Source organism: Patiria miniata, unplaced genomic scaffold (assembly GCF_015706575.1).
Source record: "Patiria miniata isolate m_02_andy unplaced genomic scaffold, ASM1570657v1 HiC_scaffold_20, whole genome shotgun sequence".
Classification (NCBI taxonomy): Eukaryota; Metazoa; Echinodermata; class Asteroidea; order Valvatida; family Asterinidae; genus Patiria; species Patiria miniata.
The window spans coordinates 32,870,448-33,014,626 of NW_024037059.1; the positions used below are offsets into that span (position 1 = coordinate 32,870,448).

A 144,179-nucleotide genomic window follows, 5' to 3' on the forward strand; every position below is an offset into this window, starting at 1 on the left:
AACACACCTTAGGTTTGACTACTTTCCCGCTTTCTACTTTTGCTTTAGCCTCCCACTCTCACCCATCATACCCCTATGCAAGATGTATAGCAATCCCCCAGGCAGGTACGTATCTTTTGTTTAAGCCAAAAAAAAGTCTCCGGTTTCTGGTATGGAGCTTGCCCCAAAAGTGGTGCGGCGACGCGTTTTTTTTTCCCCTACTTTTTTCTTCTTCCCTACTTTTTTCTTCTTCACTACTTTTTTCTTCTTCAAATGTCGGCTGATGTTGCAGATGATGCTTTGATCCTTCAGAGTGGAGTTTGAGGTGACCATAGTAAGGTCATAAGGCTCGAGAATTCTGCACTCTTTTACGATCTCGAAATTTGGATAGTCAAGACAACAATCAGAGAAAACGGTAGTAACATTAGACCATACAGCGACATCGACATTGTGCATGAGCTGCCAGGCTGGTCATTAGTCTGCTCCCTTACATATTGCCCTAATTAAAAAGTGTTTACAGGTTCAAGATACACGACCATTGCTCCCTCAGTCTGGCTTCCAGATGCACCATTACAAAATTACAACACCATCTGCAAATGGTGCCCGACTAAATTTAGTGAAAAATATACGAGTCCAGAGAGGCCACATAAAGCTTATACTCGATCGTAACCCCATCTAAAAACATGTTAAAATTTTTTTATTTTTTTTGCCGATGCGTGCGCAGACCGGAGACTTTTTTTGGGGGGGGGGGGGAATTTTGAAAAAGTGCCCAGGTTCTTTGCCTTGGCACTGCAGGAAAAAACTTTGTTTTGACCACAGAAGGTTTAATCTAGTGCCATAGTGCTTTTACCTGGTTATCCCAATTCCTGTGACCATCACCAAGCCTTACCTCTTTAGTTTTTCCCAACACACATTTATTTCTGGTAAACAAAATTCCTCTTTAACAAGTGATATATTGCCTTCAAATGTTAACCATTATGTTGCACTGAGATATAATTGAAAGCACCGTACAAATTCAAAAGATGGATGAAACTAATTTAGTAAAAACTACTTTTGAAGACAGATTGGATTATCTTCCCCAAAACCTGAGGTATTGTGTAAGTCTTGAATGGTGTCATTTCTTACCTCTGATTGCGCCTTCTTCTGTGCTTGTACTGCTGCTACTCACTACAGAACCTCTTTTCTCCCAACCTTTAAAAGAAAATGTATTTATCTATAAATCAGGTTTGTTTATCTCACAAACATTGTTTCACAAACACTAAAGCATTAGTTCATAATTAGTTGTTTAGTGCATATGAAAGGGACTGTTTAATATTTTGTGCTGAACCCACACACTGGATGAAGTCTGTCTGTGTTTGCATATCTCCTCTTCAGACAAACATGTATGTACATGTATAATATACTGTCTGAAAGAAAGCAAGACAGAGGGAACGAAAGATCTCTTGTTTTCCTTAAAAAGGTAATCTTTTGTTGAGAATGCTCCTCGTGGATTGTGTGCTTTTAGGAGAGTGTTATATGAACAAAAAGAAATAAAATGCCTCGTCTTCCTATGTATATACATGTAATGGTAATGTACAACTGTGTGTCTGTACTGTACATGTAATGTGTGTAAATAAAAACAAAAATTGAAGAGGAAAAAAAAGGCTGTCCAAAGGGGAAGTTATATGATGAACACAATCAAACCAACCTGTGTCTAACCATATGATATGATCAAACCTGTTTAATTAGATATATCAGGGGTTCACCGCTGTTCCAGAGGCTAACAGCGCGACATTAGGTTTATGCGCATGTGCCAGTTTTTCTGGGTTGTTTTGTAAAATTAATATTCATGAGCACGTTCGTAAAAACAAATCGCTGAGAACGGCCTTCCAAAAAACTGCTCATAATGCACGAAATGGTTATTGAAGCCATAAGATTTGTCCGAATATAGGTTAAAAAATGAATAACTTGAGCATCTCCATCTAAGATTTTAAATGCCATGTCATTATTTTCACGAAAAAAAACCCTCCGTTTGCTGAACGAAAGCCAGCAACCAGCAAAAAAAGTGTCCAAAATAAAGCTTTTTTTCTGTAATCAAGTAAATAAGTTTGAATTAAGACTGCCACGAAAACATCAATGAGACTTTATATTTTGTATTAATGGTGATTTCAAAAGAGAAAACCCCCAAACTCGCCTGCAAATGAGGGGATTCCCTGGTGGGTTTACTGAACACTGACTGTGGTTTTTCGCGATTCAACAGCACAGTAAGCGGGGTTCGCGATTCAAACAAGTAGGCCTACCACGCCAACGCGTGATTGGCCGGTGCCCCGCGTGTATACATTTCCAGCGACGGGGATGTACGCTAGTGCCTGCTATTGGATTTATGCACAAATGGCGCCGTTTGTTTACATTCAGTGTATGTATTAAATAGCTACGTACGTGGCTCCATCTTCAGTCTTCAACAGTAATATTCTCCTTTAATTAGTCTTTCCAATGGTAATTTACTTGATTCGGAATGAACTTACCCAGATGACGAAAAATCACACGAAACCTGAATGCTATTTTCCTTCCAATTGAGACATTTATGAACATCGATAAAAATCAAAGGTAATTTTTCGAAGGAGTTTTCTAATCAAATGTCTTGCCGAAAAATTCACAGTCTATCTGATAAAAAATAATTGTCCTTTTTCTGTCGATTTATTGTAATATCTCGAATATCAAAAATTTATTTGTAATATAAAAAAGCGATTGAAAAGACGTCCTCCGGTGAGCTGTTTTTACGCAAAACAAGACTGGAGAAATTCAGTCATAAGAGGGCATTTCATACGAACTAAAGCATGGACATGCACACAAACCTAATGTCGCCCTGAAAACAGCGGTGGGTTATGGGGGTACAATGAACAAAGAACAACAATACAACTCCACAAGGAAATCTCTGTACCCTAAATAATATGCTACATAGTTGAAGGCTTCAATAGAAACAAAAAAGAATAGAAGTCGGGACGTAAAGGTTCATAACTAGAGGTTCGTGTTTGTTGAGTTACAAATGCAGAGTGGTCGGGCAGACAATTATTTCATTAAAAAAAATGCACGGTTAAATTATGAATATTTTAATGTCAAAACAGAGGATCACAAAATGTAACCTTTCCAGTGCAACCAATTATTTTGTTTACAAAAAAAAATGCATCCATTAGGTATGATGAATTTCAGTATCAGCCCCCAAAAAAGGGGGTATTGAATACTGATTTAGTTCGGAGAGGATACATGTTCATTATGAAGTTAAATAACGTATGAAAATATGGAAAATATGAGTGTATGTATCAATGACAGCTAACTTCCGGTTTGATGACAACACAGCACTAGGAATCCAAACATCAACATGGTAACGGATATCATAATTTTGGCTATGAATAGTCATAAAACAGGGATCAAATGATAGAATTAAATAAACAAATTATCTTTTTCAAATTTTCCCTTAAGTGACTTCCAGTCTGATGACATCATGATTTTGAAACCTTGCAAAGTTATCTGTGGTTAATCAAAAAATATCAAGGGGCGATTTAGTAAAATATGGACAGATGATTTTCAAATAAAAAAAAAACAAGTTCTATTAGAGGGCGCTCTTTCAGATGATGACATCATTATGCTGGGTTTTTTTGTATCTGGCATTCCTCACTAAGCAGTTCCACTTAATTTATTAGTATATACATGTAGTAAAATGCTTCTGTTTTTGAGTTAGATTCAATTTTTATTGCACTTCTGGTAACACCGGTTTTGTGCCGGGAATAAGAAAACATTTTGATTTTAGATGCTCTGTGGTGCAATCTGAGGCAATTACTGGGCACTTTCCTCTGAAATTTTGGAGCAGAATTTGTTTTAATTTTGAGAAGTTTGCTTCATTTGTTAAAATGTGCTCTTGTTCTTATAAAGTTTCTTCAGTACTCAAAGTTGAGAACCATGCATTTTCATGTTACTTCGCTGTATTTGCCATGCTTTGATGTGCTTTGGGTGTTTCACATGGGAAACGAGTGATTTTTTTCCACTCGATGCATAGTTTATAATGTCATTTACAAAAAGGCATTGCCAAAAACCTTGCCAGTGGTTGCTATTTTATTGAAACACTCTTGAAATTCATGCTGATACCCGTCAATAATAACAGAGTCCCGAAACCATTCCCACCGGAACTTATTTTTCACTTCTTTATCAAGCTCTTGCACTGATAAATCTCCTTGCAACAGGATCGACTTGTTGGGCGCAGGCATGTTGGAAGCATACGTACACAAACACTCTGAGCCGACGCACGTAAAACAACGTGCATAATCCACACGACTGTACTGTACTGTATGCCATTGTGCACGCTGAGTAATATTAGTCTGTACACCTGACCAGCGCAACACATGCATCTCGAATACCGACACAGGAACTACACCTAAATAATCACAACTTCGGACCCGAGCGAAAAATCACATGATCGCACTAACATGACTAACTGCAACGCATGGTCTTCAACTTCGTTCTCACATTTGGTATTCAATATGTGCGTGCGTAAGATACATGTATATCGATCAACGAAGTATGTCCGTCGGATATTTCGGCAAGCAAAACTCATGAATAATTAATTAGCACATTCTACCCCCCTATTTTCTCAACGGATTCACATGATTCACGTTGGTTGACATTTGAAGCCAAAAAAAAACACGGATTTGAGGGGGAAAAAATGGAGAAAGCATATCCCTGCTTAATGTATATGTGCTTTACAAATTCGTCTTTTTGATGACGTCATCATGACGTCACAAATTATTCCAAATTATGTGCATATACCGATTGCTGAACAAACCTAATACGAAAGGAATTATGAATTTAGCACATTGCGCTCGTGAGATATGGCTTGAGGGTCCAAAACTTCAAAACAATCCTTAAAAAACTGGGCCTTTTTTGTGTTATTCTTGTGCGATAATGAATTTTGGGGTCCAATTTTGTGACCCCCAAAATCAGACTGTTCAGGGCTAGTTGTGATTCCAGCCATAAAGTGTTTGCCTTTTGCGGATGTATAAGAAGCCACATTTGTGCAATGGTTCCACGTGTAATTTATGTGACATACACAATTGTGTCGTACATTGGATGAAAATGACAGGAAAAATGTATGCGTACTCAGTCGTGTCTGATGTAGCAACCAATTTTTTTTCCATCTTTTCTTGGGAACAGTAAGCCATTAGGTTAGTGTCCTTTCAACTTGACCTTGTAATTAGTGTAAGTAAACAATCCAAAACATGAAATTTTCGGGGATTTCAGGACTTACTGCCTCTTTAATATTATGCTAATTTTGTCATGCAGTAAAAAATGTTAACCCTAAACTCCCCAACTTCATCAAAATCCATCCTTCCATTTCAGTGGATATTGGAGGACTTGGTCCTGCAGACTTGGTTTGACTAAATGTTGATGGAGTATGATGGACTTGGGCCTGACGGCCTGAAGCAGTGCTAGGGGAATCCGCTTGAATATTGCCTAGCATCCTGTACTGCTGTTGTCATATAGCCATGTGTACTAAGTCCACCAGTACTTCATCAGTGGTGGATTCCATTACATGTACGTCATGTATTGGAAGCAGATTGAGTGATGTAGGCATATTTTTGCCAACTTGATTGGATCATGCAATGTGTGTGTTTCAAAGAGTCAAATTCTAACCAAATTACCTTTCTGTATGGGAGCAGAATTTTGTTTTGGTGTTGCGTGTTGGTGTTTTGCTTTGTTTTGTTTTGTATTGTACTTTTTTTTTTAATGGGGGGGGGGGGAGACATATAGGTACATGTACTGTATGTATCTGGTAAATAAGGTGACATTCACAAAGCTTATACATAAATAGCACAACATTGAAAAACCACAGGCACATAACACTAGCTAATTGTAAAGCTTACTCTCTTTTCCATGCAACTTAATGGCCAGCATGAATAGGCAAAGTAGAAAAATAGACAAGAAATATGAATGCGAACCTTAGGTTTAACCAAAATCAATGGAAGCTTTCTGGGATGTGAGAAATTCGGAACCTTTTATAACCTTCTGGGTGCAATCCACTTGCTACATAACACGGAACAATGAATTTTTAACCCAAGATGTACATTACGAAATCAAAATATAGGCCATTCAGTTACCATTTTAGCTGTCGTGACGTGGTCACATTTTGGCTCCGTCAAATGCAACTAGACTGTTTGAAGACAGTGTTTCCTTATAGGCGAGCGAATTATGGCCAAAAAGTTCTTTAAAATGACGGAAGTGCCAACAAGCAAATAAACTACAAGCTAATGTTGGTATTTTTGTAAAGTATGGACCCCGACTAAGTCACAGATAAAAAATACCCAGAATCCTTGTAGGGCTCCATGTTCAAGTGACGTCATCAAAATGACCGCACTTGTGCAAATAAATGCAACTCATCCCAACATCCTTATAACAAACAAAATAATTTGAAACCCCATAAGTTAAAAAAGTACTTAAGGTTTATTTTGTAGGATCTGGTCATTTTTATATACAATATGTCCATTGTATTTCCATATTCATTTGTCTTCGTGCCTTTTAAAAGGGGAATAAACATGTTCTAAAGCTTTATTTTATACTTTAGATTGTCAAAAGCCATGAAAGCATGTAGAAGTTTTACTTTTTTTCCAAAACTTTTTTTACGGGTATGGTCATACGGTTGTACAGAATTTAGGACTGGTTGGTTGTCTCCCAAAACTTCGTTAAGGCGACACAGAAAAAGGCGATAATATGATATCGGACAAAATGTATGGGTCCGCACTACCATTTAAAGGATGATATAAAGGCTGTACATTTTTGTAGCGTCATGTACGTCCGACAGGTTGGCAAGTTTAAACAACAAGGACGTTTGTCTGAGACACATTTGAACTTGGAAGATCGTTATTTCTATTTTACATTACGTGTGCTTTATTAAGAAAATGTGTACACAGTAGGTTCGCCTTCTAATATCACAACCGTTAACGCATAGGTAATGCATAATATTTTATGCATTACCTATGCGTAAACGGTTGTGATTAAATCGTACACACCTATTTATCTTCAAGCAAACTTGATACTTTGATCCTGATTGGTCGATCCATGGCAACAAGTTGCTACATATAACCATACCGCACGACCACGGTCCATACCGCACTCCGCGTACGCGCGTATTGCGCTATTCCAAGCCTACGTGACCCGATTAGTGCTGCACAATTCACTGTGAATTCAAAAGTTGCGCGTAGGTTACACAGCATGCGTGTTCCAACTTGACTGTGCGTCAAGTTTGCTTGAAGATAAATTCGTTATCACGCTCGCGCTCGTGGAACACGGGAAATGTAGTGCGTCTGTGTCCCACATACCACTCGGCCTTCGGCCTCGTGGCATGTGGAACACAGACGCACGTGTTCCACTCCCGCTCGCAAGATAACTAATATTGTACGGTCAGAAATTTAGCTAGATAGGCCTAGGCCTACATGTATTTTCAGTGGTCAACCAAACCTTCACAATGTTTTGTCCCCCCGCCGGAGTGACCCCTTTGTGACCCCCAATTCTAATTGTTCTACCTAGCAACGTCCCTGGGGTGACTCTATTTTTTATTGAGCTTAATAACAGGCATGACAATTTTATAATCTCACCTGATCACAAATGACCATAGGTTATAACTTATGTCCCTGCGTTAGTAGTTTATTATTTAGGGCTGAAATATCAAGGTTGGGTGAAGGTTCCATTACTCACGAAACAGGGTATACGGCCGCCGTGTTTTACATGTAGTAAGTGGATTTATTTTGTAAGATGCTACTTTCCCTTGCAAGACGCAGGCTAGCCCCATAAATGTGGCCTATTTACTGGACTGCCTCCGTTCACATGTACAAAAACGTGTCGACTTTGCCAAATTTTGATTTTCACATTTAGGCTTAGTTTGTAGGATGTTTTTGCTTTAGAAGCATACTCACCCTCTTTATAGGCTAGTCAGAAAGTGCTGCCTTTTTCAGATGTCTAATTTTTGTGAAATTTCATGTTGAAATTTTGATACGCAAACGTGTAAAAATGAATCTGGAAATTTCACAAAAACTATACATCTGAAAAAGGCAGCACTTTCTGATTAGCCTATAAAGAGGGTGAGTATGCTTCTAAAGCAAAAATAAACTACAAACTAAGCCTAAATGCGAAAATCAAAATTTGGCAAAGTCGACACGTTTTTTGTACATGTGGATGTGTGGCCTATGTTTACGGAGGCAGTCCAGTAAATTCCCCCCCACAGAAGTGTGGTTGGGGTCTACGAACGAATACTTACCTGTAGAGCAATACTACTTATGCATATTCCCCCTACCGGCAGGTATTTTCGCTAAGAGTTATATACAATAGCGCCCTCTGGCACCCTACCCATAATACCCCGTGGCATGCGTGCCTCGTGAGCGTCCTCTTTTCTCGAGCGCTAAGTCGGAATACAACAAAGTACCCAAGGCATCGAGAAGAGTGGGGTAGGGGGGAGGGATGCTCTACAGGTAAGTATTCGTTCGTAGACCCCAACCACACTTCTGTGGGGGGGGGGGGGGGGGGGGGGGGAGTCTACTTCACTCTACTTACCTGTAGAGCAATACTACTTATGCATAGACTAGCACCGTCAAGGAGGTGGGTCACTATGCGAGATGCTATTGCTTAGTCACAGGGGCACGAAACATGGAAATGTAACCCCAGATGGCTCCCACTGTTCCGTCCAAAGGCGGACATGGGAAAAAACCAATAAATCTACATGTAAAGGATATTAATTACCCTCACATGTTAACCGAGACGTCAGCCCTTGTAAGGGGGGACGCCTCATAATGTAAAGTATTATGATATAATACAGTTGAATCCTGCAAAGAAGAGTACTGTTAGTACACGACACTTCTTAAAGCAAGTTCTAAAACACTTCAAACCAAGCCCATGCACAAGGTAAACTGATACAAAAAAGGTAACTTGTCCAAGACCAATGACCTTGCTACAAGAGTGTTTAGCTATACATTTATATTCAATACAGTGTAATGTATTAATGTAAATAGTCAGGATGAGGAGACTCACCTATTCTAGGGAAGTCCCGGGTAGGAGAGGATCCTGTGGACCCGATGATGCTCGGCTCGCCGCCTTCAGCACCACTCTCCCGGCTCTGCCTTCCGTCTGGAGGACATCCTTCATATAGCACTCTGTGAAGGTGTTGGGGGTTTTCCAACACGCTGCCTGTGTGATATCTTTAACAGAAACACCCTTAAAAAAGGCCCAGGAAGTAGAAGTTGCCCTGACCTCATGTGCATGGACTGACCCAACGGAATCTGTTGTTGGTGAGTCTATTGCTGATTTGATGGCCGTAACCAACCAGCAGGAAATTGTATCACGCGAGGCCGGTCGGTATGGTGGAGTCGTTGTTATAAACAGCTGTGAGTGGCCGCTTCGGAGCGTTTTAGTTCTATCAACGTACCACTTCAGGGCCCTGACCGGACACCAAAGTTTGTCACGAGAGACAGACGAAAAGGATTTGATGTCCGGCACAAAAATGTCAGGAGGTGAAAATGATTCCGACTGATTTTTGGTCAGAAAACCTGTTTTAGGAACCAGGCGTACACCCCCTGGTTCCCACCGGATATGACCTGTATCCACCGTAAGCGAATGCAGCTCGCTACGTCGTCTAGACGTAGCCACTGCTAATAGAAATGACACTTTAACCGACAGCTGCAACAAGGTTGAGCTGCCCATTGGTTCAAACGGGGGTCTCGATAAGGTTGATAAAACGGCAAAGAGATCCCACGATGGTAATAGCCTACGTGTCGGGGGGCGTGACACAAACATCCCCTTGATAAGTTGGCTAAGATTCTGATCATCTGACACCGAGGAACCGTCAGAGAAGCCTCCATGAATAGCCGCTATAGCCGAACGATAATTTTTAACTGTGGCTGTAGCAAGATCACTGTCAAAGAGACCTACTAGGAAGTCTGCAATCTCTCCTATAGAAGTATCGGAGGGACGCAGAGACCTGGCTCTACACCATTTGTAAAAATGGTGTAATCTACTGCTATAAATTTTCCTGGTAGATTCCCACCGGCTGCAGGCTGCAATGGCCGCAGCTCGTTCAGAAAGGCCCGCCGTGCGGAAGGATTGCTTGATAATACCCAGCACGTCAGGTGGAGATCCTCCGGGGCCGGGTGAAGAAAACCCGAGCTGGGCTGGAACAGTATGTCTGCCCTCTTCGGAAGAATCCCCGGGCGGTGAACCAAGAGCTTGATGAGTCTCGGGAACCAAGGCTGGCATGGCCAAAAGGGAGCTATGAGGAGGATCTTGCAGTCCTCCTGTTCCACTGTTCCACTTTGGTCAGTACTTGAGGTATAAGGGAGAACGGGGGAAAGGCGTACGCAGGTAGTCTGTCCCACCGTATCGCCAGTGCATCTGTCTGCCATGCGCAAGGGTCGTTGTGTCTTGCGCAATATACCGGTAACTTGTGGTTGTTTCGAGAGGCAAACAGGTCGACATGAGGCCGATCGATCAGAAGAAAAAGTGACTGGACAACCTGCGGATGCAGTGTCCATTCCGTCGGAACGACCCACCCCCTGGAGAGAGCGTTGGCTGTGACGTTCTCCTCGCCCGGGAGATGACTTGCCAAGAGTGTTACTCTGTGGCTCATACACCAATGGAAGAGATTCCACGTGAGCGCGCATAGTTGGGCGGATCGCGTGCCTCCTTGTCCATTGATGTAGGCCACTACTGTGGCATTGTCGCATCGAATGTTGACTACCTGGTTCGTCACTGATGCTTGAAAACGTTGGAGAGCATTGATGACTGCCAACATCTCCAGCACGTTTATGTGCTTTGAGCAATCTTTGGGCCCCCACCGACCCGCTACTTGGCGCCAAGGGCGGATCCAGAACACAATTTTTGGGGGGGCCAAAAAATTTTTTGGTCCCCCCAAAAAGTGGGTCAAAAAAATTACGGCGTGGGGTTCGGGGCCCGCTTAAGGGCCCCGAAAATTTTTTGGATTCTAGATGCTCTGTGGTGCGATCTGAGGCAATTTCTGACCACTTTAACCAATGTTTTTTTGAGGAATAGATGGTGGTGTACTCATTGCCTGCCTTTATTGCGATGTCAAAAAGTGGGTCCAAAAAATTACGGCGTGGGGTTCGGGGCCCGCTTAAGGGCCCCGAAAATTTTTTGGATTCTAGATGCTCTGTGGTGCGATCTGAGGCAATTTCTGACCACTTTAACCAATTTTTTTTTTTTGAGGGAAAGATGGTGGTGTACTCATTGCCTGCCGTTATTGCGATGTCACATAAAAAAAAAAAAAAATTGATTTCGTTTTGGGGGGGCCATGGCCCCCTTTGGCCCCCCCTGGATCCGCCCTTGCTTGGCGCGGGTGGAGGGTGGCCCCCAGCCAAAAAGTGACGCATCTGTCGTGATGGTCACTGACGGCTTGGGATTGTGAAACGCGCGCCCCTCCGTGAGATTGGCATTGTCGAGCCACCAATGGAGGTGCGGTATCAGCCAAGGTGTGGTCGGCACCAGATGACGTATGTGGTGACGACTGGGCCGATAGAAGGACAGCAGATGTAATTGGATGGGACACATCCTTAGTCTGCAAAAGTTCACCACATCTACCATACTGGCCATGAGACCGAGCAACCTTAGCCAGGCTTGTGCTGGGGCCATGGTCGTCGGGAGAAACAGAGAAACACACTGTTGGAGATTTACAACTCGTTCCTCCGTAGGCCGAACCAATCCCTTCTGGAGATCGAGAGACGCTCCCAGAAAGATTGGGAATTGGGATGGATGTGGATGGGATTTCTCGGCGTTGATAATAAACCCGAGATCCGCCGCTAGACGCCAAGTCAGATTGAGTGCCGCCGACGCGGCCGTCTGAGATTGACCAATAATGATCCAATCGTCCAGATACATGAAGATCATCACACCTTGTTTTCTTAATGCGGCCCCGATTGTCTTCACCACACGCGTGAAGACTCGGGGTGAGGTGGCTAGACCAAACGGAAGAACCATGAACTCGTTCTGGACGTTCTCGTACTGAAAACGAAGAAACTTCCAGTGGTCTGGTCTGACAGGAACGTGTAGATATGCATCTTTCAGATCTAGACTGGCTCCCCACGCAGGTGAATGTATCGATTGGAGTATGATGTTGAGCGTATCCATGCGAAAACGTCTTGGCCGAATAAATTTGTTGAGGGGTTTTAGATTTAAAATCGGGCGCCACATGCCGGCCTCCTTCTTGGGTACCAGGAAGAAGGTCGACATGAAGCCCGACCGCGTCTCCCCCGGAGGGAGCGTTTCCCGAGGAGGGAATTGATCTCCCCTTCGAGGGAGAGACGTTTGGTAGGATCGGACGCATACTTGATCTAAAGGAAGTATGGGGAATATTTTATCGCTGCTAGATGTGGAGCCCGTCCTTGAAAGATTTATGATCGGGCGGAGGGGGCTCATCAGCGGAGGGTAGATTAAGTACTCTTATCATATCCCTCTGTACTAAACGGAGCTCCGTTTCAGAGATAGACAGCCGTTGTAATCGGTCTGGTTCCTCGTCGTCATCGGATGACTCAGCCGATTGTGAGGGCCAAGTTGACTCCGGTGAACGAACGTCGTCTGGAGGGGCGAGTTGTACCGAGCCACGCGCTAGCGGCTGGACAACTTCCTCAGAGCCAAACGGCATGGATGGATGAATGCTCAATACAGGCGGGGATCCCAGCGTACGCGGTAGGTCCCGCAGCCTCGGATCCACCCAACCGTGGCTCACGGCCGATGCATGCGAGACACTCGCTGCAGGCCGGGCCTCCGGAGATATGTTTTGGAGGAACCTTGCCGGAGTGTGCCTTTAGTTTGGGTGTTCTGCCTGAGTTGACCGGAGAAGGTGACCAAGGTCCCCTTAACTGATCGGCCGAACTGCCAACTCCCCCAGCCGACTGTGGCTGAGGGTGCCGGACGAGAGACTGCTGCCGCGGTAACGACGTAGCGTTAACGGCAGAGTCCCCCGAGAACTCGGTCTGTCCCGTGGGAGAGGAATTGCCCCCGGTTTGTGACAGATCGGCCCTCCCCAAACGCTTCATATTTATGAAATAAATGAAAACCAGAAGATGATGAAACTCTACAAACTAATGATTACTAACTATTTTATTAAATACTTCTCTTAAACGCAAAAAAGGGTAGTAAATGACGAGGCAAACAGCGAGCTATTTCACGCACGTCCTACCCGACCTGCCGTTAAGAGAAAAGAGGACGTTCACGAGGCACGCATGCCGCGGGGTATTATGGGTAGGGCGCCAGAGGGCGCTATTGTATATAACTCTTAGCGAAAATACCTGCCGGTAGGGGGAATATGCATAAGTAGTATTGCTCTACAGGTAAGTAGAGTGAAGTAGACAGACCACATTTATGGGGCTAAACCAATGATCTCTATATAAAGACTGGATAGCGGATATGCATACAACATTCACACAGTAGACTGCACATATTGACCAATTCGCCCCCGGTCTCACGAAGATGGCCGCGTATAATACGAACGTTCTACGCGTAAATACGCGCGCGTTGTATCAACAGTTGACGCGCATTTTGGTCACGTACACATATTATGATGTTCTAAAAGGGACACATTTCCGTAGTGATTATTATTTCAAAACGCCGAAAAAGTTATATTTGCGGCATTTTAGTAACCACGACGTTAGAAAAATTGTAGTTAACCTTGGTCAGTGGTGGTGGTCAAAATATAAGTCAAGTGAACCGCGACGTTACAAAAGAAATCATGCTGTCTATAAAAACGGCAACTTGTCCTTTGTAGATCACCAGCCGGTCTCACCAATATGGCGTCAAATTCGTACATTGTGCGGCTCTGTATTAGCTATCCAGTCTTTATATAGAGATCAGTGGGCTAAACGCAGGCCTAACTTGTAGCCCAGGTTGGACGAAGTCTTCATTGCAATACGACTAACGTAGGGAGGAAAGGGAGTCCACCAGGGCTAGCCTAACTTGTAATCACTGCTGTCTGGGAACTCTTGGGGACGAATTTACAAGATTACTTTGAACTTTACGGCAGGCAGATTTTAATTTGTGATGTTTGAGAGTTTGTCATTTGTTCAATCCACTCGCCTAAAATGAACAACTTGAACAAATGGTGTACTGAAATTGCAGGATATTAACCTAAAAGATTTGGGGATGACTCCCCTTCACCCGCCCGCGAATCTTTTTTTCCCCAAACGACATTGGTCCATTACATGTATATCTAGGCCTATGCATTGTTCTCCATATTAACACAAACCCAAGATAAGTAAGATTTGAGGCTTTGCATGGTGGAGATACTAAATAATGAAAGGTTTGCGGAAACACCATGTGCGAATAATTTCTCAACTAAGAGAATGGTTCTGATAGTTCTTTGGTCAACCAAAGATTCACAAACCTGAGATCCCTCTGCGCCCCATAGTTGCCTCTCGAGGTTCCCCCACTTACCACACAGCCCAACACTTAGCCAAAATCCTCAGACCCTTGGTGGGTCAGACACCACACCATGTGTCCAACTCTCCCCAGTTTGTCAGCATCACCAGAAACCTCACGGTCCAACCCACTGACTTGCTTGTCAGTTTTGACGTCGTCTCACTCTTCACCAATGTTCCCACAGGCGAGGCCTGCAAACTAGCTAAGGAAAGACTTGAACATGATACCACTCTCGCTGAACGCACAGACCTGTCCCCCGACCAAATTCATGATCTGTTACTAACATGTATTTCTTCCAGTTGTTTTCAGTGGCAAGGCAAGTTCTACGAGCAAATGGCTGGGACCTCCATGGGATCTCCTTTATCCCCGGTCCTAGCCGACATCTTCATGGAGGAGTTCGAGTCTTCCTCCCTACTCACAGCGGATCTTCGACCGAGCCTGTGGCTACGCTACGTTGATGACACCTTCGTAGTGTGGCCCCATGGCCCGGACACACTCCAAGACTTCCTCCAGTACCTCAACAAGCAACACACCAGCATCAGCTTCACCATGGAACAAGAACAGCACGGCACCATTCCTTTCCTGGACGTCAAGATCTCCAGGAATCCGGATGGCACCCTGGGACACAGCGTCTACAGGAAACCCACCCACACCGATCGCTATCTCCACCAGCGGTCGTTCCATCACCCCAGCATCAAGTCATCGGTCAACCGCACCCTAGTACAGAGAGCCTTCGAGGTCTGCGACCAAGACAACCTCAAGCGTGAACTCAAGCACATCCAGACGTCACTACAACGGAACGGCTACAAACCCCACCGCATCAAGATCAGCAAACCTGACCAACGGGTCCCCTATACCCAAGGTCCTCCCACTGTATCTCCCTCAGTCACTCTTCCTTACATAGGCCCAGCTTCTCATCATCTGCAACGCATCCTCCGACAAGCCGGCGTCAAGGTGTACCACTCATCTGGCAACAAGCTCCAAGGCAGCCTCCATACGCACAAGGACAAGCAGGACTCCTCATCCAAGCCGGGAGTCTACCGCATTCCATGCGAATGCGGCAAAGTCTACATCGGCGAAACTGGTCGGAACCTTCCCACTAGGCTCAAGGAACACAGAGCACATGGACGGCGAGGGGATTTTGACAAATCGGCCATTGTCAAACATTCCCACATCAACGACCACAAAGTTGATTGGGATGCGGCCGAACTCATCGCACCGATCCAGTTCTGGCATCCAAGACGCATACGGGAAGCCATCGAGATCCGCAAGCACAACACAGTTCCGCAAGACATCGGGTTTCACCTCAACGACATCTGGCTCCCACTTCTCCAGACTGATGGGTCTCCTATACCCTAGGTCCTCAGCTAATATCTTAGACTGATGGGTCTCCTATACCCTAGGTCCTCCCTCTACTGACACTGCAACCCTACTGTTCCACTTCAGTGGGCACTAAGCTTGCTCAGGGATCCTGTCTACTTGGCATCCTCACAGGATGCAACTTCACAGGATGCAACTTGCACAGGATGCAACTTCACACTCCATTGATTCCCCTTTTGCCACTTAAGTATTCACTTTCTTAGAGTTTAGGCACTCTCCTGAAGACGGTCAGAGCATACTGACCGGAACGTCGAGTTTATACCTCTGGTTCTTTTCAGAACCATTCTCTTAGTTGAGAAATTATTCGCACATGGTGTTTCCGCAAACCTTTCATTATTTAAACCCAAGATAGGCTTTACGTCTGGTCAGAAATGTTCCTTCCTCGCCACCGCTGCTTTTAGTCTGGTTCCCAGACCTGACAATTATTCCCGCCGCTCACGTCTTAAATTGTAGGTCAGGCAGCCTCCGTGGCTAAAAATAAACATGACGACATTAATGGCCCTTTTTCAAAGCGCGGCTTCGTTTCCGATTTCGCTTTATCACTTGTAGCTTTTAATGTTCTGATCAAATCTTTAAATAAATCACTTGCTTCGTAATATCATACAGTTATGATAATACAGTTTGATGTTTTTGTAAGATAACATTGAGTAATGTTGATCTGGAACCTTCAAAATTACGGAACCAAATAGCACTGTTAGCAGGCGAAGCCGAATGAAGACCGAGTTTTGGAAAATCTCGGTAACGGTCGTCAAATTCAAAATTGTACATGACGCAGCAAAAAGTTCGCCCGTACGATCCGAGTATATTTGATGCACAAAATCGTCGTTGAATTTCAAGTTTTCTAAATGAAAACAATGAATATTAACTATCAACTCATTTAAAAAAATAACAGCGTTGCTGTTGAAACCCCTCAGCCAGAGTCAAGTTATCCTCCGGAAACCATTTACATTTAACTCACCACGGTGACCTTGACCTTTGACCTTTTGACCCCCAAACCAATCCCAACTTGCCTGTACCCAAGGGCAACCCACTACCAAAGTTAGACACCAAAATCTCATTTCTAACTCAAGTTATCATCCGGAAACCATTTACATTTAACTCACCACGGTGACCTTGACCTTTGACCTTTTGACCCCCAAACCAATCCCAACTTGCCTACTCCCAAGGGCAACCCCCTACGAAAGTTAGACATCAAAATCTCATTTCTAACTCAAGTTATCATCCGGAAACCATTTACCTTTAACTCACCATGCTGACCTTCACCTTTAACCTTTTGACCCCAAAACCAATCCCAACTTGCCTACTCCCAAGGGTAACCCTCTACCAAAGTTAGACACCAAAATATCATTTCTAACTCAAGTTATCATCCCGAAACTATGTACCTTTAACTCACCACGGTAACCTTGACCTTTGACCTTTTGACCCCAAAACCATTCCCAACTTGCCTACTCTCAAGGGCAACCCCCTACCAAAGTTAGACATCAAAATCTCATTTCTAACCTAAGTTATCATCCGGAAACCATTTACCTTTAACTCACCATGGTGACCTTTGACCTTTTGACCCCAAAACCAATCCCAACTTGCCTACTCCCAAGGGCAACCCTCTACCAAAGTTAGACACCAAAATATCATTTCTAACTCAAGTTATCATCCGGAAACCCTTTACCTTTAACTCACCACGGTGACCTTGACCTTTGACCTTTTGACCTCAAAACCAATCCAACTTGCCTACTCCCAAGGGCAACCCCCTACCGAAGTTACAACCCCAAACAACATTTCTAACTCAAGTTATCATCCGGAACCCAAGCTACCCGGACGGACGGACGGACACACACACAGACGGACGGACGGACGCCCTAGGCGATGACAATACCCTCGAGCCTCTCGGCTGAGGGGTAATAAAATTAATAAGCAACTAGAGTTTCGCGTTTGTTGAGTTACAAACGCAGAGTGGTCGGGCGGACAGCCTTCTCATTATACACTGCCCAGCTAAGTTAGGAATATATGTAGAAAAAAGGATCACGAAATTAAATCCCTTTAAGTACAATCAATGTTTCAAAAAGGTATCTTTAACGGTGTGATAAACTTCAGTAAACATTCTATGTGCACAAAAAGTTATTTCTAGTTTGATGACGTCATCAGTCAAAAATGGTTAGTGAATACTGATAAAGTTCGGAGAGGATAATTTGTCATTTTAAAATTAAATAACGTATGAAAATATGGGAAATATAATTGTTTGTATTAATATCACATAACTTCCGGTTTGACGACGTATTTATAACACCTAACTTCCGGTTTGATGACGTCACAGCATTAGAGATCCAAAGGGTGAACATTGTAATGGATATCATTATTTGGACTTCGAAGATATGACAGGGATCAAATGATAGAAATAAATTTAAACTTTGATCATTTTCGAATTCTCCTTAAAGTAACTTCCGGTCTGGTGAGGTCATGAATTTGAAACCTTGCCACCTTATCTGTGATTAATCAGAGAATGTCAAGGGGCGATTTGGTAAAATTTGGACGGATAGTTTTACAATTACAGAAGGGAAACTATATTTTATGTGCCGATAGGGGGCGCCCTTTCGGATGATGACGTCATCACACTGTTTTTTGCGTCTTGCATTCCTCACTATACACTTTCATAATATATATGTCTGTAGTGAAATGCTTCCGCTTTTGAGTTATATTCAGTTTTTATTGCACTTCCGGTAACACCGGAAGTAAAGGTCAAGCGGTTTTGCGTTCGGGAACATGAAATGTTTCTCACGGCATAGTCTACAACCTCACGAAAAAACGAACACGATACTCTATTTAGTTCAAAAGATATAACGCAAACTATTTTGTCAAAGTTTGCCCTTAAATCGCTTGTAATTTGATACCTGATGACATCATGATGACGTAACAAAATGTACAACATCTTCGTAACATGGTACAAGTTCACACAAGGTTTTGTGATCATACCGTGAACTGTTCGGAAGAAATGCTGCTTTGTTTTGATGTCAGGCTAACGTCTTCATTTTGAATTCACCTAACTTTGACCTTCCGGTAGACCCGGAAGTAAAGGTCAAGCGAGTTCACGTACACTATAAAAACTGTTAAGCGATTAATGGTCTATCTGATTACAGAATACAAACATCATTGATTGTTTAGTTCAAGAGTTATAGGTGAAAGTAATTGGTCACTTTTTCAGATAAAATCACTTGTAATTTGACACCCGATGACGTAATCATGACGTCAGAGTAATATGCACCACTTCGGATGAGGGTCGATATATATTGAAAGTTACAAGTTCATACCATATACCGTTTAAGAGAAAACCCGCGGAGAATTATTGTCCGGAAAAAAAAAAAGAAAGAAAGAAAGAAAGAAAGAAAGAAAGATTAATCGTAACAGATCCAAAGAGTGGTCGGGTTGTGCCCGACCACTCAATTAGCAGTTAATTAAACTTATATTATATACCCGGATGATGCTCTGGCGCTATCCGATTGTCGACGAAACAACTTCGGCAAACTTCAGAAATTTTCGGAAAAAGGAGGAATTCCTCCCGTTTTAGTCACGTGACGTAAATTGTAATACATTGTATTACTGGAGGCCTAAGATTCATCAGGAATAGTCGGAATCTTTTGGTCTGGGAACCAGACTACGCTGTTTTCAGGGCAACATTAGGTTTGTGCACATGTCCGTGCTTTAGCTCGTATAAAACGCCCTCTTGGGACCGAATGTATCCAGTCTCGTTTTGCATAAAAACAGCTCAACGGAGGACGTCTTTTCAATCACCTTTTATTGAGTGGTCGGGCACAACTCGACCACTCTTTGGATTTGTTGCGATTAATCTTTCTTTCTTTCTTTCTTTTTTTTTTTTCTGCATAGCACGTTTCCGCGGGTTTTCTCCTAAACGGTTTATGATATGAACTTGTAACTTTAAACATATATTGACCCTCACTCGGAGTGGTGCATGTTACACTGACGTCATAGTGACGTCATCGGGTTTCAAATTACAAGCGATTTTCGTTGAAAAATGACAATCTTCTTTCATCTATAACTCTTCAACAAAATGATCAATTATGCTCCAATCTTGTAAACAGATAGACCATAAATTGATAAACATTTTTTTGTCGCGTACGTGAACTCACTTGACCTTTACTTCCGGGTCTACCGGAAGGTCAAAGGTAGGTGAATTCAAAATGAAGACATTAGCCTAAAATCAAAACAAAGCACAATTTCTTCCAAACGGTTTACGGTATGATCATAAAACCTTGTGTGAACTTGTACCATGTTACGAAGATGTTATAACTGCTGCTACATCATCATGACATCATCAGGTATCAAATTACAAGCGATTTGATTGCACGATTTGACAAAATACTTTGACCTATTTCTCTTGAACTAAATAGAGTATCGTGTTCGTTTTTTTCGTGAGGGTGCCTTGAGCAACATTTCTTATTCCCGGGCACAAAACTGCTTGACCTTTACTTCCGGTGTTACCAGAAGTGCAATAGAAACTGAATCTAACTCTAAAACGGAAGCATTTTACTACAGACAAATACATTATGGAAGTGTCAAGTGAGGAATGCCAATCACAAAAACATTATTTTGACGTCATCCACGAAAGGGCGCCCTCCAGCGGCACATAGAAAACAGTTTAATCTTTTAAAATGTAAAATCCCTCAATCAAATTTTTATGATATATTGCCCCTATATATCCCGTGAGCAACCGCAAATGAATTTGCAAGGTTTCATAATCATGACGTCATCAGACCAGAAGTTACTGTAGGAAGAATTCAACAATAACCATTATTATCATTTTTAATTTAAATCCATCATTTGATCCCTGTCTCATGACTATGTTTTTTGCCCCCAAAAATGACATCTGTTACACTTAATATTGACCTTTTGATTCCAAATACTGTGACATCATCAAACTGGAAGTTAGCTGTTATTATTACATACACTTAATTTCCATATTTTCAAGCGTTATTTTTACTTAACCCTAACTCCCTAGGCATTTTTGCTAGGATGTAGCCTCAATCCTGCAAAATCCTCCAACTGGCCTCATGGAAAAATAGCATATAGCCTCAATCCTGCAAATTCCTCCGCTATTTCTTGAATATGGTTCATGGAGGGATGACCACTGCCTGAATCCTGCAAAATCCTCCGGCTATGTCTGTCAATAGGCTGAGGCAGAGGCAGTGACATCCTGGAGCAGTGCGGAGGATGTCAAGTATAATCAAGGACTAAATTTATGCACAGCTGAGCATAAACAACACAAGGTCCGGCCCAAGACCTTGACACAGTGCGTACTCCGAAATCAGCAACGCACTTTTGCCATGTAACCTCAATCCTGCAAATTCCTCCAATTTGCAAAAAGGATTTTGGAGGATTCAGGGCGGTTAGGGTTTTAATGATAAACAAGTGTCCTCCCTTCCCTGTTTGACTGATGACGCCATCAAACCGGAAATAACTTGTACGTGTACCCAACTGTTTACTAAAATTTATCACACCTTAAAAGACGCATTCTTTTTGTACAAAATAATTGGTACTGGAAATGTTGAAGTTCTTGGTCCTTTTTTTTCTGACATAAACATATTCATAACTTAATTGGACAATGTCTAATGAAAAGGTTGTCTACCCGACCACTCTGCGTTTGTAACAACAAACGCGAACCTCTAGTATTATAAATAAGTTTTTGATATTAGAGATATAACAATGAATCGACAGAAAAAGGACTATACATTTTTTTTATCAGATATGATTGTAAACTTTTCGACAAGACACTTGATGAGAAAACACCTCCGGGAAAATTACCTTTGATTGCGACGTTTATAAATGTCTCAATCGGAACGAAAATAATGGTCACCTTTCGTGGTATTTTTCGTCATCCCGGGAAGTTCATTCCGAATCAAGTAAATAACCATTGAAAAGACTAAATAAAGGAGAATACCAATGTGGAAGACTTTTGAGAGCAAACCCTGTTGGAGCCACGTACGTAGCTATTAAATACTTACACTAAATGTAAACAAACGGCGCCATGACGGTGCACAAATCCATATAGCATGCAGGCGCGGCACTGCACTACGCGTATGGCCCCGACCCTGTGAAATGTATACACGCGGGGCACGGTATGGAGGTTCAAAAGTGGACATCTGCTTTTCTGCTAACAAAATAGCAGAAAAGCAGATGGAACGTTTTGTTCAAATGCATTTTTCTACTTTTCTGCTACCAGCAAAAAAACCCAGATTGAACGTTTTGCTAAAACGCATTTTTCTACTTTTCGGCTTTTCTGCTACCAGAAAAGCAAGTTTTACTTTTTGCCCTTCACTGGCGGTTCAAAAGAGGACATCTGCTGTCATGATGGTTCAAAAGTGGACATCTGCTTTTCTGCTATCAAAATAGCAGAAGAGCAGATCAGACGTTTTTGTAAAATGCATTTTTCTACTTTTTTTTTCTATCAGAAAAGCAGAATGAACGTTTTGACAAATCCACTTTTCTGCTTTTCTGCTTCCGAGTAAGCAGATCGAATGTTTCTCTGACAGTGGTCTAAAAGTGGTCGCGCTGCCGCAAGCTTTATATACCCGCCAAAAAGTGGACTGTTCCAAGTAACACCGCCCTCCATCGTCACGTAAACATCTGAGTGGCGGATTAGTCTGGTTCCCAGACCTGACAATTATTCCTGACGCTCACGTCTTAAATTGTAGGTCAGGCAGCCTCCGTGGCTAAAAATAAACATGACGACATTAATGGCCCTTTTTTAAAGCGCGGCTTCGTTTCCGATTTCGCTTTATCACTTGTAGCTTTTAATGTTCTGATCAAATCTTTAAATAAATCACTTGCTTCGTAATATCATACAGTTATGATAATACAGTTTGATGTTTTTGTAAGATAACATTGAGTAATGTTGATCTGGAATCTTCAAAATTATGGAACCAAATAGCACTGTTAGCAGGCGGAGCCGAATGAAGACCGAGTTTTGGAAAATCTCGGTAACGGTCGTCAAATTCAGAATTGTACATGACGCAGCAAAAAGTTCGCCCCGTCCGAGTATATTTGATGCACAAAATCGTCGTTGAATTTCAAGTTTTCTAGATGAAAACAATAAATATTAATTATCAACTCATTAAAAATAAAATTAATAAGCAATTAGCAGTTAATTAAACCTATATTCATAAATACCTAAGACAGTTTACGCATTCCTATTGGTCGAGAGCCCCTCACGTGGCCAGTCTTGAGTAGTGGCCTATCCCGTCGAATACGACGATGTAGCTCGGTGTCTAGCTGCACGACGATTCTCGCAATCAGCAATATAGGCGGCAGAGGAAGCAGAGCGGCCAAGATGGACAGCGGATCGCCAACGAGTGCGGTCCTGCACCACGGTCTGCCAGGAGGTGACTGGGATTCGGAAGGTTCGCAGATCACGCTTTAGAACATCCTTGTAACGGAGTTTTGGACGACCACGGGGGCGAGGAGCATGAGCCAGCTCCCCAAAGAAGATGTCCTTCGGCAGTCGACCGTCCTCTTGTCTGCAGACATGACCAGACCAACGAAGGCGGCGAGCTGACAGCAATGTGAACATGTCGTTGACTCCTGTGAGCTCAAGAATGGCAGGGTTTGAGACTCGGTCTTGCCAGGAGATTCCAAGAATTGAACGTAGGCAGCGGAAATGGAACGCGTTCAGTCGACGTTCCTGACGGCGGTAGGTCGGCCATGACTCACTGCAGTAGAGTAGCACACTAAGCACACAGGATACGTAGATGCGGATCTTCAGCTTGATGGAAAGGGCCCGGTTGTCCCAAACACGAGCACGGAGTCGGCCAAAGGTGGTTGCAGCCCTACCTATTCGGGAGTCAAGTTCGGTATCCAGGGAGTTGGTGCTGGTAACTGTAGAACCCAGATACTGAAATTTGTTGACCACGCTCAGAGGTGTGCCATTGATGGTGATCATGGGAGGGGGACCTGGGCCTTGCGATAACACCATTGTCTTGCCAAGGCTGATGATCATGCCAAACTAAACTCCGAGCAAGCACTGGCAAATGAGTTGCAGAGATGTTGAAGCTCATCTGCTGAGTGGGCAACAATGGCAGCATCGTCAGCATACAGGAGTTCCCGGATGAGAACATGCCGAATCTTCGTCCTGGCACGGAGACGGGACAGGTCGAAGAAATTCCCGGAGCTGCGTGTGTGAAGTAGGATACCAGATGGTTCGGGAAATGCACGGTGTAGCAGGGCTGAGAAAAAGATCCCAAACAGGGTAGGAGCAAGTACACACCCCTGCTTGACGCCCCGACGAACTTCAAACTTAGCAGATCTTGAGCCATTGAACTGGACTGTGGCGTGCATGTCGTCATGAAAACACATCAGAATAGACAAAAGCCTATCTGGGCAGCCCAAGCGCTTTAGGATGGAAAACAGGCCTGAACGACTCACGTTATCAAAGGCCTTAGTCAAGTCGATGAAGACCATGTACAGAGGTCGCCGCTGTTCAACACACTTCTCCTGGAGTTGTCTCAAGGAAAACACCATGTCAACAGTGGAGCGGGATGGGCGGAAGCCACACTGGCTTTCGGGAAGGATTCTGTTGGCAATGACCTGTAGCCGAGCAAAAACCTTCCCAGCTAAGCACAGCAGTGAGATGCCTCTGTAGTTATTGCAGTCTTGTCGGTTACCTTTGTTTTTGTAGAGGGTTATGATGTTTGCATCCTTTAGATCCTGTGGTATTAACTGGGATTTCCAGCAGGTCAGGAGAACAGCGTGGAGCTCTGCAGCCAAGATATTACCACCCTTCTTAAGTACCTCTGGAGGGATGCTATCAGTGCCAGGAGCCTTGTTGTTCTTTAAGCCGTTGATGGCATGTTTCACTTCTTCCAAGGTGATGGAATTGTCCAGCTCTTTCAGGATGGGAAGCTGAGGTAAGGTAGATATTGCAGAAGTACTGACTGCAGCATCGCTGTTATAAAGTGAGCTATAGTGCTCTACCCACCGGTCAAGCTGTGCTGTTTGGTCTGTGAGGATGGCACCAGTGGACGACAGTAAAGGAGCAGATTTCTTTGGGGTAGGACCAATTGCCTCCTTAATGCCTTGGTACAAGCCGCGTAGATCACCAGAGTCGGCACAACGTTGGATGCGATCACTTAGGTGAGACCAGTAGCGTTGCAAAGCTGCTCGAGTAAGACGCTGGACAGTGCTCTTGGCAGCCCGAAGGGCAGCTTTTGAGGAGCGTGTGTTGATCAAGCGGCATTTGTTTCTGGCTGACCGTTTGTTCTCTAGTGCAGGGAGCAGTATGTCCGCGCTGTCCCGGAACCAGTCAGGTTGCTTTCGTGAGCAGCGACCAAAGGCAGACACAGCACTGTTGTAGACTACTGAACGGAACCTAGACCAAGCACCTTCAGGGTTGGCAGAGATTGGTGCTGAGCTGAAGTTACCAGAAAGGAGCTCTTGAAACTGAGTAACATGACTGATGTCGTGAGTTGAGACAGTGTCAATAGCAGGCAATGGTCTATGCGTTGCACGATGGAACTTCTTGGGTAGTAAACGAAGCTTACAGCGAACAAGGGCATGGTCTGTATTGCAATCAGCAGAATGCAAGCTGCGGCAGTAGGTGGTATCGCGCAGTTGTCTCTGTCTGACAATGATGTGGTCCAGTTGGTGCCAGTGCTGTGAGCGAGGGTGTTTCCAGGTGACCTTGGAGCGAACAGAGCCTGCGAAGAAGGTGTTGGCAATGCATAGGTTGTACGAAGCGCAGAGCTCGAGGAGACGTTGACCATTGTCGTTCATTCTCCCAACACCATGCGGGCCAATAACATTCTTCCACGCACTGCAGTCAGAACCAATGCGGGCATTGAAGTCCCCAAGGAGAATGATGCCATCACCAGCCGGGATATTGTGCAACAACTCACTAAGCTGAAGATAGAAGTCGTCTTTAGACTCTGGGGTAGACGTCAGGGTAGGTGCATAAGCAGAGATTAAAGTGACGTAACCAGTGCTCAGACACATGCGCAAGGACATGAGGCGAGGAGAGATGGCGGCAGGTTGCTGAGTGCAAGGGAGTAGGGAATTCCGAATTGCGAAGCCTGTACCATGCATAGGCCTCGCATCATCTGCGTAACCGCTCCAAAAGAAGGTGAAATTTTCCTCTCGAATAGAACCACAGCCAGTTAGCCATGTTTCGCTGAGAGCTGCAACACTTATACCGAGACGAGTAAGCGAGGTCAACCACTGCTGATTTTCTTGGCGAGGAGGAGTGGCTGTCTGTATGAACACCAAGAGAACGAACATTCCAACAAGCGAAGGCTATATAGGCAGTAGCAGGATGACGACCAGGTCGCGCCTGCCTGGAACACGAACCTTGCCGAGCAACGAAAGCCCCCGAAGAGGGTGGCTCCCGCATTGCCGGTAGCTGAATATTATTGGAAACCATCATGATTAGTAGACGCCGAGCGCCGAGGCAGAGGGGAAAAGAGAGCGAATGCTTGCCCAGGACAGACGCTCTCCTCTGGGCCTGACATTCATCGAATCCAGCGGAACGCAACAAAGCGTGACAGCAGGGATGAATGGAGGCTGCCCCGCAGTAGCAAACTAACTATGCCTGTTGACTAACAGCCGTTGACCCAAGATGAGCTCATCCGCTTGCCAGTCGGCTACAACATGCCAGTAGCAAACAATTGAATATGCCATGATTGTAGCTGCCAGCCCCTGCTGCCGAGCTGACAGATGTGGACTACCTTTCGTCTGACCTCTACCCTTTGACCTGTCTGGCTTGGGTGGCCCTGCTAGGAGTAAAAGAACTCCTGCCAGCATAGCTCTCAGGGTCACTGAGGTGCACAAACTCCTCCACCAGTCTTAAACGGATGATAAAGACATGGCTAGCTGGTCTTAAACACTTTTCCAGTGTCACAATAAAATGTGGACTCCTAAAAATCCAGTGCCCCTTATCGTTTCATTGGTTGAACGTTCACAATCCTCACGTAGGCATGCGCAACACTACCAGGGAGTTGGAATTTTATAGTTCTAAATTCAAAACGCAACGCGCCAGGTGCGTTCTGCGCGACATCGCGTAGAACATGATACGCGCACGTCAATCTCCATAAAAGGGTTGTTTACATCTTACTCGCCAGCGGAACACTCCATTATTTTGCAGGAGGGATGTTTAAAAAAGCATAAAGTGAATTTGTTGAACAAAATCGGGATGTTTTGAACGAATTATATGATTTTTTTTTACCGAAAAGGTATTTATGAATGGGAATAAATATGTGCTCCGTCGGTATTTATCACTCTGTTTAATACCACTTAGAGTCTGGGTGCTGATAATTACCCTCGCCTCCGGCTCGGGTAATTATCAGCACCCAGACTCTAAGTGGTATTAAACAGAATGATAAAAACCTCCGGAGCACACATTTATTCCCTTATTATATACTCGGAAATACTCGGGCGCTATCCGATTGTCGACGAAACGACTTTGGCAAACTTCGGAGATTTTCGGAAAAAGGAGGAATCCTCCCATTTTAGTCACGTGACGTAAATTGTAATACATTGTATTACCGGAGGCTACCGGACCTAAGATTCATCAGGAATAGTCGGAATCTTTTGGTCTGGGAACCAGACTAAGTGGCGGATCCGGCCATCCAATCCACGGTGTGTGGACACAAAAGGTTTTGAGGGTAGCAGACCAGTAAATAAACTTCCATAGACCCCAATGGTAAATGCTCCCTCTTCAGAAATTCGGGAAAAATACTCACAACTCTCCAAGGTGTTCGAGACACCCATCAAATTAAAGCTTATTTCATCATCTTTCATTTTCTTTTCAATTTTGGGGGGGTCAACTGATGACTTTTAGGAGAAATTTTCATTTGAAGATGATCACCCCTGAAAATAGTCCTGAAGCCCATCGCCATTTTGAAAAACGATGCCTACACTCCATTGCAAAATAGAGCGCCAGTCCTATGCACGGCTTCCACCCATATTTTCCACAAACCCTCAAGTTCATGGCCCACAGCATGCTCAAATACTGAAGATTTTAAGGGCATGCAAATCGTGATTTGGCCGGCGTAGGCAATTTTGGACTGATTTACTGGTCTGCACCCTGAGGTGCCGCCAACTTGTCAGTGCCACTGCTTTGACGCTTGTGCCCTTTTTATATTCATCTGTATAGTTCAATAAGCGTCAAATTTGGGGTTTGGGCTTCACGAGGGGATCTTGCCTTCTGTGTATGCAAGTGTCGTAGCCAAGTTCTGTTGGGGGGGGGGGGAGTGCCATGGATGTTTTAATGCAGATTTTCAGAACTAAAATAATGTTAAAATATTCGTTAAAAAGTTCAATTTCTTTTTGTGGGGGGGGGGGGCAAAAATAATTTTCATGAGAGGTTGCCTCCTAGTGTTCAATAGTTTCAGATAAACCAAAATTCCCACATAGCCCCACCCGCGATTAGATAAAATCAGCCTAAATCTGGAAAGTTTATCGCCCTTTGCTGGCCCGCGAAGTAAGCTAGCCAGACGGATGTATGCAATAGGTCACGGTGTCAAAGCCTAACAGCGCAGCGCGCACGCGCGTTATAACGGCACTTCAAAGCCTATTGCATGGACGCAGCTGATACTTGGCTTTTATTAAGAGCATGCAGTGGGACCGGATTCGTCACTCAGATGTTTACGTCACGACGGAGGGCAGAGTTAATCGGAATAGTCCATTTTTTGGCGGGTATATGCAGCTTGCGGCAGCGCCGTTAGCCACTTTTAGACTGCTGTGACAGAAACGTTGGATCTGCTTTCTCGGAAGCAGAAAAGCAGAACAGATGATTTGTCCAAAAACGTTCGATCTGCTTTTCTGATAGCAGAAAAGCAGAAAAGTAGAAAAATGCATTTTACAAAAACGTCTGATCTGCTTTTCTGCTATTTTGATAACAGAAAAGCAGATGTCCACTTTTGAACCACCGTGACAAAATGTTCAATCTGCTTTTCTGGTAGCAGAAAAGCCGAAAAGTAGAAAAATGCGTTGAAGCAAAACGTTCAATCTGCTTTTCTGGTAGCAGAAAAGCAGAAAAATAGAAAAATGCATTTGAACAAAACGTTCCATCTGCTTTCCTGCTATTCTGTTAGCAGAAAAGCAGATGTCCACTTCTGAACCTCCATAGCACGGGCCAATCACGCGTCGGCATGGTTGTTTGAATTGCAAACCCCGAGTTCTGTGTTATATTGTGCAGTTGAGTGGGAAAACCACACTCCAGGTTCAGTAAATCCACCAGGGAATCCCCCCATTTGCAGGCGAGTTTAGGGGTTTGCTCTTTTGAAATCACCGTTAATACTAGCCTTGGTCAATGCTCTCGTCGTTATTCATCCCGTATGCGGTCAATCGTCGGCATATATCCTCACGCGCTATGCACATGCATGTAAAAATACAGCGCGAACAGCGACCTCATGCGGCCACTATTTTTTTTATGCAAATCAGTTGGGGACGATCGAGAGCCTTGGTTCAATCGTCGGCAACAGCTTATGTTTTTCTTTACTTTGCGCTAGATTCCAGCGCACGACCTCGTATGCGAATACAGATAATGTAGGCGGGGCTAATATGTGGAGTGTCCAATCACACCTTGGTAAATCCGGACGTCATCAAATTATTTGCAGCTATTCCGCCTTTTGCGGACGTGACAGGAACCACAGTTTTTGTGCATTGGTGCTGTGTGCAGAGACACACAACGTGTATTTTTGATGCACTGCATGCATATAGACATATGACTGCATGCATAGCGCTAGTGAAGATATCGTTTACCGCGCTACAGCCGGCTGAATAACAACTAGCGCCTTGACCAAGGCTACGTTAATACAAAATTTAAAGTCTAATTGACGTTTTCATGGCAGGCTTAATGCTAGCTGAACTTACTTGATTGCAGAAAAAAATGCTTTCTTTTGAACACTTTTTTCCGCTTCTTGCTGGCTTTCATTCAGTGAAAGAGGCCTTCGTTTTTGTGTATTTCGCGAAAATAACTACATCGCATTTAAAATATTCGATGTAGATGCTGAGGTTATACAGTCTGTTGTTTACCTACTTTGGGACAAATCTGTTGGCTTCAATACATATTTCGTGCATTTATGAGCATTTTTTTTGTATTAAGGCCGTTCTCAGCGACTTGTTTTTATGAACGAGCTCATGAATATTAATTTTACAGCGCAGCCTGGAAAAACTGCCGCATGCGCATAAACCTCATGTCGCGCTGTGAGCCTCTGGAACAGCGGTGCGCTTTAGTTATTATTTTAAAAGGTAAAAATGAGAAGAAGTGAAAAACGCCAACTGAGATTCGAACTCGGATCACCCGAGAAGAAGTCAGGACTACTTCCAACCAGTCCACGAATGAGCTGCCAATCGTCGGTGATTTAAACACTGTTATTCCTTGTTATATAACTTATTCTCTAAAGCCCTGGACATCATGAATAATTCATAACGCAGAAAGAGCGCCCTCTTTTATAATGTCCGATCTCGTTTGGAAAAAAAATCGCCTGTAAATTTTTCGGGTATATCAATGCATTACAAAAATCCTACCATGTCTGTCAGAGCTGTTTCACCAATGCTTTGCGGTCATTTCGACTCAAAATCAGACATACCGTCCACGCAAAATGTAAATTTTCTGAACAGGGCTGCATGCCAAAATGTAAATTTTTCTCATTACATGTGCACCAGTGCTCACGCACAGACGGCAGGCGTGGACCTGTGTAAATTACAAATTTGTACAACAACTTTTCCAACTGAATAAGCCATTTGCGAGTAACCTATACCCTTTGGGATTTACATTTGAAAAACATCTGGTACAATTACTTGCTCAGAATGCTTGGCACATTTTAACTACGAATTCTCCAGACCAAAGACACTTTTGCTAATCACATGATTCGGGGCAAGCTCTTGCATAATACGTAAGCGACGCTCAGCACCAATACATCGTTCACAATGGGTGAGAATGGCACAAAGACACCAGACCATGCCGGAGCTGGGGGTTGCTAGCATAAGGCTTGCCCCGAATCACGTGATATAGTAACAGTCTCTTTGGTCGGGAGAATGCTAGGTTAAAACGTGCAAAGCATTGTATTAAGTCAGCGTTCCAGATTTTATTCAAATTTAACACGCAAATGGCTTATTGAAATGCTATGGATGTACTCATAATGTACATGTATGTTTCTACAGGAACAATCAAAGATGCGACGCAACATATTATAAACGCCCTGATAGTTAAAGGGAAAATACAACATTTGCAAACATCAAAAAATAAAACTACCAAATCATTTTGAAATACCTTGCTGGACTGTTAGTGAATGACAGTGTAAAGCATCCTGTAAAATCATGGCACCTGGTATACTGTCATTTTCAAGAAAAGTGGTATTTTTGTATCAATTTCCAACGCTGATCGGCCGATGAGCGTTGGAAAAAAACTGACTTTTTTCAAATACTGGTCCCAATTGACAATCGCACTTGTTTTCAATCGATTACAAACCTATGAACGGGTACGAGCCAGCTAGACTGGTTCCCTGACCTTACAATCCCCCCAATGTATGTAAACTACTCTGTTTCTTCGTATATGGAGTCAGGTAACCAGACTACAGGAAAATGATTGTTTTTCTTGGTTTTTATAGCATTTTTGAACCCAAAACCTCAAAAAAGTCAGTGTAACTATATTTGCTATATATTTCCAACCCCCCAATTCCATCCATTTCTGAAAATTACAGCAAAAGCAAATGATGTATATTCCCTTTAATGCACGAGGATAAATGACATCACTTAAAATGTTTCGTGTAGGATTCTTTTGCGCTTTTATTTGGACCTATTACAGTATCAAACAAAGCTGTTGCATCTTCTTTGTCCGCCTAAACAGCACGAGGACAAAAGGAATATGGAAACATAACGGACGAATTGTATATGTGACCTGATCCTACAAAAATAGTCTTAAGTACTTTTCTTCACTTATGTGATATAAAAATGGTAAATTGAGCTTTTGATTTTCATGCATGAACCGGCCTGATATTATAATAAAATGTAGTCGTGATTATGAGCAAAGGGATGTCAGTTTTTATTTATTGGCCTACATGTATTTACTGTGCGAGATCCTGTTTAGAATTAGAAGTAGTCCGAGTAACTAGGACTTTATACGAATCGCCTTTTAAAAAAAAACATATGTCCAAATGTTAAAAGGCAATTCGTAGAGTCCTAGTTAGTCGGACTAGTTTAGAAGACTGTAACGCAACAGTAGCTCTGACGACTTATGCCTCATTTTGTTGTGTTGGGTCGCAATTATTTGCACAAGTGTGGTAATTTTGATAACGTCATTTGAACATAAAATCCCCAGGGGTTCTGGGTAATTTTGATCTGTGACCTCGTTACGCAGGGTCCGTCCGGTTTGTTAGTGTGACGTCAGCTCAGTATAAACCACGCCCACTGGCCATTAAGTTGCACTGGAACCGGAAGCTAACGCCGCTTGAGTGTTTATCCAATGGGCCCTAGTAATCAGTGATGCGCGCGCGTGTATGACGTTTTACTAACCGCGTTTATCCAATGGGCCCTAGTAATCAGTGATGCGCGCGCGTGTATGACGTTTTACTAAGCGCGTGTATGACGTTTTACGAACCGGATACTGGCGACTGGAGCAAAGACCAATTCAGCGCGCATGAGTGGCGAAGCCACGATGTCTTTTCTAACTTGAATTTGCGTTTTTGTTGAATTATTCATATTTTTTATGCAAATAAAGTAGAGAGTGTTGAAAGGCTAACCAATCACAACGTGGATTTTCCCTAGTTGCGTCCATTTGTGAAAGAAGGGCGAGTAATGGAAAGTAAGAGAAAATAAGTTCAGATAAAAAAAATTAGTTCATACGCTCAAATTATTTCTGGAAATACTTTTATAAATAAAATAAGAGAATGAAAGAACAATACGCCATCACGATCTCGTGGAGAACTCGCGGTTTTGTGTGTGCCATGGTGCCAGCATCCGGGGCGCGCGCGTCACGTGTCTTGGGTAGTAGCCACTCGCGCGCCTTCACTAAAGGCTAATGATTGGTTGGAATTTTGCTAACCGCAGCAAAAATATAAAAATTAAGAAAAAAATAAGAAATTCCTGACAAGTTTGAAAAGTCCGGTCAATTTAAGTGAAAACCTAGAACAAATTGCAAAAGAAACCATTCTAGCGTCAAACGACTTCAAATAAATACCCAAACAACATGTGAAAAATTGAATTGTTTCTATTGTGCAAGGGTGTTTTATCAAGCATTTTTTTAAAGGGAATATACAACATTTGCAAACATCGAAAAATAAAACTACCAAGTTTTTACGAAATACCTTACTTGGAAGTTGGTAAATGCCAGCCTAAAGCATCCTTGAAAATTATGGCACCTGGTGTCAAGTCATTTTCAAGAAAATTGTATTTTTGTATACATTTCCAACGGTGGTCGGCCGATCACCGTTGGAAAAACTTAACTATTTTTCAACTACTGCTCCAAATTTACAATTTTTTTTCAGTCCAAATTTTGTTTACTATTGGTTACATGTTCATGAACGGGTGCAGGCCAGCTAGACTGGTTCCCTTACCTTACAATTTTCTGACATCTATAAATTGATCCATTTTATCTTTAGTGGAGTCAGGGAACCAGACTACTTAAAAATTTTTGTTTTTCTTGGTTTTTCAAGCATTTTCTTAACACAAAACTTCAAACATGTCAGTTAAACAATATTTGATCTATTATACTAACCCCTCAAATAGTTCATTTCTGAAAATTGCAGCAAAAGCCAATGATGTATATATTCCCTTTAAGGTTAAAATTTGAGACATTTTGTCCGCGAACAATTCGTCTGGTGACTCGCTTCGGATTTTCATGTCTATCAGGTAATGTAAGGATTCATGACCACATGCGAGTGCAGCAGACGACTGTTTCAAGGCATAATTTTATACAGGGTACTGCGGATATAGTGGACGATTTTGCCGCCTAAAGTGCGCCCGCGCAACAAGTCCACAGACGAGATACAATTTTTTTTGCAAAAAAGGCCGGGGATGTCTAAACATCATTTTGATCATACACAGATGGAAAACGGTTGGACAGTGCATGCATAGACCGTTTTGAAAGTAAAGCTAACAATTTTTATTTTAAGATTTTATTGAGCGCCTGAAAATGTTGTTTCATTTGGATTTGGTTAAGAAAATTCAGTCGCTTCACGTCTAATAATGCAGGTTAAAGCTACGATGGTCTTTGCAAAAGGCTAGGTCCACACTAGGGGGGTACAGCGAACAGATATGCAAAATAGACGCGCATGCGCATTGATCGAGCCAAAGCTCGTTTTCCGATAACTTTCGTCAAGAGTATATTTACTGACGACGGCATGGCATTTGGTCAATTTTTGGTTAAATATTTTGGTCAATTTTCGGGAACAGACAGACAGACGGCCAGACAGACCGCCCAACCACTGAGTGACATGTTTGGCTTAATCCACTCACCTATAGTTTTCAAATTTCAAAGCCATCTACGCAGATCCCTAGTTTAATATACTGGTTGATGGTTTGTTTATTTGTTTGTTTTATTTCTTCTTTGTGAAATTTAGAGTAACGGCCTTTTCATGACCATATTAATATTTTGCACGATTACAAACGCCACTGAAAATGTTTGGGTGCTGTCGAAGTGTGGTTTGGGCGTTGCCAGTAATTTGTGATTGCTCGTTACTCGACTGAACTTAATTTACTCTCAAGGCAATTTATTTGGTTTTTGAGCTGGTCAAGCTTATCACAAATTTCATTGACCAAAGAATTTTGTTCAATGTTGTTGGACTTTTTCTGGTTTTGGGTGTCTTTACTTTTTTTTTCAACATTTCGCCGAGACGAGCATCACTGGCAGAAGTGACGCTGAAGCATACTAGTCCGAGAGCCCAGTGAGGTTTAATTAGAATATCACGCACAAAAGGTTTGATGGTGGCAGCGAGTACCATACAATTGTAATTAACGGTAAATAAAGCCGTTCTTAGATTTTGCAAGATATTTTGTATTCTTAAGTTGAAATTCTGCAAACGCTAACTCATACACTACCGTTTGGTGTTGGAATGATCGTTGTGCTCAACATTCTAATTAAACACATAAAAAAATCCTTAGCGGGCGGCTAATTATTGAACTTTAACTCGTTCTTAAGCACAAAATGCACGGGAAAATCCATTCTTAAGTTGTGGATCTTGCATTTTGGTCACGTTAATTAGCTTTCAGTGAAGGTTTCGCTCTTGTGCTCAACATTCTAATTAACGGTCAATAATTAGCGCTAATTAGGCCATTCTTAAGCATGTTATGCACAGGATATCTCATTCTTAAGTTATTGTTCATTGATAAGTTAATCGAATACTATCTTTTCGCGTTGGAACCGTGCTTGTGCGCGATATTCTAATTAACAGTCAATTTTGGGGATCATTCGGCGGTGCCCCCTCCCAAAACGCACGGGGTGTGACACTTAAGAATGACGGTTTTGAACAGCGGCGGCGGAACGGGTTTGAAACTGCGGGGGGGGGGGGGGGGGGGGGGGGGGGTGGGGGGAGAGGGGGGGCATCACCAAAAAGGGGCACTTGCAAACCCGTGCTGAAATGTCGACACGTTTTTTTCACCGGACACTTGGCATCACCAAAAAGGGGCACTTGCAAACCCGTGCTGAAATGTCGACACGTTTTTTTCACCGGACACTTGGCCTCCGTAAAATCAAGTAGTGGGCAGGGGGGGGGGGGGGGGGGGGCTCTTCAAAACCAATGATTATATGCTAAATATGCATTATGTGCCCATTTTCAGGCCAAATTATATGGGTTTTGGGACTTGGTTTTCATATTCCTCGTTTATATCAAAAATATCTATACCATTATTGGGATATATGGTTACTTCTAAGAAATAGTAAGATACTTTAAGGGCATTTTTGTTGTATCTTGTGGGGGCACTTTACTGTTCGAGGGGCACATTTATGGCCGCAAAAGGGGCACTTGGGAAAATCTGAGGGGGCAAATGCCCCCCCCCCCCCCCCGGTTCCACCGCCCCTGGATTTGAAGATTGGACACCCCCACCTACTCGCTGCTACCATCAAACCTTTTGTGCGTGATATTCTAATTAAACCTCACTGGGCTCTTGGACCATACGTCATGTTTTCAGGCTCTTTTCAAATCACAAAAGCACTAAGGCCGGCCTCGAACAAGATTGCTCGCTTTCTAAACCTACGAAAACATTGTCTGTGAAATTCAAAACTGATCTTAGCTCTTCAATGAGTTTTTTTTTATAGTTTGTTTTATGTTATCTGGCAAATCGGCAATTACAATAATGCAGCAGACCTGACAAACGTGAACCTAACAACGGGACTTTGTTGTCACTGACCAAATCTCGTGGTTTTGCATAATATCAAGTCTGCTTATTAAAAATGAGATCGAGGTCTTCAGAATCAGAACCAAAATAGATATCTTTAAAGGGAATGTACAACATTTGCTTTTGCTGCAATTTTCAGAAATAAATGGATTTGGAGGATTAGTATGTTATAGCAAATATTGTTAAAATGACTTGTTTCCCGCTTTGAGCTTGTAGATGCTGGAAAAACCAAGAAAACCAATCCTGTTCTTGTAGTCTTGTAGCCTGACCCCACTTAAAATGAAACAGAGCAATTTAGCAATTTATAGACTGTGGGGAATTGTGAGGTCAGAGAATCAGTCTAGCAGGCTTGTACCCCTTCACAGGTGTGTAATCAATTGCAAAGAAAACGCAGAATAACTAATTATGAAACATTAGGAGCAGTTAAAAAAAAAAGCCATTTTGGCCGACTCGCGTTGAAAAAATACATTTTTTTTTCTTGAAAATGTCAGCACACCAGGAGCCACGATTTTACAGGATGCTTCAGACTGTCATTCCCTAACAATCCAGTGAGGTATTTTGTGACAATTTGATCATTTCATGACATAATAATAGACGACACATGGTTAATGTCAGAAATACATTGGTGAATAAAATGACAGTAACGCTGGGGGGTACTAAAACAACATAATTATACAAATACATACCTAAAGCTATACAACGGTATGTCACGTCGCGTCCTCATATAAAGCTATGTCACGTCCTAGTGTCGCGTAGCTGGGTGTCGGTCCGTATCTTCCACCACCACGCTACGACTGTGCGCGTGCAGCGCGGTGCGGCGCGGCACGGCATGGCGGCCACATCAAGGGAGATCAACACGATAGGTTTTCAGAACGAATACGACTTTAATTCTGATACAATGTACAAGCTTCGTGGGCCTAGAGAGCTGGGCGAGCCCAAACAAACCGGAGGCACGTTGACAGACACATACACCGAGCGCCCAGAGCCGGGTCTCGGTCCTTTTATAGTCTATTGGGAGTAACCATAATGGGAGTTACTAAATGTTACAACAAAATATGTAGGGGAGGCGAGGCGAGGCGAGGCGCGGCGCAGCCAACTCCCCCCCCCCCCCCAAGCTCGTAGCAAATTAACAAAGAACAAAAATGTGGGCCGGTGCATGCGGGTAGCGTCATATTACCCCCAGCATTATTTTTTTTTAAAACCTTATATACAGTTAACGCAGGGAAAATAACGCCGTTCGTACGAATGTAGACAAATATGTTTTCTCCATACGGAGAAGCTTGTGATACAATTTGAGTGGGGTTGCTGTGATACAATTTGAGTGAGGTTGTTAATTATGTATATCAGATTAAATTGTGCACTTAGCACTTGTGACTAAAAAGCATGAAACCTCGCATGTTGGTTCTTCATGCCATGTAGAACATTTTCAGATGTGGAGGTATTTTTTATCTGGCCCCTGATGACCTTTGAGATTATGCACTCTATTTATACCTGTTGTTCTTGAAAAACATCACTTTCCTATGTAACCGGTGAAATATTTGAAACATATTTCAATGTTATCTTTTTTGGCACCTTTGGTTTTTCCTATTTCTACAGAAAGTTTCTTAATATTTTATATCCCAATAGTCGATGTGTGGGATTCTTTTCCACAAGTGTTGGATTGTTTTTATGTTCACCTATTTTCCAAGTATTGAAATTATTATTATCTTCATTGTTTTATGTACATGTTATATTTTTGTTCATTTAAGGACCACTGTGAGAAAATGTCCTTTGGCCCTGGGTGGGTCGGCCACTCATTCCAAGTTTCTGGAAAGTAATTACCTCCAGGCAGGAGGCCTGACTATGTACCTCATTATTATTCATTAGACTCTAGCTTTTCAACACTAGTTACTTTGTTTTATCACCTCTTTAGCGATGAATGTTTATTCATAATCCCTATGTGTTCTGCCCAGGAATGTGAGGCACTGGCCAACATCCTGTGATCTAGATAAGCTTTTAAGTTCAGTCTTGTCAAAAAAGCACACACATGTTGTAAAAGTCTTGTGATTTAAAGAAAGATTTACAGCGCTGGCTGCGCTTTGCTGCCATGCGGCCACTGAGAAATAAAAACAGTGTTATTCCATCTAAACTTGAAGAGCTCGTACTTCCCCTGGTCACAAGCGTCGTAGACAGGATCAAGTTTTACTGTTTTTCAGTGGCCTGGCACTGTGGCCAGCGCTGCAATGATGGAAAAATGTCAGGGACATGATCATTGATACAGCACCGTCGAGACTTTGAAGCATGGGGACCACTGAGAGAGAAACCAAATGCTGGAGGTGGAAGAGTGGAATGATCACAGCAGGAGGTGCAGCAGAATAACCTGGATGGAGGATGATAGGCAGTGGGGATGGGCGTTGATGTCTGGAACCATCTACATGGAGGGTGCATTGAAGCTGAACCAGCCCGTCAAGGGATTCAGCTTTTGCAGCCATGTAGCTTGGGTCTACCTGAGAAGTAGTTCAGGGCCCAGACATCGCCATGTGATGCAGCTTGCGTCATCCTGCCCCCATTGTTGGGACAGCAACCTAGCCCAGAACGTCGATGGAGAGATGGCGGGAGTGTGGAGGTTTAAGCACAACTGCAGCACAATGTTGTAAAAGTCTTGTGATTTTACGAAAGCCCTGTAGTGCCATCAAGTATATATTTTGTCCAAGTTCGTTTTTATGAGATATATTTTTCCCAATGTTCGTTTTTATGAGATACATTTTGTCGAAGTTCGTTTTAATGAAATATATATTTTCTCGAAGTTCGTTTTTATGAGATACATTTTCTCGAAGTTCGTTTTTATGAGATACATTTTCTCGAAGTTCGTTTTTATGAGATACATTTTCTCGAAGTTCGTTTTTATGAGATACATTTTCTCGAAGTTCGTTTTTATGAGATACATTTTCTCGAAGTTCGTTTTTATGAGATACATTTTCTCGAAGTTCGTTTTTATGAGATACAGTTTCTCGAAGTTCGTTTTTATGAGATACAGTTTCTCGAAGTTCGTTTTTATGGGATACATTTTCTCGAAGTTCGTTTTTATGAGATACATTTTGTCGAAGTTCGTTTTTATGAGATACATTTTCTCGAAGTTCGTTTTTTATGAGATTCATTTTCTCGAAGTTCGTTTTTTTGAGATATATTTTACGGAGTTAGGGAGTTTTATGAAGTTACGGAGCCCCTAAAGGGACATCCAAAATTATTTTCTTATCTCGTGCGCACGACATAATATCTCGTGCGCACGAGATAATTATCTCGTGCGCACAACATATATCTCATGCGCACGACATATTTATCTCATGCGCACGAGAAATATGTCGTGTGCACGAGATATTATGTCGTGCGCACGAGATAAAAAAAATAATTTTGGATGTTCCCTTTAGGGGCTCCGTACCTGACACGCTGCTTTCGTTCCACACAAACTCGTCCGCTGCATGTGCAGCAAGCTCCGTTAATACTTATTATTATCTCGTGCGCATGAGATAAATATGTCGTGCGCACGAGATATATGTCGTGCGCACGAGATAATTATTTCGTGCGCACGAGATATTATGTCGTGCGCACGAGATAAGAAAATAATTTTGGATGTCCCTTTAGGGGCTCCGTAACTTCATAAAACTCCGTAACTCCGTAAAATATATCTCATAAAAACGAACTTCGAGAAAATGTAGGCCTATCTCATAAAAACGAACTTCGAGAAAATGTATCTCATAAAAACGAACTTCGAGAAAATGTATCTCATAAAAACGAACTTCGAGAAAATGTATCTCATAAAAACGAACTTCGACAAAATGTATCTCATAAAAACGAACTTCGAGAAAATGTATCTCATAAAAATGAACTTCGACAAAATGTATCTCATAAAAACGAACTTCGACAAAATGTATCTCATAAAAACGAACTTCGAGAAAATGTATCTCATAAAAACGAACTTCGACAAAATGTATCTCATAAAAACGAACTTCGAGAAAATATATCTCATAAAAACGAACTTCGACAAAATGTATCTCATAAAAACGAACTTTGGGAAAAATATATCTCATAAAAACGAACTTCGACAAAATATATACTTGATGGCACTACAGGGCTTTCGTATGATTTAAAGAAAGATTTACAGCGCTGGCTGCGCTTTGCTGCCATGCGGCCACTGAGAAATAAAAACAGTATTATTCCATCTAAACTTGAAGAGCCTGTACTTCCCCAACCTCGTCCCCAGTGCTTACTTTATTTCCAACCGCGTTTCCAATAGTAAACCCTGGATAGGAAACTTTCTTCCTGTATCCTGATTGGATACCGCAATTGGCTAGTAATGGATTTTTATCGTGTACTTGGTGCTATATATTCACAACGTGCAGTACGTGTTTTCGCGATCATTCGTCCACGCCTTCTCCAAAATACTAATTTCCTTTCCAATTTGCTCATATTAATATGAAATATGATACTGCATGTTGTCTCGATAAGATTGTAACAGTTTGATTTCAAAAATCGTGTTTTCGTAACTCACGCCGTGCTCGCGCTGCTACGAATTGACTCTGTTTTTACCCCAGACACCGCATACAAAAACAAACGCTAATGTGTAACGCATATCCAGGCACCAGACTGTTCCTCATTTGCATACGTGTGCAAAAATCTTGCACATGCAAATGATCCAATACCAGGGTGAGAGAGCAGGTAGCGGTGGGCGCGTACTGCTCGACACCCTGGGGACGAGGTTGACCTGCGTACGTATCACAAATGTATCGTAGAGGGCGCTAGACAACCATGTATGCGGATGTCGTTTGGGAAAAGAAAATTCGCATGCCGGCATCCGGGATGCGTCACGTGTCCGTATCGGCATTGACTAAAGGCGTCCGTCATCCATGCACAAAAGTTGAACAAAATAAACAATCGTGATGCGCGCGCGCAGAGGTGATCCGTTCCTTGCTCAATGACGGGAGCTAGTTATCGGTCCCCATATCTTCTTTTTTTTTGGTGGGGGGGAACAGTCTAGTAGAAAATATTATGATCAGATGTGAGAAATGTTCATATTTGACCTCTGATAACATTCCATTTACCCTTAAACCCGAACTTTAATTTCAAGACCCAAGTCTAAATATTAGGTGTTCATGCTATGAAAGAATTTTCATATGAAAGCCCGGGCATTTCATATCTGACTTCTAGTGACCTTCAAGAAGTCAATGAACTTTATATGCCCTATTAATAGATATTTCCTCACATCTGATCATTATTTTCATGGCCTGAAGACCTATTTGCCGTAGACTTGGATCATAGGAAAGTGGTGTTTTCAAGAGTAGTTTTAGAGAACATAAAGGTCAGGCCAAAAAAAATAAGTTATGCTTCCGGTTTTCCTACCTACCCTATTCTGACAGCCCCTACCCTAATTTTTTTATTGGAAAAATGAGGAAAAATTACCAAAAACCATCACTTTCTACCTTTTGCCTTTGACTACACGCAGACGCCTCCATATGATTGTACACACAAAAAATTGGCAAAAAAAATAATTTCCCTACCTACCTACCCTATTATCGAATGCCATGTAATCGGAAGCAGAACTATGTTTTTTTTGGCCTCATCGACCTCTCAAAGTCACCAGGGGTCAGATATTAAATGCCTCCACATCTGAAATTGGCTTCGTGGCATGAATCCCTAACAGCTTCATGCTTTTAGTCAGAAAAGTGCACCATTCTTTCAATTAACATCCTCACTATTTCTGTTTCTTTTTATAAGAAACTTTGTTAAGCTATCTCTCATTTCTCAGCAAATTGCTGACAGATTTTGATGCAACAAATGATGCTTTTTGTTAGTCTCTTTTGAATGGTACTTCATTGTTTTTTTTTGTTTTTTAAATTTATCTCAACAGGAACTTGGCATAATCTGGCTACCTCCCTCCCACAACCCAACTCGCATCAACCTCTTACCTCTCATATCAGCAAAAGCCTCTAGCAAGCAGTATCTGGCTTTATGGAGATGCTGGAAAGTAAAGTAAGTAAAGTTTGTCATGAGTGGAACTAATGTGGCCCATCAGGCCGCCCTTTATCCCCGGTTTTAGTAGTATGAAAAGACTAAGAATACTTCTATTCCCCCTGGACGGGATGCTAGTCCATCGCAAGTTACTTTCCAACTAATGCTGGCACCCATTTATACTCCTGGGTGGAGAGAGGCAAGTGGGGATGAAGTAGCTTGCCCAAGGACACAACACTGGGAAGAGTGGTCATCTACATCCAATGTCCCAATAGTGCGTCAATCCGCCACAGGATACATTTTGCTCCCTCTGTACAGGAACTTGATTAAAGTCTACAAAACAAATACATTCTTTGTACACATGCTATGAGATCTAACTAAATGCATCCCTTGCTTTCAAGTCACCAACCATTTTTTAATAAACTTCAATGTAACACCAAGGCTCAATACGTTAACTTAATGTACTCTTCTATTTAAAAAACCCATTATGGCTTGTACTATTAATTTTTAGGATAAAGTTGGGAACTCTCAAATACAACAGCCCATGAGTATAACTTTTTGACTTAGGAGCCATTTTGTCTATTGTAGAATTTTTTTTTTATATTTCAGATTGCTCAGACAAAATGAAGTGCCGGTCGCCACAAAAATTTTAAAAAATAAAAAAAATTACTAGTCAAAATCGCTTTTTGCTTTAAAATCCAGTAATCAAAATCAAATTGACATCTCATAATTATGTTAATAATGCTGGTTTCTGCTACAAAATGTTGATCGAAACTAATAAAGAAGATTCAAGATTTCAACCGCAAACTAACAAATTACACTCTCATAATATTATAACTTTAATACCAATACAGGTTATATACGCTAACGTGGTTAACATCCACCCAAACTACTATCTCATTTCTTTTTAATGCCCCAAATCTGACAATTAAAAAAAACATTCACAGTTTAAAACTTAACAGTTTACAACCTTAAAATGTGCAGCTGAGGATATACAAACGCAAGCAGCAAATGATAATAAAGCCTTTACACACATAACAAATGGTTTCAGGGGAGTAACTGAATTAGATAACTGTTTCTATAACAATCTACAAATTTTTTTTGGACCTACTTACCTTAACAAAACACAGTAAATATCACTATATGCATTGAATCATAGTATTGGTACAAATATACTTGCAAAAAATAAAATCAGGAAAAATCACAGTGGTGTTGATTTACATATGATGTAATCAAGCGAAAAAAGGCTAAAACATAACATTAAACAGATCTCTTCCACTAAAATGACAAAACAAAAACCAGGACAAGAATGTTCAAGAAGGGTAACGACATCCACATTCAATATTTGCTCTCAACTTCCACAAAAACGTTTCCATCCCCCTTTTGTTATGGCAGGAGGCATTGATGAGGGGTTGACCGCATGTCACAAGTTTCATGTCCATATTCCTTTCTTCAACATAGAGCAAACCAGTACATGAATACATGTACTATTGAATTTGCCGTATTTAAAAAAAAACACCCCAAAACACCAACTTGAACGATATGGGTTCCGTTTATACAGGGTGTTTAAAAAAAAAGTTACTCCTACTTTTTATACAGGGTTAATATGGCCAGACTATATCTTTACTAGCAAAAAGCGTGGTGTCATCTTGAAGCAGAAGCTACATGCTTTTCAATATCTCAGTTGACCTTCAGGGGTCACGTATCATTGAGCACCAGTATCTTGAAAATGTGGTGCAAAATTGGGGTTGGTTCACTTTCATGTCGAACAAAATCAGCACAGTGTGCTGGAGGACATTCGAGATGTTCTGACAAGAGCATTAAAAAATGCAAGACTCAGGTACTTGTTGATTCGTTTCACTCTAAAAGGGTCGGGGGGGGGGGACGACGAGGGGGGGGGCGGAGTCCGTCTCCCCCCCCCCCCTAAAAGATGGTAAAAATAACCCGGCCCTTTTAGGGTTAATTAACCTTTAGCGGTAGAATCGCATCAACGCAGCTTGTGAAATATTGTCCAATTACCAATGGATGCGGAACGCGCAAAATTTGAGACAAAAAAACTTACGAACAAGAATTCCATAGGGTTGTCTAAGGGGGTTGGCAAACAGCGATAGGTCAATTTTATTAATGAGTGAAACATTTTTAAGCATAAGTTTCTGATTTTCCCTCACTTGCCAAGGCACTCTCCTGGTCTCCCCTCTCCAAACACAGTTGACATCGACGCCGCATGTTGTCCACAGCTCACGGTATCTGGATCTTCTCACAAAATATCCACTTCGCACCAAAGCCAGTTACGCAAATCCTGCATGTTGCGCAGTAGGGTGCTGAACACTTTGTTCTTCAAATGACCCCCCCCCCCCCCAAAAAAAAGTCACATGGCATGAGGTCTGGTGGCCTGGGGACTACCGGGGTGGCAAAGTCTCGTTTGTGAAAGCATTCCCACAGGCGATTTCGAACAGCAAGGAAATGGTGGGCTGGTGTGCCATCTTGAGCCCACCACAGATAAACTGAAGATTACATTTTCCTGGTGTTGCAAGTGGAAAGTTGAACTAGTACTCATGAATAAAATTCAAGATTATACAAGAACCTGAGTCTTCTTCAATTTTTTAAGTGGTTGTGCTCTTTCATCTTGAATGTCCTCCAGCACACTGTGTCGATATTGTTTGACATGAAAGTGAACCAACCCCAATTTTGCACCATGTTTTCAAGACAATGGTGCTCAATAATGCATGACCCTGGAAAGTAACCAAGGTATCATTGAAAAGCATGTAGCTTTTGCATTAAGATGACACCCTACTTTCTGCTGGTAAACATATATTCTGGCCGTATTAACCCTTTAAATTAGGATTATCTTTTTTTTTAAAAACACCCAGTATATTAAAAGGGAAATACATTTGTGATGGCCGGTTTTAAACAAGTACGTGGATAATCTGTGAACAAGCCCATACCCGGTTTTAAAAGTACTTGTTTAATGCCGGCAAAGCACATATTTATTCCTGTACCTTTCGGTCAAAAAATCAAAACAAGTCACAAATTATAAATTTCCAACGATTTTCTTCAACAAGTTTACTTCATGTTTTGTGAAACACCCCTCCAGCTTTATGGTATGTGCCTCACGTGAGTAGTACTAAAAATTTCTTTATATGGGCCTTATTCACAAGTCGACCATATTGAATGTAAAGTGAGGTAAAATCTTCATTTTTACCCCTCAGCCGAGAGGCTCGAGGGGTATTGTCATCGCCTAGGGCTTCCGTCCGTCCGTCCGTATGTCTGTGCGTTCTGACCATACCACCCTTGTGGGGTGATGTTCCTTTCAGGACACATCACCCCACTTTTTTCACAAAAGAAAAACATCACCCCAGAAGGGAATCTTTAGAAAAAGGGATAATGGGAACACAATGCTATCACCCCACAATTCCGTCTGGCTGGAACGTCCGTCCGTCCGGGCAGCTTAGTTTCCGGATGATAACTTGAGTTAGAAATGTTGTTTGGGGTTGTAACTTCGGTAGGGGGTTGGCCTTGGGAGTAGGCAAGTTGGGATTGGTTTTGAGGTCAAAAGGTCAAAGGTCAAGGTCACCGTGGTGAGTTAAAGGTAAATGGTTTCTGGATGATAACTTGAGTTAGAAAGGAGATTTTGATGTCTAACTTTGGTAGGGGGTTGCCCTTGGGAGTAGGCAAGTTGGGATTGGTTTTGAGGTCAAAAGGTCAAAGGTCAAGGTCACCGTGGTGAGTTAAATGTAAATGGTTTCCGGATGATAACTTGAGTTAGAAATGAGATTTTGGTGTCTGACTTAGGTAGGGGGTTGCCCTTGGGTACAGGCAAGTTGGGACTGGTTCTGGGGTCAAAGGCCAAAGGTCAAGTTCACCATGTTGAGTTGAAGGTTAATGGTTGTCGGATGATAACTTGACTCTGGCTGAGGGGTTTCAACAGCAACGCTGTTATTTTTAGAACTTGCGAAGAGAAATGAAAGTAATGACAAAGTTAATGACGCATTATACCAGTCTGCTCTAATGAATAATGTACAATTTGTGATTAAATATACCCTAATGTTTAAGTCACAAAAAACGAAAGTGAGGCTAGAATGTATAAATAATCTGGCATCCTCCCATGCAACAATTTTGCACACCCCCTAGGGAGTTAGGGTTAATAAAATACATTCAGGGAACCCGACCAAAATGGCTTTCTCGTGAATAAGTCCATGGAGATTCGCACACGCGTGGTGCATACTGCACAATGTGGCGCAGAACAAAGCAGTGCCGGGGAAAAGTGTATAAAACCAGTTGGTGTTTTATCAACCATTTAAAACCACCTATGTGACAGGCTCTTGACCAGTAGGAATGGGTAAACTGTCTTGAGTGTATATGAATTTCCTTTTGATGAATACTTAAATGACCACCACCACAGTTTGAAAGATAATGTACTAACAATGTTGGGAAACTTGTAACAGTATCCCATATAATAACTTGTGCTTAGACACGGTCTTACATTGGCATACTCATCCATCATCAGGTCATGCGACACACCTTCAACTTCATAGGATGTTGTGAATACATCTCTCCTTTACTCCAACACATCCTAAGGTAAGACAATCACAGTCTGTTTTTGTCAGTTGGATTTTGTGTCAGGAAGATTTGATATTGGGTACAGCACTGAGTATGCGAATAGCAAAAAAACAAAACAAAACCAACAATAACAAATGTCTTCAAAAGAATACAACTTTAAAATGTATTCTGCGATAAACTTTAGATTGTACACTACTATTGGTGCTTCTCATAGCGTACAACCTATAAATATAACATTAAAATTGCCTTAAATGATTTTAGTAAAAATATATGTCTACGCATTATTTACAATTAATTTACACTATATATATCAGTCATATTTTCATTTGTAATCAATTGTAGTGTGAGTAGTACAGCAGCATATAATGAGTAAATTAAAACTGGGCATTAATTACAACAGATTTTGTTTAAAACGATGTCTGAAAAACTTGAATTGATTGGGAGCAGGCAAGGATCGGGATCCATGAGTATGGGACAAAGAAGTAACTCTCAACCAAAACTAAAGAGGCACAAGACAAACCACCAAATTAAGACAGGTTGATTAATTGTTTTTAGTTGCTGATTATCAAAAGATATTGTTGCTATAACTACATGAATCATTCAAGGTTATGGGTGATAGCAATGTACATGAAAGGTGACTGATTTTACAGGATTAATGATAAAAGCCTTTACCAAGCTGATGAAATGGTCCATTACCTTTTAAGCCAGGAATATCACCACAACTCACCAGAACATGTAAAGCATTTCTTCAGATGTTCACAGGCAGTTGTTAAATTTAGACCTTTGAAGTTATCAAAGGAAATGTTAGACATTGTCCAATCATTAATTTCTTAAATTTCCCCCCAAAAATATTAAGAACAACAAAACAAAACAATAATAAGTTTGCCAAGTCGCATCTTATGCCGAGTCAATTTGTCATTTAGTATAAAAAACGCACATGATCAATTTGGACAAGATTGAAATTTTCAATCCAATTAACCATTTCTGGTCAAGGAGATAATGAGCTGCATAAAAAGTGACTGACAGAAAGGGGAAAGATTAGCAAAAATGAAACATATCATGCAACTGTTTCCAGTTAATTTGCACTATTTAATGTTTATGCAAGTGAGTACTGTTTCAACATGACACCTTTATTAGAAAAAATGCAGCCTTAAGCAGTGGCGGCGCCAGACTCTAAAATTTGGGGGGAAATTGGGGGGCAAGGAAATATTTTTGGGAGCAGTCAAAATAAAATCTGATGATATCCAAAATCTAATGGAAAAGTAAGAAAGAGCCCAATAAAATAGCAACCTAAAAGCCTGTGTATGCATGCGCATGCCCATTGTCAATGGTCCCGAAAAAAGCCACTAGAGCTGCAACTCAGAAGTGTAGTCATTTTTATGAATGAGAAATGGTATCAAAACGCAGAATGGTGTACCATCCACAGACGATTCCAGGTTAAATGATTTGTTACATAACATATTACAATGCAGCAGCGTAGCCAGGGTTCTCACCCTAGGGGGGTGTGTGGGAGTGGCTTGAGGTTACAATGGGGAGGGGGGGGGGCCGACACCATCTTCCTATGGAGGTGCTGTTCATAACCTTTATCGTGGTAAATGTTAGACAATAACTACAGCTATTTCCTTTCCACGGACGTTAAAATAAACAGCCACTCGCAAAAAGAAAGGGTTTTGGCGAAAAATACCCACAAAATCGCGGAAAAAGGGGACTTTAATTGCTGATTTGAAAAGGTTGAGCAACTTATTTTGGAAACTGTTTGCCTAAAATGGCATCATAAATTCAAGATGGCTGCTGCATTTGCATTTCATCAAATAATAAATGAAGCATTTAGTTTTCAAAGACGCTGAGCCGTGAGGAAATGCTCTGGCCAATACGCCTCGAAGAGTACCCTCTCTGGCTGGGATTAGATAAAGTATCTGACTGATCCTCGCTAATGAGGGCGGCATTGGACCCAGTATCTGGACTATCCGGTGGGGGCTGATCAGAACGCGCTACTGGGATGGTAGGTTGAAGGTAGAGCGGAGGTGGCACTGGTGCAAGGGGCACTGGGTTGCTAGGGGTGATTTCAGTGTTAGTACCTCCAACTGGAGGTGGGGGAGGGGCCACAGGGGGAGCAGGGGGAGGAGTACGGGGAGGGTATTCAGCCAGCAGTCCCCCCGTGGGAGTTGAGTAGACAAACGGACGGTAGACACTTACATCAGAATCATGAACAGGGTTCTCCATGACTGGGGTGCCCTCCACATTGGCCTCTGGGTTAGCAATGCCATTCTCCATGCCGTGGGCATCTGAGTCCGGTAGGGGTGAAGTCTCCTCGGGCGCTGGCACTTCCAAATCCTGTTCTGCCACAGGGTTGGCAACTTCATCTGGCTCGCCATTTTCTGAGTCAATGTTGATGAGGAATTGGTTGTCATCCATGCTATTGGTATCACCCATGCCAGCATCTGGCTGGTCTATAGACTTGGAGCTGCCAACAGATACAAATTGTTTTAACAAAATATTACAATTTCTCAAAGTCAGTCAATATTTTAGATGATGGTATATACATGTAAAATAGGTAAATCTTTTGTTAAAACAACAGCTAACACCATACCAGCACACATCTAGCACATGAACCAACCCAAGTTGCAAGCATCAATGTTCAATCTCTTCAGGCCATTATTGTGGCAAGCGGCATTTACATGATGACCTAGCAATCAGCAATTTTGGGTGAATGTTGGGTCTGATTTATGAAAATACCATTAACTCAATAGGTAATTTTCAAAAACCCTTTCTGAATCCACCAAAATTACCAGTTAATTGTTATGGAATCAAGTCCCATGTATTGAGTACCAATAGCCTAGCTGTACCTTATGCCTACTCTGTTCAGCCACGTATTAAAAACAAAGGGGAGGGGCCCAAGAAAAAGGATCACTTCTCGTACATCATTTCAACTCTTCCACAACCTGCACACATACTAACACACTCTGTGATTCTTTGTGTACTTACCAATTTTTCCATACGTTGTTATTTTTTGTGTATTTTCAACATTTTATGTTTTGTATAGGATCGTTCCTGTTTTTGTTGATGATGGGGTGGTGGAGGGGAGGGGAACAGTGTACCTTCCCAACTTCCTGAGCTGGGTCAAAGCCTATAAATTGAATATTAGTAGAAACCATTCCGACAAACCTGGTGTCAGCCTCCATCTTCACATTGGCAGGTGCAGATTCCCCAGAGCGCTTGGCCCCAGAACTGCAACACATCATCATGCAGGTGATGACAAACACAGTCAGACAGATCAATACCAAGACAACAACACCTTTAAAAAAGGTCAAAGTTCAATGGTCATTTAAATTGTGAAAGGCCAACCCAATTTAAGCATCAGGTACTGCACGAAAGAAAAATATCATCAGACTTGTTGTGACTATAGGCTACTGGTTTCACTCCACCAAATGTGGCTCACAGAAAATAACACAGCATCAGACAGAAAAAGCACCAGAAAAAGCGCTCAGGAGCAGGTTTTTTTCACTGGAAATGAAAGATTACGACCTCTAGGACAATTTTCTTTTGAATATTACCAGAGATAGCCGTATCATTTTTTTTACATCCCCCCCCCCCCAAACCACCCCTTAACCAAATGTCAATCTCTTGGTCGAGGCCTAAATGTAGCCCCCCACCTTTATGGGAAATAGGCCCACAAGTTTGGGCTTTTTGTTAACCCTAAAAGCGATGGCTTCTAAAAAAAATTTTTTCGCAACCTGAGCTGTTATGACTTTTTAGCCTCGAGCTTTGCGCATCTTTTGATACCAAAAACATAAAAATTGGACCACGGGTTGCCGCGTAGTGAAAAATTGTCATGAATAATTAATTAGCCATAATTCCAAAACCTACTAACCTATAGTCATGAATTTTCTCGATCTTCAGAAATATGTATACAATCTGTCCCAAGTGTAGGCCGCAAGGACCTCTTATTCAAACTTACCTGTGGGATCACAAAATATTAAAGAGCTTGCATGCAGGAATTTACAGCTTTTTGGTGGTTTGCACCCTACATATCCTGCAGTTCTGAAGAGCATGTGACCTTGTCAAATGTCAATCTAAATTGTTCCTGATTTAAATCACAACCAAAATTCACCCAAGTCTATGAAATAAAATGACATTACCAAGGCAGTCTACATCTGTTGTAGGGCTGATAGTATGGAGTTTCAACCTTTCTAGTTATGAATTTTGACTAACTGCATACTTGCTTGTGTCTCCCTGCACTGGAGATTCTACTTCTAAAGTTATGGAATTTTAGATTATGCTCAGTCCTTACAGCAAGCGTGCAATTGCTTAGATTATAACTTAGCTAACTTACACAGGATCACCACGGTGAAGATTGGTAATGGGGAACTTCCATCGTCTATTCAAATAAGGAAAAGTATAAACTGCAGGTAAGACAATGTTGAAGTGAAAAAAGTCAACACGAATCTGTTTGAGGAATGCTTCAGATATATACGTTTGTTTTTAAAATCAAAGTCGCAGTCATAGTGACGGATACCATTGCTTCATTCCAGCTACAAATGTTTAATGCATACTAAGCAAAGTTTAAATATCTATTTGGTGCTACTTAATTGGTAGGAATTGCTACAAAATAATTAAGCCTGATGTTTATGCATAGTTAAAACAACTTAAAATAATAGTGTTCTTTAAGGACAAGTGAAATACATTCATTTTTGATTTTCCACCTGTTAGTTTATGTGGTTTGAATGAAATTTAAATGGGCTGAATAAATGTCACAATCTTTCGAAGTGTACCAATACAAAATTTTAGAAACAGGCCTTTCAACTGTACCTTGGCATTCCAAGTTTCTATCAAATCTCCCAGTAGATTGACACATGTAAACTCGCCCTCCAACTGGTCGGTAGCCCGCTCTGCAATCTAGTAAGTAGTCGTCTCCCTCGTACACGTAAGGTACAATGGCATCGGTGGAAGCAATGTTGGGAACATTTGGGACCAGACAGTGAGCTTTGTCTGAAAGAAAGTCACCTTATCTTCAGTATTCAGACTAGATCATTAGTATTGGAACCTATAAGTCAAGTTTCATCTTCCAATTAAAAACGAGAGTTAACTCTACAAGTAAAAGGTGAAAAAATGGCAGTGACCAACTAATAATCAAAAGCTTTTAACTTTAACTGTTGTGGAACTGAACGTTGGTGCTAGGACTGTATGAGGGAGTGAAATAGAGACAGTGTCAGGGATTTCAGTTTTTCAATTAAGCACAATCTTGTGAACTTTTTGACTTTAGATGTAGTGTCTAAATTTCACCTAAAAATTAGATTTTGTTTTTAATTGCTATTTTTCAAGCAGCAACAAAAGTTGTCACTTTGAAAGAGACATCAACCCCAAACAAATTGGCCGCCATTAAGTTACAGAAAAATTACCTCACAAATTGTTATTTATTTGTGGCCCAACAATTAATGGAGTTCTCACAGGATGGACTGGTTCCCGCCCTCTGTTACAGTCGATACCATTGGGACTGGGAATCAGTCTTCTCATAGTAGGCCCGACAACCAATTTTTAGCAATCGTAAAAGGGTCTTAAAACAGCTACAGTTGGATAGATCTCATTGAGTGCTTTTCAAAAATGTATAACTTTATAGGATTTCAATTAGCCGTTTTTGAGTTACGATTAAAAAAAAAGTGCCAAATATTGACTATTTTTGGATAAAATAGTTGATTTTTATGAAAAGTAATTAATTACGACTTTTGTGACGCTATATATTCCCCCCCCACAGAAGTGTGGTTGGGGTCTACGAACGAATACTTACCTGTAGAGCAACACTACTTATGCATATTCCCCCTACCGGCAGGTATTTTCGCTAAGAGTTATATACAATAGCGCCCTCCGGCGCCCTACCCATAACACCCCGCGGCATGCGTGCCTCGTGAGCGTCCTCTTTTCTCGAGCGCTAAGTCGGAATACAACAAAGTACCCAAGGCATCGAGAAGAGTGGGGTAGGAGGGAGGGATGCTCTACAGGTAAGTATTCGTTCGTAGACCCCAACCACACTTCTGTGGGGGGGGAGTCTACTTCACTCTACTTACCTGTAGAGCAACACTACTTATGCATAGACTAGCACCGTCAAGGAGGTGGGCCATGCGAGATGCTATTGCTTACTCACAGGGGCATGGAACATGGAATGTAACCCCAGATGGCTCCCACTGTTCCGTCCAAAGGCGGACAGGGAAAAAACCAAGAACTGTACATGTAAAGGATATTAATTACCCTCACATGTTAATCGAGATGTCAGCCCTCGTTAGGGGGAACGTCTCATAATGTAAAGTATTATATAATAATAAATATAATATATAATACAGCTGAATCCTGCAAAGAAGAGTACTGTTAGTACACGACACTTCTTAAAGCAAGTTCTAAAACACTTCAAACCAAGCCCATGCACAAGGTAAACTGTATAAAAAGAAGGTAACTTGTCCAAGACCAATGACCTTATTACAAGAGTGTTTAGCTATACATTTATATTCAATACAATGTAATGTATAATGTAAATAGCCAGGATGAGGAGACTCACCTATTCTAGGGAAGCCCCGGGTAGGAGAGGATCCTGTGGACCTGATGATGCTCGGCTCGCCGCCTTCAGCACCACTCTCCCGGCTCTGCCTTCCGTCTGGAGGACATCCTTCAAATAGCACTCTGTAAAGGTGTTGGGGGTTTTCCAACACGCTGCCTGTGTGATATCTTTAATAGAAACACCCTTAAAAAAGGCCCAGGAAGTAGAAGCTGCCCTGACCTCATGTGCATGGACTGACCCAACGGAATCTGTTGTTGGTGAGTCTATTGCTGATTTGATGGCCGTAACCAACCAGCGGGAAATTGTATCACGCGAGGCCGGTCGGTATGGTGGAGTCGTTGTTATAAACAGCTGTGAATGGCCGCTTCGGAGCGTTTTAGTTCTATCAATGTACCACTTCAGGGCTCTGACCGGACACCAAAGTCTGTCACCAGAGACAGACGAAAAGGATTTGATGTCCGGCACAAAAATGTCAGGAGGTGAAAATGATTCTGACTGATTTTTGGTCAGAAAACCTGTTTTAGGAACCAGGCGAACACCCCCTGGTTCCCACCGGATATGACCTGTCTCCACCGTAAGCGAATGCAGCTCGCTACGTCTTCTAGACGTAGCCACTGCTAATAGAAATGACACTTTAACCGACAGCTGCAACAAGGTTGAGCTGCCCATTGGTTCAAACGGGGGTCTCGATAAGGCTGATAAGACAGCAAAGAGATCCCACGATGGTAATAGCCTACGTGTCGGGGGGCGTGACACAAACATCCCCTTGATAAGTTGGCTAAGATTCTGATTATCTGACACAGAGGAACCGTCAGAGAAACCTCCATGAATAGCCGCTATAGCCGAACGATAATTCTTAACTGTGGCTGTAGCAAGATCACTGTCAAAGAGGCCTACTAGGAAGTCTGCAATCTCTCCTATAGAAGTATCGGAGGGACGCAGAGACCTGGCTCTACACCATCTGTAAAAATGGTGTAATCTACTGTTATAAATTTTCCTGGTAGACTCCCGCCGGCTGCAGGCTGCAATGGCCGCAGCTCGTTCAGAAAGGCCCGCCGTGCGGAAGGATTGCTTGATAATACCCAGCACGTCAGGTGGAGATCCTCCGGGGCCGGGTGAAGAAAACCCGAGCTGGGCTGGAACAGTATGTCTGCCCTCTTCGGAAGAATCACCGGGCGGTGAACCAAGAGCTTGATGAGTCTCGGGAACCAAGGTTGGCGTGGCCAAAATGGAGCTATGAGGAGGATCTTGCACTCCTCCTGTTCCACTTTGGTCAGTACTCGCGGTATGAGGGAGAACGGGGGAAAGGCGTACGCAAGTAGTCTGTCCCACCGTATTGCCAGTGCGTCTGTCTGCCATGCGCAAGGGTCGTTGTGTCTTGCGCAGTATACCGGTAACTGGTGGTTGTTTCGAGAGGCAAACAGGTCGACATGAGGCCGATCGATCAACAGAAAAAGTGATTGGACAACCTGCGGACGCAGTGTCCATTCCGTCGGAACGACCCACCCCCTGGAGAGAGCGTCGGCTGTGACGTTCTCCTCGCCTGGGAGATGAGTTGCCACGAGTGTTACTCCGTGGTCCATACACCAGTGGAAGAGATTCTACGTGAGCGCGCATAGTTGGGCGGATCGCGTGCCTCCCTGTCGATTGATGTAGGCCACTACTGTGGCATTGTCGCAACGAATGTTGACTACCTGGTTTGTCACTGATGCTTGAAAACGTTGGAGAGCATTGATGACTGCCAACATCTCCAGCACATTTATGTGCTTCGAGCACTCTTTGGGCCCCCACCGACCCGCTACTTGGCGCGGGTGGAGGGTGGCCCCCCAGCCAAAAAGTGACGCGTCTGTCGTGATGGTCACTGACGGCCTGGGATTGTGAAAAGCGTGCCCCTCCGTGAGATTGGCATTGTCGAGCCACCAACGGAGGTGCGGTATTAGCCAAGGTGTGGTCGGCACCAGATGACGTATGTGATGACGACTGGGCCGATAGAAGGACAGCAGATGTAATTGGATGGGACGCATCCTTAGTCTGCAAAAGTTCACCACATCTACCATACTGGCCATAAGACCGAGCAACCTTAGCCAGGCTTGCGCTGGGGCCATGGTCGTCGGGAGAAACAGAGACACACACTGTTGGAGATTTACAATTCGTTCCTCCGTAGGCCGAACCAATCCCCTCTGGAGATCGAGTGACGCTCCCAGAAAGATTGGGAATTGGGATGGATGTGGATGGGATTTCTCGGCGTTGATAATAAACCCGAGATCCGCCGCTAGATGCCAAGTCAGATTGAGTGCCGCCGACGCGGCCGTCTGAGATTGAGCAAGAATGATCCAATCGTCCAGATACATGAAGATCATCACACCTTGTTTTCTTAATGCGGCCCCGATTGTCTTCACCACACGCGTGAAGACTCGGGGTGAGGTGGCTAGACCAAACGGAAGAACCATGAACTCGTACTGGACGTTCTCGTACTGAAAACGAAGAAACTTCCAGTGGTCTGGTCTGACAGGAATGTGTAGATACGCATCTTTCAGATCGAGACTGGCTCCCCATGCAGGTGTACGAATCGATTGGAGTATGATGTTGAGCGTATCCATGCGAAAACGTCTTGGCCGAATAAATTTGTTGAGGGGTTTTAGATTTAAAATCGGGCGCCACATGCCGGCCTCCTTCTTGGGTACCAGAAAGAAGGTCGACATGAAGCCCGACCGCGTCTCCCCCGGAGGGAGCGGGCGAATTGCCCGTTTCCCGAGGAGGGAACTGATCTCCCCTTCGAGGGAGAGACGTTTGGTAGGATCGGACGGAACTACCGTCGGTCGAACGACCATGTCCGACGGGGGGGCGCTCGAGAACTCGAGTGCGTAGCCGCACCCGATCGTGTCGAGCACCCACCGGTCGGACGTAATTAAACCCCAGGACCCCGCAAAGTCTCGGAGACGGCCTCCCACGGGTCCGACGGCGGGAGGCCGCCACGAGTCTACTAAGTCACTTGCGCCAGCCCCCGGGATAGCGGGGGGCCGGTGCCCGGAAACCACGACCGGATTGGGGCCGTTGTTGTCCAGAGAACGTGCGGGCCTGCGTGGCGCGCGCACCGGAAGAATTGTCCGTGCGGCCACGAAAACCACCGCGACCAGATTTCAGAGGTTTGCGGCGGGGAATGACAAATGTTTTGCCCTTACCACGCTGTTGTTTGGACGCCGGTGCTGGAGGCTTCTTGAAGTTGATTTTCTCCGTAGCCTTCAGACGTTTGGCCTCATCTCGCATCTGATCTTCGAATTTCCCGTCAAAAAGATCCGTGCCCGTCAGGGGGAGATCTTCAAGTCTTTTTCGAGCACCCTGCGACGGGAGGAACAGTGCATCGAGCACGTTACCCCGGCGGGTGGACGTTGATAGGGCCGACACTCGTGCGAATTGATCAAGCACTGAGCGTAGACCATGGTCAAGGCAATGAAGGGCCGCAGTCAGCATATCCGCTGGAATCGGCGAGTCCTCTTCATAGCCCACGGCTAAATATTCAGTAAGAAGAAGTAAGAAAGACGTTGACCGCGAGCCAAAACGTGAAGCTGTGTCTATCTTCTTCAAAACGTCTTCAAGTTTACAACGTGATTTGTCCGCAAAGGGTCGCTTGGAAGACGAACCACTCTCATCGGCCGCAAGTTTATCTTTTGCTGCGTCGGGGAGAGTAGGCGGAGTGAAAAACTTCGCAAAATCTTCAGCTGGGAAACGAAAATAATCTCGTTCCCGTCTGAGAAACGGACGCCATCTATCCGTTGACATGATGTTGTTGATATGTTCCACGCATACTTGATCTAAAGGAAGTATGGGGAATATTTTATCACTGCTAGATGTGGAGCCCGTCCTTCGCTTGAAAGATTTATGATCGGGCGGAGGGGGCTCATCAGCGGAGGGTAGATGAAGTACTCGTATCATATCCCTCTGTACTAAACGGAGCTCCGTCTCAGAGATAGACAGCCGTTGTAATCGGTCTGGTTCCTCGTCGTCATCGGATGACTCAGCCGATTGTGAGGGCCGAGTTGACTCCGGTGAACGAACGTCGTCTGGAGGGGCGAGTTGTACCGAGCCACGCGCTAGCGGCTGGACAACTTCCTCAGAGCCATACTGCATGGATGGATGAATGCTCAATACAGGCGGGGATCCCAGCGTACACGGTAGATCCCGCGGCCTCTGATCCACCCAACCGTGGCTCACGGCCGATGCATGCGAGACACTCGCTGCAGGCCGGGCCTCCGGTGTACGGTCAACCACGTGTGGTATATCCCGTTGTGCCTGGGCCACCCAACCGTGGCCAACGAACGACGATTGTGAAGTTCTCACCGCAGGCGGGGACGCGGGAGCACGACTAATTGTGTGCGGTATGTCCCTTTGTTCCCGGGCCACCCAAGCGTGACCGGTGACTGAAGACTGCGATGCGGGCCCAACAACCGATGGCTGTGGGCCGTAGTCCACCGCTGCAGGGGGCCCCCCAATGGGGCCCGCCCGGCGGCCTGCAGACATAGCCGATAGCGTATCAGAAATCGACTGGAAAGCCTGCAGGAAATCTGCTCTGGAAACCGCGTCCTCCCCCCGGGAGCGTTTGCCCCGGCGGGACCGGTCAGAGGAGTCGTCCGACTCCGAAGAAGAACGGCGTGATCGACGTGTAGCCTTCTTCTTACTCTTCTTCTTCTTAGAAGAACGGCCCCGAGGTGTGTCCGAAGAAAAATCGGAAGACACCTGGGACACCGGGACCCCCGAACAACGGAAAAATTCCGATGATGAGGGTAGTCCCTCTGAGCGAGATGGCACGGGGGCCGTCGGCCCGGGATCCCCCCGGGCGATCGGCTCCGTATCGCTCATAATGCACCCGGCCGACAGCGCCTCAGGCCCCGTGGGCTGAGCGAGCACTGAACGGGCCGGTAGCCCGCGCAATAGCCCATCCCGACAACCAGTGGTGTTCGGCACTGTGTCAGGAGGACACGGGTGACTAGCGCCCACCGAAGTGTGACGGCTAGCCCCCTCGGGCTGCCCCGTGATCGGGGGAGGGCCAGGTGCCACAGCGGCGCTCGTTGCCGAGCCACGCTTGCCCTGACGGCCCTTCTTAGGCTTTGCTCCGGCACAGGAGATATGTTTTGGAGGAACCTTGCCGGAGTGTGCCCTTAGTTTGGGTGTTTCGCCTGAGTTGACCGGAGAAGGTGACCGAGGCCCCCTTAACTGATCGGCGGAACTGCCAACTCCCCCAGCCGACTGTGGCTGAGGGTGTCGGACGAGAGACTGCTGCCGCGGTAACGACGTAGCGTTAACGGCAGAGTCCCCCGAGGACTCGGTCCGTCCCGTGGGAGAGGAATTCCCCCCGGTTAGTGACAGATCGGCCCTCCCCAAACGCTTCATAATTATGAAATAAACGAAACCAAGAAGATGATGAAAACTCTACAAACTAATGAATACTAAATCTTTTATTAAATACTTCTCTTAAACGCAAAAAAGGGTAGTAAATGACGAGGCAAACAGCGAGCTATTTCACGCACGTCCTACCCGACCTGCCGCTAAGAGAAAAGAGGACGCTCACGAGGCACGCATGCCGCGGGGTGTTATGGGTAGGGCGCCGGAGGGCGCTATTGTATATAACTCTTAGCGAAAATACCTGCCGGTAGGGGGAATATGCATAAGTAGTGTTGCTCTACAGGTAAGTAGAGTGAAGTAGACTCAAATTTATAGCAACTTGAAGGTTTTAAAGTATTTTTTGTACAATCTATGAAGGATGAGCATGCAATTTTGAGAGTAAAACACCAACAGAAAATTCCTGTTTTTTTAAAATAGCGCGTCAAAATCCCACCATTGTTCATTTTTGTACAAAAAAGTATATTAAAAACTCACTTTACAGTCATTTTTCTGAAATAATGCCATTTTTACTGGACAATAACTTTAGAAATTAATGCATTCTTTATTCTATTTTCGCAGAACTGAAAGGTTCTACAGGGTTTTGTCATCTACGAAGTTTCACAGTCACTGGTTACACATTTTGTGAGATACAGGACCACAAAATCAGAGTTTAAGGGAAATCAGAGTTTTAGGGAAAATCTTAAACCTGAAATTTGGCTGGTGTGTTCCTCTAGTTATAAACAACTCCACCACTAATATTTATTTGAAACTGGCTTATATTGTACTAATTATGTATGTAAATGTATGCAAATGACCTTTAATGCCCTAATTAATATTCAAAACTGCCATAACTTTTTCAAATAATTTTCATCGGTTTCATTTAAAAAAACAATGACATACGATGATGTTCATTGTAGACTCCCTTATTTTATCTGCTTATGATTATCGACTGGTGTGATGATAGTTCTGGAGAAGTTTAAGAAGTCTAAGTAGTGTTTTTTGTGAGATGATTTAAGGAAACACTATGATGAAATGCACTAGGCTTATTGTGTAGCCCACGATGCATGGCATGCATAGTGTAACCATGTGCAGTACTTGTGCACAGTCGGTGCAGTTTAGAGTGGATTGCTATGTGTACATGAATTTCGATGACAATGTTTCGATGACAATTTTATTGGATCTTTCGAAGGTTTTAATCATTAGGAGCGGATTCTTACGTGAAACGTAATTTTTCCTTATGAAGTTTTTATAAATTGGAGATTTGTGTTGTGCATCTAGGAACGGATTTGAGTGCATGGGTGCTGTAACACTGCACACTCTTTGTGGACCTCGTAACAATAGAGGTCCACAGGGTGCAGGAAGTGTGAACGTTTTTGGACTTACCCACGTCCACACAACGTTTGCCCCTCTGTGAAAAAGCCTTTTTAGAGGCATTTTTGGGGTTAGCAAACTGAAGAGGAACAGTGTACAAAACCATGATCAAAAGTTTGGGTTGAAAAAGTGTTCACAGTGCACCTAAAATTGTTTTTCTCTTTTTTTTTTATTAACTGCATGAATACAAAGGAATGTCCACATGAGGTATGGAAGGTATGTGTGGGTGTGCCAAATTCCATGGGGCTACTGATCCAAAAACATCAGTAAGCAAATTAATCTGCTCAGCCATAATCAGTTCAGCAACAGTCACAAATTAAGTCATATACACTGCATGGCATTTTGCTTGGTCTCCTTTTTTTTTTATTTAGTATTTCCTGTGCTGAGCAACGTCTGTTGCTTAGCAGCATATGAAATTGTTACCTCATGCTGTCAACTCAACAACACCAGGCAGTAATGTACCACCCTATGTGTTCCAGTATGAGTCCATTTGTAGGTTCAAACCCCTTATAATAGGGCCATTAGAAATAGTATGTTTATGGAATACGTATAGGGCTCAGAAAAACTTGCTTTTTAAATCACCATTTTGTGAGGTTATTTCACGAAACCCACATACATACAGTATGTTAACATTTTCATGTGCAATGCACATTGCCCAAAGTGTGCCAGATGAGGTAGATGTGCCAGACAGCATGAGGTAACATACGCATGCAAAATGGTGATTTAACGTACACTATTTTCTGATTGGCATACATATCCCGCACGCATACTATTTCTTATGGTGATTTTAAGTAAGGTACCTCTCAAGGTTGCAGAGATGGAGTAAGTACGGTTGAGAGCAGTGGCATTGACCGTGTCCCTCTTCTCCATGATGGAGCCAGCTACACTTCCATCTTCAAGATTCCATCTCATCCAAAGTGTGGCTTCCTCGTCTGATGAGATTACATCGCTGAACACCAGTGGTGAGGTCTGGAAGCGGATTCCCATCACATCCCCAGGACCAAAAGGAAGCCAGTCATCCCTGTTGAGTGAAACTGATGCAATCCCCGGGTGTGCTCCTTCTAGAGCGGCCCTGGCAGATAAGCTGTACAGCCACTCATCTGTGTCTGGATTGTGATTAGGTTGCCATATACTGACTTCCAATGCATGGTCGCCAGCAGAAAAATAACTAATGTTGGTCAAGAAACCACTGCAGTTGAAGGGATTGCCAGTGTTGATGAGAAGAATGTCAGTCATTGTCTCGCTACCCGTTCTGTTTTCCAGAGGAGCCCCCTGATAAGCAGGACACATCATGACCGTATCTGTATCAGACAAATGCACAAATCGAGCAATGACATAGTTTGTGTGGTCAAAAAAGTTAGTTAGTAATGAACATTGAGTGTTCTTGTTATGCCTGCTTGTCATGCCTGATAGTATGTTCACCAAATGTAAAACATGCCACTCGGCATAGCTACTAGACCCTCCAAGTAGCTCAATAGTGTAGAATTTAGTACTGGCTGAATGTGATCTGAAAGGAAAAGAAACTATAGAGGGACTAACATAAGGTTAATACCTTGGTCATCAATTGTACTAGTTGGTGGTTCCGAGGTGCTATCAATGGCCAGCACATCGGTACTCATTATAGCATCTAGACTGGGAGTCGTCCGTGAATCCGGAGAGTCTGTGGGCTGACCAATAGTAGGGCCAACTGGAGGCAAGGTCTGTGGCTGTGGAGCATCGGTTTGGGGAGCTGTCAGGGGGATGGTTGGTGGGTCAATTGGTGGGTCAGTTGGTGGGTCAGTTGCTGGCACAGTAGGAGGCACAGTTGAAGGTACAGTAGGGGGTTCGGTAGGAAGTTCCACTGAAAGGACATGGACATGAAAAATTCATTAACAAGGGAATAAATGTTTGCCTGGCCAGTTTAAAACACTCTGTTTAAGACCGATTTGAGTCTGGATGCTGATAATTACCCGAACAGAATGCGAGGGTAATTAAGATTAAAACACAATCACAGGAATATGTAATGTTGGACTCGCAATTATCAACATCCAGACTCCAACTGGTCAAAATATATAAATTTCCAACAATTTTGGTCAACAATGTTGCTTCATGTTTTTTGGGATACCCCCCAGTCTCACGAGTAGTGGTAAACAACTCCTTATGTGAAGATTGGCGCGCGCATCGCGTGTACAGCACGATGTGGAACAGAATGCAGCTGTGCCAGTGTGTTACGATATGAAATGCTGACTTGGTGGATGCATTGCGCATGCCTACATGAGGATTGTGAACATTCAACAAATAAAATGAAAAATGGCACCAGATTTCATAGGAGTCCAAATTTGATGTGACACTTATCATGCATTTAAAACTGGCAACGTGACGGGCTCTCTACCAATAGAAATGGCTCAACTGTCTCAACTCATCCCATTTATTGGCTCAACTGTCGAGTCATTAGGTCAAGAAGGTTGAGTCGAGTCGAGGCGAGTCAAATATTTAGCTCGAGTCAATTCGAGTCACGAATATTTGCACACTATATAACAAATAAAGACATGGGAGTCATTTGTATCACTAATAGTGAACAAGAAGTGAAACTTCGATCTTATATAGGCTGTCTGGTTTGGCTTCGGGTCTATTTTTTTGGCTGCATGACCGCTGACATCAAAACCAAACTGCGTTAAATACAAAACTGTTTCGGATTTTTTAAACAGTTGGCATGTATCTATTTAATTTTTAAAAGGAGGGCATAAATTTAGCCGGCGTTCAAATCCAAGAGCTATATAAAAAATCACCCAAAGCCAATGCTGAAAACAGGAATTAGAAAATGTGTTTTAAGTCGGCTCTGGGATAGTATTTTTGTGCGTTCCAAAACCACAAGGTGGGAGTCTGTGACACGTATGTTTGTACACGACATCAACAAGCGGTTGCTGTACCGCACTGTATTTGCAAAGTGACATGAACATAAATTTGCTAAGTCATTGCAAACATTTTTTGCTTTTATTTTTGCGACTCGAGTCCTTTTAGCCTTTGCTCAAGTCGAGTCTTCTCATGAGGGACTCGAGTTGAGTCAAGTCATTTCCTCGCAGTGACTCGAGTCGAGTCGAGTCATTAGGGACTCGAGTCGAATCACCAAAAATTGAGACTCGAGTAAAACTAGAGTCTAGTCAGTGACTAGTATTAGTTTCATATATTTCAGATAAGTGAAGGTGCTTAGATACCTACAAGTACTTTTACTTTGGACTTAATATGGTTCTTTACATACTATGTGTACTAGTACTAGTCGCGTGATGGTGAACGCTATCAGCTGATGATCGCAGAACGCTGAAACCTTTTGGGTGCAGTTTAAAGTCTTCAAGCAAGTTTGCGATAAAGCGTGCAACATACGCATGATGTGCGCAAAATTCAAATGTTGGATGTAATGCAGTGGCAAAAGGGAACAAATTTATATTTATAGCAAGATAAATAGCAACATTTATAGAAAGATACAAGCTTGAAAAAAAAAGCTTGAAAAAAAAAAAAAAACCACCCCCCCAAAAAAACCCCGCGTCGCCGCATCAATTCCGCAAGATACAAGCTTGAAATAAAAAGCTTGGAAAAAAAAAGTCACCCCCCCCCCAAAAAAAACCCGCGTCGCCGCATCAATTCCGCAAAATGAAAGTGTTTCAATTAGTATTTCCTTTATTGCAAATCTTCACAGCGAGTGGTGATATTGGTAATAATTGAGTGAGGTGGTTACTGAAAGTAGCGAGGTGGGCCGCCTCAAGTTTGAATGGGCAGGGGAAACACTGCGTTGTGCATGTACTGGTATTGTTCCGAATTGCTTGCGCTACAGAGCTGGATTCAAACAGTTTGGGAAGGGGTAGTTTGGAAAAGTGCTAGTAAATATTCAACTAATTTTGTATTCAAACAGAAGTACTGGTACATTTTAATCGTATTAGATTAAATTAATCAATTATCCCTTAAAATCAAGCAGAATCTGTGGGAGAGGTGTTATAAAACAAATACTGACTGCTTTATCTCGTGGTGTAGTAAAACTAGCCTCCCTCGGTGATCCATGGAGCATTCTATTTTCCCTCAGCTTCGCCTCGGGAAAAATAGAATACTTCATGGATCACTGGTACGAGGGAAGCTATAGTTCTATTACACTACATTAAGCAGTCAATGTTTGTTCAATGTTTGTATTACATACTGCTGTTGGAGTTTGGCAGGTTTAAAATCAGTATTCAGTCAGTCATGATTTTATTAGTTTATAGTAGTGAAAAAAAAGTTTTAACACACACTTCATACAACTGTAGACGATAGGACTGTATGTCACTTTGGAGTGGTGATTCTCTTTATACATTTTTTTCGATTTGTGAGTTTTTGCATCGGGGGGGGGGGGAACTTGGGGTGGCCTCATTTTATGTAAGTACACTCAATGAGTTTTAAAAACAAAAAAGTTGGGTTGGGGAGCACAAGTGGGGGAGAGGGAAAAGCTCATTTCTGGGTAGCCATTTGACGTTTTGATGATGATGGCAATGACAGTGATGACAATGACGCTTTTAAAAATGTTTTTATCATAACAAATTTGGTCATAATCATCACTAAGTTTGCACCTTTGCCATATTATTACATATATTTTAAGTTGAAAGTTGCAAGTATCCTTGCCAATTAATTTAAAGGGTAGGATTTCGCTTAGATACCGGAAATACATGCCTTCTAAATATATGAACACAGCTTGTTCAAGACTTGTGTCCGTCAAAGAAGAGGGAGAAACCGGTGCTTTAGGCCAACTTTTTAGGTAGAGTCACACCATTATGATCCCTATTGTACATAAAGCCTATGTCCTAACAGGACAATTTCGGTGAACCTCAAGCAAGGGTTTGCAAAAGCTGCATACCAATCCCATCTTCATTTGCCACGCTATGTTCAATTTGCTGATTTTTTGGCTGTTTCGGCACTTTTGCCGAAACAGCCTTTGTTTTCGTTAAGATTTTTTTTTTTTTCTTTTTTTTCTTTTTTTTTTTTCAGTCATTTTGCCCATAGCATTTGTACACGTTTTTTTGTCACCGGCACTTTGGGCACTAACATCAATCCGATTGACTTTATACTTTGCACGCACTTAGACCAGCATCTGAAGTTGTGTGCCGAACATTGACGTCATCGTGACGTCATCGACTAATTTATTATAGAATTTTGAATATTTAATTTTTCCCATAGACTTTGTACACAGAAATCGAAAAAAAATTGTCGATTTTCAAAGGGAATTTTTGACTCTTTGCCAGTAATTCATTTGCACCAATCTTTGTCCAAGCAAAGACCCTAATTCAAACAACATTGTGTAATGATGACGTCATGATGACGTCATCCGGTGTGTATTTATAGGCAATTAAATTGTGACACTTTTAATATTTAAAAATGCATAAGAAATCAACCGTACGCGTCCGCAGCATTCTGTTACCGGCAAGTGGTAGAGTAGGTTGAGGTCTTTATTTCATTCAGTGTGCGTGAAATCACGTGACCCTTGCTTCCGGTCGAAAAAGGCCAAAACCGGAAGTGGCTTATTATTTGAAAATGGTAATAGATATGAACTTGCTTTTAACGGTGTTAGTCTCTTGGCTAAAAGTATTCTTCAAATCATCTACCAATGACGTCATGCAATCTTCGAGCGCCCTCTAGCGTCAGGTTGAAAATTTGCAAAAATGTATTTTGAATCGATGTCTGTAGCGAAGTTTGTCGGAATCGCCTAAATATTAGTGTATATGATGACCTTGACCCACTTAAGACGTGTGCGAAGTTTTAGGCGGATGACGTCATCAGACCGGAAGTTATAATAAAAAGACCCTTTTTCATTTGAAAATTCCTGAAAAATCAACCATGGCAGTTTTTATGTTAGTTTTTACTTTAATTGTCGATTTAAGGGTAGGTCTAACACATTTCAAAGTTTCAAGGCAATAAGCGAACTCGGACATGCCCTGCGCACACTTAAAACTTCAGGTTGACAATACATCTGCTCTAAAACATGCACAGAACGTCTATTTGTACATACACGTACGTTACGCACATACTGTACATGTACATCGTACATGTAATGACAGTCAGCCTGCAGAGCACGTGTTGCCGAGGTCAAATCCTGTCCACATCATATCACAGTGACCGTTTTAGCCGATTTTCGGCTAACTTTGACAGATTTTATGTTCGTGCAAGCGCATAGTCAGGGACGTATAATAAAAAATCATAATGCCGAAAAGCCCTATGTTACGTATTTAAAGGTGCAGTTTTTCTGCATTGGGATTTTCCCACAAGTCTTTACCTATACAACACTGATATCTTACTGAGTAGTTCTGAACTTCAGCCGAGAATTACTATGAGAAGGAAAGAGAAATCGTATTTTTTTTCGCGCTGTCATTCGATTGAACATATTCCTAAGGGTCAGAATATCAAGTAATATTTCATAAAAATGTTTCAGTTCAAAGGCAAATTACAAATTTAAAGGTGCAATTTTTCTGCAGTGGGATTTTGTTTTTAGCCCGTTAACTTTGTACACGTGTTAGCCCATTGACTTAGTACACGTTTTCAAGCCACCATTTCTATAACTTGGCGATCTAGAATCGTCATCAACGTTACAGCCAAGGAAGACCCTCATACAAAAATTATGTCAAGACTATGACGTCATGATGACGTCATCACCTAATTTTTTTTATTGATTTTTGAAAATTTACATGCATATTATGAAGTCCTATATCTACAGAACTGTAAGTCTGATTGGGTTGAAACTTGGTATGTGGCTAGACCGGGATGTGTAATAGGTAGAAAAAATTAGGTGGTCGAGACCTGAACATGATTTTTGCAGGAATTGATAAAATTATCGAGGGTCTTCATTTTTTAAATATGTGCAAATAAATCACGTGACCCTTTCTTCTGGTTGAAACCGGAAGTGCTTTGTAATTTAAAATTGGTGAAAGACGTGAACTTGCTTTCCACGATGTTTGCTCTGGCTAAGTTGTTCTTTAACATAATATTATAGTAATAGATGAAACTTTATGTGACGTCATCATGACGTCATCACGTGACATGTGACGTCATAATTCAAAGCCCTATGCGAATGGAATCACATTTATTACATTTATATGCCACCATTTATTATAAACAGAACTACACATCCTTCGTTGATGGAACACATGTCACATGTCACAAAAAGCTACCGAAACAGCCCTATGTTTGTCCACAAACATATGTCTAGTTGGGCTGTATTATCCACTTTCTACTATTAAGCCATTATTTTGCAATGGAATAAATTAAAAGTATGTCTCAAATATTGCAACTTGTATTATTTCTAAACAAACACCTCCTGGACACCATCACAAAAACAAGTAATTAAGTGAAACATTAACATTATAGTTTGAATTTGGAAAACTGGTAATATGATGTACAAAAATATGCCACGAATGCTGAACATACTCCCGACATCTTCAAAATGCCTAAGACTCTGGAGCTTAAGGGGGCTCTGCACCCTCGACACCGGTCGGATTAGACATTGTAAAAATGCCAAGAAAACACCGATAGAGAAAGAACATTTTTGCAAGTTAATTCACAGAACTTGATCTCTCTTGTCTGTGTATATACCGTGTTCATGAATCTATTTTTAGGTCGTACTACTCGTATTTGGAGTGATACGATGCAGCGAGTTTCACTGAAATTTCCTACCGTAAAAACGAGGTTTGTCGCCCACCATATATAGTGCATTACGCATGCTTATATTGCACAATACAGGGTGGATAAAAAAAAACTTGTTTAGAGACTAAGCGCCACTTTTCATGGTGAAATCTCTTTTTTCTCCACCTGCCTTGATTGGCAACCATAGCCTTTCACTCTGTGACAATTGACACAACAAAAAAACACAATTGAAAAGTGGTGCAAGTCTCTAAATAGACCCTTTCATAAAATTGGTCACTGCTCAGTCAACCGTGAATGTAATGACATGATCAGGGTGTCATTTTAAAGAGGAGATTCAACCCTAATAGAGGATATCTCCCTTTGATTCACATGTGCCTACGGTGCTTCTGTTCCAATTAGCAATAATATCTCGGTTTCGTTTTTTTGTATCCACCCTGTGTAAGAACAGTGTTGGCCAGTTTGTGCACGACCTGAATTTTCCATTATTTTAAAGAATTATCGAACATAAATATTTTCAACAATAATTAAGGTAAGTTTTTATCACTTTTTGTGGCCATATTTTTTGTATAGCTTTTATAATGTAAATTGTAATGGAAATAGTTTAGGCTGAAATGTGCATATAATTGCGCATAAAAAAATTGGCCCAAAACAGTGCCCCCCCCCCAAAAAAAATGCCAACCTACGGTACCTACCCTTGTTTTGAAAGGCATGTAATCGGAAGCAGAAGTGGTTTTTTTTTTTGGCCTAAGGGTTTCACATCACAATGCTCGCCATGTGTGCTTCATGCACAGTGCTTAATAATTCTTGACTTTGGTTGTTAATGGTCCCCCCCCCCCCCCCCGCCACATTTGAATTGGAATTGATGCCCCTGCATGATGATGTCATCTGGTATCAAATTACAAGCCATTTTAATGCAAAACATGACCGCCTTTAATCATTTGTAAATCAGGAAAAACAACAAAAAACAATCATATTCATACTTTGTCATCCAATAGACCATACCTTGATGAACATTTTTGATTTTGAAAGGTGAAGCCGGTGTAGCATGAATTGAGGTTTTATGAAATACGGACTCTTTGGTGGTATTGCGCATGCTCATGCATAGATAATTAGGAGAGGGACCGGTCACGTGAGAGGGTTTAACCAATAAAAGGGAAAAAGAGTCCGATTTTCATACAAGTCCGATTTTCATGTGACACCGGCACCGCCCAACCTTTCCTTACCGGGTAACCGGAAGGTCAAAGTTAGGTGAATATACAATGCAAACAGAAGTCTCAAATAAATAAAAACCTAATTAGTTCAGTCGGAAAAGGGGGGTATCGTGCACCCTCGGAAATCAATTTTTAATCAACGTCTCTAGGTCAGAAAAAATGCGTAGAAAACGATTTGCTATGTTAAAAAATTCAAAAAATGTCCCACGTATTGTTTTTATGCAAATTAGTGCCGCCATTACCGAAAAATCTAAATATTGCAGATAACTGAACAAACTAGGTATCTAAACCCATGTTTTCAAGGTCAGAGATCACAATAAAACTATTCTGGAAGTGACCACGTGTGTCTGTGGCATAGGAATATGCAAATTAGTGCCGCTAATACCGGAAAATCATGTTTTGGGCATATCTCGGCCAATATAGCACATAACTTCACCAGTAAGGTGTCTAAACCCATGTTTTGAGGGTCAAGTATCATTAGAAGACCATTCACGAAGTAACTATGTGTGTCTTTGGCATGAAAATATGTAAATTATAAAGTGTCGGTTTATCAGATATTTGATTTTTAGCCAATATGTCGGCCAATATTGCACATAACTACACAAGTGAGGTGTCTAAACCCATGTTTTGAGGGTCAGGTATCATTAGAAGACCATTCACGAAGTAACTATGTGTGATTTTGGCATGAAAATATGTAAATTCTAAATTGCCGGTTTATCAAAAATTTGATTTTCAGCCAATATTATATTCAATTTCAGCCAATATTACAGTTTATTTTGAATATGATGGCTTAAAATCAACTTTGATTATTACTGCTTATCAAAAACCCTTCTGTCAACACTAGCTGCAATATTGGCTGAGATATTGGCTAAAAATCAAATTTCTGATAAATCGCCACTTTAGAATTTACATATTTACCTGCCAAGGACACACATAGTTACTTCGTGAATGGTCTTCTAATGATACCTGACCCTCAAAACATGGGTTTAGACACCTTACTTGTGTAGTTATGTGCAATATTGGCCGAGATATTGGCTAAAAATCAAATATCTGATAAACCGACACTTTATAATTTACATATTTCATGCCAAAGACACACGTAGTTACTTCGTCGCTGGTCTTCTTATGATACTTAACCCTCAAAACATGGGTTTAGACACCTTACTGGTGTAGTTATGTGCTATATTGGCCAAGATATGCCCAAAACATGATTTCCGGTATTAGCGGCACTAATTTGCATATTCCTATGCCACAGACACATGTGGTCACTTCCAGAATAGTTTTATTGTGATCTCTGACCTTGAAAACATGGGTTTAGACACCTAGTTCGTTCAGTTATCTGCAATATTGGCTGAGGTATAGTTAAAAATAGATTTTTCGGTAATGGCGGCACTAATTTGCATAAAAACAATACGTGGGACATTTTTTGAATTTTTTAACATAGCAAATCGTTTTCTACACATTCTTTCTGACCTAGAGACGTTGATTAGAAATTGATTTCCGAGGGTGCACGATACCCCCCTTTTCCGACTAAACTAAATGTCTTCAAACGGTTCAAGGGCAAAGGACACACCTTTCCGATTTTACCAGTTTAACGGATACTCCGGGCACCATATAGATGTGCGCTGAAAATTCGGACTGATCTGACCGTATACTGGGTGACCCGACGAAATCAAACATGTTTGATTTTTTTTGCATCTGATTTCACCGGATCTGATTTCACAGGACTAAATATTTTTGTTAACCAATTAGATTCACAAAGGAAGTCACACGATTGTCATCGTGTGACTGATCATCATGTGACCGATTATAGAATGGAATTGCGTGCAGGTAACGTGGTCGTCTAACCACAATGGTGAAAAATCTGTACCAGTGATGGGGTGATTCGGTGAACTGAGAGGTGTGCGCTGGGCTTAAGTCTGAATATGTGACATCACCATGTCATCATACATCAAATTACAAGCAATTTCAGGTCAAAATTTGGCAAAAAAGTTTGAACTGTATCTTTGGAACTGAACAGAATACAGTGTTTATTTTTTGTGAGGTAGTAGATACCACTGCATATGCCATGCGTATGGGAGGGGGTATAAAAAGTTGGTATTTCGTGCGTACATAGTTTATGGACGGCCTCTACATGTAATTGTGACTGTGTTAGGTTTAATGCATATATGTATTGATTTGCAAGATAATAATAAATGTTAGTTTTATACAGAATTGTCACTGGCTGAAATAGTCGACACCAAGAGCTGCAACATTACAGTTAAGACCTTTAGAGTAGCTGGATTTAAAATACATACATATTCATGACTAAACAGTATTAATTTTCAACAGACCACATATTGTTTTCTTTAAGAATTAACTATTGGTGCTAAACTTACCAAGTGATTCATAGCAGATGACAAAACCATAATTACTCCCTGAAGGCGAGTTGGCTGCCAAAACGAACAGCAGTGAAAATCTTGACACTCGAAAATCCAAAGGTATGACAGCAGTCCCTGGCGAGCTGGGCGGAGTCAGATCCACTGTCGTCATTGCCGACCCAGCAGACTTGTCTCTCAACTTAACGCTGTCACCGCTGTAGATGTCGAAGCTCTTGAACATGAGAGAGATGTAGGCACGCGTGGGTAGAGTCACTGTGTACTCATCAGTGGTTGTCATGCGCGTGGTCTGGTATCGAGCTGGGAAGTCACGCGAGTACAGACAGCCAGTTGCGGTGGTCCATGCGCCCCCAGGTGCACCAACAGTAACTAGAAAAGTTCCATTGAAATGAAAATAAAAATCATCAATATGCACGTTTGTTTCCAAATCAAAATATTTTTGGATGAAAAAATCTTGTGCTTGTGACCTGGTTGGTGAATGGAACCGGGTTCAAGTCCAACCCAGGCCAACATATTGATTGGCCTTCGTTATAAAGCCGGCCTCAGGTCGACCTTGCGACGACACCGATCAGCTAGTGACTGACTTTTCAGGATCAAGCTTTGCCTGATCTACGACCGTCTGGAACATTTCAGTCGCCGATTTTTTTGCAACCTGAGTATAACTGCGATGATATTAAGACGGGCAGAAAAAGTCGGCACTCAAAAAAATCAACAGTTGCAAGAATAGAAAAATTTCAACTTCTACGACGACGATGCGATCGTGTGCGCATTAAGATCATCCTTTTCAATTGTTTAGCCACACTGGCACTCCACGCGTTCTGGGCAACATCACGCAGTATGCAGTACGCACCATGCGCGCGTCAATCACCGTATAAGGAGATTGTTACCTACTCGCGAGAGGATATTCCATACCATAGCTAGAGGGGTGTGTAAAAAAATGAAATAAAACTGTTCAAAAAAATCATTGGAAATGTATAATTTTTGACTTGTGTCGACTTTTTGACTCAAAGGTATTTGTGAATGGGAATACCGCAAGTACATTTAAGACAGTATCAGGGGAATGCGTGCTGATAATGGCTCGAGCCGAACCGGCCAAACACATATTTACTCTCTTATTAGTAAAGAAGCCACATGACAGTCTATGTTGTGGAATCGAGGTGGATCGTCGCGTCCTGGGTGACATGAGCATGGCTGCGATTATTTTGCGTCGAGATGCCGCTTGTTTCAAGAGAATCACACGATTTCTCAGTTTTGTGACCTGACCATTATTTTTCTGCTTGATGCCGACGGTTCTGTCGCGGTGCAAGCGAATCGCGGGTCGACCTCAGGCCGGCTTAAGCCTCAGAATCTTTCAAGCTCTTTAACAGCCATTATTTATGACTCATGTTTTTCCTATCTGGGATTTTCTACCACCTTTAAAACTGAATAGTTTGTCATTGTGTTTCCAAGTTATATTCAGGCTCGAATTGTAATGGTACTGGCTATATAGGCTTTGGAATACTTGGTTTCATTACAAGAAATTAATGTGTAATAATATAGAGAACTTCATCCCAAAAAATGTTTTAGTAACGATTGCAAATATTGGTCAGTTTTAAAAAAAAACCGTACATGTGTGTATGGTAGATAGAACCAGTTCATTGTTTTAGCTCACCTGGCCATATTGCAAAGTAGCCATTAGTATTAGATCCACATGCTTCCATGGGGTCCCCACTGCATGGCAATGCACAGTTGAGTTTGGAGACAACGCTACCCATGTTACCCTCATCAGAGCCACAAAAACACCGACTTTCAGCAAGTGCCGCAAATCTGCAACAAAGAAATAAATAAATAAAACAAACATTCAAGTATTCTTTTTCAGCTCTGGCAGCAGCTTCTACATGTCACTTGGTGGTCGGTTGGTCAGTCTGTCTGTCTTTCTGTCTCCGAAAATTGACCAAAAGAATGGTGTTCCATATTTGCCATCAGCGTGGCCTTTTTTTAGCGTCACATTTTTAAGCTCTGGCAGGGATCATTTTGATCGCTTTCATGCAAGATTTTCATGCAAGACTACTTGCAACATGGCCAGAGCTTATGGTGCAATCATATTTGTTTTGAGGAGTCCACCGTTACATATCTTTGCTCTAGTCATCTTAATTTCTTTGAAACATGACCATTTTGAACCCTCATCAAACCTATACCTGGGATTCTGGAATTTTTTTTTTCATGCGGAAATCAGTAGAGCGTGAAAAAAATGAGCACGAGTCAAAAACTCACTTTTTTCAACCCAGATTTTCACTGCCAAGGAGTGATTTAAATCATAAGTGTTGTGTGTAAAGTTTGTTCCTTGAACCTTACTCTTTTATGTGATGTAAAAATGAAGTCCATACGTGCAAATATAAGAAAGTTATGCTTTTTTGTTCATCTGGTCCCAATTATCAAACTGCAAGCCATTTCACCACATGACCCAATGGCACTCCATACCTCAAATTGTGCGTGGATACTTCTGAAGCACTTTTCTCATTTTTTTTAATAGTAACACTAAGAATAAACCACACAATTAGAAAGATCCGAAAACACTCTTTCAGCTGGTATATAGTTGATGTATGGGCGGCCAAACATATCAACATGCTGCCTTTCTCAAAAGTAGTGAATATATCTGTGTTGAGTGTGTTCTGTGTGTGGTTTCCTGGTCGACTAAAGTCGCCCATGGGAACCAGCAGGGGGGTACTTCTTGTCGACAAAAGTCGCCCATGGGAAGGAAAGGGTTAAGAATCTGATTATAAGTTAAAATCCACCGTGAGCATCCTGCTTATGATTGCAGTATAAAAAACTGGGAAACAACAAAAAAGCATTGTGTGAATAATAAATTGAGAAAGGAGTGCATATTGATGTTTTTCTTTGATAACTACAAATGCGAGTAACAATGCTGCTGTTGTTACTAACAACAGCAGCATTTTCAAAGTAGCCCCAGGTGCGGATCCAGAAGGGGGGGGGGGGGGGGGGGGGGGGGCGTTGAAAATTCCCCCCTGCTCCATCACCCCCCCCCCCCAAAAAAAAATTGGCATCAGTTATAGCAAAAATACAAAAGATGACGTTTTGCAGGGGTTATTATCTGTCTGTCACATAAAAATATGTGACGGGACAGTCACCATAAAATAATATTAGAGGTCTATGTCTTTTCAATAAACAGAACACAAGGCTTTTCCTGAACATTTTTTTCAAAAACAAAAATGATTAAAAAATCACCCGATTACGTCATTATGACGTCACTTAGGATTAAAAAAAAAGTTAAGGGTGGACCCTGGGTAACTACACTTTACGGTCGTTTCACCCACATAGACATAATGTAATAAACTTGATCGTTTTTGTCCGTACGACATTTATTTTTACTCCAGTGCAGAAAAGTGATGACATCATGCAACTTTGGAAATCCAAGATGGCGTCCTAAATTTTCACAGAAACAAAACACGAAAAACATAACCCAAATTTGCCCCTAAAGCATGACTTACACAATGACTTATGGTGCAATATATTAATTCTGATAAATAAATCTCATTTTAAAATATCGGGAGATTGAGCTGGCCCATAATGTTCAAAATATCTGTGAAAATCGGGTATAATTACGCTTCATGCGTGAAGTTTTCTGTCGCTATTTGTTTGGAAAGTTGTTAAAAATCCTGAAGAAAATCCCATTTTATTATTGATGCGAGGTTTTCCCCAAGTATTCCTTGGTCACTTCTTGTAAATTATGACCACTTTAAACGACTCATGAAATATCATCCGAAGGCCAGCGGTAGATTTTTTTTTTAGAACCGATAAAAAACTGCCATTTTTCACAGACCACCGTGCAGTACACACACACATCACATGGCGCAATAGCTGTAGAGCATGAATGCATGCACACACTGCCGGGGCACGCGCAGCGTTAACACGGGGTTGTCACCCTGCCCTGCCTGCTGACCTTCAGCGCAGCGAAGTCAAGCGCTGAAGCTCACAGGCTGGTGGTTTGTGGGGGAAATTCAGCAGCAGTGAACTCCAGATCAAGTATGTGGAGAATAATGATAGTTAGTATATTATTATAAGCATGAGCTTTCTACATGCAGACTCCTGTATGAATGTAGCAAACGGTCGAGTTAACTCTAAACCACCATGCGCTAGGGCTATGCGTACTCTACACATGTGCATAATGTACACTTTACAGCCAACTCAACCGTTTGCCATTCTGCACACTCAACAAACTATGTCACCTTTTGCATCTACAGCAATTAATCTACCGCTGGCCTTACCTTCCGAACGAAAACAACTGCAACACGTACAGTATCTCCAAAACAAATTTGATGTTGGACTTACATTGGGGAACCTCTCGGTTGGAGAAAAGCACCTTTTAATGTGGCAAAAATTTGTCACATACCCGCACACCGTGGTAATCAGCTCGGTCAAACACGAATTTTGCCCTAGGTCATTTTTAGTAATTCAATATTCATGAGCTGCTGTTTATATACAAAAATGAGGGGAAAATAACAAACTTTTAATAAGAAACATTTTGATCTTTGACCGATTCATCCACCAATCATATGTCAAAGATTACCTGATATAAATATTCATGATATAAAACTCGCTTGGCTCTCGACCCACAAATGAGTGTCGATGGCGTCATGATACAGCAATTTCTGACTAGTGCGATAAGAACGACAGAGGGCACAATTAATTTGCGCTTGAACAACCTGACTTCTCTTCCATACCTTGACAGGAGGGGCAAAGTGGAATCCTTCAGCATTCAATGGATGAAACGTTAAGTAACCCAGGATTACTGTCAGTGCCAATGGAAATCCTTTGATGTATTCATTGCTATTCATGTATTTTTGGCATCCTGGTCCATACCTTGGATTGAGTGATGAGCTCCTGCAGAAATCCAGACACGACTCAATGCTATTTGATGCACCAGGTAGTTTTTCATCCATATTCCAAGATTGAGGTGTGTTCGAGAAACAACCATTGAAGTCATTGGCTAGCAAGGTACCGATATTTGGAAAAATGATGCAAAAGAAATAACCATGATCATTTGAAAAATAGTAAAACAAGATTTTTCAATCAAAACATAACTTGCAAATCAAGTTACACGTAGTTAACCCTTTAGTCACTATGCAACCGCCTTGCCCATTACTCGCTATATAGTGCCTGAAACTGCCCGAGCACTCTTATGGTTTTAATGATTTTTAGTATAATACAATGACGTCCAGCTGCTACATGTAATGCATTGAAACCCACAGCAAAAAAGCAAGGAACAACATGTCATAGTGAGACAGTCATCCGCAACAACATTGACATTGATACCGTCATTTACTTGGATGAATACTTCACTGGTTTGACATAACATTTTATGAAGTTATGAACCACAAATGTTGGATTCTATAGATGCTCTGTGGAGTGATCTAAGGCGATTTATGACCACCTTAACCAATTTTTTGAGCAAAAGATCATCATTTAAACATCATTTTGGAGAGTTTTTTTAGCGTGAGAAATCCTGTGTGGGTGTGAAAGCATGAGAATAACCTTAAATGCGCGAGTCTTACACTCAATGCATGGAGTTGGCAGGCCTGCAAAGGTTAACACCCACAAAAATTTGCATTTCTTCAGTACACAAAAGAAATATAAAATTGTGGCAACTCAAGGCCTCACCATGTCTCGCCCGCTTTTACGGGGAGGTGGCTTCGCGCCCTGCCACTCAACATGTGAACACACATACATGTATACTTGTTCTGTAATTGTGGGGACTACATACACACCTGATGAGTGACAGTTATTACCGTAGGGGACAAACGCTGTTGGAACAGCAGAAAGTACCCACAACTCAGTCCTAATTTCCCTATTACAACAATAGAAAACCTCCAACAATAAGGTGCCAGCCAGGGCACCCACACCTTTTTGCACTTTATAGCATAGCAGTGTTGGAAAACAGACTGCTGAAAATAACAGATAAAAAACAACAGATTAAAGCCTGGTAGATGTAGCCTGGAACAGAAAATACATGTAGAAGGGATTTGCCTTGTCACCTTGGAATTCTTGGCGAAAAAAATGTTAGAAGAACTTACCATAGCAACTCAAGTCAACCTCACTGGTGCATGTCAAATTCTCCTGATACTGGAAATCGGTGCAATCAGTGAGCCGGTGGTGTGATGCAGTGCAACCCGGTGATCGAAGGGTGGGGGTAGCTGCTGGGCCAGCAAAAGTTCCATCATTTGCTCTGGTAATCATCGCACCCTGTGAGTATCCTGTAAAATGGGTCACAATTAAAATCCATGTAAAGGACTACTACATGTACAACATACTCAGTTCTGCGTATGGCAGTAGTTCTCTGTCAAATCTGTCTTTCTTGCTAATACATGTATGAAATCCAATGTGCCTAATGTGTGTGGTGTTTTGGTGTGTCAGGGTGTATTAAGGCAATGGGTTGCTCTGACAATAATTGTGGTGCTTAAACATGTATAGCAAAATTATTACAATTATACCCCGTTCATCAGGCCATGGGACCTAGCAGCAGCCGATATCGGTGCTCAATCGGTCTTCGACCCTCACAGATACCCATTTATACTCCTGGGTAGAGACAGGCAATAGTAGTTAAGTGTCTTACTTAAGGACACAAACACTGTGTTCCTGGCAGGATTCGAACCGACGCACCATCTTGTGAGTCAAACACCGTAACCACTGGACCATGGCGCTCTACAATATTAACAACCTTGAGGATGTGAGACAAATTTTTGTGTGCAAATCTTGTTGAACATGTCAAGTACCAATAACAACGAAAGGGACAATAATAACCCTCATACCAGGTAAGTATACATGTAGTAAGACATATAGAAAAATAACAGATTCGTTAACCAATATCATTGATGTACATTGTACATGTACATGATTTGTTACTCAATGCCAGCCATCAGGGCCAAGATATCCTGAAATGAATTGGCAGGCTTAAGACTCGGCGGAAGAATTCAAACTTCTCAAACAATGCTTGATCCTATGTATGCAGGGCAACGACAATTAGCCAGCCAGAAAAACAGGCAATAAAGATTACACCTTAATGCATCAGGCCTATACCACCTGTGGGCATATTCTGAAGACCAGTTAAGAATAAATGTAATGATAGTCATAACCAAGTATGAACAGGGAAAAAGTGCATTTAAGTCTTAAATGAAGATGGAAACATTGGCATTGAGGTAATGTATCGAACTGATTGTGGGATGGAATTTCAGATTCTTAGGCCAGCTATAAGTAAAAGCCTTAACTCCTGCTTTTTTTGCAGTGCTGAGAACATGTATGTCGCCCGGGGAGTGCAAGTGTCCTCTTGTTGGTTGTTGCAATGTCCAATGAACTCAACTGTGTGCTGGCATGCTGGGGATGATTTAGTGATAGCTGTGTACACCATAAACACCGTCTTATTATATGATGTGTTTCTTAACTGGGAGCCAATGAAGCTGCTTAATAGCAGAGATGAGTGAGCATATGTCTTGGAAGGGAAAAGATGACTCAGGCTACTCTATTTTTAATTTTCTGTAAATGGACCAGATTGGGGCCCAATTTGGCTCTGCTTACAGTTAGCAAAAATTCCCTGCTTACTACCGGTATAGCCGAAAATTAAATGTGTATTCATAAATACCTACTAGACAGTTTATGCATTCCAATTGGTCGAGAGCCTGTCACGTGGCCGGTCTTAAACGGATGATAAAGACATGGCTAGCTGGTCTTAAACGCTTTTCCAGTGTCACATGAAATTTGGACTCCTATGAAATCCCGTGCCTTTTAACGTTTCATTGGTTGAACGTTCAAATTCCTCCCGTATGCATGCGCAGTGTACTACCAGTGAATCAGTATTTCATGGTCTCAAATTCACACTTCACCAGCCCAGCTGCGTTTTGCGCGGCATCGCGCAGTACGCGTGACGCGCACGCCATGTGTCCCTATAAGGTAACGAGTTGTGGAGGGGCATTCCATATTAAAGTCAGAGGGGTGTTTCGTAAAACATGATGTAAAATTGTTGAACAAAATGGTTGGCAACGTCTAGTTTTTGACATTTTTAAAAATTATTTTGGACCGAAAAGGTATGTGTGTTCGGTCGGTATTAAACACTCTGTTTAAGACCAGTTTGAGTCTGGATGGGCGATAATTACCCTCGGCTTCGCCTCTGGTAATTATCGCCCATCCAGACTCAAACCGGTCTTAAACAGAGTGTTATAATACATGTACCTCCCAAACACACATTTATTCCCTCATTATAAATTAGGGTTGTCAGGGCAAAATTCCTTTAAACATGAGGTGCCAAAAACTTAACATGTAGCATCAAATCAAAACTCTTGGAAAATGGAACAATTAACTCCTTTTTGAAATGATCAGTAGTTAAGAAGATATCATTTATTTTGTGTAAACATAAATTATATGCCATGCAGTGAAGACATCAGCCCTATGCATTATTAGTGGCATTTGTGGCCCTGGAACGAGAATAATAAACAGCCGACTGCAATCGGCCGGGCCATGCATGTGATTGCACGTGAATGCACAAAAAAATCCAAACAAATGGTACTGAACACCAGTATAAAATTCAATCTCTGTGCAAAATGACGGATAATTCCGGCAAAAATAACACATTTTATAATAAATAAGACATGTAGAATTCATGTAATGACCACATAGTGGCTATATCACATTAAAAATTCTTTTTAAGTTTGCAATTTGCCTGGAACAGCCATCGACAATGTGTAAAGTCAAACAAGTCGATGACCCCTTCGAGTAGACAGGGAAACTCGTACACCAGCCTATTAGTATAATGCCAATAAACGTATAATGCCAATAAATATGGACCACCGGCGCGATAAGTAAGTGTTGCAGGACATTGGGGCGGAGCAAAGGTGGTCCTATTCATATACCGGTATCTGGGTCAACGTAGGCACATCACAGGTAGAGACTGTCCTGGAGGTGCATCATCCAACGAGGGAAGCCTATTGCGTTTGCTTCAAACAGCCTATCCCCTTCCCAAAGCACAGACTTGAGCATCAACAGAAAGGCTGTAGCCCTTATTATAACTTATATTTGGCATCAAGAAATGTTGATTTATTCGGTTGGGTATTGGGGCGAATTAGAATAAATGTACTTTAGCATTGATGTGGAAATGAGATATGGTAGAGTTGTTCAAAATGGGAAATTGCATGTACCTGTATACATGTTTGGTTTGAAGCTGAATCATTTCACGCTTGCGAGCAGCAATGGTAACACACAATTTTTAACACCAGTATATTTAGCAAAGTTTTGTTATTATTGCTACCCTAGCCTGAAGGAGTTATCTTGCAATTTTTAGATCAAGTATACGTTTCCATGTTTCCAAAAGTTTTTCTGGTTTTTTGTGTATCTGGCAGTCAACACAGTAATGGGATTAATATCAAGCGTTGTATGAAGAAACAACAGCTGTGACAGCTGTAAAGAAGAGTAAGAACTGATATACATTGTACATGCATGGTTTAACACTCTGTAAAACAAAAGGTTACAATGAGGAAACTAATACGAATATTGAATTTCTCACTCAAATATAAGGACATATGGAAAATGAAGACTCTTACGAATATACGATACATCTGTTTACTATGCTTACATTATATCTGTATAAGGTTTAAAATATTGAATGATTGTAAATAAACACTGGGCCGTCATGCCCGGTTGCTGCTGCACGCAGAAATATCAAAAATCAGGTTGATTTGTTTGTTTATTGTGTAGAATGGTGTAGAAATGATAAGTTCCACACTTAACTCTTTGGCTGCAAGTTCACCGTCTTCCCTTAAAGGGAATATACATCATTTGCTTTTGCTGTAATTTTCAGAAATGGATGGAATTGGGGGTTGGAAATATATAGCAAATATAGTTACACTGACTTTTTTGAGGTTTTGGGTTTGAAAATGCTATAAAAACCAAGAAAAACGATCATTTTCCTGTAGTCTGGTTCCCTGACTCCATATAAGAAGAATCAGAGCAGTTTACATACATTGGGGAATTGTAAGGTAAGGGAACCAGTGTAGCTGGCTCGTACCCGTTCATAGGTTTGTAATCGATTGCAAACAAGTGCGATGGTCAATTGGAGCCAGTATTTATAAAAAAAAGCCAGTTGTTTCCAACGCTGATCGGCCGATCAGCGTTGGAAATTGATACAAAAATACCACTTTTCTTAAAAATGACAGTATACCAGGTGCCATGATTTTACAGGATGCTTTACACTGTCATTCACTAACAGTCCAGCAAGGTATTTCAAAATGATTTGGTAGTTTTATTTTTTGATGTTTGCAAATGTTGTATTTTCCCTTTAACCATAAACCACTGGCGCAAACCCCTTACCAGTACACCAGTCACAAGTCACAAAGATTGAGTCCGAGTCACGAGTCACATTATTGGAAATACATTTTGGGGCAATAATAATAATAATAATAATAATACAGCATTTACATAGCGCAATATGAATCAAAGATTCCTCAAAGCGCTTAACAATAGAACAAGAAACAGTTAAATAAACTAGAGGTCTATGTCTGTTTGAAAACAGAACATAGGGCTTTTTCACATTTTACTCATGTTAATGTTTTGTTGGACCTTTTGCAGTCACTTTTTAGAGTGCTTTCAAGATACAGTTATAAGTTGTTCAAAATGCTTACAATAATTCCTAAAATATAATTTTATCACATGACGTCACATGCCCTGCAATGACGTCATCTTGAAAACCCTTCTCTATGCACATTTTGTCACTGTGATCTTGGTTTGAACCAAGTTTAAAGTCAATCCGATGAAAGGAAGTGTGCAATTTTGGAAGCAGAATATTATAAATATTAAAAAAAATCATAAAAAAATCAACCGATGCATACTAGTACATGTACATGTACCGTTATCTACCTACCCACCAAGTTTCATGACGATCAGATCTTTCCTTATATATGTGTTTTGAAAAATTTCATTTTTGATGACGTCATGATGACGTCACAAATTTTTCAAACTTTTGTGAAAATGCCTATTACCTAACAAACCAAATACAAAAAGAATTTTGAATTTTGCATGTTGCGTTCGTGAAATATGGCTTAGGCCTAATGGTCCAAAATTCAAAAATTCATATAAAATCGCATGATGACGTAATCATGATAAGGACAATGCATATGCTGACTTTGAACGATGTCGGACAAACGCCAGAAGTGCCACACAGAAACATTGTGTACAAAGTCTATGGGATTAACAATGGATTTCCTTTAACAAGGAAATAAAAATAACTAAATTTTAAAAAAATAGAAAGGCCGGGCCTGGAATTGTGTGGGGATGGGTGCTTGCCTCAATGGTTGGGCAGGCTCTTTAAGTTTGGACTACTGCAATATATGTTTATATGGGTTCAATCAAATTGAAGTCAGTGGGTTGACAAATATACATTAAATGTAACAATGAATGAGTCTGCTTTGCACAGACATTTTCTTGAGTGTTACTTTTCTTCAAGTTTCGAGTTTCGAGTTAAGTTTTCGAGTTTCGAGTTAAGTTTTCGAGTTTCGAGTTAAGTTTTCGAGTTTCGAGTTGACTTTTCGAGTTTCGAGTTGACTTTTCGAGTTTCGAGTTAAGTTTTCGAATTTCGAGTTGACTTTTCGAGTTTCGAGTTGACTTTTCGAGTTTCGAGTTAAGTTTTCGAGTTTCGAGTTAAGTTTTCGAGTTTCGAGTTGACTTTTCGAGTTTCGAGTTGACTTTTCGAGTTTCGAGTTAAGTTTTCGAATTTCGAGTTGACTTTTCGAGTTTCGAGTTGACTTTTCGAGTTTCGAGTTAAGTTTTCGAGTTTCGAGTTAAGTTTTCGAGTTTCGAGTTGACTTTTCGAGTTTCGAGTTGACTTTTCGAGTTTCGAGTTAAGTTTTCGAGTTTCGAGTTAAGTTTTCGAGTTTCGAGTTGACGTTTTGAGTTTCGAGTTGACTTTTCGAGTTTCGCGTTAAGTTTTTGAGTTTCGATTTGACTTTTCGAGTTTCAAGTTAAGTTTTCAAGTTTCGAGTTGACTTTTCAAGTTTCGAGTTGACTTTTCAAGTGTCAAGTTTCGAGTTAAGTTTTAGAGTCAGGGCCCTTGCAGTTTCTCCCATTCCATACACAGTTTACAATGTAAATTTACAATGTAAATTAGTGGCCCCAACACATTATTTTAACACTAAAATGTTACCCATTTTAAACATACATGTTGCTGCTTAATTTCATTTACTGTCCTATAAATGGAGAGGGGAAACTTTGAAGCTCCAATGTTCCTTCGTCCCCTCTCTTTGAGCGCACTGCAGTAACAGAATAGAAAAATCCCTAGTGGCCAAGCACCTGTGTTTGGAAAAGTGTTAATAGGTGTCAGCATGGAGCTATCTTTATTTATATTCTCACAAATCAGGGGAAAACTTAATCAGCATTCTTCAAGAATCTTACTATAAACAGAAAAAAAAGGCTTTCCTGACTTGCAAATATTAATTTTGCTTGTGACTAGGCCTAAAGAAACTGTCAATTTTTAATTATGAACTTTTAAAGGTCTCGCTAAACTGACAAACAGATTTAGCCATGTGTATGAACTCCATGGTGGAATATAAACACATTTTATCTTGTAATCAGTGTACAAGAGCCAGCTGCTTTGGGCATAAAGGAAAGTAGAGAGGTCAACATCCTTTCATAAAACTCAGTTTAGGGGAAATGAAGGATAAACTTGTAAAGTGTACAAAAATATATAACAATATTTGGATAATGTAACTTAAAAACTCTTACAATTTTAAAGCAAACTTGCACACTTTAGTTCATACAGTTATTTTTGTTATGCTGTGTGGTATTAAATAAAAGGTAATTAGGCCTACTTGTACAAAAATGCCCCCAAAAAGAAAGTTGACACTCATTAGAGGTGTCATAATTTTGAATGTGATTGGGGACATCATTTATACACCTGTGGGGAATCATATCAGCTGCATTTTGATACCTTGTTTGCTACCAAAGACTTTACATTTTTCAAGATTAACTACGGTTTGTGACAAATTATGCAGTTTGAAAAGTTGCAAATACGCGAGTTGAGTGGAAATTACTGTCTGACAATGTGACACTGCCCGAAACGAACGGCAAGGAATATCTATCACACAGTGCTTGCCTGCATGACAGCATGTGAAATCGAATAAACCCGCTTTGTATGGGCACTGTACAGTCCATACAATACAGGCATTTATTTTTGGTTACGCTGAGCAGTTTCTCCTAGCGTATCTCTTAAATTGCAACTTTTCAAACTGCACCATTGGTCTTAAAGTTAAACCGTTGTCATTCTTGGACCATTTGCTGTCTCTGGTAGCAAACGGGATATCAAAATCTGATAAAATTACACAAAGATGCTCTTTGATGTATAATAATACATGCTGACTTTTGTTACTCTTCATTGTATTGAATTAATAGCATGTAAGCATACAGCAAGGTATAATTAACTTGTATGCATTCCAATGAGCCTAATTGTGTGCTACATGTGCCCATGCACACCCAGATATGTGGTCCCTTATGTAACACTGCAGTTGCAAAATAGGTGCTGCTTAATTTTACGTCCTATTAATGGAGAGGGAAAACTTTGAAGCTTCTACTGTTCCTTCATCCTTTGAGCACACTGCAGTGCACAGAATAGAAAAATCCCTAAGGCATTTACCTAGTGGCCAAGCACTGTTGATTTCCAGTGTTTGGAAAATAATGTTGATCATGGAACTACATGTACACATACATGTACATGTATCTTATTTATACTCTCACAAGTCAGGTGAAAACTGAATTGGTGTTCTTCAAGAATCTCACTGTAAAACAAAAAAGGCCTTACTGAGTTGTGCAAATAAGCCTAGAAACTGTTATTTTGTTATTACGAAGATTTATTTGTCGTAATTGCTTATTTTAGCCATGTGTATGACTATTAACTCAGTAGTGGATAAACCATGCCTACGTACCTCCATGGGCAAATCTTGTAATCAGAGCTAGCTAGTACAAGAGCCAGCTGCTTTGGGCATTAAGTAGAGAGGTCAACTCAAAAATGGAGAAGTCAACTCGAAACTCGAAAAGTCAACTCGAAACTCAAAAACTTAACTCGAAACTCGAAAAGTCAACTCGAAACTCGAAAAGTCAACTCAAAACTCGAAAAGTCAACTCGAAACTCGAAAACTTAACTCGAACTCGAAAAGTGATGAGGCCAATCAAGATCTGCTTATGTTCGTCGACAATGAAATACCGTGTGGACAATGCCAGCCGCCCCCTCCGCCTCCACCTCCATCCCGTCCGAGAAGGCCAGAGAGACAAGAAAGAGACGGGCACATCAGGCTCACTACGGACGCTCTTTGGGTGGTACAGCGTGCCAAAGTCGAAGTAGTCCGCCTGGCCGTTTCCAGCCTCACGGGGGTGGGCGACGCAGATAGTTCACCTATCCAACTTACAAACCAAACGGCTCTTTTCAAAGCCACCAAAACTTCACAAAAGAGATTAGAGCTTTCATGTCTGATTAAAAAAAACTCCTATGTTCTATCCCTTTTACTTTTCTTCTACCTCTTCTCCTACTCTTTTACTATCACTTCTCCTTCCCCCTTGCAATCTACAAAAATATTGAAAGGCCTATTCTCCTTTGTTTGAAGAGTCTAAAAAGTACGATAGAACAATCCACTTATCTACTTGCGAGCATTCTATTGTCACTCATTTTGTTTAATTCCTCTCATAGAATAAATAGTGCGAGTCTGGACTAGCCCCTTTCCACAGTACAAGAATAAATAAAGATGACGGGCTGCTCCTCACTCCATCCATGTATTAAAACACAATGTCAGAAATCTAAATCTACACGCAATGATGGTAATTGAATTAAAGCCGAAACAACTTATCGCTTCCCTCCCCACCTTATGTCAACCTTCTTCACCCCCCCCCCCACGCCCGCCCGGCTGTTTCTTTTGCGCTTGATTTCACACGTCTTGCAGTGACTTTGCACCCCGTCTTGCACATGCGCTGTACCCCTTACCTCGTCCCAGCTCCCACATATAAGTTGCTGGCATGCCACTAAAACCAAAACCACAATCTCCACGCTCTCTTGCAGACCTCACTCAGTCAATACTTATTGAACACAAGTTTACATTGAGTCTGCGTGAGCATGGCGAGGAGACTTAATAAAAGCCAAAAAATAACAAAACGAATGCAGCCAAGAATAGATCTGTCCAATCTCGCCAAATAAGCAAAAAGCACAAGAAATGGGCGAAGACGATCTCTCTTGAGCTGAAAGCTAAACAGAGTATGCCCTATGTTAAGAATCTCTCGGACTCTCAGCTCTCTAACATTGAACTGATTGCTCTAGGCAGGGGTTTGAATTTTATACCCACCCCTAGAAAACCAAAAAGGTCCACCATCCTTCGCCATTCCCAATCATTTTTCAGAAAAATGAGATTAGGTCTAAAAATGGCAGGGAGAGTGAGACCTTCAAATTCGCATCCTTTCAAATTGCCCTCCACTTGGAATCCCCAACCTACCTTCAACCTTAATCTAGAATCATACATTGAAGGTACTTTGGAGGAATTATCCAAGTTGGAAATAAAAAATGTAAAATCTAACATATCAAAAGCGGAACGCATCGCTCTGACCGGCATTATGCAAAGACGAGACATAGTCATTAAACCATTCGATAAAGGCCGCGGTGTATGTGTTTTAAACAGACAAGACTATATACATGAGGGGCTACGACAATTATCAGGCCCACATTATGAAGAGATTGATAGGGATTTGACTGGGGAAACCGTGCAACAGGTCGCTCAAGCCATACGCAGACTTCACATTGATGGAGTAATATCCAAAAAAACATTTGAGTTTCTCAACCGTGACAACCACGACATCAAAACTCCTTGCCTCTACCTCTTACCGAAAGTTCACAAAGAAGCACCCAAAGAAACGCGGTTTGTGGGGAGGCCTATTATTAGTGGTTGCGGAGGTCCGACTCAATCAATTTCAAAATACATAGACTATTTTCTGCTTCCGATTGTCAAACAACAAAGCACATATACACGCGATTCCGGGCATGTGCTTGAAAAACTAAACAACGTGACATTGAAGCAGGATAGCCTATTGATCACATTGGATATTGTGTCCATGTATACGAATTGCCCACAAGATGAGGCAATTGAATCAGTCTGCGATGCACTTGAAGTTGCCGATAACAGTCTGTACGCAATACCCAAACCTACAAGAGAACACGCTCGCTGTCTCCTGGAACTTATCATGCATCGAAACATATTTGAATTCAATGGAAAGTTCTTCAGACAGAAAATTGGCGTGGCTATGGGAAGCGAATGCAGTCCAGAAATATGCGATATAACCCTGTTCAAATATGAACAAGAAATTATTCTCCCATACAATCCTTCAATTGTGAGTTACATGAGATACAGGGACGACGTCTTAATGATATTTAACGGTAACGAAGACCAAGCCGGTGACCTCGTCCATACTCTAAACCAAATTCATCCCACGCTCAAGTTCACGTCAGAGTAGGGCTGTGCCGAATATTCGGATATTCGGTTATTCGATCGATAAACGAATATTCGAATATTTATTTTCGAATAGGAATATTCGGTGGTGATATGCAATGAAATAAAAAGGTGAAAAAACTTTTTTTTTAACAACAAAAGTGTATTCTCAAAGTTAAGTTTCAAGTTGCTGCCAAAAAAACCCATAAAAGTAGCTTGTATATATGCCAAGCAATAATGCCATACATATATTACTTCTGCTTTGGGAGTGCTTGCAGTAAAGCCAACCCATTTTTTTAACGCCGGACTGCAACACCAATCGCTGATGCTTCCGACAAGATAAACAATATATTTTGTCTTTCATGTCTTCACAAAACACTTCCTGACACCTTTTCATATCAAACTTCTAGCATGAGTAGTAACGTTTCCGTTGTCCGTATTTTTGTTTGTTGTTGTCCTACTTACAATCCCTACTTTCAAAAGAAAACCGCCGCTGTTTTTCCCCGATGCGATCCTGGCAAGTTTCCCCGCGCGTTGGTGTTACATGTACATGTGTGCAGCATAGGAAAATGCAGCGTGGCAATGGAGAGGAGCACGTGTTAATTTGCCCACGTGCGCAGTGGGAGGGGCTTACTGGATCGGCTATTGACATCGCGAAAATGGCATGCCAACATCGATGTAGAAGACCTCTGCAATCTCATGCAAAGAACTTGATTTCTTTTTTCTGTGTGGGCCTTTGTATTTTCCGTTTTCATGTACTTATTTTAAGGGACGTACTGCTCGCACAGGGTCGCACAAGAAGCGGAACATTACACTGATACAGCGAAGCCAATTCCCCCCAAAGTTTTCCATCGCCTGTTCAATCGTGTCGAATGCACGTGGTTATAGGGAATCGCCTTGCACGCAGTATGCTGCTCACAGCACGTGGCGGTGTTGTAGAAAACTTGTCATGAACCCCATCATTACATTAAAACGTTTTGAAAACCTTGGTTCATTTACGTTACGGACTCTGGGATTTTTCTAAAAGAATTTCTTGTTTACTTTTAGGGGTAAATTTATTATGGCTGTTAGATGTTCGCCCCAATGCCTCCGTAATTATATACATGTACATGTACAAAATAATCTAGTTCTCTCAACTGATCAGAGCACCCTTTTATCGAACACATTTTCGTTCGCTGTCCGTCAGCTTTGTTCGCTGGGTTAGTCTGCTAATTGCACCCAATATTTGCACAAATAAAACATACATAAACACTTCAAAAACTAGTTCAGCAATTATACTTTCAGTAATAATAGCGGGAACCTCTGGCTTATGTCCTCCAAGTGGAGCAAAACGCAAGAAAAAGGGCAGACAACAGAGAGGATTTCAAACTCAAAAGAGCTCTCATTTATTTCGCCAGACAGACTTTGCGGTCAACTCACCGCACCGTGCCCCTGATTCCCAGCATAGAAAACCACAGCTAGACAAAATGTATCAAAATGTTGCAAGTTGGAATATCCAAACCTTTTAGTGGCCTATTTGTTAGAAAGTTATCTCCAGAGCACGCACTTAGCCAGACAAAAGAACCGGGTCAGCGCACCTGTGCCCTAATTAGCCCGCCAACAATGCGCCCGCCGGAGCTCGGCTGGCGATTTTTTTTTTTTTTTGCTGAAATGTCACCTTCGTGTTTTGGATACACGGCTTATAATACATCCCCTGTGGGCAAACAAGGAAATACTGCTTTGCACGTGTCAAGCTAAGGCGTGTGTATGCCGCGCCCACGCCCATTATTTGCATAAACTTAAATATGCATTTACAATTCAAAGACCCATATTTCATTGAATAAAGATATTAAATATCATAGGTTTTTTTCTTGGAGTTTTTGGTTGTTGAGAATAAGTTTATTTAAAATGATATAAAATCATTTCCTCAATTCTTGGTGACAAAAGTGCGAGTTATTATTATAAAAGTGATTTTTTTATCATCAATACTGTGACTAGGAAGTACACCGTTTTGTAGACTTCAAGAAGCTTCCAGTAATAGATATGCTCGGTTCCTGTTTGCGAGTTAAGGGTTGGAGAGTCACAATAGCTGACGCCACCCGCCGTGTTTGGGGTTCACGGCTTAATACGTCCCCCATGCAAACAAGGAATCCGTCACTCTAGCTTCTCTGGTTATTGTTAATCTTTAAATTACTGACGACTGAAGAACAACTGATTGTTGTCAAATACCTGACTTACCTGTGAAGAAATCATGCATGACGTGCGCACGTACGTTGACTACATGTTCATGTATGGCATATTTTTGCTTTTGAGGTAATTTGGAATGGCCAAATAACCGAATATTCGAATATTCGATCGATTGGAAGGTCGAATATTCAATTATTCGAATTGACTCAGCCCTACGTCAGAGATTTCAAACAGTCAAGTCACCTTCCTCGACCTTGTCATCTACAAAGGCGAACGGTTCAAAAAAGAAGGGAAACTGGATAATCGAGTAGCAACCAAAAAAACTGATACCTTTCAGTATCTTGCTCGAGATTCTGCCCACCCTGAGTCAGTGTTTGGCGGTTTGATTAAGGGAGAAATAATGAGATATGACCGTATATGCACACACTCAAAAGAATTTAAGGAGAAGGTTGAATTCTTCAAAGACAAACTACAAAAACGCGGATACAACCAAGAAGATTTAGCCCTTCTTCCCCAAAAAGGCGAAACTCGCGTGAACTCTAAAAAGCGTGCAAAAACCGAAAAGAATATCCCGCTGGTCTTTGTTTTACCCTACAACCCACAAATTAAACACCCAGCTCTTAAGCAGGCCCTTCTGAAACACTGGAATCTGATCAGCGATAATGACTTTCTTAGTTCACTCTTTGCGACCCAACCCATCCTGGCATACAAACGACAAAAAAACATAAAAGATGGCCTGGTCCGATCAAGGATTAACCCATCTCCACCATCCAACCAAGAAAAAAACTTGGATGAGGAGAACGTTCAAATCCTTTTGGAACTTCTTGAAGAACAGAACTAACATAATGGTCATTTAGGCATGGATTTCGAAATAAAAATTAAAAATAAGGAATCCACTTAGTCTGATCATTACAAGAAAAGCTAACGCGTAAAATATTCTTTACCATCATTAGCAATAAAGTAAATACGTACAAAAGAATTAAACAAAGGGTGACTGATGAAGTGCGTAAAAAGGGCACAGAAAATATGCTCTGTTTCCCCCGACACACAAAAAAGAAAAACAGGTGGGACGGCATATTATCACCGGTATAAATCAAAACATTAAGTGAACTAGAAACAAAAACCACATGTACACAAACCAGTCCTTGCATCGCCTAAACACCGGATGAGTTTTTTTGAAACTCCCGCTCTCCGGTTATCACCAATCTAATGGGCCCGCTGGCAAGGTATGTGTTGACAAGCTATAACCCACCCATCACGGCAACCCAGCAGTGGAACTGATTTTACTCCCTATATGCGTATTGAATTTCCAAAAAAGGAAAAAAAACCTTAACAAATACGCTCTAGGCAGTTTAGTCATATAACTACACAGGTATCCATACCAGTGCTTGTAAGTCTTAAATAAACGAAAATCTTCCCTAGCTGGTTGCAAACACAATGTTTTTCAAAAAAAAGATTCATCAGCTCGCAGAGCCCCTCGTACTCCAATGTTCTCATACATCCCATAAAAAGAAAAGAATGAGGAACGGCCCTGCTGATGCTGATAGCAAATCCCATCCCCCTCCCATGTTTTAAACCCTAATTCACGGCGGCAACTTTCTTGGAATGACCTTGGAACTTTCCAACAAGTTATTAATATCAACAGATTATTCCCTGAATTTTGCTTGCACAAAACCGGTTCTTCCTTGCTATTTTCCTAGCCAGAAAACCACTTCTTTTTAAGAAAACACAAGTCAGATAAAAACTTAACTATTAAACACATTGATATCCCCTCCCCCGACCACCCGGTCGGCGGTCGAAGAGGCGTGCATTTGTATCTTTGGAATCGAACCTAGACTCCAAATGATCCATGTCAGCGGACAAAAACACTACGTTATTAAGTCACATGTGGAGTAGGAGACCAATCAAATTACCATACGGCTGCGCATCCAATGCATGACTATTAACAAATCTCCTGCCTATCGCACTCTGTATACGAAACCTCAGATTAAGTCAGGGTTTGAGACATACAACAAGAATGGTATAAAAGCGATAGTTTGAGACTTACAGCCTCATATCTCCAGACAAGCTCCAAACATAAGATGGACAATCTATTAGATCTCGTCTGCCTTCCCACCCCCGGCTCAAGAAACGATGAGAAAACACAAGTCTGATAAAAACTTAAATGCATGGTGGCGGCCAAACTCCATTCCATATAACTTAAAATGTAGTGGCGACATGTATGATTACGCCTCTTCCTATTAAACACAAAACTTAACTCGAAATTTGAAAAGTCAACTCGAAACTCGAAAGGCAACTCAAAACTCGAAAAGTCAACTCGAAACTCGAAAACTTAACTCGAAACTCGAAAAGTCAACTCGAAGCTGGAAAACTCAACTCGAAACTCGAAAAGTTCACTCGAAACTCGAAAAGTCAACTCGAAACTCGAAAAGTCAACTCGAAACTCGAAAAGTTAACTCGAAACTCGAAAAGTCAACTCGAAACTCGAAAAGTCAACTCGAAACTCGAAAAGTCAACTCGAAACTCGAAAAGTCAACTCGAAACTCGAAAACTTAACTCGAAACTCGAAAAACAAACTTGAAACTCGCAAACTTAACTCGAAACTCGAAAAGTCAACTCGAAACTCGAAAAGTCAACTCGAAACTCGAAAAAGTCAACTCGAAACTCGAAAACTTAACTCGAAACTCGAAAACTTAACTCGAAACTCAAAAAACAAACTTGAAACTCGCAAACTTAACTCGAAACTCGAAAAGTCAACTCGAAACTCGAAAAGTCAACTCGAAACTCGAAAAAGTCAACTCGAAACTCGAAAACTTAACTCGAAACTCGAAAAACCAACTTGAAACTGGAAAAGTCAACTCGAAACTGGAAAAGTCCACTCGAAACTTGAAATGTCAACTCGAAACCCGAAACTCAAAAATTCGACTCGAAACTCGAAAACTTAACTCGAAACTCGAAAAGTCAACTCGAAACTCGAAAACTTAACTCGAAACTCGAAAACTTAACTCGAAACTCGAAACTCGAAGAAAAGAAACCCTCTATTTTCTTCTGGTTCATGAGGAGTTTAATGTAATAAAATATTGGTAATATGGATTGTTCAGTACCCCCAAACAGTCATAACCTCAGAATGTGACTGATATATCCATAAATGCCTTGAGGCTTGACCAATGGGTGCCTTTTCAGCTATTTATTTTATGATGATTGCTGCATAAACCCCAAAGAATTGTTTTAACTCGTTAAATTAAATTGTATCTTTTGTGACAGCTCAAGTTACACAATAACTTCAGGTGGCAGTTTCACTATATAATGCACATATGCCTCACCACTCGATACATGTATGTGGTATTAGACCCTCAGGTACAAATAAAAATGGCAGCATCAAGCATATGTTTCCAAGGTGTCGTGTTCACCAATTTGTTATCTTTTCCCCAATGAGCTGCGATGGAAATGACCCCTCTCCGATGTACAGTAAACAACCATCAAACGCTGGTCAAAGGGAACTATATGAAGTACCCATCAGTATTGGAACGCTGGTGGAGAAAGCAGGGATTGTGAAGTTCTACCGAGGTGCATATTATACAGGCCTATTTCTTCAACTTATTTAAACAGTCCTGAATCTTTCAATGTCAATATAATTTTACAAACACCCCTTGAAACACACTGCATGAAGTTTATAGTCTTAAGCACAAATTTACTGTTTGAATCGTTACTGTTTAAACAGTCTGATTTTATGTCTGGATATGCTATGATTATATCTGTTATGTTTACAGTTATCATCACCAGTCATTTATTTTGTGCTTTTCCATTCAGATAAAAAGTCTTGTGTGGAAAGTACAGTGAAAAAGGTATAGCCTCACCAAAACAATTGGGTATTAGCCCTACACTTGCTCTTACCGTAGACGCAATGGATGGTCCAATAATAATTGCAACTTTCTATTAAAGGCATTACTGTCAGAAAAGGCATTACTGCAGACCAAAGGCTATAATAGTCAGAAATTGTATCATCTTCTGAAGGGTGATTATGTTGCACTTAGCGAGAACAGAATTCGACTCATTATCATGAGTTAGAAAAGACTGAAATTTACCAACAATCACACAACTCGATTCACCAACAATGTTGATTTGTGTTAGGCCTATACCAGCTTTATTTTGAAGACGTTGAGCTATAATTTACATTTGTGCTTATTATTATTAGTTTTATATGCAAATTTAGGAACCATGGGTTGTAATATAGCATAAAATTGTTCGGTTTTCGGCAAAGTTGTACACAAAATCTCCTTACCCATTTAAGGTTAATAACAATTTTGCTTGGTTGTCCAAAAAGTTTACATTGTTTTTTTTTTAGTTAGCAAATTTAGCCAGTAGAAAGAATGTTGTTTTTAAACGTGCATTTTAAATATGTGCATTTCAAATTTTGCTCAATTTGCTAAAATTGCCATGACGTGTTTGTATTTCTTGAGACTGGTATACATTGTGTTAAGTTGATCTGCTCTGCAAGACTGGGCATTACATCTAATATGCAAAATTTTAAAAGTTAGTCATAAAAAAATGTTGGATTGTTCTCATCACAAGCTTCATTTGGATGTGCACCCTGTAAAATTTAGCATCAAATCATTGTTTTGGGTGGGGTTTTTTTAGAGACAACCAATTAATTACAGCAATAAAACACTGAAATTGTTCGTCAGTTGAAAAAATTAAAGTAATTTCTTGAATTACACAGGGAGAGCAACTTCTGTAATAATATAGGTTTTCCCAGCCAATTTCTGCAAAAACACATTCATTTTCAATAGAGAGACATTCAGATTGGAGCAGATTTTTCAGTTTTCGTTCATACTGGGGTTTCTTCTTCTCTGTTGCATTCAATGTTGTTTTCATGCACACCATGATTTTCGTTTTGCCATTCAGGTTCGTTTCATTTATAGGCATTCAAGACTACATTTTCACCACTGCTATTCAAGTGTAATTTCTAATGTCACTTTCCAATTGATGCAATCAGAGTAAAAGTCTTTGAAGAGTACAGGATCTTATATTGGCATGAGGTATTCTGTTGCGTTTAGAGTCAATCTGAGTGTTCAATATGGATTATTCGAGTAGGGATTTCTATCTTTCTTTCACTGAATGATATTCTTGTTCCATAATCATAGTCTTGATTTGAATAATTCCTCTGTATCATTATTCTGTTATTTGTGTTTATGCCTGTCTCTCTGAGACATATGAAACCAAGGCAGGATTTTTGTTCTGGCTTTTTTGGATTTTTGTTCTGGCTTTTTTTTTATTGTGATTGTGTGTACACTGTACAGGTACTGTTAATTATTTCAGTGTGTAATAATATGGACAACTTCAAGTTAAAAGTTGACGAAGATTTGAAGAAACAAATGTAGGGTCAATGTTATAGCATTATACATGAATAACTAAATACAAATCAAGTAACACATACCACAGAAACAGATTTAAATGCGACATGTGAAAATGTTTGCCAAAATGTCTGCTTACATTGAATTCTTGATCAATTTCTTTCTAGGCCCTTTGACAAATTTGAATGAACGGAACATGTATCGAAAGACTGTTCAAATAATGAAACTGAATGACTCCTTTTGATGTTTAAAAGCTCAAGGCAGCATTCGATTTAAAAGCAAATTTGAAATGGCTTTCGTGTTAATAATCTGAATGATTTCTTTTTAAGAAAATTGGGAAAACCTATACGTGCACATGTTTGTTTACAATGTATGCATAGGTTTGTCTATGGTGTAAATAGAGGATTTTCTACTGTTCTTTATCATCGATCTTTTACTTCTCCCACTGGTTTTGTACACGTCTTTGATTGGACTCCTGTCCTCAATTACTCAATGCTACTCCTCATGTATGTCCTCGATTTTACATTATAAACATGTGCATGTTTGTGTGTATACTCCAGATAATATTAACGTACCTAGTTGCCTGCAAGCAGTAGATGCATCCTCATGTGTCCATCCGTCGTAACACACTGTCCTCCAAGCCCCAGCATGCTGTATCATCAATTTGCCTTCAAAGGTTCGATCACTTCCAACCAGTTGAAGGTCATTCTCTACATGTATAAATACAAAAAAAGGTCATTGTGATGTTGAAAGGGCACATTGAGCACTGCAACAGATCAGCAGTGTTGCAAAGGTGTTTTTTTTCCCACCAGTCGCCTGGCCTCCGTAAAATCAAAAAGCGGGAAAAGGGTGGGGAGGGGGGGGGGGGGGGTTAAGAAGGACTCCATGCATGGACATCAGTTTCCTATGAAGACGCAGTTCAAACCGGATGATCATGGGTACTATTGGACAATAGGTGACACTCTTCATGCATGGTGGCACAACGATCACAGGATGCTTAAAACCACAGGACTCATTTGCAGCCAGCCAAAACGTAACTGACGAAATTATTGTTGAAAAGCAAACTCGGTCCAAAGATAGTATTGGGACTAAACACCCTGTGAAATTATTCGTTCTGGCAAGTTTCCATTTTGAAGAAAAAAATGAAAGAAGGCAATTCCAATGATGCGTCTTAAGTCGCATAGTAGTTTGTTTTTAATTCAGCGAGGTACGCGCAAGCGATCCATTGGATACCCATTTTCATTGTTGTCCCATTGGATGCCTACTATCATCCACCACATTGCCTTCGGCTCGGGTAATTATCAGCACCCAGACACCAAGCGGTCTTAAACAGAGTGATTAAAACCTCCAAAAGCACACATTAATCCCTTAATATTTATCCAGAAAGTAATCATTAATAAATATTCATTTAAATACCTAAGACAGTTTACCCATTCGAGAGCCCGTCACGTGGCCGGTCTTAAATGCATGATAAAGACATGGCTGGCTGGTCTTAATCTGGACTCCTATGAAATCCAGTGCCTTTTACCATTTTATTGAATATTGGTTGAACGTTCTTCACAATCCTCACGTACCAGCAGTATTTCACAGTCCATTCACAACACACTCACCACAGCTGCATCTGCGTGTCATCCCGCAGTACGCGCGGCGCAAGGCAATCTCCATCATGTCCATAACTGAGTTGTTAACATCTTACTCGCGAGCTGGACACTCCATTATGCATTGATCTCCATTAGTGAGATCAATGCCATTATAATAGCTAGAGGGGTCCCTCGTTGGAAAAGTTTTATTTTTGACTTGCTTCGAATTTTTTTTTACCGAAACAGTATTCATCAATTCGCCTCGGATAATTATCAGCATTCCAGACTCCATCCATAGTGTTTAACACCTCCCAAGCACACATGTATTCCCTTATTCTAAAATTTCCACATCATGGTAAGTATTGTCTTTATTATTTTGAACGTTCCGGTGCTTTCACTTTCAACCGTTCTATTATCCATCTCCTTGAAATGTGAAATCTTTGATGCTTTTTTCTGCCTTGTAGAACAATTTGAGAATATAATTTAAGAACTTTACCGATCCATTTTTTTTAGATGGTGGATATTTTGCCAGAGGTAATGACAGCAAACTAACATTTACTAAAGGTTTGCCGGCGGCAATCCATATCAACAGAGGGCGCTGTACTCTTTAAGATAGGGCTGAATTATAACATGTATTAAATTCCTACCAAAAGTTGTGAAGCACGTTTGGTGTAGTGGTTAAGCAAATGCTCTAGTAAGCGGGATGACTCGGGTTCGATTCCGAACGTAGCACATTTTTAATGTTTTTTTCCTCATCCCCAAATAAATAAGAATATTCTTCTTTTATTATTTTAACATGTCTCAAACATTTTTTTGCAGAGTATTACATTTTCTTTTTCAGATTTGTGGCTCTGGAGGATTTTTTTTAAAAGGGAAATTAAGTCCGAAATTATAAAATGGTCTGAATCCCATCTTGTGAATACGAAGTTACAACGATAATTTTGGCATGGAGCCAGACTAAAGTTTGTCACCGGAAAATGTTGAAGTACAAAAAAACAGTAACTGCGCATGTTCAGTGCATATCCGGCAAACTAACGTTTACTAAAGGTTTGCCGTCTCCGGCAAAATATACACTGCCTTTTTTTATTTTTGGACCCACTGTAACATTAGTCAGAAGCCTAGCTGAATTGGGGTGGGGATGGGGGTGGGGATGGGGGTGGGGATGGGGGTGGGGGTGATGCAACCTAGTCCGAAAATTTGGGACTCTCAAATACTGTGTATGAGAGTCCCAAAACTTAAGGTATTCAAAACATGCAAAACAAGAAAATAGACTGGCACCTAAAACAACCAGTCGAACTTCAGTACTGCATCAATCAACCATGCCAAAAGAATTTAAGAAACATGTGGCATGAAGCGGGAACATGTCTCAATTTACTACACATTTCTCCATAGTCAAGCCACCAGACTATTGACATGTACCAGTCTAGTATTTAGCCCCATTTTGAAATCAGTTGACTTCCCTCTCATGTGTAAAATATTGAAGAAATGTCTCCTTTAAAAATTGAATTTGGTCTGCAAACTTGGTTGGTGAAATACTGAGGACATTTTCTTTGCCCCAGTGAAATTTTGGAGAAATTTGCTGGCTAAATTGTGAGTAAAGTGGGCCTGATTTAGTTTTGCACGTTTCAGAGCACTCTAGAGCCCTGTCTGGATGTAGCTGGAGTTACCCAGCCCTGAGTTTTATCATTGGGTTGTCATCTAGGGCTGGAGCGTATTTTTCTCGTAACTTGTAGTATATTTAAAAAAATTTGGAAAATGTTCAATTTTGTCCCCGTTACACACTAATTGCAACTGCAACTCACCCCAAACTTGCCTGGAATAACCATTACACAGGTCCTTGAAGTAAAAAACGATCCACGATGAAGATTCAGCCTACAATTGCAGTGAAAACAGGAGGAATAACCGCTAACTTGACAACCTTGCTGGATTGGCCAGGACCGCAATTGGTTTGTGCACAAAAAAAATTGTGTACAATGAATGGCGGTCGATTAACAGGCACAGAGAGCGATAGCTGTCAACTACTCGTTTTTGCCGGCTGCGCTGGCTGTTGGCGCATGACGTCACGCGGAAGCGTAACACCCGATGACTGTTTCATGCACTAATATAAGGTTTACCACTCGCATCACAGCTTTGGTACTGGAACCGCAACCAATAGTGCATGAAACAGTCATCGGGTGTTACACTTCCGCGTGACGTCATGCGCCAACAGCCAGCGCAGCCGGCAAAACCGAGTAGTTGACAGTGATCGCTCTCTGTGCCTGTTAATCGACCGCCATTCATTGTACACAATTTTTATTGTGCACAAACCAATTGCGGTCCTGGCCAATCCAGCAAGGTTGTCAAGTTAGCGGTTATTCCTCCTGTTTTCACTGCAATTGTAGGCTGAATCTTCATCATGGATCATTTTACTTCAAGGACCTGTTATTCCAGGCAAGTTTGGGGTGAGTTGCAGTTGCAATTAGTGTGTAACGGGGACAAAATTGAACATTTTCCAAAAAAATTTGAATATACTAGTACAAGTTACGAGAAAAATACACTCCAGCCCTAGATGACAACCCAATGATAAAACTCAGGGCTGGGTAACTCCAGCTAGTCTGGATGCAACCCTACAGCCTCAAACAAGATTTATTACTGGTAAACTTGCATTGTTGCAACTTGTCCCATTGGATGCCCATTATCATCCACTAAGACCTGCTTGAGTATACCCTGCTGTGCCCCTCAGTGGCGACGATGTTGCCATCCGGCCGGCGGCCACGTCTGGGTTGAAGAACACAGTTGCTGTCCTCATCCTTCCAGTGTGGTGACGTCTCCTAATTAGGTTGGGTCGCAATGCGCACCAACTTTTTTTGTTATTGATTCTTGTCTACCCTGGGTAAAATCAGATCTGATCAAGCCCGTCTACTCAACCAAGAGTCCAAGAACAATAAGTGGTGTCGATGAATAGATTTCGCTTTTCATTCAAGTAAAGATTCAATGAACTTTCTCCTAATGCAAATCTCCAAGCAAACCATCGCGCCAATGAGAGAAACGGGCTATAAAACTGGGCAACAGAGGGCGCTATTTAGGAAAATTTGACAGACAAGTACAAGTCCGCATCTAAAGCTGCGCTATATTCGGTCTTCGCATCAAAGTCGGCACAGTCTATAGTCCCCGTATTGTTTCTTCGCGTAACGTACTCTAACATGAATATTGATCACGCTGTGTGGATGGATGACTGCTGGTACCATCTTCCAACATAGGGGCGCTCTTCAAAACCGAGCATTGTATCGTAACTACATGTACGCATTATTTGCCCATTTTTTAGGGCGCATTGCGTTCGTTTTGGGGCTTGGTTTTCATATTTCCTCGTATACCATTTTGTGAAATGGTTACTTACAATTAATAGCCGGATACTTTTTAGGGCCATTTTTTTTTAATCTCGAGGGGACACTTTTATGCTCGAGAGGCACATTTATGTCCGCAAAAGGGGCACTTGGGAAAATCGGGGGGGGGGGGGGGCAACTGCCCCCCCCCCCGGTTCCGCCGCCCCTGCCACCGTGCATAGCTGTTGCACCTCGACGAAAGCCGTTCGATAGCAATGGTGTGACGTCATTGTTATTTTCTTGTAAACATCGAACTAGAATGATCATGATCATCATACGATGTGTGCTGCAAATAAAACACACCGCAGACGGTCCATGATCCAGAAAACTATATTGTTACCGCTATCGCCGACGCGTGGTTGCCACGGGTTGCATGCAACAATATTATTTGATTATTGAAAATACAATTATCAACAAACGCAACAAAAGACTTCCTAAACATAACTTTTTCTTTGGTAATGAGGGTGTAACTAAGGGCGACTTTTGGGGGGAAATATGTTGCCAACCTACAACCACGGCTTCATTTTATGCGCTTATTGCGGCAGCCAAATGGCGTCCAATGTTAACAAACAACCCAAGGGCTAGCTAGCGGTATCTGTTTAGAAACAGATATGTAGTATCGCTATTCAGGGATTATGTTAACCCTGTAATGGGTTAACTCGAAAGGAAATAGCGTGATTTATAAGGAGGGAGTGTGACTTCTGGCCGATGAACTCAATTGCAGGTACCATAACTTTGAATAACATTTCTGCATTGTCATCAAGACTCGACGATCCAATACCAATGCTTAACTGAAATTAATTTAGCATGTACCGTGCAAATTATACAATGTACATTTTGTATACTTTTTGTAAAGAACTTCGTGAACGTAATCCTACGAAGCGCAAGCGGATGGCTGCTCATGCATGCTTGGTCAGTTGACGCATGCGCCGTATACAGAAAAACTCTTGTTGTTGGCAGTAGTGCAAAACAGTCTCATAAGACGCATCGATCCCATGTTTTGGAATATAATTTTTTTTTCATTGAAGACACGAGTCATAGTTTGGTGTTCGTTTGGACACCATCAAAATGGTTGGTTCATGGAGGACAAATTTGCCGAACGATAAACATTCAAGGTCCGATATTGAAGACCTTCGTCAAGCAAGCCTTTGTAGAAAAGTTCCTAAAATGTCTTCTGAGACGCTCGAGCATACGGGATTTAGGGCCCCGACTTTCGTTGCCCAATGCCAACGTCCACGCAGATCATAACTGCTTGATTGTATGCAGATGATTTAGCCGCCGATCTGTCCATATCTGAAACCTGGCGTAAACTTCTTTCACTGCGCTTCTGTCCCGAGTACTAGAGACTGAAGACCGAATGGTGCTCCGAGTATATTTTTGTCGATTCTTGATCTTCCTGAGTCCATCACTCCACGATGACATGCTCCTGGGCTGAAAGCCATGGTCATTAGCAACTACATGTATACAAATCCTCTTGCATTTGGGGAAACCATTATGAAAACAGTGGCGTATCCAGCACCAGTGGCGTATCCAGTGATGTCAGTTGCGTGGGTTAAATTTGGTTCATGGTATCAAACGTTCATTTTCTGCACGTAGAAAGTCGGAAATTTGGTTTGGTCGTACAGGCTGTTGTTCGTTTATTTCTGAGATATATTCGTTTATTTCTGAGTTGTTCGTTTATTTTTGTGGTTTTGTTTTATTTTTGTTTGTTTTTTTGTCTTTTTTTGCCCTAATGGCTGCCCATACTTTTGCTAGTAGAAACAAAACAAAAATCCAACTTTTGGACAATGAAAAATGAAAATTCAGAAAGAGGACTCCATTTCAACCATAATTCTACTTATGTTCTAGCAGATTTTAGTTTTAGAAAATGAGCCGTCCATTTTCGGTTCTCCATGCATAACATCCGTAGTTATCCGTCATCTTCCTTGGGTATTCCTGGAGGGGCTACGGAACTTTTCAACTGTTAAAAACTTCCGTGGTGAAACGTCATGAAAATCAATACGTAGTGCACCCGGCATGGGACATCCGTAGGACAACCGTAGTGTTAATCGTGGTTATTCGTATTCTTGGAGATTCGTGTACGGATGTCTTACGGATATGCCCGATGTGCTATGGTTCTGCTAAGGTTGTACAGTGCTCCGAAAATATATATACATGTACACGCTTTACCTTGGTCATCCGTGGCCCAATCGTAGACAACCTGTCGTAGTTGGAGAGCCTGTCGACAGGCTTTTTGTTTATAGCTTTTTTTAGGTAATCCCTCAAGCTTGCATGGTACAATGTAATGTTTAATGTTTAAAAAATTTTTTTTAATAGTTTCTTGAATCTTAACCTTTTGTAGTTTGTCCTTTTGATCTTATTTGTCGTGTCTAGTAATTTTTATGACATTGAATATTAAACCTGTCATATATTTACATATACAGTATTAAATGTCTTGTGTTTTGCCTGTGAAATGATAGATAATAAATTAAATATCATATTACAAAGCTAGAACATGATTTTGTGTGCTTTGAAATTTTCGAATGGGGGGCCTAATACATGGGCGCAAATCATCATATTCGAAAACAGAATCGCTTCTAATACCGTCACAATGACACCACAGTTATGTGAAATCCAGTTTGATGTAAAAGTAAATAAATAAATAAACACCTCCAGTTCACATAGGGGCCCTTGGCGATGGGTGAAGTGGTGATGGGGCGAACTTTGGTCCAGGGCGAAGTGACGTGAGGCGGATTGTACATGCGGGGCGAAGCTATGCACGGCCAACACCCCTATCTGAAAATGTGCATTCTTCAGCTTTCTTTATTTAACATGGAATAATTATAGGAATGTCTGAAAGTCTAATGACATGGACACTAAACATCTAGGACTCCGCCCTTTTTACGGTTAATCGTTCATAGGCTTAACTCCGGCATAGGATATGAATCGCATAAAAAAGCACACACACACACCCACACCTAACCGGTGGCACAACATGGGACCATGATGGAACCATGGAACCAAGGGTACTTGAAGCGGTACCGGTCACAAGGGGCTACTTTATGCCGAAAGAACACCAATATAACACATAATTAACACGTAATTGCGTCAACCTACTCACCCGCTGCCAGAGCTGCAGAATTACTGCCGATTTCAAGCAGTAAAGCACAAATTAACCACCAGTTGTGAATTCGAACATCGGCCATTTTTTTTGCATTGGCTTCCCTGATCCACGCAGTTGATGTATTTCCACTCACAGTTCCACAAGTTCCACAAACGTCATGGAGTCCACAGCCGATTAATTTTTTCAAGTAATCCCCGAGGGGGTACGAAAGTGATCAAAAGGCCAGTGACGACTTCTGATGAACCCGTCTAAAATTGTATGGCTAAGACAGCAGAGAAAATCACTCTGCACGGGAGAGAGGGAAAGGTTATGAATGAACTTTCCAAATAACTGTTCAGGGCGAGTCCTTAATTGTTATTACCCTACGTATGAATCACACACTAAGCAATGGTTCTGCATTGTTGCTGTAAAAATTATTTGGCCTACACCCATGATCAGTGAACCGTGGGGGAAGTGCATGTATTTGGGTTAGCCAAAAACATGGCAGTCACTCAGTGATAACAGTTGAGTGAACTCGCCGTGTACATTGTACACGTGGATAATATTGACAGTAGGACAGTGAGGCTAGCCCTTGTTGCAAGTCAACCCACAGTTGCGCCACACAATTATTGTTGTTCCCCACGCACAAAGTATTGTCCATTGTCCTCCCTATTATTGTGATGTAAAATAGGAGAGAGGGGTGTGTGGTTCGAAGAAATGAAGCACCCGCGCGGTGGTATAGCTGGCCGTAGCCATTACGCTGTCAACTTTGACCACCCAAAAATAATTCGAGTCTGGAAGCCAAACGGGCCTACATCATCGTCGTCGTCAACTCGTCATGGCATCATCCTCTCGCCGACACACGAATATTCAATCGTTAGTATGAGTTCCACTTACGAGAACGCAAACGTAATTAACGTTGCCGACGATTTCCTATTGGCTGTGCACCAACGAGCGGGGACGTTTGCAGCATCAGGCTGCTTGAGTAGAACCACGGAGGAGTACGCACCCCTATCTGTTTGTTAGAGCAGCAAATAATCAGCATTCTTTTTCGAGGTTTCCCTGTTTTTCTGCTACCCAAAAAGCAGATTTTACACATTAAGACTGCAAAAAAGTTGAAATCAGTTTCCGAATTTTGGCAACACCAATTTTCTTCTTTTGATTGATTGATTGGTTTGTTTATTGTTATATCCTACATTAAAATATCCTACGTTATAATGTGATGTATGTCTGTCTGTCTGTGTTATGTCTGTATAAAATGTCTGTGTGTCACTTTTTTTTTATACAAGGCCTAAAGACTCTGATTATGCGGTCATCCAGTATAATGAAGGTCCTCAACTGGTGTATATTATATGCACCGATTTCACTGTCCTCTGAAGTCACAGTTGGCAGAAGAAGAATAAAAAAATGTTTTGTTTGCCTTTTGGGCTAATTTGAAAGTTTGATACTTTGAATAGTTAAATATGGGTGTCCCGGTTATTTTAAAGACTTGTATCACACGAATTCCCTATTTCGATACTTTAATTTCGTCCCCGAACATCGCTAAGGCTCAATTCTCAATTTGTATTTCAAAAAGCCAGCACTAAATTTCCTTTAAAGTTCAGTGTTGTTCACATGTTTAACATACCGATTTGTCCTAAATTTCTGGTGACTTAAAACGTTACGATTAGAAAACGTGCCCAACCTTTGGACAGATATTTAAAGAAATGTGCTCATTTATAAAATTATAATTTCAAGATATATTTTCCTTATACATGTATGTATAAATAACAGTATAGTTAGCTGCAAGTTTTGAATCTCCATTTTTTTTGTGTGTTTCACAATTAACTTTATAATCAGGAATATACATTTTACAATACGCTCTTTACTTATGATGTGGAAATTAAGCATCAAGATCAACCACCTTCGTAATACTTTTTTTGATAGACCTAACGTCTGTGCTATTATTGTTCAATATTCATAAATGCGCACAATCTTCAAAGTTTAGTGGCTTTAAATAGGTTATCACGTCGAGTGACTGTATAATAGCAAAATTAATGTGCTTTTTACCTACCAGGAACGTAGTGGCGCTGTTCCTCATGAGTAGCTTCTTCCTGTTTTACTTGTGTTTTTTTTCAGAGGAGCCTCGTATCTTTCCCATAATACGATCTTTGATTGTTCTCATCTTGGATTGTTCTCATCGTGGAAGGAAGGAACATCAGACAAATTTGGAGGGAAAAAAACCGAAAAACTATCCACCCTATAACAAACAGAAAAATAATAAACAAAAGATAAAAACAACCCCAACAAACCACGTGCTTAAATCGTTTTTTTTTTTAAATCGGTGAGTTGTTTAAATCAATGCGATTTAAATTTAAAAAAAAATCCCCATCTCCTGCCCAACACCTTTATCTGATCATAATTAATTTCTCCGTATTTACTTCTGTGACGTCACGAATTTGGAAGGGATATGAAACTTTGTAGTCCGGTTCCCAGACCAAAAGAGCTATTTATATAAATGTAGACGTCTGCACGTCGGGGGAAATTGTCGGGTCGGGGAACCAGACTACAAATTTTGCCAATGAAGTATTCAATTCCAAAACTATTTGTGCCTAGCCTCCAAAAATGTCTGTTATACATTGTACCTTAATATTAGTCAACCCTCCCTAAACTACGGAGCTCTGGAAGTGCCATCCGACTTGTTGAGGTACTGACTCATTTTATCTCAGGATGACGACATATTACAGGCAAGATGACGACATCCTGAGATAATTTATTAGGATATGACGACATCCTGGAAACAGAATGACAACATCCTGAGATAATTTATTAGGGAATAACGACATCCTGAAAGTAGAATGACGACATCTTGAGATAATTTATTAGGGTAAAACGACATCCTGAAAATAGGATGACGACATCCTGAGATAATTTATCACGGGGTGCATTGAAGATACATACGCACAGGTGAACGTGCGGCTTGTATTTATCCTGTCGCTGTACGTGGTATTTATTGATGAGAGGTCATGATGTCTTGCTGTCTGTTGTGGGTAAGTATCGCTTATGTTTTGTTTGCTTTAAACTTCGCTTAATTCCATTAAATTATATAGTATTTGATGCCTCAGGATGTCGTCATCCTACTACCAGGATGTCATCATCCTCTTAAATTATCTCAGGATGTCGCCATCCCATAATAAGTTATATGGGGGTCAAAGGGTTAGGATGGGAGGGATGGGAGGGAGAAATGAGCAGCTCCCTGTCCACGAAATATCCCATATGACCTGCGTCTCCAACAGCCTCTCCTAACCAAACTTCTACTGCTTGGCTTCTCGTGCCAACCCCTGTTTATAACCGATGGCAGAGGTGTGAAAGGCGAGTTTCTGGCGCCTGAAAACCAGATTGCTCTGGGCAGGTGGGGCTCGTTAGCCACGGGAGGCAGCCCGCCTAGGAGAAGGAACTCTGATCTCAAACCCGGGCAGGTGGAGCCCGTTAGCCTGGTTGGCAATCCCCCTGGCAGTGGGCAGAAGCACTGCCTCGACTTGCACCAGCAGATGAGCATGCTTCCAACGGTGTGTGCCCGATTAGGAGGAGGCACCGCACCTGTGATGGATGGAATAGCTCCTCTACTGCGCTACCATGTCCCCTTCCCAGGGATATGTAGCCTAACCCCCAAGCTATGGGTAAATAGCACCACTGCCTCGTGGCGTCACGGGAGTGACAAAGGCTAAGGGAGAAAACCCCGACAGAAACTCCGGAGTGGAACCCCGAAGGCGGTCGGTTGGCATACTTGCCACCTTCTGGCAACTCCTGCATCCTGGCACGCCCCCAGTCGTCTCGACTTCAGTTGCTACTGGACCCGGACGTGCCAGGAAGAGAGAGAGAGTGAGGCTGATGCAGCGCAAGTCACCCTCACTATAATCCAAGTTCCGCGCAAGTCATCTACATCATTGCGTCTCTAAGTCCTGTGGCGATGGGGGAGCAGCAAAGCAGCAGGTGAGGAAAGCACTGGAAGCTGTAGTTGCGACCCTGCACACAGGTGGCTCAGAAACTGGTCGTACTCCATTGACTGAAGCAGCAGTGGGGTGCAGGCAACTGGCTGAGTGACCGAGCAGCCCTCTTCAGGACCACTCTGCTCGCCTCCGTTGCATGAGGGCGGGGCGATAAAAGGAGCCCTAAACATAGCTGCTTCAAACCCTCCCTGGCCAGCATACCGCGGTTGGCGGGGTTTTCCTATTACGGTCAAAACAAAAGCAGAATCAAGAAGAAAGTGTTGATGCTCACCCTAGCATCATGGAATGTCCGGACCCTACTAGACAAAAGCAAAGCGGACGGACTGCCCTTGTGGCGAGAGAACTTGCCCGCTACAAGGTGGACATCGCGGCCCTCAGTGAGACCCGCCTCTCCGACAAGGGCCAACTGACTGAGACTGGCAGTGGCTACACCTTCTTCTGGTGTGGCCGCAGCAGCGAAGAGCGCAGAGAGGCAGGCGTGGGCTTCGCCATCAAGACCGAGCATGTGAAGAAGCTGGCAAGCATCCCGGAGGGCATCAACGACCGGCTGATGAAGATAAAGCTTCCACTTTGGAGGGGAAGAACCGCCACGCTCATCAGCGCCTACGCACCGACCATGACCAACCCTGAGGAGATCAAGGACAGGTTCTATGAAGAACTCGACACTCTCATCTCCGCCGTTCCACAGACAGAGAAGCTGATCGTGCTTGGCGATTTCAACGCCCGTGTTGGCACTGACTCCACTACTTGGGACTGGGTCCTCGGCCGACATGGAGTCGGCAAGTGCAACTGTAATGGCCTTCTCCTGCTCGGTACGTGCGCTTCACATGACCTGTCCATCACTAACACAATGTTCCGCCTGCCGACCCGCAACAAGACGTCCTGGATGCACCCGCGCTCACGGCACTGGCATCTCATCGACTTCGTCACCGTCAGGGAGAGGGACAGACGCGACGTGCGAGTGACCAAGGCCATGTGTGGCACCGACTGCTGGACCGACCACCGCCTCATCATCTCCAAGATGAACCTCCACATCCAGCCCTAGAGACAGCCTCAGGGACAGAAGGTCACCAAGCGACTCGACGTGGCCAAGCTGAAGCACCTTGAGACTGTACAGGATTTCCAGGAAGCCCTGGACACCAAGCTTTCTCAAGCCCAGTCCAGCCAGGACAGTGTCGAGGAACAGTAGGCGCGACTCAGGGACGCCACGTACTCCACTGCCCTTAAAGTCATCGGCCCGAAGAGCAGAAACAACCATGACTGGTTCGATGAAAACGATGTCGAAATCAAACCCCTTCTGGAGGAGAAACATCGTTTGTTCCGTGCGCACCAGAGTGACCCCACCTGCGATGCCAAGAAAGCGGCCTTTGCGAACATCCACAGCAAGGTGCAGACCAGGCTACGCTTCATGCAAGACTCCTGGCTCAGCGCTAAAGCAGAGGAGATCCGACAGACATGAGACAAAGAAGTTCTATGCTGCACTCAAAGGCAATCTACGGTCCACAGCCATCTGGGTCTTCCCCCCTGCTCAGCGCCGATGGATCCACTCTGCTCACGGACAAGAAGCAGTTCCTGGACAGGTGGGCGGAGCACTTCAACGCTGTGCTCAACCGACCGGCCTCCATCAATGATGAGGCCATCGACCGCCTGCCCCAAGTGCCCATCAACGACGAGTTGGACCTTCCGATGACTAAGTCAGCAAAGCCACCAAGAAGCATGCCTCCTTCCCGACAGCCAGTGCGGTTTCCGAGCAGGCCGAGGGACCACCGACATGATCTTCGCCGCCCGCCAGCTCCAGGATAAGTGCATGGAATAGCATCAGGGCCTCTACACCACCTTCGTGGACCTGACCAAAGCCTTCGATATGGTCAGTAGGGACGGTCTCTGGAAGATCATGGGGAAGTTTGGCTGCCCGAGCAAGTTCACCGCCATCGTCAAGCAGTTCCACGAGGGCATGACAGCCCGTGTCCTGAACGACGGTGAACCCTCGGACCCATTCCCCATGACAAATGGAGTCAAGCAGGGCTGTGTGAGTCAGGCGTCAGCATCAAGTATAGGTGTGATGGGAAACTTTTCAACCTCAGGCGTCTGCAGGCTGTCACCAAGGTGAAGGAGACCGTCATCAGAGACCTTCTCTTCGCGGATGACTGTGCCCTGAACACCTGTCATGAGCAAGAGATGCAGCAGGCGATGGACAGATTCTCCTCTGCCTGCGACAACTTTGGCCTGACTATCAGCACCAAGAAGACGCAGCTCATGTTCCAGCCTGCTCCAGGAGACGCACACCACGAGCCCCTTATCACAGTCAAGGGAGAGAAACTTCAAGCGGTGGAGGACTTCACCTACCTAGGCAGCACCCTCTCTCGAACAGATACCATTAACGCAGAAGTCAACAACCGACTGTCCAAAGCAAGTTGCGCCTTTGGGAGGCTCCGAGAGAAAGTCTGGGAGAGAAGAGGAATCCGCTCTGAGACCAAGGTGAATGTCTACCGAACTGTAGTGATCACCACACTCCTCTACGGCTGTGAAACCTGGACCACCTACGGAAGACATGAAAACCAGCTGAACCGCTTCCACCTCAGATGCCTTCGAAACATCCTTCGCATCCGATGGCAGGACAGAGCCCCAGACACTGAGGTCCTGAAGCAGGCAGGGCTCCCGAGTGTTGTCACCATGATTCGCAAGGCTCAGGTCAGATGGGCAGGCCATGTCACACGCATGCCTGACACCCGCATCCCCAAGAAGATCCTCTGGTGAGCTCTCCCGGGGCAAGCGTACTGTCGGTGGACAGAAGAAACGATTCAAAGACAGCCTGAAAGTCTCCCTGAAGGACCTCAACATTAACACAGAGTCTTGGGAGACATGTGCAGCAGACCGCCCTGCCTGGCGCAGAATCATCGCCCAAGGCGCCCAGGCAGCAGAGGACCAAAGAGCTGCACATGCTAAGCAGAAACGGGAGAGGCGAAAGCTGAGAGCAGCCAGCACCCAGGACGCCACACCAGCCTACGTATGCCCTGAGCGCGGAAGGAGTCGCCGCGCCCGGATCGGCCTGATCAGCCATCTCCGGACACATAGGACCAGCTCTACGCAGAACTGATACCATGGTCTTCATCGACAACGATGGACGAACAACAACAACAATATGAAGATATCGTCATCCTACTTTCAGGATGTCGTCATCCCCTAATAAATTATGTCAAGATGTCGTCATCCTATTTTCAGTGTGTCGTCATCCTATAATAAATTATCTCGGGATGTTGCCACCTTGCCTGTAATATGTCGTCATCCTGAGATAAAATAAGTCAGTATCTGAACAAGTCGGATGGCACTTCCAGAGCTCCATACTAAACACAAATCCCAGGTGCGCAAATTAATTGTTTTCATTTTCTTCTAAGGGGTAACAATTTGAGGGAAAACTTCGACTGTTTATTCATCGGGCGACTCCTTAAATGGCCATGATTGGAACAAGGGTAACCAAAAAATCCTCGGTATAATCAATACACATGCAGATACATCCCTAACAGTCCTGAATCCTCCAATTTTAAAATAATTTTGCACACCCCCTAGGGAGTTAGGGTTAAACGGTCAATATTCAGTGAAATTTACAGCTTCTTGGGTTTAGCGATTTTTTTGGTTTTGTTACAGTGCAAAGTTCACAGTTTTGAAGCCACGTTACTTCATGGCGTTCCGTGGCGCCGCTGTTACGGTATCGGACAGAAACTGCACAGTTTATGATTTATGAAAAATCTAGCTGAATTGTTTCAAAATGTCTATACTTGCATGTAAGCTCATTGACTGGCACGGTAATATAAATTAATATATCCCTAAAATAGGGAACCACAGCAAAGTCAAAAGAATACGCGACATTTGATTCTCAACTTCTACTTAAAGGGAATGTACATCATTGGCTTTTGCTATAATTTTCAGAAATGAACTATTTGAGGGGTTTCTATAATAGATCAAATATTGTTACACTGACATGTTTCAAGTTTTGTGTTCGAAAATGCTGGAAAAACCAAGAAAAACAAAAATGGTAAAGTAGTCTGGTTTCCTGACTCAACTAAAGATAAAATGGATCAATTTATAGATGCCGGAAAATTGTAAGGTAAGGGAACCAGTCTAACTGGCCTGCACCCGTTCATGAACATTTAGCCAATAGCAAACAAAATTTGGACTGAAAAAAAGGTAAATTTGGAGCGGTACTTGAAAATAGTTAGGTATTTCCAACGGTGGTCGGCCGACCACTGTTGGAAATGTATACAAAAATACCATTTTCTTGAAAATGACTTCACACCAGGTGCCATAATGTTACAGGATGCTTTAGACTGTCGTTTACCAACATCCTAGTAAGGTATTTCGTAAAAACTTGGTAGTTTTATTTTTCAATGTTTGCAAATGTTGTATTTTCCCTTTAACTGACATTGTTGAGTTTGAACAATAAAGTTTGATAAATGAAAATGACGTTCACTTGAACAAAAAGATTAGTAGATAACAATAATAATAGTTATAACGGGTTTTTATAAAGCGCTTTTAACTAAGATCAAAGAACTTTACATTATTATTACCCCTGGTCATTGGGCCAATGAAAATTTCCAAATACCATCTTTGAAGACATTTAAGGCAATCATTTACTGCTCAGGTAGAGAAAGGTTGTGTGGAAAATTGATGCAAGGGTTTGGTTTCCACAATTTAAAATGGTTCAACCATCAACCATGGTGATCCCATGTCTGTTTGCTAAATCGCTGCGTGTACATCACACAATCAGGCAAAGCGGGATCAGGTCCTGAGGATCATGACGAACACCAACGAAATGGAAATGGGAAACTTATCACATGTGATTACTCCGCCGGAAAAAAAGTACTGAATGGCATGACTATGCTCCCTTCCCCCCCCCCCCCAAAAAAAAATAAGGGAAGGGTCATCTTAATAATTGAGGAGGAAACGTTATATTTCACTAGCTACGTTTAAGTCCCTCAGAAAATGAGTTTGGAAATGTTGCCATCATCGCCAGTGATTTGCATTTCACGTCGAGGGTTGCTGAAATTATTAGCTCATTCCTGAGTTCCCTCCATCTTAGTTTGTGTTGACTAACTGATTTTGCAGTGTACTTATAAAGTCTAAATAATAATACGGTTTTAAAAATAGGGCTATGGGTCTACGTTTTTTTTAAGTCTCATGATTTCCAGAAAGATTTTTCTTTCAATTTCAATTATATTATTCAATTTTCACACTTTAAACAAAACCAATTTAGTCAATTTTAAAGTTTGGTCACCATCTTTAGTCATCGGGTCGAGAATATTCGTCATAACAAATACATTTCGTATGAGTGGGCAACATTCAGTGAATTTATCTATAGGCCCGTAAATCAATTCAACGAATTTGATTTTCTGAATAACAAGGTTTGGCATAGGCGAGACGAAATCGAATGCTCCGGGACGGAAACGTGTGCTCATTGTTTGAATTTGCTTGAACTGAATTTGCTGACAAAAGACGAAATTAAACATTGGAAGTGGTGCACTTAATTGATATTGCTGGACGATTGTAGGTTTTCTCGGCTACTTTAAAACATGTTTTATTCAATTCAACAACTTTAACATTCAATTTCGTCCACGAAACATTTCACACGCTTTTACCAGCATGGAGATATAGCCCATGTGGACTCCCTTTACCTCCCTACGTTACGGAGGGATGCAATGAAGACGTCGTCCAACCTTGGCTAGAGGAATATATAAAAAAAAATGCACTAGCAAAATGTCAGAATTTGACTTACAGGGAACGGTCTCCCCCTAAATGAGAAGGGTGCATTTGTACACTTTTGGTTAATATATTCCCTGTATATTTATTAACTAAATTTAAAGGATCCCCCAAATTGTGTAAAGCTGTCAGACGGATCCCGGGAAACTTCGTGTGAAGTGTAGGAGGGGAATTTAGTCTTGTACCAAAAACAGTGAGGATACTTCAATGTGTGATGTTACAAAACGTCTTCCGACTTTATTACAACTGTGCCACAATTACAATGTGCATCTTCTCTCTATCTTCCATCGACAAAAAGATCTCCCAAATTTTGTAATAACAGCGTAGGGTTTACTTAAAATCTTGACAGTATATTGTTATAAACGTTAAGATAGACCGTGGTACTACTGATCATCGACTAACAATTATTACTGGCCTAACGTCACCCCTCCCCTCTCCTGCTTATCAATAATAGTCCGCGGGGGAAGGAGGATTGTACGGAAGCGTATTTAGGACATGACCGAAAACTTTGTAGGCCCACTACTTCGCCCGGGTGGATTACTATTTCGCCCGGGCGAATTACTTTTTCGCCCGGGCGGATAAGTATTTCGCCCGGGCGGATTAGTATTTTGCCCGGGCGGATTGGTATTTCGCCCGGGCGGATTGGTATTTCGCCCGGGCGGGTTGGTATTTCGCCCGGGCGGATTGGTATTTCGCCCGGGCGGATTACTATTCCGCCCGGGCGGATTACTAATTCGCCCGGGCGGACTACTAATTCGCCAGGGCAGATTACTTATTCTCCCGGCCGGGCAGATAACTAATTCTCCCGGCCGGGCAGATAACTAATTCTCCCGGCCGGGCAGACTACTAATTTCTTCGGTTGTCAAAAGGACGAAAGTGGTATACGTACATTTAATACAAATCTTTGCTAAATAACGCAACGTCAAACGTTTTGTTTGAAAGGATTGATTCTTCAAAATCACAACTTTTAACATTTTAAAGATGGCGTCGGCACGTAAAACGGATAAACTGCAGCCTAATTATAATGTGCCATATTTTGACACATTTAAATTACACAATTCAAGGGGTTAAGATCGCGCAAGGCATGATGGGAAACAACACGGCGCAGCAAGATCGTACCCATGGGGAACGAGGTTGAGTGTATGCATCGTTTTTCAAAATGGCGATGGGCTTCAAGACTATTTAAAGGGGTGATCATCTTCGGATGGAAATTTCTCCTAAAAGTTGACCCCCCGTAAATTGAAAAGAAAATGAAAGATAAGGTGATGAAATAAGTTTTAATTTGATGTGTGTCTCGAACATCTTGGAGAGTTGTCAGTATTTTCCCCTGAATTTCTGAAGTGGGAGCATTTATCATTGGGGTCAATGGTAGACTTGGCCAAGTCTGGGTTGCGCTCGGTCTGTGCCTATACTAAATCCACGCACAGCGCATACGGTACATAACGCGCGCCCTCATGCGTCGAATCCGGACCATCATGTTAAAAACGCACATGTACATGTTATTTTCAATTCATAAATACCTCAGACAGTTTAGCTATTCCTATTGGTCGAGAGCCCGTCACGTGGCCGGTCTTAAACGGATGATAAAGACATGGCTAGCTGGTCTTAAACACTTTTCCAGTGTCACAATAAAATGTGGACTCCTAAAAATCCTGTGCCTCTTACCGTTTCATTGGTTGAACGTTCACAATCCTCACGTAGGCATGCGCAACACTACCAGCAAGTCAGAACTGCAGTATAGTTCTAAATTCAAAACGCAACGCCCCAGGTGCGTTCTGCGCGACATCGCGCAGAACATGCTACGCGCGCGTCAACCTCCATAAAAGGGTTGTTTACATCTTACTCTCCAGCTGAACACTCCATTATTTTGCTAGAGGGATGTTTCAAAAAGCATGAAGTGAACTTGTTGAACAAAATCGGGATTTTGTGAACGAATTATTTGATATTTTTTACCGAAAAAAGGTATTTATGAATGGGAATAAATATGTGCTCGGTCGGTATTAATCACTCTGTTTAATACCGCTTAGAGTCTGGGTGCTGATAATTACCCTCGCCTCCGGCTCGGGTAATTATCAGCACCCAGGCTCTAAGCGGTATTAAACAGAGTGATAAAAACCTCCGGAGCACACATTTATTCCCTAGTGATGCAGCAATTTTCGCTGTGATTGGCTTCTACCGACTTCGGTAGAAGCCAATCAATCACAGTATTTCAGGTAATTAGCGTTTTTTTTTTCTTAAAAACGCGCGCAGGTTGTTTTGATATTATTCCTAACACGCAATCAGCGTTGTCTGCGTATTCGCGCAGCCAAAGTTTCGCGGAGAACGCACACGCATCCCATGGGCACTATGGGGAGTCCCAGCTTCAATGCATAGAACAGCCGCTTTTGCAGACAGTCTTTAGAACCGCTTTTCGGAACGTCCACTTTTGACAGAAATTCCTGCAATGTTTTCACGTCGAACTGCCTGACACATCCCCAAAGTTCTTCATCAGTGACTTCAAGGTTCATGCTGAACAAATTACTCAACTTCTTAAAACGATAAAAATAAAATGATAATTATGGTTACACTTTCAAACTAGGCGCTCTTTGTACGTACGGTACGGGTACGGGTACGGGTACGACGTGACGAAAAAGTATTAACAAATTTCCTTACCAACAATTTTTCCCACTGTCCTTTGCGCGCGCATGCGCAGTGGCAAAATCGAGCTATCTGTTATAAAGTCCATGGTGAGGAGTAGAAACATAGAAACAGATACACGCACGCGTACGTTCGAATGCTTTGAAACGGCTCTTGGTACGCACAACACGAAGCGATATCAATGGATCTCAACATCTTTTACAGGTTCACACATAATTATACAAATTCCCTTTCGTTTTGAATAACATTTGAATGTCGTGTTCTTTAATTTCAGTCCAAGAGCAGCTGATCTTAGCATTATCATCCAAATATAATGTGTTTGAAATCTTTTAATTAAGATTACGTTTTTAAAACATTTGCAGATTGTTATCCAGCCTTCCATACCTACTGAAAATAATAAACGAGTCTTCAAAAATTGGTTACTTTGATTGGTCAAGCGATGTTGCTGCATATGCATAGACATGGTGTTGCATATGCATCGATGAATACAGGCGCGTGCACGCGAGGGGGGTGGGTGCTGATGGCAGATTGATCAAGTCGGAATCGCTAACTTTTGCACCACATGTATGCACATGCTCTGCAATACATGCACACACATGTGTACGTATAATACGTGTTTTGTACAATGTACAGTGTGTGCGCATTGTTATACGGCACTCATAGATATAGAAAAATATTCTATATCTATATGACAACGGCACTGAAGTGGAACGCGCGCTGAGTTATGAAGTATACCTTTTGTCGGGCTTCTGGAAAGACGTAAACGTAAGGGATTTTTGCTACTTTTTTTTTTACTATACCGACTTAAGGCAATTCCGACTTGAGTCAATTCTAGGTCACTGGAAGTTTATTTCATAGATATTATTTCATAGATAAAAAGACTAGATCGGCAGCGCGTGCATACGCGCCATAGAGTGTGCACAAATGTTCCCGTTCCCGCATGGACGCTCTACGTGCAGTAGTGCTTTGGGCAAAACGTGCATTACGCGCACCTTGGGATGAGAACAATTTACTTGGATTGCATTATGTCTAACTTTTAATAAGGGAATAAATGTGTGCTCCAGAGGTTTTTATCACTCTGTTTAAGACCACTAAGAGTCTGGGTGCTGATAATTACCCGAGCCGGAGGCGAGGGTAATTATCAGCTACCAGACTCTAAGTGGTCTTAAACAGAGTGATAAATACCGACGGAGCACATATTTATTCCCATTCATAAATACCTTTTTTCGGTGAAAAAAAAATCATATAATTCGTTCAAAACATCCCGATTTTGTTCAACAAATTCACTTTATGCTTTTTGAAACATCCCTCTTGCAAAATAATGGAGTGTTCAGCTGTAAGTAAGATGTAAAAAACCCTTCTATGGTGATTGACGCGCGCGTATCATGTTCTGCCAGATGTCGCGCAGGACGCACCTGGCGCGTTGCGTTTTGAATTTGGAACTACAAGTGCAGGGCTAGGGCCAGTCGAAAATGTGTGTGTTCGGAAGGGGCAGAACGTTCAACCAATGAAACGATAAGAGGCACTGGATTTTTAGGAGTCCACATTTTATTGTGACACTGGAAAAGTGGGAGTCCAAATTGCATGTGGCACTGGAAAAGTGTTTAAGACCAGCTAGCCATGTCTTTATCATCCGTTTAAGACCGGCCACGTGACGGGCTCTCGACCAATAGGAATGCGTAAACTGTCCTAGGTATTTATGAATGACAATTATATTGTCATTACATTGTCCCTGAAAACCGTTTTAAGAATGAAATTAAATTACACTACCGTAATGTTCCGGACTTCTGAATAACCTAATTATTAATCCCTCAAGTTTATTTACATTGTGCTCTACTTTTAGTATCCATTTTATATAACATTGTGAGATTCTAGCGCCTTCTTGAAGATTTTCAGATGCTGGATATGCCACTAGAGGTCCAGAGCAAAATAACACAAATTTATTTATTCTATTTGTTTTGAAAATAAGTTAGTGAAGGGATGGGGAGGGGCGTGCATCCCCGGCCCCCAGTATCCAACAGTACAATAGTGCATCTGATTACGGCGTATGTCATACGAGGAGGGACAATGAAGAAAAAAAAATGTCTGGGTGTTGTCCCGTGAAGCTGCCGTGAATTAAAATTAAAGGACAGCGCAACAACTACGGAAATAAGATGTTCAAATGATCATTGTTCTGTTTGTTGATGAAGAAAATAACATTCAAACAGCTGGATGCAAGTTTTTTTTTAAGCCACGCGCACCAGCATTTAAAAACGGGAAATAAAATTCCGTTGCATGGGGAGTTCTTCTCAATACGTCGGGGACATGTTTGCAGATCTGGCGACGTTTTAACGACCAATACATCAGCTAGGTATGGTGGCTTTAAAGGGATATCACACATATATATTGACGCCAATATTGACGCCAATATTCACGACATGGCCCCCATGTCGCAAATATTTACGCCAATATTGACGCCAATATTCACGACATGGACCCAAGTCGCAAATATTGACGCCAATAGTGACGCCAATATTCACGACATTCCGTCTTCACATTTTTTTTTACAGCGGAGCCTCGTATCTTTCCCCTTATACGATCTTTGATTGTTCTCATCGTGGTCGTTTGCAATTTCTGGAAGGATGGAACATTCAGACAGATTTGGAGAGAAAAAAAACCCCCGAAAAACACCCCTATTTATCATAACAAACTAAACAAAAACGAAAGATAAAACAACCCCAACAAACCAAGTGCTTAAATCACGATTTAAATCGGTGATTTCTTTAAATAGGCCTTCATGTGATTTAGATAAAAAAAAAAAAATCCCCGGCCCTATAGGCTATATGTGATTACAATTAATTTTTCCGTCTTCACTTCTGTGACGTCACAAACTTTGAAGGGGCATAACTTTGCCGAAATGACAATTAATTTGCTCACCTGTGATTTGTGTTTAAGGGGGGTTAACTGATATTTTGTGAATAACAGACGGTTTGTTATTCGCAAAATATCAGTTAACCTCCCTCAAACACAAACCACAGGTGGGCAAATTAATTGTCATTTTTTTCTAACAATTTGAGAGAAAAGCTTGACTTTTTATTCATCGGCATCGTGGAAGTTTGCAATTTCTGGAAGGAAGGAACATCAGGCAGATAGGCCTATGGAGGGGAAAAAGCTTGACATTTTAACAGGTCTTGGAATGTTTTTTCAAACTCAACATTGTTTTAAACCCTACATAAAAAATGACCACAGCCATAACTGATGCACAGAGACATCAGGGTCCATGCCGTGAAATTTAAAAAAAAAGAGTGCCCTTCTTTTGTTAACATTTTCTTTTTTCTGAAAAAGCACCTTTTTAAAAACAAATGGTGCCCTTTTCGTGACAGCGACCTTTTACGTGTGCCTTTTTTCGCCCTGAATATTGTCTGTTAGTGTGTTTACTCTTCGGTTTTGAACGTCGCCCCCGTCGACGGATGATACCAGCCCCCCCCCCCCCCCCCCCGCCCCCTTTGATTTACGGAGGCCAAGTGTCCGGAGAGAGAAACGTGTCACATTTCAGCACGGATGTGCAAGTACCCTTTTCAAGTCCCCTCCCCCCGCCAATCAAAATATTATTATTCAATTTTCACACGCTTTTAACAAAACTCAGTTTTAAAGTTTGGTCACCCTCTTTAATCACCGGGTCAATAGTATACGTCATTACAGATAATTTTCGTCTAACCTCCCGATTTTAAGCATTCAGTGAATTTGTCTATATAAATTAATTCAACGAAATTCATTTCTGAATAAATGAATACTCCGGGACAAAAACGTGTGCTCATTGTTTGCATTTGCTTCTTTTATTTGAACTGAATTTGCTGACGGACGAAATTAAACATTGGAAGTGCATGCGCTCGGACGATGTTGTTCCACAAAAATTTTCACACGCTTTTTATCATGGAGGAACATATGCTTTTATCAAGACCAATTTGGTCATTTTAAAGCAAATTCAAACAATGAGCACGTTTTCGTCCCCGGCCGGGAGTATTGAATTTCGTCTCGTCTATGCCAAACCATGTTATTCAGAACTCGAATTCCTCTAATTGATTTAAATTATACGAGGCGAATTCGATCTCTGAATGATGCCATTCGGCAACATCTTATTTTAGACGAATTTGATCTGAAATGACGAATATTCTCGACCCAGTGGCTAAGGAGGGTGGACTGGAATGCTCAGCTGTTTCGGCCACGCATAGGCCTTATAATGAATTATTGTCTACGTTGGCGAGATCTCCACTTGCAGATGTTTAAAGCAGTCATGTCTTGTTTTGTTTCTTTTTGTGTATTGTTCGCTTAGCACAATACACGGTATGTCAACTGCGTGACTACACACGTGTACTGGTGATACTATGAATAATAAGCAAGTGCACTTTCTTTGATGCCGGATAGCGTTTCCTGCCGAGACCTACCCCGAGTTTTACCGCCATTCGGTTGCATGCAAGTATTTTTATCTTCATTTGGATATAAATATTACTTCTCTCTTTCATTCTAACCCGTTAGATGTTGGATCGTAATGGTGAGTTTTCGGCCTATTGCTTTTGTTGATTTATTTGTTGTTTGACGAACAGCCTGAGGTGAACGTTACACGAAAAAGCAGCAAACGCCATCTTGGATTTGAATATGAAATCGATCATCAACACATGTATTTATCCCTTGGACCTCTTGGAAAGATTTCACGGTCATCGGAGTCCTCATACTGAATGGTGTATGAAGGATATATAACTTCTAACATCACCGACGCACATTTAGTACAGTCAATTGACCGGTTCCGCAATTTGACCAGTTCCGCAATTTCGGAAAACTAGCTCTCGTTTTCAGGAAGACGAAAACGCCAAGGACTTAAACTTTGGTATCGATGGAAAGGTTATTCCATTTACTTTTCAAAAATGGTTTTAGTTTTAGGATACTCACTTACATTTAAAAATAAATCCCCTACGACCGTCACTTGCCGTTAACGAACTGCCGAAATGGAACGCGCACGGAAGCGTGATTTCATGTTTGTCGGCCTGCTACACGATTGTTCAGGGGAATTAAATCATGGCGATTGATGCAACTTGTTCGGAAATTATTCATTATTCCACCATACAAATATAAGATTTGAAGTCTTTGAATTTTTTTTTCTATACCCACCAGAGTAACTGCTGGTCGTTTGGCCGGTTCCGCAAACGCATTCATACTGCATATACAATACACTGGCCATGGTGTGACTGTATTAACCAGTGCTGCTATTGACAAGTATTGTTGATGACGGCCCCCTAACGCGGTGCACTTTATTTATTTTGGCATGATTTTTTTTTTTTTTTACAACTTACAAAGAAATTGAGAATTTCTATTAATCCTTGTTTAAAAATGTCGAATTTGATGATCATTTCTGGGTGTTCAGTGCAACAAATTGAAAACTAATTTGAACAAAATGATTTTGTTTCTGTCCAGCTTCCGGACAGCACTGTAGGTGTTGGATAAAAAAAATTTGGACTTCAAAATTTAAAATACAAAAATCTTTCTTAATACTTCCCACTAAACGCTTTTCCTTTGCTCTAAAAAAATTCACCCCATACTTGATGTTGAAGCGGTTGTGCCTAAGGGGTTTGAATCTATTTTAGAGTTACAACTCTCCACATCCAGGGTGCATGAGTCAGCCCAGGCTAGGAGGTGAGGTTTGTGGGGACCAATTAAGAATAGTGCATAATAATATGTTTCTAACCCAAAGGACATTTCCAGTAATTTAGTAAATTTAAAATTATCCTTTTTTCGGTGGGTTGTAACTTTACTCTTTACCCTTTTAAACAAAAAGAAAAATAGGTCCACTAATATTTCATAATGAACACCAGTCTCTCGTCAGTACAGAGACACAAATTTTGATTGTTTTCTTGGAGCACAAAATTTGTCAAATACTATAAACCATTTCTCATTTTTGTCTCAATTGGTCATAAACTAAACGTTTTATATAAAATTTCTTTTTCATACAGACAATGCCAAATACAAAGAAGAAGATTACGCCAGCCTCCTGATAGGCCATAAGAGGCCATCAGCACATCTTTTTCAGTTTTACCTGTGAAGGTCAAGAAGAAGTTGAATATTATAGTGATAGTACATGTAGCTGTGTGTCTTCATCACCATTTCTTTGAATTAATTTATTTATGTGACAAGTTTTTTGTATAGTGCTAGCTTCTGGAGTGCTTAAATTATTTGTGTACAACAATTAAACAGACATGCAGGTGTCATAAAGGCAATAAATTTAAAGGCGTTACATACATTTTTATTAACCAGTACATGTGAAAGAGAAGTGAGGTGTTTGAAAAACTATGCTACTTTGCATGAAAAACTCACAGAACATGTCTATTTCTGTGATTCATCACCATTTATTTATATGACACGTATATTTTTGGATTTAAAAGGGGTAGCTTCTTGAGTGCTTTAGTTTTGTATTACATTTACACATGCAGGTATCACATGTCAATATATTGAAAGGGTTATTGGGATATACGTGATGAATGTGTTGACATTTTCTTTTAAGAGCATCACCGAACAGTAGATGAGGTTTGATAATACAGTTGCCCAAGCATGATACATGTACATAGTTAATATGTGCAACAACGTATGAGGAGTAACTGAACATTATAATTAGAAATTGCCATTGCTATGAAACAGCCATAGGATTTATGACATTTTTAACAACTTGTTTTAATTTGTTTGTGAAATTTAATTTGAATGTGAAACAATATGTGCATGTATGTGGCCTGTATGTATCTGGCCTGCTGAGGCCTGTTCCCCCTCCCCTCCCGGCCCCCAGGTTCCCCCTACTGGATGTTGGTGCACACAAAATTAAGCATATTGTGTTGTTACCCTGAACAAATTGAAACACTCCCCCCCCCCCCCCCACAAAAAAAGTAAAATAAAAAAAAAGGAGGAGGGAATAAACAAAAGTAAATAAATAATAATAATTAAATAAACAAATAATATTAATAAACAGTGCTCCCCTGCAGACAACGATTCAGTTCCAATTCATCCAGCCATGCAGTAACTTCCTTAAGTGTCATAGGAATTAAAAATGATCCTGGAGAAAATATTAATTCAAATTCATAAATAGCTGGTCTATGCTTATGTGAGGAAAAAACAACCAACTGGAGCAATTCGGTACAAGGTTTGTGTCTGGTTCTATCCAACGTCAGAGTGTGTCTAAATAAAAATAAGACAACAAAAAAGCAAAATATTAGTGATTGCAAGATGATAGACAGAATGCACAAAAAGCAAGAAAGTCATTTAATTGGATTGAAGCAAGTCAAATAATTATAACGTAAAATAAATCCAACGAACCATAACATTTTCATGGAGATACATTTTGTAAATTTGGACGCATTATAATGTGCAGACCTTGGCTCATGCACAGGGAAATATAATCCATATATTTTCTTGGCAGGTTTGGGGGCAAAAACGATCTAGATTTGGCCAGTAAACAAGGAATACTTTCAGTCCAGTCTCGCAGAGGGCGCCGTTTGCGAAACCGGAAAACATTTGCGGAACCGGTCAAAGCACCGACCTCTACAAAATGTCCTGGCAAATTTCTCTTTCAAACGATCACAGAAAACTATTCATATCATGAAGTAGGTGAGTAATTTGCGCATATTTATAGATAGGTAGCTTCCTGTGAAAGCGCGTTTTTTCGCCACAAGACGCTTCAGACGATTTGCGATTGCGGAACCGGTCAAACGACTGTATATGAAAAAAAAAAAGTCCCCCAAAATTAAAGTTTTATGTAAGTATTAAAATTTAGTGTAATTGGAGTCAGAAAATCGCTCGGCCAAGAAAGTAGGCCTACGTGTATGGTTGTGTACAACGTCTTTGGAAAGTTGCGTTCAGTTTCAGAGAACACATTTCAACAAAATCGGATTTTTTTTTCAGTCTGAGTTTCATGTATTTTCAAACAAAAAATTTGATTGGGAAAAAAGGTGGCGTCAGGATGCAACATTCTTTCCTTTCGGAAAGAATGTAGAATCCCGATGCCACTTCTTTGGTTGAAACGAAATCTGTTGAAACGAAAGTTGAGTGCATGCATTTTCAAAGTAAATTCTTATAGAATTAACAATGTTTCTCAGTATCAGATTCATGTCTTTTCAAAAATTTTGCAATGACTGACCTTCAGTCATTTCAGTAATGTACGATGAAAGAAAAAGTGACGTGAGGATGCAAAATTCTTTACTTTTTGCGTTTGATGTCTCATTCAAAAGTGGGAAAGATTTCCATATACGAAGTTCACTCAACACCCTGTGTACAAACCCTATGAGATTGGACTGAAAAATTCTAAGTGTTTTCTAAGAAAATGCTTGTATTTTCTCACTGCTCAAATTGACTTTGATGACATGAAATTGCTATCGGGGGGCTTGTTAGTCAATACAGAGGAAAATTAGTGAAATTCGTATATGGAAATCTTTCCCAAAAGTGAAAGCACCTTCGATTTTCCAGAGGAAAATCTTCCAAAAAGAGCAGGGGCAAAAATCCTCCGCCTCCATGTAAAAATTACAAACAACCATGGAGCTATAAAAGCTCCATGAAACAACCTAGCAGCCTCAATCCTCCAGAATCATCTGTTCATTCTTGAATGTGGCCCTTTTGAGGGGTGACCACTGCTTCAATGAATCCTGCAAATTCTTCTGTCTCGGTCGAAATGTATGTACGGCTGAGCATAAACAATACAAGGTCCGGCCCAAGACGTCCTTGACAAAGTGTGTCCTTCAAAATAAGCAACACATTTTTGTCTTGCATCAATCCTGCAAAATCCTTAATTATGCAAAGAGGAGTTTTGTGGATTTAGGAATAGGGTTAGAAACATGAACTGATGACAAGAAAATTACTTTTACCGGTAGCGGACCGTGGCTTTTGCCTTGCCTTGACATGCTGTCGTGGTGGTGGTGGTGGTGGTGGGGGGGGGGGGGGGGGGTTCAATGACGCGTCATATCCATACTGAACTTCAGAAAACCTAAAACCAACATTTTTGTGCTGTCCAAATAATTGTAGCAGTTTCATGTGTGTGTCTGTTCACAGATATACGTGACCTGTAATCGGTTTGATCTCCATCACCTTCCTTTTTTGGTTCCGGGTTACTTTTGCAAAGAATGCAGAGGTACAATGGAAACACATTCTTGAGAGAAAGTGGTCCTGAAATTTCATTTTAAAAAGAAAAAAACGTACAATTTGTTCTTGTTTCTATTTCGTTTTATTTCATTTTTTTTGGTACGAAAATGGGAAGATACCAGATAATTTCCTTTATCCCCAACATTATAGCAGGGAGGGGATGGAACTGCAATGTTACTTTGTTTGATTTTTGTAGTTTACGAGCATAATTACATTTGCGTCCACCTCCAAACTCAGATTGGTATACTTTTGATCGCAGCAGTGGTTATTACCATAAAACGTACGTTACCGTGTTTTCTCGAAAAAATAAAAACCAGCAGACTACGTACATTATGGGCTATTTGCAGTATGGATTATGTTCAAGCTGGACCGACAAGGGAAAGAATGCTGCAACCTGACGCTGTTTTTTTTCATATATCGTCTCAATGAAGGTCAGTCTTTGCAAAAATGATGATAAGACATGATTCTGGGACTGAAAAACATTTACAATTTTGTTAGGAAATACTTATAAAATTGTCTTGACTCTCCATAGGCTTTGTACACAACTGCCAAATAGCGTCAGGTTGCAATTAACATTCTTTCCCCGATAAAGTTGGGTCATATTTAAATTTTTGGGGATGGCTGCCCCGGTCTTTCGTGTTTTTAATTTTTTTTTTTATCATATATCATCTCAATTATAAAGTTCAGTCATTGTAACAAAAGACATGAATTTGGAACAGAGAAACAGTTCGAATTTAATGCACTCATCACTCCACATAGACTTTGTACATAACCATAGGAGTAACGTCAGGATACTACATTTAATTGTTTCCAGTGCCCATGATAACGGTGTCAACTGAACTAAGCGTCGAAGCAGCGATAATTAACGAATAATTTTGACACTGAATTGCTCTTTCTTGTCATAGAGAACTTTTTCTTTTAATTCTGGTCTTCTGGTTTGAAACCCCTTGTTACATAAATGTATCATGTTGCAAGCCGGTAATTGGACCAAAAATTGCATACGCCAGGCAAATCATGATTTGCATGCCCTCAAATTCTCTAGTTTTAAAGAAACTTGTTGGCCATAAACTTGAGGATTTGTAAACAAGCATGTTGAAGTCTAAGAGTTTATTTCCGAAACCCGCGATCTAGCCATTTGGAACACTTGCGCAAAATGTCTGAAATTGTGCGACTGAAAAATCTTATATTTTGGGAGCTTTATTGTCTCCAACAAGTCGAAATTGAGTGGGCGCAGCATGAAAAGCGTAACGAAATAGCATCGCGTCTGGCTGGAAGTGAACTCTTTCTTTGCATGTGTATGTGTAAATTATGTATGTGTTGAATTTTGAAAGATGTACACTTGTGACTGTTATTAACATTGTTCTTGCCTATTTTTGGCAGTCTTTTTTCTGTCTTTTTGTCCGTGTGTCCTGTGCAGGTCCATGAGGAAGAAGATGAGGTTCGCTGGTGCAGAAGATGACGGGCAGCTTTCGTCGATTTAAAAGTTAAGTAGTTATAAATTTTACCTCCTCTTGAACTCAGGTCTGAGAAGTTGGATCACTGTCCTGTTTTCAGATCTGGGGGCAGGACAACCGTGTTGTTTTGTTTGATGTAGTGTTGGCCCTTGTCTCTGTGTTGAAGTCTAAGAGTTTATTTCCGAAAGACGTGATCTAGCCATTTGGAACACTTGCGCAAAATATCTGAAATTGTGCGACTGAATATTCTTATATTTTGGGAGCTTTATTGTGTCCAACAAGTCGAAATTGAGTGGGCGCAGCATGAAAAGCGAAACAAAATAGCATCGAGTCTGGCTGGAAGTGAACTCTTTCTTTGCATGTGTATGTGTTATTTGTGTATGTGTTGAATTTTGAAAGATGTACATGTGTGACTGGTATTAACATTGTTCTTGCCTATTTTTGGCAGTCTTTTTTCTGTCTTTTTGTCCGTGTTCCTGTGCAGGTCCATGAAGAAGAAGATGAAGGTCTCTGGTGCAGAAGATGACGGGCAGCTTTTGTCGATTTAAAAGTTAAGTAGTTGTAAATTTTACCCCGTCTTGAACTCGGGTCTGAAAAGTTGGATCACTGTCCTCTTTTCAGATTTGGGGGCAGGAAAACCGTGTTGTTTTGTTTGATGTAGTGTGGGCCCTTGTCTCTGTGTTGAAGTCTAAGAGTTTATATCCGAAACCCACGGTCTAGCCATTTGGAACACTTGCGCAAAATGTCTGAAACTGTGCGACCGAAAATTCTTATATTTTGGGAGCTTCATTGTCTCCAACAAGTCGAAATTGAGTGGGCGCAGCATTAAAAGCGTAACAAAATAGCATCGCGTCTGGCTGGAAGTGAACTCTTTCTTTGTATGTGTATGTGTTATTTATGTATGTGTTGAATTTTGAGAGATGTACATTTGTGACTGGTATTAACATTGTTCTTGCCTATTTTAGGCAGTCCTTTCTCTGTCTTTTTGTCCATGTGTCCTGTGCAGGTCCATGAGGAAGAAGATGAGGTTCGCTGGTGAAGAAGATGACGGGCAGCTTTCGTCGATTTAAAAGTTAAGTACTTGTAAATTTTACCCCCTCTTGAACTCGGGTCTGAAAAGTTGGATCACTGTCCTGTTTTCAGATCTGGGGGCAGGACAATCGTGTTGTTTTGTTTGATGTAATGTGGGCCCTTGTCTCTGTGTTGAAGTCAAAGAATTGATTTCCGAAGCCCACGATCTAGCCACTTGCAACACTTGCGCAAAATGTCTGAAATTATGCAACTGAAAGTTCTTATATTTTGGGAGCTTTATTGTATGACATTTATTGTATGTGGAATTTTGAAAGATGTACATTTGTGACTGGTGATTAACATTCTTGTGTTTTTTTTGCAGTCCTTTTTTTTGTGTCTTTTTGTCCGCGTGTCCTGTGCAGGTCCATGAACAAGAAGATGAAGGTCTCTAGTGCAGAAGAAGACGCCGGGCAGTTTTCGTCGATTTAAAAGTTAAGTACTTGTAAATGTTACCCCCTCTTGAACTCAGGTCTGAAAAGTTGGATCACTGTCCTCTTTTCAGATCTGGGGGCAGGACAACCGTGTTGTTTTGTTTGATGTAATGTGGGCCCTTGTCTCTGTGTTGAAGTCAAAGAATTGATTTCCGAAGCCCGCGATCTAGCCACTTGCAACACTTGCGCAAAATGTCTGAAATTATGCAACTGAAAGTTCTGATATTTTGGGAGCTTTATTGTATGACAAGTCGAAATTTGAGTGCGCGCCGCATGAAAAGAGCAACGAAATAGCATCGCATCTGGCTGGAAATGAACTCTTTCTTTGTATGTGTATGTGTTATTTATGTGCAATTTTGAAAGATTTACATTTGTGACTGGTGATTAACATTCTTGTGTTTTTTTTGCAGTCTTTTTTTGGTGTCTTTTTGTCCGCGTGTCCTGTGCAGGTCCATGAAGAAGAAGAAGAAGGTCTCTGGTGGAGAAGAAGACGCTGGGCAGTTTTCGTCGATTTAAAAGTTAAGTACTTGTAAATTTTACCCCCTCTTGAACTCAGGTATGAAAAGTTGGATCACTGTCCTCTTTTCAGATCCGGGGGCAGGACAACCGTGTTGTTTTGTTTGATGTAATGTGGGCCCTTGTCTCTGTGCTGAAGTCAAAGAATTGATTTCCGAAGCCCGCGATCTAGCCACTTGCAACACTTGCGCAACATGTCTGAAATTATGCAACTGAAAGTTCTTATATTTTGGGAGCTTTATTGTATGACAACAAGTGGAAATTTGAGTGCGCGCCGCATGAAAAGAGCAACAAAATAGTATCGCATCTGGCTGGAAATGAACTCTTTCTTTGTATGTGTATGTGTTATTTATGTGGAATATTAAAAGATGTACATTTGTGACTGGTGATTAACATTCTTGTGTTTTTTTTTGCAGTCTTTTTTTGGTGTCTTTTTGTCCATGTCTCCTGTGCAGGTCCATGAAGAAGAAGATGAAGGTCTCTGGTGCAGAAGAAGACGCCGGGCAGTTTTCGTCGATTTAAAAGTTAAGTACTTGTAAATGTTACCCCCTCTTGAACTCAGGTCTGAAAAGTTGGATCATTGTCCTCTTTTCAGATCTGGGGGCAGGACAACCGTGTTGTTTTGTTTGATGTAATGTGGGTCCTTGTCTCAGTGTTGAAGTCAAAGAATTGATTTCCGAAGCCCGCGATCTAACCACTTGCAACACTTGCTCAAAATGTCTGAAATTATGCAACTGAAAGTTCTTATATTTTGGGAGCTTTAATGTATGACAACAAGTGGAAATTTGAGTGCGCGCCGCATGAAAAGAGCAACGAAATAGTATCGCATTTGGCTGGAAATGAACTCTTTCTTTGTATGTGTATGTGTTATTTATGTGGAATATTAAAAGATGTACATTTGTGACTGGTGATTAACATTCTTGTGGTTCTTTTTGCAGTCTTTTTTGTGTGTCTTTTTGTCCGTGTGTCCTGTGCAGGTCCATGAAGAAGAAGATGAAGGTCTCTGGTGCAGAAGAAGACGCCGGGCAGTTTTCGTCGATTTAAAAGTTAAGTACTTGTAAATGTTACCCCCTCTTGAACTCAGCTCTGAAAAGTTGGATCACTGTCCTCTTTTCAGATCTGGGGGCAGGACAACCGCGTTGTTTTGTTTGATGTAATGTGGGCCCTTGTCTCTGTGTTGAAGTCAAAAAATTGATTTCCGAAGCCCGCGATCTAGCCACTTGCAACACTTGCGCAAAATGTCTGAAATTATGCAACTGAAAGTTCTTATATTTTGGGAGCTTTATTGTATGACACGAAGTCGAAATTTGAGTACGCGCCGCATGAAAAGAGCAACGAAATAGCATCGCGTCTGGCTAGAAATGAACTCTTTCTTTGTATGTGTATGTGTTATTTATGTGGAATTTTGAAAGATGTACATTTGTGACTGGTGATTAACATTCTTGTGTTTTTTTTTGCAGTCTTTTTTTTGTGTCTTTTTGTCCGTGTGTCCTGTGCAGGTCCATGAAGAAGAAGATGGAGGTCTCTGGTGCAGAAGAAGACTCTGGGCAGTTTTCGTCGATTTAAAAGTTAAGTACTTGTAAATGTTACCCCCTCTTGAACTCTGGTCTGAAAAGTTGGATCACTGTCCTCTTTTCAGATCTGGGGGCAGGACAACCGTGTTGTTTTGTTTGATGTAATGTGGGCCCTTGTCTCTGTGTTGAAGTCAAAGAATTGATTTTCGAAGCCCGCGATCTAGCCACTTGCAACACTTGCGCAAAATGTCTGAAATTATGCAACTGAAAGTTCTTATATTTTGGGAGCTTTATTGTATGACAACAAGTCGAAATTTGATTGCGCGCCGCATGAAAAGAGCAACGAAATAGCATCGCGTCTGGCTGGAAATGAACTCTTTCTTTGTATGTGTATGTGTTATTTATGTGGAATTTTGAAAGATGTACATTTGTGGCTGGTGATTAACATTCTTTTGTTTTTTTTTGCAGTCTTTTTTGTGTGGCTTTTTGTCCGTGTGTCCTGTGCAGGTCCATGAAGAAGAAGATGAAGGTCTCTGGTGCAGAAGAAGACGCCGGGCAGTTTTCGTCGATTTAAAAGTTAAGTACTTGTAAATGTTACCCCCTGTTGAACTCAGGTCTGAAGAGTTGGATCACTGTCCTCTTTTCAGATCTGGGGGCAGGACCACCGTGTTGTTTAGGTTGATGTAATGTGGGCCCTTGTCTCTGTGTTGAAGTCAAAGAATTGATTTCCGAAGCCCGCGATCTAGCCACTTGCAACACTTGCGCAAAATGTCTGAAATTATGCAACTGAAAGTTCTTATATTTTGGGAGCTTTATTGTATGACAACAAGTCGAAATTCGAGTGCGCGCTGCATGAAAAGAGCAACGAAATAGCCTCGCGTCTGGCTGGAAATGAACTCTTTCTTTGTATGTGTATGTGTTATTTATGTGGAATTTTAAAAGATGTACATTTGTGACTGGTGATTAACATTCTTGTGTTTTTTTTTGCAGTCTTTTTTGTGTGTTTTTTGTCCGTGTGTCCTGTGCAGGTCCATGAAGAAGAAGATGAAGGTCTCTGGTGGAGAAGAAGACGCCTTGCAGTTTTCGTCGATTTAAAAGTTAAGTACTTGTAAATTGTACCCCCTCTTGAACTCAGGTCTGAAAAGTTGGATCACTGTTCTCTTTTCAGATCTGGGGGCAGGACAACCGTGTTGTTTTGTTTGATGTAATGTGGGCCCTTGTCTCTGTGTTGAAGTCAAAGAATTGATTTCCGAAGCCCGCGATCTAACCACTTGCAACACTTGCTCAAAATGTCTGAAATTATGCAACTGAAAGTTCTTATATTTTGGGAGCTTTAATGTATGACAACAAGTGGAAATTTGAGTGCGCGCCGCATGAAAGAGCAACGAAATAGCATCGCGTCTGGCTGGAAATGAAGTCTTTCTTTGTATGTGTATGTGTTATTTATGTGGAATTTTAAAAGATGTACATTTGTGGCTGGTGTTTAACATTCTTTTTTTTTTTTTTTTGCAGTCTTTTTTTTGTGTCTTTTTGTCTTTGTGTCCTGTGCAGGTCCATGAAGAAGAAGATGAAGGTCTCTGGTGCAGAAGAAGACGCCGGGCAGTTTTCGTCGATTTAAAAGTTAAGTACTTGTAAATGTTACCCCCACTTGAACTCAGGTCTTAAAAGTTGGATCACTGTCCTCTTTTCAGATCTGGGGCAGGACAACCGTGTTGTTTTGTTTGATGTAATGTGGGCCCTTGTCTCTGTGTTTTAGTCAAAGAATTGATTTCCGAAGCCCGCGATCTAGCCACTTGCAACACTTGCGCAAAATTTCTGAAATTATGCAACTGAAAGTTCGTATATTTTGGGAGCTTTATTGTATGACAACAAGTCGAAATTTGAGTGCGCGCCGCATGAAAAGAGCAACGAAATAGCCTCGCGTCTGGCTGGAAATGAACTCTTTCTTTGTATGTGTATGTGTTATTTATGTGGAATTTTAAAAGATGTACATTTGTGACTGGTGATTAACATTCTTGTGTTTTTTTTTGCAGTCTTTTTTGTGTGTCTTTTTGTCCGTGTGTCCTGTTCAGGTCCATGAAGAAGAAGATGAAGGTCTCTGGTGGAGAAGAAGACGCCTTGCAGTTTTCGTCGATTTAAAAGTTAAGTACTTGTAAATTGTACCCCCTCTTGAACTCAGGTCTGAAAAGTTGGATCACTGTTCTCTTTTCAGATCTGGGGGCAGGACAACCGTGTTGTTTTGTTTGATGTAATGTGGGCCCTTGTCTCTGTGTTGAAGTCAAAGAATTGATTTCCGAAGCCCGCGATCTAGCCACTTGCAACACTTGCGCAAAATGTCTGAAATTATGCAACTGAAAGTTCTTATATTTTGGGAGCTTTATTGTATGACAACAAGTCGAAATTTGAGTGCGCGCTGCATGAAAAGAGCAACGAAATAGCCTCGCGTCTGGCTGGAAATGAACTCTTTCTTTGTATGTGTATGTGTTATTTATGTGGAATTTTAAAAGATGTACATTTGTGACTGGTGATTAACATTCTTGTGTTTTTTTTGCAGTCTTTTTTGTGTGTCTTTTTGTCCGTGTGTCCTGTGCAGGTCCATGAAGAAGAAGATGAAGGTCTCTGGTGGAGAAGAAGACGCCTTGCAGTTTTCGTCGATTTAAAAGTTAAGTACTTGTAAATTGTACCCCCTCTTGAACTCAGGTCTGAAAAGTTGGATCACTGTTCTCTTTTCAGATCTGGGGGCAGGACAACCGTGTTGTTTTGTTTGATGTAATGTGGGCCCTTGTCTCTGTGTTGAAGTCAAAGAATTGATTTCCGAAGCCCGCGATCTAACCACTTGCAACACTTGCTCAAAATGTCTGAAATTATGCAACTGAAAGTTCTTATATTTTGGGAGCTTTAATGTATGACAACAAGTGGAAATTTGAGTGCGCGCCGCATGAAAGAGCAACGAAATAGCATCGCGTCTGGCTGGAAATGAAGTCTTTCTTTGTATGTGTATGTGTTATTTATGTGGAATTTGAAAAGATGTACATTTGTGGCTGGTGTTTAACATTCTTTTTTTTTTTTTTTGCAGTCTTTTTTTTGTGTCTTTTTGTCTTTGTGTCCTGTGCAGGTCCATGAAGAAGAAGATGAAGGTCTCTGGTGCAGAAGAAGACGCCGGGCAGTTTTTCGTCGATTTAAAAGTTAAGTACTTGTAAATGTTACCCCCACTTGAACTCAGGTCTTAAAAGTTGGATCACTGTCCTCTTTTCAGATCTGGGGGCAGGACAACCGTGTTGTTTTGTTTGATGTAATGTGGGCCCTTGTCTCTGTGTTTTAGTCAAAGAATTGATTTCCGAAGCCCGCGATCTAGCCACTTGCAACACTTGCGCAAAATTTCTGAAATTATGCAACTGAAAGTTCGTATATTTTGGGAGCTTTATTGTATGACAACAAGTCGAAATTTGAGTGCGCGCCGCATGAAAAGAGCAACGAAATAGCCTCGCGTCTGGCTGGAAATGAACTCTTTCTTTGTATGTGTATGTGTTATTTATGTGGAATTTTAAAAGATGTACATTTGTGACTGGTGATTAACATTCTTGTGTTTTTTTTTGCAGTCTTTTTTGTGTGTCTTTTTGTCCGTGTGTCCTGTTCAGGTCCATGAAGAAGAAGATGAAGGTCTCTGGTGGAGAAGAAGACGCCTTGCAGTTTTCGTCGATTTAAAAGTTAAGTACTTGTAAATTGTACCCCCTCTTGAACTCAGGTCTGAAAAGTTGGATCACTGTTCTCTTTTCAGATCTGGGGGCAGGACAACCGTGTTGTTTTGTTTGATGTAATGTGGGCCCTTGTCTCTGTGTTGAAGTCAAAGAATTGATTTCCGAAGCCCGCGATCTAGCCACTTGCAACACTTGCGCAAAATGTCTGAAATTATGCAACTGAAAGTTCTTATATTTTGGGAGCTTTATTGTATGACAACAAGTCGAAATTTGATTGCGCGCCGCATGAAAAGAGCAACGAAATAGCATCGCGTCTGGCTGGAAATGAACTCTTTCTTTGTATGTGTATGTGTTATTTATGTGGAATTGTGAAAGATGTACATTTGTGACTGGTGATTAACATTCTTGTGTTTTTTTTTTTGCTGTCTTTGTTTGTGTCTTTTTGTCCGTGTGTCCTGTGCAGGTCCATGAAGAAGAAGATGAAAGTCTCTGGTGGAGAAGAAGACGCCTTGCAGTTTTCGTCGATTTAAAAGTTAAGAACTTGTTAATTGTAACCCCTCTTGAACTCAGGTCTGAAAAGTTGGATCACTGTTCTCTTTTCAGATCTGGGGGCAGGACAACCGTGTTGTTTTGTTTGATGTAATTTGGGCCCTTGTCTCTGTGTTGAAGTCAAAGAATTGATTTCCGAAGCCCGCGATCTAGCCACTTGCAACACTTGTGCAAAATGTCTGAAATTATGCAACTGAAAGTTCTTATATTTTGGGAGCTTTATTGTATGACAAGAAGTTGAAATTTGAGTGCGCGCCGCATGAAAAGAGCAACGAAATAGCATCGTGTCTGGCTGGAAATGAACTCTTTCTTTGTATGTGTATGTGTTATTTATGTGGAATTGTGAAAGATGTACATTTGTGACTGGTGATTAACATTCTTGTGTTTTTTTTTTGCTGTCTTTGTTTGTGTCTTTTTGTCTGTGTGTCCTGTGCAGGTCCATGAAGAAGAAGATGAGGATCGCTGTTGAAGAAGATGATGGGCAGCTTTCGTCGATTTAAAAGTTAAGTACTTGTAAATTTTACCCCCTCTTGAACTCGGGTCTAAAAAGTTGGATCAATGCCCTTTTTTCAGATCTGGGGGCAGGACAACCGTGTTATTTTGTTTGATGTAGTGAGGGCCCTTGTCTCTGTATTGAAGTCTAAGAGTTTATTTCCGAAACCCGCGATCTAGCCATGTGGAAGACTTGCGCAAAATGTCTGAAATTATGCAACTGAAAGTTCTTATATTTTGGGAGCTTTATTGTATGACAACAAGTCAAAATTGAGTGGGCGCAGCATGAAAAGCGTAACGAAATAGCATCGCGTCTGGCTGAAAGTGAACTCTTTCTTTGCATGTGTATGTGTAATTTAGATATGTGTTGAATTTTGAAAGATGTACATTTGTGACTGGTATTAACATTGTTCTTTCCTATTTTTGGCAGTCTTTTTTCTGTCTTTTTGTCTGTGTGTCCTGTGCAGGTCCATGAGGAAGAAGATGAGGGTCGCTGGTGCAGAAGATGACGGGCAAATTTCGTTGATTTAAAAGTTAAGTAGTTGTAAATTTTACCCCCTCTTGAACTCGGGTCTGAAAAGTTGGATCACTGTCCTCTTTTCAGATCTGGGGGCAGGACAACCGTGTTGTTTTGTTTGATGTAGTGTGGGTCCTTGTCTCTGTGTTGAAGTCTAAGAGTTTATTTCTGAAACCCGCAATCTAGCCATTTGGAACACTTGCGCAAAATGTCTGAAATTATGCGACTGAAAATTCTTATATTTTGGGAGCTTTATTGTCTCCAACAAGTCGAAATTGAGTGGGCGCAGCATGAAAAGCGTAACGAAATAGCATTGCGTCTGGCTGGAAATGAACTCTTTCTTTGTATGTGTATGTGTTATTTATGTATGTGTTGAATTTTGAAAGATGTACATTTGTGACTGGTATTAACATTGTTTTTGCCTTTTTTTGGCAGTCTTTTTGTTGTCTGTTTGTCCGCGTGTCCTGTGCAGGTCCATGAGGAAGAAGATGAGGGTCGCTGGTGAAGAAGATGACGCGCAGATTTCGTCGATTTAAAAGTTAAGTAGTTGTAAATTTTACCCCCTCTTGAACTCAGGTCTGAAAAGTTGGATCACTGTCCTCTTTTCAGATCTGGGGGCAGGACAACCATGTTGTTTTGTTGGATGTAATGTGGGCCCTTGTCTCTGTGTTGAAGTCTAAGAGTTTATTTCCGAAACCCGCGATCTAGCCATTTGGAACACTTGCGCAAAATGTCTGAAATTGTGCGACTGAAAATTCTTATATTTTGGGAGCTTTATTGTCTCCAACAAGTCGAAATTGAGTGGGCGCAGCATGAAAAGCGTAACGAAATAGCATCGCGTCTGGCTGGAAGTGAACTCTTTCTTTGCATGTGTATGTGTTATTATGCCCCGCGGGGAAGCCGAAGGGGCATACTGTTTCCGCCTTGTCCTTCCGTGGGTGGGTGCGTGGGTGGGTGGGTGTGTATGTGGGTGGTTGGGTGGGTGTGTGGGTGTACAGGCATTACATTCACTGTGTGGACTTCCGAACAAAAGATGTCCACATAAACCAGGTAGAGGAAACACTGTGTGGACTTGGGCAAGTCCACACAGTGTTTCCCCATTTCTGGAAAACAGGTTTAGAGGCATTTTTGGGTTAGGTTTATCCGTAGCAGAATGAAGAGAAACACTAAAGGGAATCATAGAAAAAAAATTGGGTTGAAAGAGTTTTCACAGTTTGAGAAAAATGAGTTTTTTCACTGGTTTTTCCTAACTACACGAAAGCAATGGAAAGTCCACACTTGGTATGTAACGTAAACTTGTCTGTGTGGGTGTGTGTGTCCGGACAAATCTTGTCAGCGCGATTACTTTAGAAATACTTTACATATGAACTTCAAATTTGGTTTGTGTATTGTCCTTGGCAATCCTAAGAAGCCTTTTGCATTTGGGGCCAAAAGGTCAAGGGTCAAGGTCACAGTGGCTAAAACAAAAGAAATTTTGTCAGCGTGATAACTTGAGATATACTTTACATGTGAAATTCAAATTTGGTTTGTGGATTGTCCTTGGCAATCCTAAGAAGCCTATTGCATTTGGGGCCGAAAGGTCAAGGGTCAAGGTCACAGTGACTAAAACAAAAGAAATTTTGTCAGCGTGATAACTTGAGATATACTTGACATATGAACTTCAAATTTGATTTGTGGATTGTTCTTGGCAATCCTAAGAAGCCTATTGCATTTGGGGTCAAAAGGTCAAGTGTCAAGTTCACAGTGGCTAAAACAATAGAAATCTTGTCAGCGCGATAACTTGAGAAATACTTAACATATGAACTTCAAATTTGGTTTGTGGATTGTTCTTGGTAATCCTAAGAAGCCTATTGAATTTGGGGCCAAAAGGTCAAGGGTCAAGTTCACAGTGGCTAAAACAATAGAAATCTTGTATTTATTCTGAGATTATAGGGATTAGGGATTAATTCATATAAAACCTACAGAAGACACTAATGCTGTCAATGAATGTTCCATGTGACCAAGGTACATGTAAGTTGATGTTAAAAGAGTGGTGTTATGTCATGGGAACAGTCACGGTTGCGGGGCATTTGTGTTTGTAAACACACCTGACTTGTTCAATATAATAACGCTTAAACATGAAATAACTTTGTAATTTTGTTTTGACAATCAGGACCTAACTGATGGCAGTTTTTAGAGCAACCTGGCTTCTTCAAACCTCGTTGAAGGAAAAGATTACATCTTCTTCATCTAACACCAAGACATTGGTGAAGTGAGACACATTTAAATGTTTATTGCGTTTTTAAACACTATTTTTTGAAAACTATTTTCCATGGCCAATTATCACAAATTGACTACAATTGATTGAAGCTCTTAAGACCCTAGACATCCACTACCAAGACGACATTTTCTTGATTACATTCAATGTTGAAGCTTTCACATCAACATTGCACCACAAGATATTGATGACACACTTCTCACAATTACAATTTTTACAACCTTGCTAGAATACCCTTCAGAATTGTATACATATTTCAAACAACTTCATACATTCACGAGCAATTACAGCAACACTGCAAGTAGGTAATCACGTCTTCAAACAAAATCTAGGCATACAAATGGGATCATACCACTCAGCACAACGCGCAAACCTCATATTAGCTTACAGAGAATATAACTTCCATAGGCCTAATCATCACAAACATCCAAACATTTTAATATTTCAAAGAAACATTGACGCCGGCCTCGTCATCATGTGAAACACCAAAGAGTTCAACCATACACATCTCATCAAACTATTTGCACACATCTATCCAAAATCCATACTAATCACATTGAACATCAACAAAAAATAGTTAACTTCTGAGACCTACGCATGTCCATCAACCACCATACATTACATTACCATATTTACCAGAAACCATTCCAAAAGTTCATGTACACTTTACTTCCAATCGCAATACTAACATTTGTTCAAGTATCATCAAAGGAGAATGCCACAGAAACAACACACACAGTGCACCCATACGGAATACAAACACATCATTAAACTCTTTACAATAAGGTCGTTAAAATGCGGTTTCACCAAATCACATATTTCAAAATCCTTACTACCCTTCCAACACATCAACACACCCAAAGAACATCAGCATATCAAAAAACAATTCCTACATGGCACCATCAAATACATGTACTATAAAACAACCAACATCATGCATCACACGAAAACTCCTCAGAAAAAACACCTGCTTAACGACAATTATACATGCCCCATCACTTTAAAAAATGATATCAAATTCAAACAAAAACCATTTACTCCTGGGTGGAGAGAAGCAATGAGCGACAAAGTGCCTTGCTCAAGGGCACACACACCGCACAACCCCATGCTGGACTCGCACCCACAACCTGCAGCTTTACCTGCAGCTTTACCTGCAGACCATGAATCCAATGCCCTTAACCAGGAGGCCACAGCACTCCACGAGGCCACAGCACTCATGTAACACAATTGAAGAGGCAAGAATGTCTCGACTATTAGACTGTTCAGCCTTCGACAATTCTACATGTTATTTTTGTAAATAAATAATTTCTTTTGTTTCAACAGTATATTTAATATAATGTAAATAGCCAACAAAAATTCTTTTCGCCTAAATCCCCTCAAAAACCTTCATAACGCCAATTTGACTTCAAACCGATAATTGTATTAACCTCACCGATCACTTTCTCCTTAAGAATCATCTTCCATAAGAACCCTCCTGAAATCTAGGTATACCACCTAATATAGACAAATAATACAAAAATCAAATTAAAATTTATTTTATTGTTGATTTATCGCAATGCTTTTATGTAAACATTTATAATATTAACCTGAACAGTCCTCAATCCTTGAAATTGTTTGACATGATATTTCACACATGGATATAGAGTAAGGATTAAGATTGAAGAGCCCATGAAATGTTTCTGTAATGCAGTCCCTGACAATGCACCATTGTGTCCCATTTAACCCTATTTTCAATTTTCATTCTGCCGTTTTCAAGTGTATTTTAGTGTTTTTTGTTTTTTATGCTGATACAAATTTCCATATTAAAGAGCGAAAGTGTGATGTCATATCAGACAGAAACCACAATGTTGCAATTAGTGTTGCACAAAAAGTTGCCAGAAAGTTGGATATCTCGTTGTCGCAATTTTTTCTTTAGTAATTCGTTGTTATGTCAATACATGGCAGTAAGCCAATGAACAAACCTTTCTCACAAATATTTAAATGAAAACATTTAGGTTCACAACTTCTAGAGAAAAACAGCTAATGAGAACAGTGTCTCCCTGAAATGACATGACAGAAACAGCGCCCTTATTATCCACAAGGCATGATTTTTTTTTTAATGTTTAAAGAAATGTATTTGTCAATATATTTAAAGTACAATTTAAATGTTCGTAATAAATTAAAATGTTCGTTCCCTCATTAGAATGATCTTCTTTGACAAACTAATTAAAATTGCTTAGATAAATGCATTCCCCTTAAATAAGCCACTTTTATTTTAACAGAACGATTATTTTAGTAGAACTTTAAAAATGCATATTGTGTACTTGCCTTGTCGATAATCTTCGCACACCAAATACACCCCTTCACCAAACTTATTGAAAATTCCTGTAATATACATCCAGTGAAAAACAATTATATTATTTTGTTGTCATATACGGTGTAAATACACTTTAACTGCCTCTTCAAATAAAAAAAATTGTGGTCTCACCATCACATTTTTATTTTTCTTAAAATAAATTGATCTTAATAACTCATTAACATCATTATTTCCTTTTTACCTCCTCTAAAACGTGATGCGTCTCACCATGAGTTTTTAAATCTTGTTTAATCAGTGAAATCTCGTCAAACTCTGATAACTCAAAACAACTGTTCAGTCAACAAAGAATCCATTGCCTTCAGTAGTATAACAATGATATACAACCCTATTTAACTCAAAACTCTGCTTAAGTCAAATTTTGAACCTGTTCCCTTGAGGTTTGACTCATCGAAATTTCACTGTATTGGTAATTTGTGTCAAAAAAGTTACAGTTTTTTTTATATTTTTGAAAATAAAATGTTTTTCTTTTATTCCAGAAATAATTTTCGTGTTCGTGTTATATTTTTTATGTTCTTACCTCACCATTAGTCGTCCCTGATATAAATATCATCCAAGCCATGAAGATTACCCTTTATAGTTCCGTCTGAAAGATGTCCTAGTTGGTCTTCTTAATAATGCCCTCTAAAAATATCCTCCTAGCCAAAATGGTTTGTCTGCTCATTAACTCCCATTTAAAAATATCCTCCTAGCCAGTATGGTTAGTCTCCTCCATTATGATTTATTAAATTGAAGTTAATACCTTGGTATAGAAGCACAGGAAAGACATCTACCTGATGACATCGATCTCTGCTCTCCAATTATCTTAGTGACATCCCTTATCGATTTCCGTTTTCTTCTCTCTGGAAGACCATCTTTGTAACAATGAATAAATACAATTTAATTGTTCATTGAATTAACCTCAACTTTCCATCTACAATTTTTTATCCTCACGAAAATCCTCGACATTCTCCATAAATCACCTGAAAAAAAATCATCCAAGCCAAGATGGTTCTCCACAGATCCCTTGTTAAAAATATCGAAGCCAAGAAGCCAAGATGGTTAGTCTCCTCCATAATTTCCTTCTAAAAAATATCCTCCTAGCCAAGATGGTTAGTCTCCTCCATAATTCTCTTCTAAAAAAATATCCTCCTAGCCAAGATCGTCAGTCTCCTCCATAATTCCCTTCTAAAAATATCCTCCCAGTCGAGATGGTTAGTCTTCTCCATAATTCCCTTCTATATCTTAGCCAAGACAGTTATTCTCCTCCATAATTCCCTTCTGAAAAAAATATCCTCTTATGGCCAAGATGGTTGGTCTCCTCCATAATTACCTTCTAAAAAAATATCCTCCTAGCTAAGACGTTTAGTCTCCTCCATAATTCCTTTCTAAAAAAAATATCCTCCATGCCAAGATGGTTAGTCTCCTCCATAATTCCCTTCTAAAAAATATCCTCCTAGCCAAGATGGTTCGTCTCCTCAACTATTCTCCTCGATATTTCTCTCTTAAATAATCAATAAAAAAAAGATTTGATAAATTATTAATACCTCGATATACAAATACTTTTGCAACGAACTGTCACGTCAAGGTCACGACTCTTCTCAAACAGGTCATCTCACCTCCGATGATGATATACAGGGCGAGTCAAAAAAGCGGGACCCAAACCCCCCAAAAATATATTTCATATTTAAAAAAAAATATGTAGCACCAAAAAGAATGACTGGAAAGCCAATTTCATAAACTGCTTTCAGATGAAAAACATCTGAAATTGTTCAATCTGTTAATCTCACCATTTAAACGTAATGACCCTAGTACCACTTTCGCCCAACAAATTACGATTTCAAGAATCGTCGTCACAATTGTCTTCCAACATCACCAGCGATAAAACCTCAGTTTAAAAGTTAAAAATATTAAACAAAGTCCTTTTGAAGGCCCGTCTTTACAAAAAAAAGTTGATTTTATAAATCATATTGTTTGCCTAAGCAGGGTTGTTAATAAAGATATTGTGTACTACAGTTGTTGACAGCTGTTGAAACAAGTATTATGTGTCATTTTCTTTGTTGTTCCAAACAGTCAGAATACACAATAAATTGATTGCTTTTTTTGGGGACGAAACAGGTTTTAGGGTCAGTGCGTTTAAATGGTGATATTCTATTAAATGACTTGCTCCAACGCCTCCTGCATTAACTCGGCAATTGAGATTTTTCATCCATATAATGCATGTTTGTTTCCAATCTGTGTTCACCGCATAATAGTTTATTCGGTACCCGCTGCTATGTACATCAGATTCGAACCAGCCAACCAATCCCGTTAGCTCGGTGGTCGAGTGGTGAGACATCTGTACTAGAAAGCAGGAGGTCGTGGGTTCGGGTTCGAGTCCCACCCGAGTGATTTTTCCAACTTTCACTCGGGAGGTAACACACTGAGTACACAGGGTTTAAACGTCGGTGAAGGGCAAAGCCTGATTTGATTTAATCTGTGTTCAATGGGTAGCTTTGCCACAATGTTGAGATTTCAAGCATTAATTTAATTTTGTTGATTGCAACATTGGCTTGTTGAAATACTGAAACCAGTTGCACTCTCTCAATGAATGTTGTCATTTTTTCAAAGCAGGTTATTCCTAAGCACTAAAAATACACTCTAAATATCAGATTGGTTGAAATATACAATATTGGTTCCTAAGTATTCCCAGCATTCATTTTAGTCAAGCTGCACCATCTGTTTCACCTCTCTCGTTCCTTTTCAGACTTTTTTTTGTAGAAAACTTATTGATTTCACTTTCTAGTAGTTGTTTGGTATTCATCATCCTTCGGCTGCGGAGTAGTCGACTTCAAGCTTCTTCCATTTACTGCGATCTCGGGCAAGTGTTGCGATTTGGTCTGGTCGCAGCATGCCATCACTATCTCCAAGCAAGCGTTGAATACAAGTAAGGTATGATGTGAGTTGTCTTCCTGGTCTCCTTCTCCGCTGGGGTGGTGTATAAAGGGCATACACTTTTGCAGGCTCTTCGTTTGGCATGCGGAGTATGTGTTTGGTATTACATGTATAGGAAAGTATAAAAAGGAAATGAAAGTATAAATGGAAAGTGCGACTTTATCATTTTTGTTTAACCCCCTTTTTATATATAAATAGGGTACAAAAAGAAAACATAGGGTACAAAAAGAAAACATGTCCTGTTATCCTTGCAAGTTCAGAAAAGCTCGAGAGAAAAATGACACGGGTCAAATTTAGAAAATAATGTAATGTATTTTTCTCTTTCGTTATCTCATACATTTTAATCTTTTTAAATCCGCCTTATCTGTGCCCATCGTTGTTTTTATCTCACATGTATATTGATTGCTGTTTTTACGGATATCGTTCAGGACTGTTTTATCTTCCTGTGTTCCTGTGAAGTGAGTAATTTTGAAGATTAATGTTTTCTTGTATACCGGCTTAGCTTTCTGCACAAATAACTGGAAATCAACATGGCGGCCGTTTTAGACGTTCGTAACGCCCTGTATTTTGTGCTACTGCTAACCCTTGTGGAAACTCTTGCTGAGAATACTGTGTCATGTATTCACAAAAGTGATCCAGATTTCCATAAAGCCAAGTCTCAGTGGAATCGGAGCTATGGATATTGTCATCGTCCTAGAATGCCGATGAATAAATGGACTAAACACGGATGTGTTTCATTGTTTGTTCCTGGCCCGGACCCTGTTTTTGACCTAACAGTCTTCAATGACGTGTTCGTTTTTTAATGGTTTTTTGTTTGTGTGTGTAATTGTAATGGTGATTGTTGTCAAATAATTTGTTGATTTGGTGTTAAATAATTTATTATTTTGTTAAATCCATTGCAATTCAGTTTTTAACTGCGATAATGGATGAAATAAACCAATATGAATGAATGAATGAATGAATTCTGCAATCCACCACAAGCATGCATGCTATTTGATCATGTTTTACTTCTAAGAAAATAAAAGTTGAACCACAATTTAGCATCTGCTTTATTTGTTCGCAATTCATCATTGACATTTGTTATCTTCCAAAATCAAAGTATATAAATCTGTTTCTTCAAAAGTTCAGTGTTAACTGTCACTGCCAGTGATGGAGTTGAAGGGGAAATGTGCAATAATTTAATTGACACATTGAACATTTGAAGAAGTAACTACAAACAGCATTACTAAAATGAAAGTCCTGTCACTTTGCATAACGTGGCAATGTTGCTCCTTGTGACTTTTGTCCCTAATCAAAATGGTAAACTAAACTTGTACATGTTTTGTGCACATTAGAAAAATTTAATTTCTAGACTAATTCCACGGTGCAGACCAATAACCCAAACAACAGATTCTAATTACGACAAGACCTAAAATAAAATTAATCTTTTGAGCACCTACTTTACTTTATAGTTCTTTCAGTAAACATTTAATACTCGTCTATACAGTCTACATTTTGCAATCTTTAACAGATTATGTCTTCTTCAACTGACGTTTCTGTTGTCTCTATAATTAAAGCAAAAATTGATAATGCCCCACCACAGTTTTATATTATATAAATATACAATGACATTATCAAAAGCAAATGGTTGGACATGAAGCTTAAAAAAATATGGAGATTTA

The 144,179-nt window shown here is 41.3% G+C and overlaps 2 protein-coding genes and 1 pseudogene across 10 annotated transcripts; 2 read left to right on the forward strand and 1 right to left on the reverse strand.

The window, feature by feature from the left end:
- Positions 1–14,361: 14,361 nt before the first annotated feature.
- LOC119727190 lies at positions 14,362–15,416 on the forward strand (annotated as a pseudogene).
- Positions 15,417–45,853: 30,437 nt separating this feature from the next.
- On the reverse strand, positions 45,854–104,051 carry LOC119728719 (soluble scavenger receptor cysteine-rich domain-containing protein SSC5D-like). Of its 9 annotated transcripts, none has more exons than XR_005271134.1 (14): positions 103,245–104,048; positions 95,778–95,912; positions 77,264–77,443; positions 76,053–76,179; positions 72,844–72,998; positions 71,193–71,561; positions 61,524–61,811; positions 60,772–61,272; positions 51,484–51,663; positions 51,008–51,052; positions 49,840–49,969; positions 48,871–49,138; positions 47,371–47,455; positions 45,854–46,687 (listed from the first exon to the last, which is right to left on the reverse strand). XR_005271134.1 is itself a non-coding variant. In XM_038201064.1 (14 exons), exons 1-13 carry the CDS (start codon positions 103,327–103,329, stop codon positions 47,450–47,452), a joined length of 2,469 nt encoding a protein of 822 aa, XP_038056992.1. In that variant the 5' UTR covers positions 103,330–104,048; the 3' UTR covers positions 45,854–46,687; positions 47,402–47,449. The 9 variants fall into 9 exon arrangements, 6 of the variants coding, with proteins under 6 accessions (XP_038056992.1, XP_038056990.1, XP_038056991.1 ...); XM_038201064.1 differs by having other exon boundaries at positions 47,402–47,455; XR_005271133.1 differs by having other exon boundaries at positions 47,402–49,138; positions 103,245–104,051.
- A 3,444-nt stretch (positions 104,052–107,495) lies between these two features.
- Positions 107,496–108,260, forward strand: LOC119728044 (craniofacial development protein 2-like). Its single transcript, XM_038200122.1, has one exon. It carries the CDS (start codon positions 107,496–107,498, stop codon positions 108,258–108,260), a length of 765 nt encoding a protein of 254 aa, XP_038056050.1.
- Positions 108,261–144,179: the final 35,919 nt, after the last annotated feature.

Coding starts and splice junctions, on each gene's coding strand:
- LOC119728719 (XM_038201059.1), bottom strand. CDS start 103,329: ATGGCCGATGTTCGAATTCACAACTGGTGGTTAATTTGTGCTTTACTG. Junction 77,444..95,777: donor TACTGCTTGCAGGCAACTAG/GTACGTTAATAT, acceptor CCCATTTTACAG/GATACTCACAGGGTGCGATG. Junction 49,139..49,839: donor AAGATGGAGGCTGACACCAG/GTTTGTCGGAAT, acceptor ATCTGTTGGCAG/CTCCAAGTCTATAGACCAGC.
- LOC119728044 (XM_038200122.1), top strand. CDS start 107,496: ATGGAATGTCCGGACCCTACTAGACAAAAGCAAAGCGGACGGACTGCC.